This window comes from Hippocampus guttulatus, chromosome 21 (assembly GCF_054856545.1).
Source record: "Hippocampus guttulatus isolate MCC_2025c chromosome 21, RoL_Hgut_1.0, whole genome shotgun sequence".
Taxonomy (NCBI): domain Eukaryota; kingdom Metazoa; phylum Chordata; class Actinopteri; order Syngnathiformes; family Syngnathidae; genus Hippocampus; species Hippocampus guttulatus.
In genome coordinates, this window is record NC_141281.1 from 10,527,917 (window position 1) to 10,641,891 (window position 113,975).

Below are 113,975 nucleotides of genomic sequence, written 5' to 3' on the forward strand. Positions count from 1 at the left end.
CTGCAGGCAAGTCGGGGGTGAAGGGTCATCTTCAAATAGAACAACTATAGAGGCTCAAACAAGTATATGATTGGAGCGGATCCTCCCTCCTTGCCATGTATACGACCCCCTGGGGGGGGGGGTCTCCGCAAAGAAAAGTGCACCCCCCACTACCTCCTCCGCTTTGTGGCGGGATGGAATGAGAGACAATGGAAAGAAAGCAAGAGAGAGAGAGAGAATGACATTCAAACGGAGAGATCATCCACAGTCTAGCCCCGCCCCTACTGGCCCATCATTGGTCCATTGAGACATCAGCGCTTATGTTTATATTAATATTAATAATAGAGGCACTAGAGCAATTCACAGCACACAATGTGTTGTTATTATCGAACTACATATAGTCTCTCTCTCTCAATTTGGTACATGGGGTGCAATCACCGCTAACATATGTGCACATACGCACGCACGCACACATCGAGTGTCTCAGTGGCTGGCAGGTTGCTGAAGACCATATGAAAGGCAGATCAAACACAGTCTGTAACGCCCCTCCATATTGTGTGTGTGCGCTGTGTGTGTGTCTCCTCAAGGTGGGATTTACTCCCAAGAAGAAGAAGGGGGCAGATGGCCCTCACCCTGCTCCACAGGGGTTGCAGTGGAGAACCACTGTGCTCCCGTGGGGTAACATATTCCGGCCCCCTCCAGGCCTCCATTCAACATGATAAGACAAGTGAGCGTACTAAAAAGATGAGGGCAGTAAGGAAGATGCTCCATTCACATGCGGAAGAGATACGATGTGCATGTGAGGCCGACACTCGCCTTTGTCATTCGACTTGTTCCACGTTCTTCCACGCTGGTTTCCTCTCGGCGTGCGCCACACAAAACCCTCTTGTACCGCGACTATAACAGCACGACGTGAGGTAGGCGAGACCAAAATGGCCATTTTTGATAAAAACTTACAGAGAGTTGCTTATTGGATGGTACACATAATTAAGGCGGTTGGTGTACGGTACTGTTCCTAATAGTTTGTCCCTGGTGTCAAATAAGAGGAAGCATAATATATATTTTCGCAGAGGATAAAGAATATTTGCCTGTGAATATTTTTCAAAGATTTATCTACATGCGTTGTTCCACTCTTTCTATTCAAATATTGGTTGCCCAGTTGATCAATCTGTCCGTCCATTATATCGGCCGATATGAGGCCTTTTCAAAATAATAATAATCAGATGGAATTTTACGGATTAAATCATGACATAAATTTAGTTGTTTTTTTTAATGAAAGAGGAATGGGCAACTGGCGGCCCACCCACACTTGGACTGACCCTATATTAATTTCCGAAACATAAAACTATTACTGTTGTCGAGCCAAGGCGGCCCGGTAGTCCAGTGGTTAGCACGTCGACTTCACAGTGCAGTGGTACCGGGTTCAATTCCAGCTCCGGCCTCCCTGTGTGGAGTTTGCATGTTCTCCCCGGGCCTGCGTGGGTTTTCTCCGGGTGCTCCGGTTTCCTCCCACATTCCAAAAACATGCATGGCAGGCTGATTGAACACGCTAAATTGTCCCTAGGCGTGAGTGCGCATGGTTGTTCGTCTCTGTGTGCCCTGCGATTGGCTGGCAACCGGTTCAGGGTGTCCCCCGTCTACTGCCCGAAGACGGCTGGGATAGGCTCCAGCATCCCCCGCGACCCTAGTGAGGATTAAGCGGTTCGGAAAATGAATGAATGAATGAATGTTGTCGAGCCTTTGAAAGATGTAATACCAGTATTAACCACACGAGGGCAGACATCACCTCCAACCGCGAGTCTGGAATTGAGAAGAAGAGCGTGTCAAGCCCGTTGCAACGTCGATCTCAAATAGATAAGTAACTTTTATTTTCCTTCTACGTCGTGGAGAGTTCGTTGAAAGTGCGTGAGGATTTGATACTATCCACCAAAAAGATGGTCAATAAAATCGTGTCCACCAAAAACAGGGACATAGTAAACGCTTCATAGTGTTTGAAACACGTGTGGTGCTTTACTTAATTGGCCAAGCTGCTGTTGTGACGTAGACTCTTTCCAACACCAAATTTATTCACACAGGTGAGTGAGCCAGTCAATTTCATTTGGGTATTTGAATAAAATGAGGGAGAACATATGATATTATAATTTTAAAATCCTTTAAAGTTAATGTTATTTGCTAGTCAGTCAATGACGTTTTCCATTATGTGTTAGCATGAAGCCAACTAGCTATGGTTCATCGACCACAAACGTTATTTAATTAATTTATTTTTTGAAGGCTGAAAAAAGTATTTTCCAAATATTTCTTTCAAAGTGTCCATTTTGATCGAGTGCAGTGGAGGGCCATGTGTTGGTCCCCGAGGGAAGGCTTGGTAGCATATGGACACTCCCGACACCCAGCGCATGCACGACGTGCATGTCTCTGCCTCACTTTGTGCGGCTAATCTCGCCTAAACTAAATCCATTTACACACACTCACGCTCACGGAGGGCACCCCCCCCTCCAAAAAAAAGTGTCCACACCCGCCCTCATCATCTCATCCATTTCGTCCTACTGTCATGCCTTTTATTTTACAAATTGACATAATAAGTAATGGAGGTTTTCACGGTGTTGATTTTACAAGGTAGGAAATACAGCAACAACAAAAAAAAATTGTTGATTTACATTTTTTTTCTGTCGTGGTTTTACAGCTTTTCATTTCATTGGAAATTTGTCGTGTACTTGTTGATTGGAACCGTTTTTATATTTGTTTTGTTTGTTCATTTTTATTGAACATATAAAACACAATACAACAATAAATTGACAAAAGTGAAAGCAAGCAAAAAATTGTAAAAAGGAAAAGAAAAAAAATTGTTTTCAATTCAATTCGAAAAAAAATAGTCTCTGTTTTTGGTTTCCCTGATTTATATTTTTAAATGTGATTACGCATTTAAAAACTCAATAAAATCAAACTACATAATCATATTTTAATGTATTGTTTTTATGAGTTGACTACAAAAATAATCAGCACTTTATACAAGCAAGCTACAGTCTGTATATGCTCTTATAGCTTGAAATGGAATGTTTTTTATATTTTTAATAAATTACATCATGAATTGGTTCTGCACACAGAATCCTTGTAATTCATTGTAATGATATCCATAATTAATTTTTGAAATTGAAAAAGAAAATAATGAGTAATGCACACAGACAAGCTCCAGAATAATTCTGATTCATTGGAAGGATATTAATGATTTTTTGTCCCCAAAGACGTACCCTAAAATAAAATTACAAGTTTGCTCTCTACAAAGACAGAATATTTTTGCATCCATTGTAATTATTTTTTAAAAAACATCCAATGTACATTTAATCACCACATTCCCCTGAGAGGCATTTAATGTCATTTTAGCAGCATCAAACGCAACATTAATTTGAGCGCATTTCACTGTGTATAAATCAGCCCATGATGCCACTGTATCAATGTCAGCCTGCCCCTCTGCCATTATTTAGCACCTTAATCAGTCTGAGGATGTGAAAACATCCACTTGACCCCCGTGTGATAGTCCTCTGTTACCGGGCAGATCATTGACCGTGACCACCCACCCCAAGGGAGAACAGGGGTTAAAGGTGAGAGTATCCTGAAGGGCCCGTGATGTGTTTAAGGTTGCGACCATGCACCCCCCGCCCCCCCCTTCGCTGAAAAATTCATGATGCCTTCAAAGAGCCTCTAATGTACCCTAACGGCTACTTTACAGCCTTGTTGGCATAGCCTAGCGTCACCTCCTGCTTGCTAGCTGACTCGCCGCTCGCTTCTGGGCGTCTAAACTCTTAAAACCAAAAAGAATCCGATTTTGTTTTTTTCTTTCTTCTAGATTGACGTATGATTGTCGGGGCCGTTCCAGTCAGGTGATGCCCGCTCTCGGAGTGTGGTTGGAAACCCGAGCCCCTTGTTGGGGACGCATTGATTTGTTAGGATTGCCAGCCTCCATTAAGGTTTAAGCTTTGACAGCTGATAGCGACATCCTTGTGACCCACTCTTCAAGGTGCGTGCTTCTGTCCCGCTATAGGAAATGCAGATTGAAAGCCTGCACATGACCCTTTCAAATGACACCCCCATTTGTGATGAAAATAAATTTGTGGAATAACCAGCACGATGTTTTTTTCGTAAAATGTGACAAATCTTCTATAGGCTCTTGCTTTGACCCTGAAGCCTTGACAAAGTGGATTCTTACTTCACGCTAACATCGGGTCCTGCAAATATAGGTAAGGCAGATAGAAAGACTGTCCAAAATGCTTTGAAGCGATGCCTCTTTTGTAAGGAACACACATTTGTGGGATGAGCACCGCCATTTTGTTTGTAAAATCGGACAAATCCTCGATGGACTTGTTTTCATCGTGAGCTCCAAACAAAAGTCCCGAGAATATCGAGTACATTTTTACATTTGCCCTTGAGCTGCTCGGCCCACAAATATATATTCCTTCCAAAGTTCATCCATTTTAAAGGGTCATAAAGAAGCTTTCCATCGGCTTAGTGTGTGGCATGCGTGTGCTAATGTGTGCGCCGCGGTGTGTTTGCCCATCCTCCGCGCCCCCCCGCTGCGTTTACCCCACCGATGGTAAAGATGCCATATGTTAAATGAGCTTGCGTTACAGCTCTGGTTGCAAGTTGGCCACACACACTGGCCAGGATTGGGATATGTCAGCAATATGCAAGCCGCGAAAGCTCAATTGATCTGTTTATGCTTTTTTTTTTTTTTCTCCCCCTCACAGTCTGATTCATGCCGAGCCATACAGACAATCTGCATTGATTCATCTGCCGGACATATCACCAATTCATTAGCGCTGTTGTGATATCTCCGACTCCAACCCCCCCCCCCCACCCCCATCCAAAAAGACTCCATCAGCGGTTTTAATTAAAACAAACTAGGAAAAAAAAAGTTAATAGAAAGACTACATTCAAGGACAAGAGCGCTATTGAGCGGCAAGCTAATAGAAGTCACAGATGACGGCTCAGGCTGGAGTGCATACGGTAAAAGCCGCTCTATATTTCTCATAATGTGCATCGCAGCAGAGCGGGGGGGGGGGGGGAGGGAAAAAAAGGAGGGGAAAAAAATGCAGAGGTCGGCAATAATTTTCTGTAATTGAGACAAAGTTTCTCTTGCAGGGATTTAATGTAGCCACTAAGTGGGCAGGCAGGGCTTGGGAAAACGTCGCTCTCAGTTGTCTTTTTAATGGCTTTTATGACATCAATCCTTCACACGTCCGAGCTGAAAGCTTCGTGGAGAAGTTAACTTTCTTTCAGGGGACTTGGGAAAACATGGTGCAACATTATGTCACTCGAGGACAAAATGGACAGTTCGGTGTAATTATTATTTTTTTTACTCTTAATATGTTCGATGTTTGACGTTGCTGGGTCCAAGTTGTAAAATGGGAAGCACATTTATAATAAATTGTCATTGTATATAATTTCAGAAATCAGGAGATATTTGCATGAAATTCTTAATGGTGAATAGAAACAATCTTTTAAACCTTTGAAACCCTCACCCAAATTTTTTTTTAAAAAATCTTTTAAAAAAAAGGAAAACGATTTGATTTTGCATTTTTGTACAATCTTATTTTTCTACCTTAACCTCATGTTTGTAACATTAATTTTTTCGATTTTTTTTTTTTAAAGATAGTATTTTTAGGATTTCAAATTTTTTAAATTTTGTATTTTTATTTTTTCGCATTTCCAGTGAGTCACAAAATAAATACATCAATAAAAGCGGTGATTTCTTGTATCGATGACCTTCGAAAGTCTTCATCATGCTTGTCGTCTTCTCGCAGTCGGTCGGGGTTGGAGGCTCCGCATCGAGAGATCAATGGCTGGGAAACGGAGACCGGTCACATTAATGGCGCGCATCATCTCAAAGGGCTCTTTCCCTCCCAGGAAGCTTCACAACACAAACGGAGGAGAACCAGAGGTCAGTATACTATGCTGTAATCGCTCTTTATATCAGAATTTTAAAAGTTGTGTTGATTTAGCGCAGCAGAAAAGAGTTTTTTTTTTTTTTTTAATAGGTGACGTCCTTAAAAAAAAAAAGAAATGCACATCCTGTATATTTTTAATTCAGCCCCCTAAATCAGCTTCATTTAGCAACATGAAATTAGATTAGATTAGACGTACGTATTTTGAGGAGACCCACCAAAAAAAATTCTCAAGAACCCATCCATGGCAGAAATTCTGCCACTTGGATTTGAAGTAACCATTTTAGGATCATTTCATCCACTGCCAGGTGATCTACAAAGAATTTCACTTTGCAACATGAAAATTGGTAGACCTGTCTTATCCTGAGGAGTGCCACAAAAAAAAAAATCTGAAGAACCCATTCCATAAAACAAGGAACTGCAGGTGAAATGTCCAAGGTAGATGTAATGACACCGCTTCCGACATTTTCTTTTCTTTTGAAATCGCATCAAGTCGTCATCAGTATGGCAACACGCGGAGCGAAAAAGGCTTTTGTGTGTTTCATCAGCCGGGGACGTTACCTTCAGACATGTCAAGGTTTCTCGGCACGCTGAAGCGCCTCCATTGGCGGCAAAATGATCTTCGATGATGAGCTCCGATTCCTGAAAAGACCTGGTGGAGCGGAGAAGCCACCCCGTTGGGAATTCTTTTTTTTTTTTTTTTTTGTGACCTTTCCTCATCTGCCTTGTCTCATGGGTGGTCTTTCGGGTAAAAGGAAACGTGAGGGTGCTCAAGAACCGGCGGGTTTGACTTGTAGCCTTTGAAAGTTTTTTTTTTTTTTTTTTTTTTAAATAATTCCCGTCCCACGGAAGTGCAAAGTTCCGATTTGTTCCATCTTAAAACGTGGTAAATTTGAGGTTTTAGCGTGATCAATTTCACCTTATGTGAGAAATAAAGGCTATCTTAAATGTAGCTTTTTAACAGGTGAGGTTTTATGATGCAAAGTGATGAATTTTGCGTTTTTCCCTGATAAATGTCACGTTAAAACATGACAAAAGTCACACTTTAACGTGATCTTTTCACATTATAAGATGTTCTATGGTCGGATTTATCACAAAACATATTTATCCCGTTAAATCTGATATTGAGCATTTATTTTGGGGGGGGTGAAACAAAATATTTTTTTGGTCTGCTTTGAGTGTTGGTAAAAAATAAAATAAAAAAATCCGTCAACATGACAGCGTCAGATACGATTACAAGCAAAAGTGGAGGAAACAAGGAAGCTTTTAAGCCTCTGCAACTGAGCCTAATCCATCCGAATCAATACACCTGTGCTCCTCTCTCCATATTGGCGACGCGGGCTAATCATGCGTCTCTCCATGATGGCGGCCCTTTGCCCCCCCCCCCCCCCCTCCTCCTCCTTCACCTTCCTTGCATTTCGAGGTCCGGCGCGTTATTGATTGTCGGGAGTGACGAGTAAGTTAATAAGCTTGGGAGTCATCCATCAGCGGGCTAGAGACTGGAACTGCGCGCGACAGCCTTAATCAAGTCATCCTCCGCCGTCGGGCATGACGACGCTAATTAAAAGTTTCCAAATAAATAAATAAAGCGATAGGGCGCAAGGAAAAAGGAAGAAGAGATAGGGAGCGTCCTTTAAAAAAAACAACAACAAAAACACACTTTTTCTCTTGAGTTAATCAGAAATACGATGGAGGGAACTCATGACGGGCCATCCATCCAGGCCGAAAACACAACCAAACCACACACACCTTTACCATCCTGCTTCCCTTAATGGCGCCTATGGGCCAATAAACACCAGGGGGCCATATTTCAAGGGCTGAAGCCAAAAAGGATGAGCTCATTTGGGGTAAAATGAGGGAGGGGACGGAGATGGGGATGTTTTGAGTGATTATGTGACTGCGGATGTTTGCCAACAAGCTTCCGTTGTTAGCAAGGTCTGGTTTACCGTTTGCTTGAAATGAGGGAAAAAAAAGGACTCTATAATGTTCAACTTTATAAAAGCTTACAGTCATAACATCATTAAATACAATTAATCATAATTCAACAGTTTTTGTGTTCAGATAGCTATTGTTAGAAGGGTAACAAGACGGCAACCAAGATGCTAATTGTTAGCTCGTGTGCCGATGGAGTTTCCCATTGTATGCCAGCATTCGGGTAGCAAAGGCTGTAGCTGCTTTAAATACGCAACACGTAATTGTCTTTGACTGATGCTTTGTTTGACAGGAACCTTTTCTGAAGAATATACTGTTTAAGACAAGAAACGTCCCGCAAAAATTTGGTATGGGCTTGCTGATTCCTCCAAATCCGAAAGCTGCATTTGTGAAGACATCATGGGCCAGCCAGGTAGGCTTGTTTTGCACATCTCTTGGGACCTTTGTTCCCAATGAAAATGAATTTCTTTCCATGGTCTCATTCCAAATAAGTACAGAAGGTATGTGTGTCAAAAGAAAATTCTTCATTTTTGGACTTTATGTTTTTGGAATAGAAATGAGCTGAAAAATTAAACATTAGAACGAGGAAAAGTCAATATAAAAAATAATTTGGGCTTTTATTATTTTTTTAAATCAGCATTATTTTGAAATAGGAATGAGTTGAATGGATTAGTATAGTATAAAACTCTCAAAGGTGTGACTTTGGTCATTACCATAACATCTGCGCTAATTTCAGTTAGCATGTCTACGGCGTTTCACATTCTTATATGTTGGCATTAAAATAGCTGATTCTCCGGTTAGATAAAAACTTTTTTGGGGAGGCGGGGAGCAATCCCCATCTTTTTTCTCATTGCAATTACAATGGGCGTCAATTAATAGCGAATAGCGGGGGCTCCACGGGAGTTTCGTTTTTGACAGCTAAATCGATACTTTTGTCTGCCCCCCTCGTTTCTAATCAGGCAGCGCAAAGGGCAGCCCAGACACTGATCCCCCTCTGGGACTCCAACCAAGCACCGCAATCACACGTTTCTCTACAGCTTATAATTAGCGCCACGAGCACAACAAACAATTCAACAAAAAGAGCAACAGGGGCGTGGCTAATGGCGGCTGCTAATCCCGCACGTATTTGTGTTTGCGCGCGCCCGTGTGTGTGTGTGTGAATGCCCAAAGAGCAAGTCAATTACGGCCTCCGCGGATCCGTTAGCCGGTTGTGATCGGCGGATCAGCGGGTCGATGGCGAACAACCACAGAGGGTTTGTTTAAGCCTGGCGATCATTAATGTGTGCCCCGCACTGCAAACTCACCCACAGACGCACACAGACTCAGTTTGTGAGGCTACGTTCCAGAAAATTGGGAAATTTTCTGGAACGTAGGTAAAAAGGTAAAAAGGTACTTTGTAACATTTTTTTCAGGTTTTTTTTTTTTTAGTTTCTCATTTTGTGACTTGCATGCTGCATTCATGACACAAGGGTCATTACATAACGTTTTTCGACAGCACAAAAAACTTTATTTTTCATTATCCGTTTTACTCTCCTTTTTGTAAAACTCATGCTGTTTTCAAATAACCTGGGAAATTACGATTTTGTTACTGTTTTTTGCCATAACAAACTTTTTTTTTTTTTAATTTTCTGCACGGCAAAACTTTTTTTTTAACTGACATGTTTACTGTTAAACTCATCCTGCATTTATTTAACCTGGGGAGATAATTTTCTTATTCATTTTTGCCATCTTCATTTTTACGTGAAATGCTTCTTAAGAACTTTTAAAAACATTTTTAGTTAACAGTTTCAACAGTTTGAAGAGAAGCTGGTTCATTTTTGCGCCTTCAACTTTCCGGCCGACTTGAACGCAACATTGCCCCCAGGCCAGTGTGTGCTTTTTCGCAGCACGTTACGTAACAGATGCCGCATCTGCACTGATGCTCACGTCATGATTGACAAAGAGCCGTCCGAATGGGATTCAATAAAAGCCACTGATCATCTTCGTCTTCAATTAACAGTTGACTAATAAATGACAGGCTTCTTGTTTAGAATGTGGGGCCGGGGGGGGGGGGGGTCACAACAGCTCCTCCCCAACCCCACCCAGAGCGACGAGGCACACTTAATGAAATAGGCGAGACATCCTTCATATCCCAAAATGTAAATGCAACTTCATGATGAGTCAATAATTGTCTACAAAAACTGTGCTGACGCTTTTTGTTCTTCTTTCAAATTGACACGTAAGGTTGCCACCATCTAGTGGGCCATAGTGGATTTACATCCAATAAAATTAAGCGTTCAACAAAAAATATAGGTCTTGACTAGACAAGTAGATGGTTTTATTTTAACTTGGGTGTAATCTAATAAAAATCTGCAAGAAGCCTCATTATGTCCATAGTGGGTTTATTTTACCACCCTCCCCCATCTCCTACAAAAATACAAAACTTTTTTGATAACATTTTTATATTCCTGTTTTAACTATCCTTCTTACACTGTTTGATCAGAAGAAAACGTGCATGACAATATCCTTCTCCGAGGACCCCGAATGGCCTCCCGCTGAGAACTGGAATGCACGTTGAATGTTGTTCCATCTCTCAGCATGGGAGCGCGCTTGCGTGTGCGTGCTATCAGTGTTGAGCATCAGCGCGAAGAGAAAGGACTGCATTATTCTTCATGTCTTCGTCGTTGATTAGGAAGCCACCTTTTGTCATTCAGTGGGTGGCTCGGCTTTAGCATAAGCATGGAATGGGAGTTAGGAGAGCCCAATCTGCTCCAATTGCTCATCATGGTGGGGGTCTTTATTTTTAGCCGGTGGTGGGGGGCATGGCTTCCCCTTGCATTTTTTTTTTTAAACACACAATCACACCAGCACCCTCCGGTTGGGATTCGTATGCATCAGCTGCTCGCTGGGCTAGCGTCGGCTGAAAAGGCTCATTTAGGGAGCAAGCGCGACTGTATGCGGTTCTAAACATACAACACAAAAGACTCATTCTAAGCCAGGCCTTTTTTTTTTTTTTTTTTCTTGGAAGGTGCTCAAAAGAGGAGCTGCAGAAAAACACAAACAGAAAAACGTAAAGTAGTGGCGCAGCCGACTACAAACAATACAAAGTCGAACCATTTAAAGAATAATAATTTGTATTGCAATATAAAGGAATGACTGGCCACCCTGTTGGTTTACTAAAACAAAGTAATGACGACATCCTCTAGGCTTTCTTTAGCAGTCCAAATATTTTGCAACATGAAGCACTCTGCTTCTCAATGCTTCCGGTCACACGAGGCCTCGCCTCATTTTACCGTACATGTCGCAGCAACTAGCCAAGGCTGAATAATGTTTTCGTGTATGTGTCTGTGTGCATGTTGCATTAATGAACACGGGTCAGCGTCAGAGAACCAGACAGACTTTGATTAGCGATTCCTGTCCGTGTCAATGAAGTGGGAACGGTTGACAGGAAGAGTGTGCGCGCCCCCTCCTCCACTGTGGCTTTTACCTCTCCCAAGGCCAGCGGGAACATTTGCGGCTGATGTCGTCATCAGGACGATTTAAGTTTCACTTGAGCATAAAAATGATATGAAATGTTAATAATAGCAACCAAAAACCTCCCAAACTAAACAATCATCTTTATCGTTTACAAAATAATAGGCTACACAGTGGTGCCTCTAGATACAAGTTTTAATTTGTTCTGTAACATTCATATTTTACACACGCAACCAAATGCTCTTAACCCATTAAAATGAATGCAAATGCAATCATTCCACTGCCAACCCGCCCCAAAACACCCACATTTATTTTTTACAGGTTTCTTCATTTTAATAAAATGCCCTCAACACCCAGTGGATTATATAAAAACACAGTACATATAAACTTGACTTGCACCTAATGTTATCTTCTTCGAAACCATTTTGATTTGCATTACTGCCACCAGTTGATATCCCACCCCCTTTCTTGATTGAACAATTAAATTCACAAACAAATGTTGGGAAGAACAAAGTGGACACAGTATTCAAATATAAAACATATACAACCTAATAAATTTAATAGACGCCAGCTCAGTTAAGTCCGTCTACTCGGTCGCCATCTTGCGCCCCCCTCCCCCAGCCAATTGCTATTGTCCTTCCTCTCAATGTGAATTGATTGTGGCTGGATGTTGTGAAGTTCGTTGCCGCCATCTAGCGGTGGGCTTCCGAATCGTATTCACTTGCCCGTGTCTCGCATGCTAAACTTTCCTGTCAGCAGAAGTTTGATTTCATGTAGTATATAATTCCCTCATAGATGTCTCTACGTTTGTTTGATTTTTCTGGATTGATTTAAAACAAAAAAAGCGCTTCAAATTCCTTTTTGTCTCCAGAGTCTGTGATTTCTTTGTAGTGGAAGTATTCTGTACCAAAGCATCTTTTTCCTCTCAAAATAAACAAATACACACAAATATTCTTGCATTTTGCAATTTCGCAAATAGTGTATTGCATCTGCGGATTAATTTTTCCTTTGTCACGGTACTTTAACCGTGTCAAAATTTACTCTTGCAAACAGCTGCAGCTCATTACTCTATGGCGGTCTTACAGCGTTACTGGGCCACCATCTGGTGGTCGATGAGTTGAATACATCTTCTCCTTTCGGCTTGTCCCTTTTCAGATGAGTTGAATACATCTGGTTTTAAAAAAAAATCACTGATGTACTACATACGCAATTCATATGTGTGTGTCATTCTTTTAACAGTAGCATAGTCTTGTTCCAGTAATGGAGTTGCACGTCACTGGAGTCGTTTGTAACAATGTCAGCTGCTGCAGTTTCTCCTCCTTCAGTTCTTTCAGATCACACAAGAATACGAATTTTATGTACAAATCAGAATTACTAGAGTATTTCACATACTCTTTAATAACCTTACTGGGCTTCTTTTGGTCGCAGATAAGAAACCCGAAATATAATATAAAAAAACAACAACACATTTTCAAATGTGAAAATAAACGATGAGTCAATCGTGTGACGTCACACCCTTACCCCCACAGTTATTTTTGTGGGGTGCCAGATTGGTGCTGAAATTTGTGAGGAAAAAGGGGTTGCTGTGCGTTTTACAAGGGATTAAGATTATTAAAACAGGTCATCAGAATATTAAAATTGCAAATAGTGCGATGTGCTGTCTTATTTAATGATGTTGCTATTGAAATCAGTTATATATTACAATATTACATATTTAGTGTGCCGAATGGCGTTTGTGTGTGATATTTAAATCAGTTATACTGTATATTACAATATTACATATCGAGTGTGCTGAATGGCGTTTGTGTGTGACCAGCTGTTGAGATGACGTATGGCGGAGTCCTCTTCAACAGGCCGCCATAGTGGGCCGAAATGCATGCTGGTACAAAAAGTACGGAGGTTTCGAGTCTCGTTTATTCGATGTCACTATGTCAGTGTAATACCGCTACTAAAAACGTAGTAGTGCTAATTTTCCAGTTTGTTTGCGGTAAATGTAACGTGTTTTGTTAATATTAGTTTTTTAACGTTAGCTAGTTATGTCACCAAAAACTGGAAACTACGAGTCCCAAGATGGCTGACGTTGTCAACAATTCACAACTGGTGGCGCGATGCGTTCAAGGTACTTAATTTCTTCAAAAACACATATTTTTCGTCGCCTTGTAAACTATTGTAACTATTTATTTATAGGCTACGAATTAATATTAAAATAACTTTTGAGTTGGAATAGTGTGTGCATATTTCCTTTGGCGTAGCTTTTGGTGGCGAAACTGCAAAAGTTGTCTAATTTAATACGGTCCGTGGAGGCGGCGCCAACAGCACCAGCTCTGCGCATCAAACCGATTTCATTCAGCGAGCGCCCGCTACAAGGACAACAACAGGCTACCTCTTTTGTGCCCTGTGTGAGTACAGCCGCCCTTTAAAGTCATTCTCAGCAACACATTCAAATATATCGCCTCTTCGGGACAAATTCGTACGATAATATCTATGTTGTGGCGTTGTCGCGGCGTGTTTGTCGTCAGAGTGACTGAGTGAGACGTTTAGTGACAGCGTGCTCTTTTGTTCTCCAACTGTGTTTTTGTGAGGTGACAAAGGGAGAGATGCTGCAGTTTTTTTTTTAAATTTCCGTTTTAGTCTTTTGGGACGTTTTGACAACATCGTCACTTGGTCGTACGCTTTGTTTGTGGTGTTTGCGGTCGGCTGTTGGTTTAGAATTCAGTAGTTTCGTGATTAAAAAGTGTGCATCCGAGACCATTTGGTCAACGCAGGCAAACTGCATACGGAAATTATGTCAGGAATTGTGGCAGTAAACAAAATAATCATTTTTAATATCGTATTTTTATTCATACTCTATTTTTTTTTCAAACTCAACATTAATTCAAGTGTACATAGACCAAACAAAATGAAAATATGTAGTGCACAATATCTTTTACAGAGCAACAACAGTATCTTGACTAAATTGATGGTGCAAAATAACATGACGTAAAAAGTACATTCTCCCAAGTGAATTCCAAAATGTAAAATTTCACCAGGGGATAAAACAGGCTACAGAACAAACTTGGCAAGTGGGGAAAAAAATCCAAAACAATTATTTCTTTTGTTTGTATTGTAATTTTCCCATATGCAACTTTTAAAAATCATGATCCTCGATGAGAAGAATACAGTTGTGTGTGTAAAAAGCTTTTCAACCTGAAAGGATTCAGCATCTGAATTGCCTGGCCTCAGGATTTCCTGAGGCGTAAAGTGCACACGTCCTTATTCTGGACACCATCAATACTTGTTGTTTGTTGTGTCTCTAGGCTGCTGCTCTGCTGTGGAACAAAGAAAACGAGCATCTAACAAAGAGCCATAACACGCAGCACCACAATGGGAGTCTAAATCAGACAGAAATCAGATGACCCCCCCCAAGATTCAGAACTCATGGACTGTATTCACAGGTTTTGCTTATTGGCTTGTGAAGATCATTTGATTCTAGGTGCGCCGTCTTACCAACAGTTGGAAAAAAAATGTCCTTTACCAGAGGCATCCAGTCTGGTGTGTTGATGCCGGCAGGGAGGTCGTTAATTTCGTCCTCAACGCCTCCCAACCGAGTCCCTATGTCACACTAGAAGCCTTCTCAGCACAGCCGGGGCCCCCTCTAGAGTTACACCTCCCTTCCTCTGCCTCCTCTTCCTCTTACCTGGCTGCGCCATGACGTCGTCAGACAGTGACGAGGCCGGCAGCGATCACTCCGAATCTCTGGAGATCCTCCAGCTCCAGGACCAGTACCTGGACTCTGAAAGCTGCTTCAAGTCCAAAAGCTTACCCATCCTGAACGCACCGTGCCAGAATCACTGCAAGGAAGCCGCGTTGCTTGACGCCACTGCCGTTCATGTGGAAGAGAAACAAGAGCTCTCGCCGAAAACCCCCGAGTCGCCCTCCTCCAGGACAGACTTCTCCCCCTCTGTGTCCAGCATGGTGGGCCTCAGCAGCTCCCTACCCGTGGACCCCGACAGGCCGGATGGGGGCCAGAAGGTCGGCTTCTCCCTCTCTCGCCTTATCCGCGTCCCAGCCAGGAAGTACGTGCACGTTATCCTCGGAGACTCGCGCTGCTTCCTGTTCTGCATGTGCTACCTAACGTTCATCCAGTCCCTGATGGTTTCGGGCTACCTGAGCAGCGTCATCACCACCATCGAGAAGCGCTACAGCCTGCGCAGCTCCGAGTCGGGCCTGCTGGTCAGCTGCTTCGACATCGGCAGCTTGCTGGTGGTGGTCTTCATCTCGTACTTCGGCGGCCGGGGCCAGAGGCCGCGCTGGCTGGCCGTCGGCGCCGTGGTCATCGCCGCCGGGGCGGCGCTGTTCTCCCTGCCCCACTTCATCTCGCCGCCATACCAGATCCAGGAAATGAACGCGTCGGTGGGCCAAGAGGGTCTCTGCCTCGGCGGGAACGGCAGCGGGCGGGATGCGGCGGACGCGGCGTCGTGCCACCGTGACCACGAAGGCAACGAACACAACCTCTACGTGGCGCTGTTCATCTGCGCCCAGATCCTGGTGGGCATGGGCTCCACGCCCATCTACACCCTCGGGCCCACCTATCTGGATGATAACGTGAAGAAGGAGAATGCGTCTCTCTACCTGGGTAAGGCCACCTGCGCTTCAGAATGCACTTTTTTTTTCTTTTTCTGAAGATGCTTGACAGGGTACGGCAAAATGTGTTGGCTGCAGCAATCGCCTTGGGCTCAGGGACCAAATCCAAATCTTGTGTCAGCACCTCGGTCAAATTCAGTGCTTCTCAAAGGGGGTTCAGGTGGTCCCCGGGGGTCCGCAAAATTATTTCCAGTAACTTATGTTGTATCATTTATAAACCTACATTTATTGGAGGCTCACCGTGAAGTGGTTGCCAGCCAATTGCACGGCACACATAGACGAACAACTATTTACGCTCACAATCACAATTTAGTGTTCCATTAACTGTTTTTGGATTGTGGGAGCAAGCCGGAGTACCCGGAGAAAACCCACACAGGGACGACGAGGGAGAACATGCAAACTCTACACAGGAAGGCCGTAGCCGGAATCGAACCCTGCACCTTTGCACCGTGAGGTGGGCGTGCTAAACTGTCCGATAAATGGCGAACAAAATGTGGTGATCATAAAGTCATTTTTTTTCAACCCCAATTCCACAAGCCAGGCAACTTCCTCAAAAGTAGTACTAGTAGTCGTTAGTTGTATTCGTTTTTATCCATCTAACAGACTCTCTTCACAAAAAATGCAAATATTAAACATTTGGTACAGAGGTATTCGGAGTCACCAATACCGTCCTATCCCACCACTCAAAAGACTTTTTTTTCGGCGTACAATTAAGAAATTCGGGTGCCCAAACTGATCTAAATCTAGAACCCTGAACATGGAGAGTACCTACGGGTATAGAACATAAAAGTGACTTTTTAAAAGGTGCATCTATAAACTATATGTATTTTTAAAAAAAAAGCTATAACTTGCATCCTGTAGTTCCATATGTGTGTAACGCTCGAAAGCAAAGCGCGTAGTCTGTTGGCGAATAGCACGGGTGCAGTAGAGGAATGGGGTGATTGATTGATGATCATTGTCAGCAGCCTCTGAAAAAAAATATCCCAAAAGATCCTCTTTTTTTCCCTTGACAGTTGCGCTATATATATTTTTTTTCTAGTTCCCAAAAAAAAAAATATATATATATATATATATATAATTGGTCCTTTTTTAAAATTTATTTCTTTATTTTAAAAAAAAATTAATTAATTTTTGCCCTGGATTTCCACAATAAATTGCTACCAGCGTGATTGTTTGTCGTTTGAGAAGCCTGTCAGGGTCTAGCCGGTGCGGAACCACAAAGACTGCAAAGTGGACCTGCGGCACGGCGAGAGGGAATGTGGGCTCGTCGGGCAGAACTGGGTTGCGTGTGATTAATGGAGCGGTGCGATGTGTGTGCGCGCGCGCGCGTGTAATCGCGCACACCGTGAAACGGCAAGTTATGCTGGCCGGACGGACAGGAGATGCATTCGGGCGTCTCTGCGAGGGTGTCACGTAAACCGAGCGGGTATCCGGCATCGTCCTTGTGCCTCCCGTCTGTCGGGACGTGCGCTCGTCGTTCTGAAAGTAATCTCCCCATGTGACCGTCTTGGTGGAGCGCCCCTTCAATCTGCTGAAGGCTTTCACGCAGATGCTTGCTGTCCCACTGACCTCTTATTGTGAGAACAGTGTCCCCGCCCCGTCATGTCACGAAACAGGCGAAACAATCCGATGGATTGAGGTGGCGTTTCGCCGCAAGGCCCCTTTCACGCTGACGCCGTTTTCCTAAGGTACCAACCAGGCTTATAATCGTTTGGGATTTTTCATGACAGTCAATTTTAATTTCAGTTTCATGTAGTTTGAATTAGTTTTTAGAAGTTGGTTCGTTTAGATTTTTTTTGGGGGGGGTGTCTTCATTTTAACCGTTGGCATTTTCTTGGCACCGAAATGTGTGTGACCAGTGTTCTAGTTAGTTTTATAAAGGTCAATTGTAGTTTCATTTTTTTTTCCAAAGCACTCCTTTTTATTTCGAAAGTGTGTTTTCAATGCGGCAATCAAACATTTACGATCACAGGTCGCCCCCCATCCCACCCGTTACTTTAGACGCGCGGCCTGACACATGGAAGTCGTCCTCATGTCGCCTCCTCCACTGCCCTCAAGACTTTTGTCTCGTTATCACATCCTTGCATCACAGCAAGCCACTGCGGCGGCACTTATTGAACCGGCAGGGGGGGGGGGGGGACGACAACAACCCTGCAGTGAGTCGTCTTTTAGTATCCGCTTTGACCTTCACTTTGCCTTTGAGTGGGTTTACAGCGCAGGGCACTGCAGACACATTCGGTCATGTCCGCCAGGCAAGAAACGTCCTTGATTTGCATCCTAGATGCTAACCAATTCTCAGCCAAGCATACCTTCAGGTACCCCCCCCCCCCTCCGCAAATAGGTAAGGAGCCAGAGGGGGGAGTTACTTGTGACGAGAGAGAGCTCCTCGTTACATGAGTATCAATCTCTGCGCTTTATTTCCTCTGACCTGTCATGCAGCTTTGGCCCGGCGTTGCTGCGGCAACCCGGTGTCATCACAACCTCTCCAGCTGGACACCCTCTGCTGCCCTTCTGTATTGTCCATTTTAGGATGTCCACTTGTGTTCGGACGATTTGGGGGTTACCCGCTATCCCTTCAACATGGTCGGCCAATGTCCAAGGATTAGCCATTCTCAAACTTGGAAAGGCACGCTTGAGTTGTGCGACAAGAGCGCCTTGTGCACGTTCCCTATAAAGAGTCAATGTCCGCTGCTACTTGGACACCTTGACCTCATATTTGACCTCAAAATGGCAGCCGCCTCCTCAACTTTCACGATGAGCGTCGTGGGTTCTCCCTGCTTGAGATGAGCAGCACACGTGCGACGCCGTTATTTTGACACTCATGAATTGCGAATAAGTAGTAGAGGTCAACGGCCTAAACCGGGTTTGTCGTGTGTGCTTTATGGATTTGCTTTGCTTACTCTGTTTCGTAATAACCAGGCTTGCTGACCTCGATGAGCCTCAGTGGGCTGTTGCTGTCTCGTTCCCGCAAGGGCTGACAGATCATGCTACGCCGTCCGGCCACTCCGGTTTCACCATATTAGCTTGCTCCACCCCGGGGTTCAATACTAACCCCCCCGCCCTCCCCTTCCTCTGTCTTTCCTCGAATTTTTCAAGGGTGAAAGGGTTCTCTGGAACCTCATTTCAAAACCAAGTCGAGATTTATACTGCTTAAGCGGGACGCAAATATAATTAAGTCAAGTGAAATGTAATAGTTTTTTGAATTATTGTTCAAGTGAGTGTTAACAAGGTCACAAAATTATTGCAAAATCTCAACGTTATTTATTACACGACAATTTGACATTTCAGGACAGATTTTAGCACGTTGACGCACATGGTTTGCTTTCGCGGGCCACATAAAATGACTTGGCGGGCCGGATCTGGCCCCCCGTGCCTTGAGTTTGACACCTGTCATCTAAGCGATGATCAATTAATTATCCTGCGGCCTGCAATGTGTTAAGAGTGATTTCTCCCGCCAGGGAAACGTTCGAGCGAATGCTAAAGATGTTCAGCTTTACGATGTGATGTCGAGCCAATCAGGAAGCTCGCTGAAGCTGCTGCTGATAAAAGTGACCGGGCGAATACAAGCTAACAGTTAGCCTAGCATCATCTAGTTCTTCCACCAGCACTCTTTTGTTCGTCTTTGTATTTTCCGGCAGTCCAGCTTCAGTTTTTTTTTTCCTCGTGTGTGTGCGCTTTTTGAACCATCGGTTAAAACCTGCTGTACAGTTCGACCCGCCATACATGGCGTCATGGATGCTTGTCGTTCATGGTTGTCCTTGACGCCATTTTGCGCAGACTCCCCTCGAGGCCATGTGACCTTTCTGTTTCCAAGTCTGCGCCACCGATAGCGCTCAAGGCCTCAGTGTGTTTGTACCGTGTTCTCCCCCCCCCCCCCCCCTCGTCGCAAGTGTGGGAGTCTTGTTTGTTTCCACGGGCGGAGGTCTTACTCACTTTTCACGTCCTAGCGCAGCGTGTGTTTGTGTGTGTGTGTGTGTGTGTGTGTGTAGTCGGCGCTCGGCGTGATTTGCTGGATGCCCACCGGCCATTATCAGCGCACTGGCCGGATTGTTTTGACAGTGTGGGAAGGTTCCTGGGGAAATGCCACAAGCGAGGTTGTGATTGCAGGAACACTGAGAAACCTTTTGTTTTCAGCTATGCTGCCGGAGGGGGAGAAGAAAAAAATTGGACGTATTATTTTCCCCTTTGTTCTTGCTCACTCTTTGGCCCGCATTGTTTCACCTAATCGTCCTTTCACCCCCCCCGGTTGGATGGAAATTTAAAAAATTCCACCAACGAATACTGATTAATTACCCGCAAAAATCGATGGGAGCCTTGGCGATACATCGAATGATATGATCAGTTAATGTTTTTGGTAAATAATACCGAAGTAGCGCAACGCGGCAGAACACATTCCCTCTTTCTTATCGCTAAGCTTCGTTAACTCATTTAGTACCAGCCAATTCTGGACCAAGTCTGAAAAGACGTTTAATAACGTCTTTGGGAGTGAATGAGTTAAAAACATCTTTGGGAGGGAATGGGTTAAAAAAGGTCAACTGAGGTCATGAACAAATCCAAAGAGGAGCACCCAGCTTCCCAGAAGTCCCCACGACTACGAACAAATTCCAGATCGCAGACACGGAGGAATTAGCAATGATGCTAACCTCCCGTTAACCTCCCGCCAAAGATAGTCTGGATGATGCAATCTGTCTGATGTGAAAAAGACGCATCGTACCTTGTCGTCAAAATCATTCAGTACGTGGCTCCTGAACTACAAAGAGTTTGACACCTTTCTGCGTCGAGATGAAAATTCTTTGCCATCTTAGCTGCTTAGCTTAGACGATCCAGCTACAAATTGTGGTTCGTTGCGGTTGCCTGGCTTTCGTTTTCCCGAACGCGCTCAAGTCGTCCATCATTTATTTTCCAACATTGACAATCTGTTTATGTTTCTTGATCGGCTTTGTCCCTTGCTGGCCTTAGGCAGTCGTTCTCATCTTGAAGTCCCCCCGTCTGTTCCAAACGTTCCCAAACTTGAGGGAGACGTACGGCTCGCCTGATCGCACCCGGCCGGACGGCTGTTGCGAGATCAGAAAAGATGCAGCCTGACAGGCGGGAACGTCGCGGCAGATTTCTCGTCCGGATGCTGGGGCCGTTCTCGTGGATTCCACGACGTGACTAAAAATAGCATTGCCTATCAGTCCCAACTTTTGTCCAGTGTGGCGGGACCTCGATGCCCTCAGGTTTGGGAGCATTTCGCAATCGCATTCCAGCGGACGGTGTTTACACATCTGTGATTGTGTGCAAAGACAAACACGTGTGAAAGAAGACGAGTCAATAGCGAACCTCGCCACTGTGCCGTGGGTAGGCGTTTGTCCTTCCTTTTGCTTACCTGCCTCCACAGCTGCGCCGCCTCTAAGGTTATTATTATTATTTTTTTTTTTTGCCCTAGTCACTGCTCCACAGGCAGTGCAGAAGAGCAGCATATACAATTGCCGACGAGCCCAAATAATCCCGATCGATCTCATCAGATACGTCGTTCTGGGACAAAAGAGCGAGATCCCAGGATACAAGCGGCCGAAATGAGTTTTACCCATAGGGTGTCCGGGCTCGCCCTTAGAGATAAGTGAGAAGCTCGGTCATCCGGGAGGGGCTCAGAGTCGAGCCGCTTCTCCTCCATGTCGAGAGGACCCAAGATGAAGTGGCTCGGGCATCTGATTAGGATGCCTCCTGGACGCCTCCCTGGTGAGGTGTTGTGGGCACGTCCCACCGGCAGGAGGCCCCGGGGAAAACCCAGGACACCCTGGAGAGAGTCTCCCAGCAGGCCTGGGAACGCCTCGGGATTCCCAGGAAAAGCTGGAAGAAGTGGCTGGGGAGAGGGAAGTCGTCTGGGCTTCCCAGCTAAAGCTGTTGCCCTGACAGTGGGTAAGCGGTAGAAAATGGATGGATGGATGGACAGATATGTTGTTATGGCTACACGACACTATCTGAGCGCTCGTGGGGTGTACCGTTCTCGAGTACCGCTCTTGAGTACAAAGGGGGTCAAATTATTGCCGTGGTAATGGCTGCCAATGGATGTGCAAGGGTTGGAGGCTGAAAAGGCTGCAGGTGCGAGCTCATTGGCGAGCCGACGTGTTGACGTCTACCTTAAGATGCTTCATTCGCCCACCACCCTCTTCGGGGCAGTCAAGTGGCGATGATGAGCAAGCCACATTGTGGAAGGCCGCACTTGCAAGGGGTTAATATAAAAATCCTGCTGTGTGAATGTCCACCGTATCACATTAAAAAAAAAAAAGGAGTATCCCGCTGCGAGGATCCTGCGAGATCTCCTTTTGGGCGAGGTGGAGAGGGTTGAGTGTCAGTGTGAAAAGGGTTGTAAAAGCAAACAACGGTGATCGTTATTTTGATTATCGGGAGTCAACACCAATGTGGGAAATCAAAGTGTGGAAAGGGGAAGGATTTTGCACATTCCGACTGGGCTGGGGCTCTTTTCTGTGATTTTCCATCATTTGTTGGTCTTGAAAGCGAAACAAGCAGCTCAATGTGGCTTTTGACAGGGAGGTGTCAAAAACTTGCAGTGCCCTTTGCCAGCTTTGCTCTCCAAGGGGGATAAAGTGGGCATGTCGCCTTTTGAATATGTGATGATACAAATTGAGCCAAATTTTGGGCATCACAGCCATCGTGAGTCTTTAGCCACTTTTGGTAGTTCACGTCTGTACGACTGCACAGCGGACGTCATTCCGTTGCTTCTGTCATGATAAATTAAAAAAAAAAAGAAGCTTTTATAAAGTGTGCCGCTCTTATCCGGAATGATGCGATGTGGCACACGGCGTTAAAGAACTTGACATCTCGCCGCCTCTGGCTCTGCTGGAGACGAGGAGCAGACTTTTTATCTCCTTCATTTTCTGATACAGTGAAGGGAACATTTGTCTGACGAGCCGTGCGGATATTCGAGTGCCCCCGCTCCCCTCAACACAGGATTTAGTTTTTTTGGTCTTGCAGAGTGAGTAACTTGGGCACCAGAGATCTTACATATTGTCTGTGTAACCCCAAAAAGTCCAAAACCGAAGAACGAGTGTCTCGGGAGGCCGGTCGAACTAAGAAAGTGGTATTTATTCCGCTCGGTTGGTTTCTGTGCCGCCCTTGTGACCGGTCATGTCTCGACTTAGCGGGAAACATCGTGTGTGGCCGCCTGCGCCGATGTGGGAAGGGCTTGATGGTTTTCATCTCTTTCAAGTCTAAGCTCCCCCTGGTCCGTACCCGTCGGTACCAACGAGCCGCCTGGATCAAACATGTTTACCGGCGGCCTTTCATTCGTGAAAACATTCCGCGCGGCACGCTCACTGCGTCCCGTCGGCCGCTTCCGCGCCAGTTCAAGTTTGCGCTCTGGATTTTTGCTCCCGTAAAACCCAAAAGGGGAACTCCAACCCCAAGATGTCGAAGCTTTACGGTTTCGCGGCGTCCATTTTATTTCGCCGTGAATGCGTTTGTCCGCATCCTGTAAGAAGACACCGCCCATGTGCCGTGTCAGCTAGTTGCCACGGCGATGCCGTTTCATTGTCACTCTTGTCCCGTTGAATCGGGGAATATGTAAGAAGGCTTTTTTCCCCCCTCCATATCGCAGAATAACACCAAGACGAGAAAGCGGCGCGGCGTTTTGTCGATTAAACAAGGTCATCCGTGTTTTCCCAAGGTTCCCGCGTGACATCGTCGCCAGATTGTTTGCATGCCGAGCGGGCCCGACAGTCATTTATCAAAGTTATCCGGCAACGGAACGAAAGAGACGACGAAGCCGGTGGACACTTTTCCAAGAGAACAATCCAATGATTCATGCATTTGGTCACTTGTATCTTGTATAACAAGTAATTAAATCACATCATTAGCCCCCAAGTAATGACTTTGGCCACCGGGGGGCCGCGGAGGGGGCGGGGCTGCTTCGTTAGTCAGTGTGCTTTCTCATCAACTGTTTAGCTGGCGCCCTCGTCAAGAGTATGGGGAGGGGGCAAGGTCAGGGGAGCTCAGGAGGGAGCAACGAGGCAAATTGGAGTGGGCGGGGTTAAGCTCCGCTGACCCCCCGTTTCATTGTGATGCGTCCATTTGCAGTCCAAGCGGTTCCAGACACCGCCGGGCGCCGCACCTCGCAGGATATCGGAGAAAAGACATGTACATTCGCGGCCTCCTTTCGCTTCATGTTCAGGCAAACCCGCTCATCGCCCGCCTTTTCCGATGTTTTTTTTTTTTTGCCGTCTCTTGCCCAAGCGTCTGTTTTCGCGTCGCCTCCGCTTTCTCCCCTCATGGGACGCTTCCTTCCATTTTGCCGCTCTCTTTCTCTCTCTCTGGACTATTCCCGTGCGATTTCGAAGAAGTCGGCCTTGGTCTCGGTACTTGCGGCTACTTGTCACGCGCATCCGAATGCGAAGGGAAAAACTGCCACAGCGGCCACGCAGATGCTGACTTGGTAAAAATAAAAATAAAAAACAAGCGAGGAAAGTCAATAGCACCCAACGGATCAAGTCGCACGACGCCTGGAAGGTTTTGTCCTTCACGTGCCGCCACTGAAGGTCTGTTGTGTAATTGAGTCAAGCAAGCTTGCGATCGGGCGGCGCTTCTTCATTGGCACCCCCCCCCCCCCCCCCCACCACCACCAGTTTGTGTCTCTGTGCGCACGTGATGGAGCCACCCCGGCCGCTGTTGCTGCTGCGCCAGCACAATCTGTCAATCTGAAGGCTCTCGTCCCGGTTGCCCTTCTTGACTGGCTTCCAAGTCCCCACCGAAACTCACTTGGTCCTGGTCCCGAGCGGACGGGCTGAGCCAGGCGTAGGTTTACGACAACAATTTCGTCCGACACTTAGGCGCCAAACCGTGAAGACATAAAATATCAGTGTCCTTGTAAGCCGCCGAAACATCCCTCCGCACATACTTCCGATTCCACATTTGCATACCACTCCCGTGTGCTTCTGCCAACTACGCTGCATTCAATTTTAGATGAGGCAACTTCTCATCTGTAACTTTCTCATCACGCAGCACCCCCCCGACCCAGTCTCGTTTTTATTTCATTCCGGACCGTCCTCGGCCGTTTTATGTCGCCCGCGAGCCATTATTCATCGCTAGGAGGAGATAAAAAGATAAGACCCTTCACCACGCTTGCTAACTCTAATTAAATAGCTTGTCCACCCGCCCCCCCCCCACCCCACCCCCGCTAATATCCTGCCACATTGTGTTAGGCGTCTCCTAACCCCGCCACTTCGGAATACGAGAAGCGGCGCTGTTAAAAGATGATGGATACGTAACATGCGTTATTTTTTTTTTCTGGATTGTGTACACAATGCCAATGATATTGAAAAATGAGACCAAAATAAACCCGAAAAAAAATCTATCTTGTAATCTGTCCAATTCAGTGGACAGATAAATATTTGACAAAAAAAATACCATAGGAAAAAATTTTGGGTGGGGATAAATATTCGATGAAAACGACACAAATATTTGTGAAATATATGAACAAAAATACACAAATATTAGGAAAAGATCATGAAAAGTACACCAATCACATCCAATGAATACAAACAAATAAAAGGAAATATCCTAGCAAAAATACACAAAAAATACTGTCCCGTATTAAATGGAAAAAAAACCCTGAAAAATATTTTTCTTCAAAATATTGACGGAAAAGTACAATGAAAAATATGGCCTCCGACTGTCGTTCTCTGTAAAGGTTGTATATTTTTCTTAAATTATAATTCTTTTATCCTTTGAAAATAGTCAAACGCATGTCAGGCAGGAAACGTGGCGGAACAACTTCCCGCCTGGCCAAAATAAAAAGTTTTACCGACCGTCACATGTCATGTGCTGGCTGGGTGGGAGGAGCTATTCCTTCGACGTCTGGGCCCCAGATTAAGGATCTGATTAGGTTGACTTGTGTTGTGTGTGTGTGTTCTCGTGTGTGTGTGTGTCACACACACACAGCACTCTAAAGTGCTAATCCTAACACTGTGATAGCTTGAAGCAATGTTCCAGGCGTAATTATGGAAAGTCTGACCCACCTCCCACCCCGTTTGTAGCTGCTAAATGGCTTTGACTTTAATGTCTCTGCTGCAGGGGCCTTTTTCCCCCCACCACTGGTCCGGTCTGGGTTGTCTAACTTTAATAACTTTTTTTTTTTTTTTTTGCTTTCCCCGTGGAGGCGTCTGATTGGCTCTTTGGCCCTTCTCTTTAACCCTTTTACGCGCTCCTGTGCGGTTGGAAAGCTGCAGGCCTCGGCTGCTTTCAGGTCCTCTGTTTAGATGTTCCAGAAGATGTGAAAAACGGCCTCGGAATCCACACCGCAGAATCAAAACTGCGCCGTTTGGCCGTTTGTGACATGTCATCATTGTCTCTGTTTTGCTTTCCGTCAGCCGTCATGTACGTGATGGGCGCCTTGGGTCCGGCAGCCGGTTACCTGCTGGGAGGCGTCCTCATCGGCTTCTACGTGGATCCCGAAACCGTGGTCAACATTGAGCAAAGTGACCCTCGCTTTGTGGGCAACTGGTAAACACCACAATGTTGTTTTTTTTGAATTGTTGGGAAAAGCTCATACTGATCAGTTGTTTGTCGCTCAGGTGGAGCGGCTTCTTGCTGTGTGCCGTCGCCATGCTCCTGGTCATCTTTCCCATGTTCGCCTTCCCCAAAAAGCTGCCGCCGCGCCACAAGAAGAGGAAGAAAAAGATGGGCGCCTCGCCCGCCGCCCTCTCCGGCGACGAAGACGACGTGATGAAGGAGAAGTCCGGCGGCAAGGGCCAGAGCATGTCCTCCTCCATCGGCTTCGGGAAGGACATCAGGGGTGAGCAACGACTTGGCTAAAACCTTTTATTAAGACGATAGCCAATGTTTTAGATTATGAACACACCCCAAAAAGAAACAAAAAGTCCCGCTAAAAGAGGCTAACGTAGCATTCTGCAGCATTGACTGACATTCACACGACGCAGTCGCTAGCTGCTTGATATTGCTCCTGTTAGTTCTATTAAGCCCCGCCCCCACCCCCCAAAAAAAGACCAGACAAAGGATGAGGAGTCTCGATGTTATCTCGCTTAGATTAGCCGTGAACTAACGGTGTACAAAGTGCCTGTAATCCAATCAATCAATCAGTGGCCACGATTAGTCGTCTTTTCCGACGGTGTGAAATCCATTCAGATCTCGGGCGAGGATGTTATTGATTTAAGGGGTTGCCTAATCAAGCAGGTAATTCGTTGAAAGCGCTTCAGGGCGTATTTTGCCCATTTCTCCTCAGAGTCAAATGAACCAGGGACACCCCCATCTTCCCTCCATTGCGCTTGTGGGCTTTCCCAGCTTTCCTCGCTCTCTGTCGGCTTATTTTTTTCTAAATGAATTCCCGAAGGAGCACAGTCACGATTCGTCGAAATCGACAAAACCAGCCTGCCGAGCCAAACGGAAGCGCTCTTCACACGGAAAGCATCCATGACAGGAGGATTGTTGTTTTGCTGCCACCTTGCACCCGTGCGTTTGTCCTTCCGCTGAAGCGCTGGATGCCATGCCGCAGTCGAGCGACTTGTCACGTGCTCTGGGTTTTGGCCCAATATGAATGGACTGCCATTTTTGGGAGTGTTCATAATTGCCCCTTCACTGAGTGGGGCTGTTAGGATGCAAATGCGGCGCCACAAAAGAAACAAGTGTGACAAGTGTTACAAGCCTGGTGTGTCTCGCTGGTGTGCAACAGCTGCAGGAGCCATCGACAGCTCGCCATCTGTTCCCCCCACCCCCCCAATAGGAAGGGAAATCATTCAACGTCTCCACAACATTCTCATATTTCATCGGGCGGTGGGATTGAGCGAGCGCCTGCCACCAAATGTCAGCCCAAGATGCCGTCGAGACGCAAAGGAGCTCCCGAAATGATCTTTGGGAGTGTGTGTAATCTGCCCGGCAACAGCAACGTCCATATTTATTTACGCTGACCACATAATTGGCGAGTGACGGAATCAACGCGCGGTCGCCAAATCATCCGGACAGCGGCCTCGGGCACACATAAAGAGCCCGCGTTTGCCCTTGACGGCATGAAACGAGATTAAGCACCGCCTTAGTGGACGCACTGTATCGCATCTCTGGCCATTAAGAAAAAAGAAAAAAAAAACTTTATTGATCCTTATCTGTCCTGTCATGAGACCCAAGCGCTGCGTCTTGCTGTTGTTGTTCCGGCAGACCTCCCCAAGGCGGCGCTGAGGATTCTCGGCAACATGACCTTCCTGTTCGTCAGCCTGTCCTACACGGCCGAGTGCGCCATCGTCACCGCCTTCATCACCTTCATCCCCAAGTTCATTGAGTCCCAGTTTGGCATCCCTGCCTCCAACGCCAGCATTTACACGGGTAAGATGCCGTTCTCGCCTCAGTAGTTTGGGCTAAATCATGTTTTTTCAAATTAACTAATTAATTAATTTGTTAATTAACCAACCAATTAATTAATTAGTTAGTTAGTTACTTGTTTCTCTTGAGGCTCCTTGTTAGGAAAGCAAATCCCGTCAATTCTGCAATTGTGTTTAATTTAGTTTTGGTTGAGTTTAATTTAGGTCGATGGGTCCCATATTTTATTTTATTTTTTAAGATTTGAATGAAACTCAAACAAGAAATCGCACCGCTACAGGTCGTCGTTATGTTTGCGCTTGATACTTCATGTTGGCTCGTGCGACTCATTGCCGTCCTTCTGACTTTTAATTTGGTCATCAAAACTGTCCCTCCAGTGGCACACTTCCTGCGGGCGGACATTTCTTTCTTTCCCTTTCCATTTGTGCGGTCCTAATCTAATCTTTCATTGATGCTGCTGCTGATGATGATGATGCACAGCTCTCGGAATTACCACAGCACCAGCGGGAAGCCTTGTTGTCGTGTCCAAGCGTCTTGCCGGGCCAACATATGCTCCTTTCCTAAACGCATGCACGGACACACACACACACACACACACACACACACACACACACACACACACACACACACACACACACACAACACTATAAACATTATTGAAGAGTCGCAACTGACTGTTGCTAGGATACAAAAGGGTGGTCCTGTTGCCATGGACACCCAAACCATGTCAAGATGGATGCAATGAACAAGAACAACAACAAGCAAGAAGAACATCCGGAATAGAGATGTTTTGTATAAAAGACACCAAATGGGACTTGAACCGATTTTCGCCCCCCCTCCCCCCCATTCGTCTTTTTCTCCTTCCAGGTCTGATCATCGTGCCCAGCGCGGGCGTGGGCATCGTGCTAGGCGGCTACATCATCAAGAAGCTGAAGCTGGGAGCCCGCGAGTCGGCCAAGCTGGCCATGATCTGCAGCGGCGTGTCGCTGCTCTGCTTCTCCACGCTTTTCATCGTGGGCTGCGAGAGCATCAACCTGGGAGGCATCAACATACCCTACACCACCGGGTCAGCACGTAACAGCCACAATTGGGAGTTCCTTGAAAATTCAGCCTTCCCCGAGGCCACTTTCACTCAACAATGTGACATTTGCCAGGCATGTATCGTTTGAGTAGGCAGATGAAAGAGTCTCAAGGACCCATTCTTGAGAAGTCAAAGGAAGTCATTTTGGTTTTGTAGCAACCAGTGGAAAGTCATTTTGACCATTTCCAGAAAAGCCAATTCCTCCATACGAATAAATAAAGATAATTTTAAGTCAATAGTTTGTATGCCCCCCCAAAAAAAAAAACAAAAAAAAAAGGGAAGATTCTGACCCCAAAGCTTCACTGAGCAACAAGGAATTTGGTAAGTTTATCGCCCATGAGGTTACCCACAAAAAATTCTCGGGAACCTTTTTTCAAAAAGACAGGAAGTTGGCCATTTAACAAAAGTATGAAAAAAAGTGTACTTGATTAAAAAAATAACTAAATATGTGTTGTTTTCTTATACCTTGTGCTGGGATTTAAATAAAAAAAATTAAAACAAAAAAAAGCAAAAATATACATATGTATCCAGTTGATATAATAATGATGTAAATGATTGAAGTAAAACATGAAGATTGAAGTAAAACATTTTTTTTGCACTTCAATTTTTTTTTTCGTTTTGAGGATGAAATTGAACGACAAAATCATTGCAATTCCCGCACCTTGGTTTTGCTAATAAATGCGACGTTTCTCAAGCTGGCTTGGGATGGCCGGCGTGGCTGCTGTCGCCTTTGTGAGGAATGTGGAGCCCTTCCTTTTCAAACTTGCGAACCTCGTCATTTGTCTAGACACCAGTGCTGGGAAGAAAACAAAACAAAATGACAAAAAAACCCAAACAATTCCAATCGTGCCAGTAAAGTTGTCAACCTGAAAATAGAGGCCCCAAAGTTAGAATATACGCGTGAATACTCTTTGGAGATGATACACTACGACTGTCATACAGCATCACAGTCAGCACCATTATGATATTTGTGCTAGATTTCTTGTGATTTCAAAACTCAAAACTTGCACTTTTCGACAAGAGCCAAAGTAGTAACACCAAAAAGAAATCTCAAAATCTTACAGAACTGGGGAAAACCGGGAAAAAGGTTTAAAAAAAAATGTGGACAAATAAAGAAAAATATTTGGAGGAAAATAACACAAATGTCAGCCATCACTGAAAGAAACGATTACAACATCACAGCTGCCGACGCGGTGTCGTGACGATTGCGCCGTTGCGTGTGGTTGCAGTCCGACGCTGACGCTGACGCATCGGAATCTGACGGGAAGTTGCAACGTCAACTGCGGCTGCCGCATCCATGAGTACGCGCCCGTGTGCGGCTCGGACGGCATCACCTACTTCAACCCCTGCCTGGCTGGATGCAGCGCCGTCGGCAACGATAGCAGCGGGGTGAGTGCACTGGACGGAACGCAGTTTTTTTGGCAGATACAGGAAGTGTCAAATTGTCCAATAGTAATGTCTAACACAGGAAATGCATTAACAGTCCATAAATGTTTTTAAAAAATGATTAACACCAAGAGTACCAAAGACAGACCCTTGGGGGACTCCGCCGTGGTACATTTTGAGTCTTCTTTGAGATGGATTTGAATGACTTGGGTTGTAAGTATTCTTGCCGTCCCCGCTGTGGTCAGATAAGGAACTACACGGAGTGCGGCTGCGTTCAGAGCCGTCAGGTGATCACGCCGCAGTCGGGCGGCGGCCCCGTCAACCAGCTCCAGCTGGTCATCGTCAAGACGTACCTGAACGAGAACGGCTTTGCCACGTCGGGGAAGTGCGACCGCACGTGCGGCACCCTCATCCCCTTCCTCGTCTTCCTCTTCATCGTCACCCTCATCACCGCCTGTGCGCAGCCCTCCGCCATCATCGTCACGCTCAGGTGGGGCGAAGAGGAAAATTGTACAAGATAAGAATTAGGATGAAAATGACTAAGATAAATCATACTGTAAAAAAAATAAAACATTCCCAAATTTTTGGAGGGAGACCAAAGTCGTAATTGTACAAAATTTTTCTTTTACATTTGAGACATTTTTTTAAACCATAAAAAAAGTTGTAATGCAACTGGAAAATTCCAGTTGGCAAATTTTTTTTTATAAAAACCAAAATAGTCAGATATGAAATATGAAATTGCTTCAGTTATCAAAATTAAGTACTTTTATTACAAGAATTTCCATTGAAACGTTGGAATATTATGGTGATGGAAGGTTAGAGTGAAAAAGTGAACTTTTTTTTGGTGTGGCAGAAAACGGGCTTCCGTAAGTTACAATATTGCAAAAAAAGCATTCCCCCCCCCCCCCCCCCCCCCCGCAGAAAAAAATAAGTCATGCTGATGCGTGTCTTGTGTGTGTTGGTTCAGGTCGGTGGATGAACAAGAGAGGCCTTTTGCTCTCGGCATGCAGTTTGTCCTTCTCAGAACTCTGGGTGAGTTGATTGAAGTTTTTAGATAGATAGAAGATAGCTCCATTTTAAATGGTACAAAGCTGCCACCTAGTGGCAAAAAAGCGGCACATTTTCCACCATTCGACACCATTCCATTTTTTTGTTCCACATTCCAGCATCCAGGCACAAATTTTCCAGAAATGGCATTTTCTCATTTCTAAAATATTTTTCATGCAGTCTTCACCAAGATTCCACCAGCTCTTGTGTTAACTGATGTTTTTTTTTTTTTGTCGCCAGCGTACATCCCGACGCCAATCTACTTTGGCGCGGTGATCGACACCACCTGCATGCTGTGGCAGCAGGACTGCGGCGTCCACGGCTCGTGCTGGGAGTACGACGTCACCGCCTTCCGCTTCGTCTACTTCGGCCTGGCCGCCAGCCTCAAGTTCGTGGGCTTCGTCTTCATCTTCCTCACGTGGTACTCCATCAAGCACAAGGAGGAGCGCGTGGAACGCTGGCGCCCCGGGCCCCACCCGCCTTCGCCGCCGCCGTTGCTCCTGGGCACCGTCAGCGAGCTGGTCGGCCACCCCGGGAGAGCTCGCAAGAGCCACGCGCGCACGCGCTCCTGCCCGGTCTTCATCCCGCCGGCGCGACCCGAGGCCCCCGCCGCCGCCGCCACGCTGCTGCTCTGCCACGGCAGCCTCAAAGCAATAACGCCCAGAGGCTCCGGGCTCGTATGACCCTTCGCGAACAAAAACGCCACTCACCCTCCTCTTCAAGGGCTGATTGACAACTCCGCCTGTCATGGTGCTAACTCATTTCCCACTCAAAAGCACAAACTGTGTTCTATGCAAGATTCCCCGACTCTGTCCTCAGCTCCAACAACTCGACTGTCTGTCCCAAAGATGTGAGCCGGAAATCATTCACGATGCACGTCAGAATTGTGATGGTGATGATTCATGATTGTATTATGTACATAGCGCAGCAGGATGCTCGAAACGGTCCTTGAGCCAAGAACACCTACTGTACACTTACTTCAAGTCACTTGTGATATTTTGGAAATGACATCACAATGCGGCGGTACCTCGAGATACGCTTGACCCAAAAGTTTCCTTCATTTTGCCGAATCGTGAGCGACTGATCAACGACGAGGCTGTTTGATGCCACTCCCACTCGCCGTTTACTGCCAAACTAAAACATAATTACAGCTTGTGTATTTAAAACAATCAGAAATGTTGCCTTACTTGGGTAAATTCACTGAGCTAAATGCTAACGTCAATGCAAAACACCCTAACATTGAACAGCTGGTTCGTTTATGTGCAGGATTGCGGTTGTACGCTGCCCCCCAGTGGTCAAGGTGGGCACACTTGAAGGAGCGCCACAACAAATTGAATTGCTCTATTATATTCTTATCACGTATTTACATAAAGTACACTATTAGAGGGTGATATTTTCCTTTATTAAAAACACCCCCCAAAAATTATTTTGAGTTTTGAACAGAACATTTTGTATTTCAAGGCACCGCTGTACAAACCCCAACCGGATAGACCTTTTGGGTTACTTTGTGATGAGTGCGTCTGGCTCACAGGTTCTGGGGTCAAATCGCTTCTCGGGCAAGCCACTCGCTAGTTAGCCACCTATTGGCTTGCCACCACACGCATTGTCAGTTTATTACTTCGAAAAATTTCTCTGAACAAGAAGCTGAATGGCAAAATTCCCAACCGGTGTTTTGATCCATATCCACCTTTCTGCCCCTCTGTGACTCTTCCAGCTCTTTCCATCTCTATTGCAACCTGCTCATGACGACACTTTGTAACCGATGTAAAATTAATAATCATTTTCATTGGAACTGAGTGAAATTGGATAATTTCCCAGCACATTGGTTGAGAATCACTGCATTAGAAAACAAAAATGGCATGTCTATTACTCTTATCATCCCCTAAAAATGTGAAAAAAAATCGATCACCATAATACGGACATATTGTATATAAGCATAATGTTAAACACACATTTACTAAACATTAAACAAAAAAATGCATTTTATTACAATTAGATGAGCTAAAGTTTACACACACACACACACACGTGTCTATGTGCGTTAATTCCACCCTGGCGTGACTTAAGCTGTACCTCAAACGTGATCATCCTGTAAATATTGACGATTGTAACAATTATTGATAAGTGCAAATAGTGTAGCGTGTAGATGACAAGTACTTATAAACTGTCATTCAAAGACAGGAATACAAACTGGAGTTGTCTTTGGCAGTGCCTGAACCGTGCTGTTGTCAAGTTCAGCAGACAGGGACTACCCACAATGCACTTCTCTCTCCTCTCAGTGATAACCGGCCTTTAAAAAAAAAAAAAAAAGTTTTTGTTACAGTTTTGCAAAAACATGACCAACAGCAGGAGCTTGGACCTCATGATGATTATCACAAGTGTGAATTATTGTAATAATTCCCCGCTGGGAAAAAAAGTACAGTACTGTCCAGTATTCTGAAAAGCTTTTCATTGCGGCGTCAGTGTTCCTCAGGAGCAGAAAAGTGTCATTTTTTTTTCTGTTCGTGGACGTTTGATTTCCAGGTGACTTGAATGCATAATTGTCATTAAAAAGTCGACAATATACCGTCTCCCATGTATATATATATATATAATTATAACGAGCAGAAGACGACGGTGAAATGAGGACAGGCGTGCATGACACGTTAATCAAGCACGGTGCGCAGGTGCGGCAAGGTGGCGACGACGGCCTGTTCTCAAGCTACGTGAGCACAAATGTTTGTCGACGTTTTCACTACAGTACATTTACGTATGGCAAGTGAGACTTGCCCACTCGCGGGACACAACGGCGTTCGAGGTTTGAGTACATCACGTCGCAATTCACCTCCCTGTGCATGATGTGGATTATAGCCAGTAGTGCTCTGTTTCGTTTGCTACGCGTTCAAATGATTTTGGTTTTTCAATTCTGAGTTTACCCAAGAATGAAAGCGTTCTGAAGTTTAGATAGAAATAAATTTAATGTTACTTCTCCATCAATGACTAAATATTTATCGTGCTTTCAACCTCCTGTGTTGTGGCTTTTTGAGCTTCGAATAATATGGCTGTTACAGTGCGTGGTCGCTAGATGGTATCGTGAGAAACAATCATGCAGAAACGGGTATAATCACGGCAATAGTGACATCTATTGGCAAAATAAGAACATAACTACTTTTGTTTTTCCAGACAGATGACTTTTTATTACTTTTTACTATTTATTTTAGCAAAAAGAATGACATGTCCACGCTTGTTTATTTTGAATGTTTTAAGAAGTATAAGAATGACATGATTTTTTTTGGTCAGGGTTCCTTAAAGGGGAAGTGAACCCTGTGTTCTTAACAATATGGTCTCAGCAGCCCAACTCGTCTAAGAAAATGTATTCAAGCACATGATCACACGTATACACAATATATCACAAGTTCAACATTTTTGATCCATACCTGAGCAATAACTGAAAAGGTACAACGACCTATCCTAATGACACTAAAAGACACATAGATAGCAACTGAGATACCCAGACAATGTTGCAGTAATGAAGGCAATTGTAACGTTTGCATCCACAAGTTCCAAGCAGGTCATTTGAATGTTGTTGAATTTTAACAAAACGTGTTGACAAGTGCTTCAATGGCAGCTTATCGTCCTGATGTTGTGTATTGTCATGGTCGAAACACCTTCATATGTACGTGAAGGCTTCGGTGTCTGTGTTGCACTTCTTGAGCAGGCCCAATGCGATGGCCTTAACTGCCCGCATGGTCTCGTTGCACGTGGGGTTGATGAGGGTCTCTGGAAGCAGGAAGCCGAAGTAGCCCGTGTCTCGCAGCTCGAAGGCGAATGCGTATGGGATCCCATTCCTGTAGGCCCAGTCTATGGAACTGCCCGAGCTAACGTCTTTGTGACAGAAAGGAACAGAAAGCAAAATCCTGCACCTTACGTTTCGCATTTTTCATCCCGGTTATTTCTAGCGGCATACAGTGGTGCTGTGAAAAAGCCTTAACTGATTTAGTGCTAACATACAATGGGAAACACCACAGGGCAGCAATTAGCATCATGTGTGGTAACAGCATATACATTCATCGGCATATATTCTTTATCCTCTGCGGAACACGGCGAATACTACTGCTGTACTGAGAAGCCCAGAGAGGAGCTGAAGGTTTTTTTTTTTGGAGCCGCTATCTGTAAATAGTACCTCAAAAGATACAATAATGTGTACTCACAAAGCGTCGTAGAAGCAGGTCCATATCTGTACTTGACTCCATAGGCTGAATACAATGCTTTCACTGCATTGTGAGCTGCTGACTCCTTAAAAAAAAAAAAAAAAAATTCCGGTGATGATAGGTTTTGTCTGAAGTTTATTATTCCTCACTCGGCGGTCTTACCACGCAGTTAAAGTTAGGGATGGCGGCGTACTTGTAGGAATATGGGTAGAGGAGCATCTGGGCGTACGCGTGCACAGAAATGTAGGCCTTGACACGCTTCTTGTGCTTGCGCAGGAACTTGACGACAGCCCTTACTTCTGGCTCCGATTCGGGGTTGGGCCCGCAGTAGGTGTCGTCGCAGGGGTGAGAAGAAGCCCCCTCTTCTGCGAAACGCAGCAAATCCATTTTATTTTTACAGTTGGGGATATTATTTTTTGCAATTAGGGCTCTTAAAATCAACAATCCCACCTTTGTCTGCGCCGAATCATGCTGATTAACCAAATGTTATGATCCCAGTTAGCCAGCTAAGCTAATGCTCGGTACACCGATGTTTGAGTCATGTCAGTTTTGATTGACGTCACAACATCAGAAATTATTGGAAAATGTATTCTTCGTGTATAATGATGTATTGTAGATGATGAGGTCATGTTTTTTCCACACGTGTCATTAAAGTGTAAGCACCTTGATCACAAAGCCCCCAAAGCGACAATTTCTTTACATCGCCCCTTTGTAACCAGAGGGCTTTGACGCGATTAACTCTCCCTTTCCTTCCCAATTGAGATAACCTCTTTTTTTGTTTTTTTTTCCAAAATACTGCATTACTGTACTTTACCCACCCATTTAGTGACCCCAACAAAATTATTCAACAACGATGACTAATTAGCAAATAAAAAGCATGGATAATTTGGAGAGTCGGAGCCCAAGTGCGGGCACCATGGAGTATACAAGCACGCCAATAGCAGACTGTCCAAGGAGGGTGAGTTCCCCTTTTGGCAATGTATTAAACTGTAAAAATGTTGATGTAAGCGTACACAATAATAATCAAGCCTAGTCATAATTTGCATGACAAATTGGGAAAATTGCATTCCTGATGGCACATTATTTCTTGAAGTAAAACCAGAAATAGCGCTCGGAGAATTGTGAAATCCAGTCGTGACAAGTTTATGATTTTCCCAGACCGCAAATTGAACCGATCTTGGGACGAATGGCCGAGAGTGGCCACTTGTTTGGAACCCGATTTGGCCAACCTGGACCTTGTGGTATAAAACCAGCTTTACCTCTAAAAGTAACAGAAAATGGGATGCTCAGAGATCTGGAAATTCAGTTGTAAAGAGGTTCAGTGGGGGCCATATAATTTTTCTGGATTCCCCTAATATGCATGTCAGTAATTCCACCAACGGTTGAGTGTCTGGTCTCCAGCGGCCCAAATGTTTCGACCACGATTTGGCCAACCCGCAGGGCAGGGTTGACAGGTTCAAAACCAGGCATCTGCGCATCGAGTTACTGTGTGCTCAAATATCTTACCTGTTGTTTCAGACGCACCACCAACGGCACCAGGCAATGGTGTCGGAAGGAGGTTACTTCAAACAGAGCGGCCTCAAGCGGGCGCTCTTTTACAGCGAGAACTCAAACCGCGACCTGGTTGCTCAAAACACTGCTCTGAGAGCGCAGATGGAGAGTGAGCGCCAGAGTCACCACAGGGAGCGCCAGAGGCTCCAGCAGGCTCTGGACGAGGCGATGAGTGACCGGAGCGCACCGGCGATTGAGCAGAAGCTTCGGGAAAGGGAACACGAGATGGGCGTCCTTCAAGACATTTTGGCCGCCGCTCAGCGGGAAACGGTGCAGGTGCGGCAGTACTGGATGGAGGAGCATAACCTGCTCAAGAGGGCCCGCGAGGACGACTCGGAGAACATCGTGGCGGCCGTCAACGCCGAGTGGCAGCAGTGGTGGAGCGTCCGCGAGCAGGAGGCGGCGGCCCAGCTGCAAGCTCAGTGGGAGAGCGCCCAGTGGCACGCCGAGGAGATGGCGGCTCAGTTCAACGCCAAACTCCAGAGCGTCCAGAGGCACAACACCGACACCGTCGTTTACTACAAGGCGGAATTGGAGCGCCAGCAGTGGCACATGAGCCGAAGCGTCGTGGAGAAGGACGACGTGATCGCCAAGCTGACCAAAGAAAACCGCCTGCTCGAAGCGGACCAAACCGCCTTGTCCGGACAGATCCTCAAATTGGAAACGGAAGCCTGCGAGCTGCAACAATCCGTTTTCCATCTGAGGGAGGAGCTGAAGGAGGAGCGGGAGGCCAGGACGCTGGTGGACGAGGAACTCCCCGCGGCCGTAGCCGCGCTCACGCGGGAGATTGAACTGGAGCGCCGGCACCACCGGAAGGAAAAGCAGATGCTCCGAGAAGCTCTGGACGAGATTCGGCTGCAGGAGAAACGAGTGGAGGCCAGCGACCTACAGGACGCTCTGGCGGCCTCCCGACAAGAAACGGCCAACGTGCGCAAGTACTGGATGCAAGAATGCGAGGAGCTCAAAAAGAGTGCCGAGGAGAACACCAAGACCACGGTGGAGGCCATCAACAGCGAGTGGCAGCGGTTTAAAGCCGAGTGGGAGCACATGCAGAGGCACGCCAGCCAGGCCCTGCGGGAGAAGGACGATCTGCTCGCTACGTTGTTCGCCGACATCGAGAAGTTGACATCTCAGCTCGTCAAAGTCAAACCGGAGACCCCGGAGCATCTGGATGCCGAGACTGCGCTTGGCAAGCAAGACGACCTGGACGATCTGGCCTCCCCCCGACAACTTTCTAACAAGTCTGGGGTCATTCGTGTGCAGTAGTATTGACGCCGATGCACTTGGGAGAGTTTTTAAGGAGACGGCTGGTCTAGAACAACACTCTGGAGGCTCTTCAGGCAAACGCTGCGGAAATACACGTCAAAAACCTTACCGGTTGGGACCACTTGATCTCATGAGACTTCATTCAGCATCCAGGGTTTCCCCTCAAAACGGTTTTGATGTTTCTCATTTGGTTATTTATTTTTGGGTGTATTTAGTTTCAGTTCTGTAATGCCGCCAACGGAGAGTCCTGTGATCTGACCGTCAAAAGATACAGCGGAGGCAGAGTGACGTTACCAACTGCTCAGGTCCAAAATGGCGGTTGGACTCTTTTTCCACTTCTACCATTAAACAACGCCAAAAAAACAAAACAGGAATGTTGTTTATTTCAAATAATTTTTAAGTACTTTATTTTCTTCCGTATTTATGTTTCGCAAAAAATACATATATCCCTCCTACCACCTTTGAATATTCAAATAAATTTTCTCTTTCAATTTATGGTCAATATTTAACATTAGAATATTGTCAACAAAATGATGTAAACTCATTTAACATTCCATTGATCTGAGCGATTAGTTGATTGCAAATACCGTTAAAAACATACCCACCTGCTTTTTCCTCTTGAGTGTTCTCCAAATATTTCCCTGCGTTTTTTTTTTTTTGTGTGTGTGTTTTATGACTGCACTCACCGCACCATTTGACTTTCCAGTTCCTGTTGGCGTCCACTCCCCGACAGTGGAACTTGCCATTTTTGGATCGCGTCTTCCTCCAGAAGCGATCCTGCACAGTGGGGGAGGAAAAAAAAGATTCTGTATGCAGCTACAGGTACCTGCTGTTTACACCGGCTTGTAAAATGTGTTTATCGCCACGTGTGGGTCGATCCAAGTACCGTAGTCCAGCTGAAGTGGTATCCGTCCACGTTGAAGACGGGCATAATGTAGAAATTGAGCTGGTTGAGCAGTCGTCTCATTGCCGTGTCGTATCGGTACAAATTAAGCGCCTGTAATAGCGTATAGCATCAAATCGTGTCAGGCATGTCCTTTAAAATGCTAATTAAATTAATTGTGGAAAAACTGAAATACTAATAATCGCCACAACTGAGTCCAACATAGTTCTCAGTCTTGACAAGGAGTTTTTGTACATTTTGATGAAATCGCATTCTCGCGTTTATGAAAGAGTAGCATCAAACTTTTTTTTTTTTTTTATCACCAGGGCTGTTCAAACTCGGTCCTCAGGGGCTGCCCCCCCCCCCCTGTTTTAAGGCAGGAAGAGATGGAAAACGGGCAGAACAGCGCCCCTTGAGGACCGGAGCTGGACGTGCCTGGATTAAATCATCAAATTTGATCACGGGTATTTTATTACTGTGCCACAGGGGGAAAAAAAGAATGGATTTGCAACCTGACAAATTTCTGCAGGAAAAACGGCTCATTTTGGAGACAGCCAGCAAGTCTACGTACATGTTAACAGCATACATTTTTTTTCTCTCGTGTAAGATAGCACAAATCAGTTTGCTTTTCAGTAGCACCTTGGCTTTAATACAAACACACAATAAAACAGACAAGCACACCAAATTTCACGTGGCTCGCTAAAAATAGCTTTGGGGTCTGAACTTCCTTGAAAGAACCTCTGAAAGTGGCGAAAATGAGACTAAAATGGCCGCCACAAACCAAAATACAAAACTGTGTGTCTGTTCAGGTAGGGGTTCTTGAGTTTTTGTGGGCCTGCTAATGGCAGACAAACTTACCAAATTTCATGTGACGAGCTAAAAATGGCTTCCAGGGTGAATTAAAAGAATGGCCAAAATGATCCCAAAATGGTCGCTTCAAACAAAATGGCAGACTTCATGTTTCTTTTCAGGCATATATTCTTGAGCGTTTTTGTAGCTTTCCTCATGGTGGGGGAAAAAAAACAGCAAATTTCATGTGGAGAAATTGGCTTTGGGGGCTGCAGTGTGAAAAAAATGATTTTGCTTTTTGGAGAGGGGCCCAAACATTAATAAGCAGAAAAAGCCTTGACTTGCCAAAAGCATTGACTTAGAAACAAACCGTTGTAACTTTTGGCGCGTCCAATAATTAAAAGCATACTTTTTTCCCCACAACCTTCTGAAATCTTAAGCTGTTACTGAAAAACAGGCGTCCTGAAGCAAAGCCATGTGCCTTTCAAACGAAGTCAACCATTAAACAAATTGTAAAAGTGTGGCTCTGGCCCGCCTCTGGCGTGACTTTTAAGAGTTTCAGTTCATGATGAAACTTGTAAACGTCTGCTTCTGGACCATAAACGTGTGTTGCTTAATTATAAGCACAAGCGTGCAAGGTCGAAGCGTATTTTCATGTATAGATTTCGACCAAAAAAAAAAAAAGTAGCGCTACCTCTTTGACGAACCACTGACAGAAGGCCGGTCCTATCCACTCCCTGGCGTGGACCCCGCAATCGATCCAGACGGCTTTTTTCTGCGCCCGACTTCTCTTTCCTAGCTGACGGCAGGTAAGCGTTGTCCGTTTAGGGTTTATTTTGAACCGTCCCCGCGCTTCTTACCTGAAGGACGTAAAGGGGTCGTCCTTCGTATGACTTCCCGATGGAGAACATGTTGAGCAGGTCGGAGTGCGTTGTGTTCATCTCAAACATCCACCTCTGAATCTAAACAAACCATTCCATTTGAAATGCATGGAATAATTTTATAAGTACATTTTACCCAGTATGGGTTTATTATGCATCTCTGAGACGGAACTGGGGTCAAATTTCGCAATACTGAAAATATAAATTGTAGACATGGTTCCAATTTGGTCACAATAGCTGTAGTTCAAAAGGTCAAAACCACCCTAAAATGGCCGCTCCATACAAAATGGCAGACTGTGTCATTTTGGGCATGGTTTTTTGAGACTTTTTTTTATTTATTTTTTTGCGTCGACTTTTGATAGATATGCCGACCAAATTTCATGTTGCTCGATAGAAGCAGCAACAGGGGCTGAATTTTCAAAAAATATCTGAGAAATTTGATGTCAATGCCAATCCAATGAGTGGAAAGCATAGCCCGCCTAACTATAATTTTGTGGATTTGAAAGCAGCACTGCCATGACTCGGCTTTCTTAGAAAAGTAAACAAGGGAACCCAATTTGGTCGCAATCTGAAGACATTTTTTTACGGAAACTGGAAATTGCCCAAATGATCCTAAAATGCCCCTTCAATCCAAAATGGCCGACTTCCTGTTTTTTTTTTCGGGCCTGGGTTCTTCAGCCATTTTTTGTGGGTCTACCAAATTTCATGTTCCTTGGTAAAAGTCTAAAAAAAAAAAGAGTCAGCATTTCAAGTCTCTCAGCCTCAATAACTCAATTTAATTTCTGGGACTAAGAACAGTGTCACGATTTGGATCTCTTCGAAAAGTAAGAGCGCATCCCGTGCCGTGTGAATCAAATTTTCTCATGACACAAAGTTAGTGTAGTTGGTTTTTGCTGGACATGGAAGGACGTTTACCTCCTCCAAGGAGTGGTAGATCTCGTAGTCGTATTGACTCTCTGACCTCCGCTTGCGGGACGAGCGAAGTCTTGTCTGCTTTTCAATTTCCTGCTGCAGATTAGAGATAAAAACGCTGCGGGGGGAGGAGAGTGACGTCACGTTATAAAGAATACTGCAGCGCTCCTATTAAAAATGTTTGCTTTAAGATAGACACGTACTTTTATGGTGCTTTTCGGGTATTTTTTTCTCCTAAATGACCAAATTTAAATTATTCATCTAACGACGTCTTTTGTTTTGTTGTAATTTACTATTTTCAAAACGGTATCGTTTTTTGTTTTTTTTGGACGTCATTGACTTCGCCGTTCATACTTTCAACTTATTTTCTGTAAAATGAAAATATTAATCGACGAAACGTACTATATTGTTCTAATAATATTACTCTTGGAACATCTTACCTGTATTTTATACGCTCCTCCTTTAAGGCGGCGTGGAGTCGTTGCGTGTGTCTGCGTTTCATGTGCACGTCCACCGTCGCATTCCAACCGATCAGAGAAACGCTGTTAGGCTGCCACAAGTCCACCTTAAACGCATCAAACCAAGTCATTGTTATTACATTGCAAACGTTCATAAACATTTAGAATGTACAAGAAGATAATATAATATTACAAGAAGATAGCCTACCTTCATGCTTTCTAGAATGGTTTTTAGTGTGCCAACCTCTTCGTTGTTACTTGGGTTTATTCTGAACACTTGATCGCTGCAAGAATAACAAGTGTTAAGTTACCATCACCTCGAATAAAAAGACACCACGTCCATTTTTTTTCTGTCAAACGCCGCACAGCAGACGTCTGATGGGAAGACGCTGAAGGTGGACGCGACGGCAGCGCCGAGCTTCATTATGGGATCGGGTTTCAACAGGTGGCGCGTAGTGTGGTGGAAGCAGCTGTGCTCCATGTTTATCGAAAGCAGCACATGTTTAGATGACGGCATGTGAGGCAAACGTGTCTTAAAATATGGAGATGCATTAGGTGGAATAAGAATTGTTTTCATGCGTCTCGGGGTGCTGCCATTTTGTTCAACACCGCCCTCTGCTGGCGACCGGAAATTGACATCAAAATGGCATCGGGCTCGCATTACGAACGTGTTTTCTGGGTTTGGGAATTAGACGCCCACAATGCGAGGCCGAGTGCTTTCACGAGTCAATTTCAGTCGACTACAGAGGGCGAGAACGGACAAAATGGCAGCACGCTGAGATTATGGGAAAACACATGGATTCTTCTGCTTAATATTAAGAAGAATACCATACTCCAATAATCTAGTGGGAGCACATTGAACGTTTATTGAAAATCTTTGACTTAAAATCCAAATGTCCATTTGTTTTACATACGTTTCACAGTTTGTAATGTTATTTGGCACTTCCCGGCCGCCGTACCTTCAATAGGTGAACCTACTTTTGTTTCTCCAAACCCAAAATGCTGAGAAATTTTGAAGAAACGAAAAAAAAAAAACAAGCACAATTTGGAAATGCACGTTTTTCCCATTATATTTTAAAAAATAACAAGAAATAGAGGTACCTGCGCTAGGATTAAAAACATGGGTCGTGTGTCGGCACGCATGCGTGTGCGCGCGCGCGTTCGCTCACGAAAGGTTTTTACAATGTCCCACAGGAAGCGGGACACCCTCAATGAAGGCGTCAGTTCGGACGACCAAACACTCACAGGGCACTTTATTATCATTACAAGTTTGAGCGCCATATGTACCGAGGTAACAATGGCGCTCATTATCGTCTATGTGAAGGGTAGAACTCCCCTTCATTCGTCAGCCAGACAGGCTCTTATTTGACATCCATCCAAAATACATCAATGTACAGTACGCTTGCCTATATGGAGGAGGAAATGAGACGAGGTGCCTCCCTCCCTCTTCATCAAAAGCTCCATTGACGAACTCTTTTGCGTATTTTAAGATTCATCCGGGACATGATAGAGAGATCATTTGATCTAAAAATGACTGTATTGACATATTGCTTTTAGTCTTGAAATGACACAAGTGCACGATTTCAATCTTGTCTAGAAAAAAATACCTTTGACTTTCATATAAAATTTAAAATTTTGCAATATTACGACTTTAATCTGAAATATGTCGCACTTTATTCTCGTAATAAAAACGTAAAAATGAATTTTAAAAAACATTCGACGGCCCTTGTAATATCTCGATAATCTAAAAAATATATGACTATCCTTGGAATATTACAATTTAAATTTTCCCATTTTTTTCCCCCCGAATAGATTGCACCTTTTTACACCCCCACCCTCGTGCAGTATCCCCCATACTCATTGGTATTTTCCACTTGTACACAGCTAGGAATTTTCAAACGTTTACTTCAAACACTTTCTGGAAGTGACTTGAGAAGAGATGAAATGCCTTCCTATGAGTTCCTCGAACAAAAAAAAACAAAAACCGTCCAGGTGGAGAAGTTTGAAGTGTAACATTCTTGCATGCGGGGCTTAAATCAACAAAAAGCACATATAGAGCCTTTCTTTGTTCGCTCCAGATGAGAAAATCCACACTGCGACACATCTGATTGCAATTGCGTCTCATCCCTCATGGCCACACATGAATGGAAAAGGAGGTGAGGTGGGGGCTGGGAGTCTTCTTCTTTACTCACCCAGCGTAGCGGTTCTTGTAGAGTGAGTGTGCGCATAGCACAGCGCTGAAGATTATCGCACTTGGCAGCAAAAAAAGACGAAATGGCCACCCGAAGTCCACTGTCATCATGTCATGTGAGGTGGGGGGTCAAAGTTCTATGGATGAAATTACTCCAGTGACTGGAGTCCACTTCCACTCGGTCCACCTCAGACTGGAAGAACGGTTTTTGACACCTGATGCGCAGGAGGTGCCAAATGTGAAGAAGAGGAAGAGGAGGGGGAGGCAGGGGGAGCGTTTACCACCTCGCCTGTTTTTAAACCAGGCTGCTTGGCTGACGACAGTGACGAGGAGGGCTCACGTAGGGCGCAGTGGCGAGCCCCCCACTGCGCATGCGCATTCACAAGTGCGATTCGAGACTCCAAAATAGAAATAAACGGTACGCAAATCTAATCTTGAAATGATATTTGATACATATAGGTATACAATATTTCAAATAGTTTGATTAGTTTATCGCTCATGAAATTTTACGATGCTAATTTGTGAACATTTCTGCTCCGTCTTACATTTTGCATGACGGTCCCCAATTTGACATAATGTTTCTCCGAATACGTTTGTATTTTTCCTCAATATGTCTGTATTTTTTCCTAGTAAGACAAAATCATTTTACAATAAGCACAATTTGGAAATGCACGTTTTTCCCATTATATTTTAAAATTTAACATTTAACATAAAAACATTTTTTATTGAAGTTGATTAAAAAAAATTGTATTTTTAGACCGAAATAATTACTTAGTAATACTTTTCGTATGATGATGATTATTATTCCTAATATTATATGAGAAATGGGCATTGTGTTTGCCTATATCATGAAAATGTTCAGAGCGTTTAATGATGTCGTCAAACTTGCGCGTCTCACTCCACGAAGTTCTCTACTTCTGTTTTACTCCAACGGGCTGATTTAATATCGAAAGTTATCCACCGTCTTGTTTCTTTTGTGATTTTTCCGCAACGGCAGCAGATTTTTCACATGCTTGCCTTCTATGTCAACAAGAGCGCCACCTGTTTTACGCCCAATTGCTGGATAGTATACTGTACTACGTAGCCCCAAAACAACAGTAAACTCCTCCCCGCACTCACTGTGGCAGCAGCACGGGAATGTTTCGTTTCTCCTCACACTTGATGAGCAGGCTTAGTTTTAGTTAGTTCAAGCATTGTTGTATTTTTCACCTAATGGTTTTAGGTGCATATGTGTGTCTGTGTGTGTATTTTTTGTCGAATATTTTTAGTTGTGTGTGAATATTGAGTGCAGTGAGGAAAATTATTTTAGTTAAAACCAATGGCCCCCTCTAGTGGTGGCAAATATACATCACAGCCATGGTGAGGTACTTGCAATAACAAATCTGGCCACTAGAGGGTAATGTTTGGCCAAGTTTAGCTCTGCTATCATGTCAAAAAATGGAATGTACTGTAGAGTAATTATTAACACAGTAGTTGCAGTGATTAAAGTAATGTTGCCTCTTTTGTGTCGTTTGTGAAAAAATTAAATAAATGTGTTTAATTAGTCACGGTTTTGGAAAACGGGAAAACAAGTGATTGAACTAACAAAATACGGGTACGCAACAGGACACTAACAATCACACGGGCAGGATGGAATGCATAAATCTCGACATATTTATTTATATAATATTATTTGATGAATTTAGAGATGACATATTTATTTATATAATATTATTTGATGAATTTCGAGATTACAATGACTCCGTTTTCTTAAAACCGGAAGACGGTATGAGTTTACTTTGAAAACTTTACCAGGAATTAGCTTGTTAATCGACTCTCACTTGACCGCCACTTAGCAAGCAGACTCGTCCCAAAAAGATGTGTGGGAATCACATTGGCTCACTTTAAACCGGCTTGCATCCTTCCTCCACTTTACGCTTTGTGTTCGCCAACTTTTCACCACTCTTTATACTTACCTTTGTCCTGAAGTTGCTGCAAAGTTAGCAACCAACCTCACTCTTATTTTAACTATGCCCGAGTAAGTGTAATTATCCTTTTGTTTGCCTTCGTTATTTTTAATTTTATTTTTGTTGACACCATGACCGAGGAGAGCAGGAGCGAGCACAGAACTGAGAACGCGAAGGATTTGGACAAGCAGCTTCGTTTGCGGGTGTGCGTCCTCAACGAGCTTCTCAAGACAGAACGGGATTATGTCTCCACGCTGGAGTTCCTTTCGGTGAGTTTTTCTTGAAAAATTGAGCGAAAGTGATGACACGCTTGGTGGTCAGATTAGGAGAAGTGCAGAGTTGGCTGCGGTGTACTGAAAATGTCACGGTGTATGTTGCAGGTGCTTCAGTCATAAAGTCAGAGTCAGTGTAGACTGAAATGCAGTGAAATAACAACAAAATAAGAAAGATTTGAAAAAAATACCCGTACAAGTTAATAAAACCACTTGACAAGATACAAGACAGACCTTTGGCATCCCTGAAAGGGGAAAAAAACATTAGGGGGTGTGCATGGTGTAAACAAGTTTGGAAAGCCTCTTTAAGTAGATTTCCTGTCAAAGTAAGTCAGGAAATGCTGTCAAACGAGACATGCATACCTGTATGTGAGAAAAATGGTGGGTGCGCATGTTTTATACAAGTTTGTGGGAGCTGTTCTTCGTGATTTTTCTCACAAAAACAGTAAAATTGCAATAAAACGAGGCATGTGCAGCCCCTTCAGCATCTCCAATTGTGGGGAAAAAAACCCCACTTGGGGGTGTGCGTGGTGTAGACATGTTCGAAAAGAATTTTAGTGCAATTTCTGACCCCCAAAAAGTCAGGAAACTCCATCACTCTCCCCATATGTGGAAAGAAAACAAACCTTGAGGTGCGCATGGCGTAAATTAAGTTTGAAATGGCTGATTTAGTGGATTTCCTGACAAAAAAATCGGGAAACGCAGCACACCCACCATGCACACCCCATTCAGTATCCCCATCTGGAGTGGAAAAAACCCCACAAATCACTTGTGGGTGCGCATGGTGGAAACAAATTTGGAAAGGTTCTTTTAGTGCATTGCCTGATAAAGGATGTCAGGAAATGTGGTAAAACGAGACATGCATACCAATATGAGGGGGGGGGGGGAACACACTTGGGGGTGCGCTTGGTGTAAACAAGTCTGGGAAAAGCTCTTCTAGTACTGATTTTGGGTCATCTTTTTCAAATGATTTGCATGATGTGCACCCCCCTGGGGGTGCGTGTGATTACACACATCATAGCGGTCTCTTTATAATCATTAAATATGCAACACCTCCGTCCCCCTCAATGCTTAGATACAGACTTTCTTTTGCTATTCACAAACATGTGGCATGCACACCCCTGCAGGTGCATGAGATTAACAGTCTCATTGTAGTGCGGAACAATAATTAGATCAACTCACACAGATTGAAAATACTGTATGTGATAATTCTGGCGCACCCCCCGTGGGTGTGCATACTTCAATTTGTTTGGGAAACCCAGGCAGTATCTCGAACATGTTTTAATTTCAAATTCTCCAGCTTCCTCTGGGGTGCGCTGGGCCTAAAAAAGTACCCTAGAAGAGGACCTTGATAAAAATAATCGCAATCGGACCCACATGTTTCTCATGGAGCTTGTATTAGGGACAAGTGGGTATGGGATGGATCACAATTTGGCCTTTCTCAGAAGAGGCATCAGAGAGAGAGTGTGTGTGTGTGTGTGTGTCTCGTCGCTCTTCATCCTCCTCCCGCCTTTTATCTCCACCGGAATTCATTTTGGCGGGGCGGGAATTGGCTTCTCCGTTACAAGGCGAGTCTGTTCTGCCCGGAAACGTCGGTGCCGGATGCATCCGACGAGGGCCATCAGACGAGCTGAGATGAGTCGGTATAAATGATATGTTTCAAGTTTCACAATGTTTCTTTTTAAATTTTTAATCATTATTTTGTTAATTATGTATTTTTTTTTTTCATGGCTGAAATAGATGAAGGCAATTCATGAAATTGATTTGACCAGTTTTTGAATTCAGATTTCGGTTTCAAGCTTTGGTGACTTGGTCGCAAATTCAATTCGCACCACTGTAGCATGTGCAAAATGTATTGTTTTTTTTTCTTCTTCTTCTTCTCTTGGAGTGTGTGTGTGAGTGGGTGGGGGCGGGAGGCGACCCCCTCATTGTTCCACAGCATTTCCGAACCTCGGAGGAATTCCTCCCGCAGGAAGCGTGCTTTACAAAACCGGTTCCACAGAGCCTCCTGGCCAGCGTCCACTCTCTGTGACCCGCCCTGTACTTTTGCCTTTCTGCCTTTCCCCCCCTTGAACAACCCTACACACAAACACACACACACACACACACACACACAAACACGAACACCGGTGTCCAAGCTTGGAACAGAGGCATGAAAAGTCTTGAAGAGTGAGCCCACTCCACGCCAGTCCTTCTTTCGACGCAGTTCCACATCAAGTTCCTTTATTTGTCCAGCGCTCCCTTGATTCATGGGATTAATTCGTTCTGTGACCTCATCGAAATTAATTAACAGGACGTTAATCCGTTCCAGGCACCAAATAAAACACCCCGATTATTTAATTTTTTTTCTTCCTTTGCTTTAAGTTCATGATAAAGACAGAGCATTGTATTGTATAAAATTGGGCCGACCGATTAATTGGATTAATGTTGGCTCAGACGATATGAGCTCTTTAAAAAAAAAAAAAAAAAAACAGGGAAAGAAAAATCTGCAAAATTTTTGCATTTTTATTCACCCCCAGGACACATAAAAAAGCTAATGACATTCAAACTTCACTCCCCTTAAAAATCAGTCATAAATCTGCCATTTTTTTATTTTTATTTTATTTTTTTACATATCAACGCATTAAAACATAGGGCAAAAAAAATGACGTTCGATCATTCATCCACTCAAAAAAAAAAAAAAAAAAAGGGAAATTAAAAAGAAAGAAAACAGCGACCTCAAAGGAATAAGGCTAAAGCTTGCCTTGCGGAACTAAAAATTCCTGGAACTTTAAATTAGGAATGGTTGAGTACTGATACCATTTATCGGTATCGGGCCGATACAGGCCTTATTTTTAGGTATCGGGTACATGTTACGCCTGCCGATAACAGCCTTTTGACTTAAGGCAAAAAAATAGGAGATCTAATACCGTAAGTCCTCCTTGGCGGTGTTTGGTGCTATACTGCAGCGAAAGAAAGTTCTTTGCGCACAACATAACGGTATCGGTGGTCTGTATCGGCGAGTATGAAAGGTGATCTGTTTTTCCAGACTAATCGTGCCACTTCCCATCTGGATGGCGTGTCAATTAGACTTGACCAAGAAACACAACAGTTGGCATTTTTGTGGACAAAAATAGCAAGTGGAAAATCCTGGAGGTCCTGATAAAAGGTTGTCCCAAGTAGGTCTGGATGTTACGTAATTACTTGATTATAACAAGAGTCAGTGGGCGCTGATGTTTATCTTGGGCGGAATGAGCTAGGAAAAAAAAAAGAAGTTAACATTGTGTGTCGCAGCCTTTAGCCATTGTCATGTCTGACAGGAAAATACCAAACAATGCAAAGAGATTTATGTGATGCGTTTAAGTGCTCCCTCAACTGCCGTCTTCCTTGGCCGGATTACAAAGCGCAGTTGGCATATATTTATTTCGACGGCCTCATTTGGATGCTTTTGGCAGTCACAGCCTTGATAAGTAATTAAATAAGAACCCAAAGGCCTCTTGTTGTTTGGGCATTCTGCTGTTGCTAGGCAGATTTCGTTGGGCTCACTTGTCAACCAAAGAGGGGGACGGGGGGGGACCCAACGTCAGTTTCACCGATCAAGATGAAATTGGGTCAGCATGTCTATCACGGCAGGACGCACGAAAAACTCTTTGAAACTCACATTCAAAATTGAACAGGAAGTCAGCCATTTTGATTGGAAGGAGCCATTTTCGGTGAATTCCATGTCCCATACTGGAAAATCCGCCAATGAGCCCCAATCGGAACCGGAGGGTACTAGAAAGGGCACGATACCAAATCAAAAATATTCTCTGATTTCTGTCATCCTGAGTGAACAAAGACCGATTATCTTTGTTACTTTGGGAAAACAGTCATCAACATTTTTGATGATTTTTCTGATATAGACACAGGAACTGAATCGTAATCAATTTGAAATCAAATAATGTTTTTTGTTGAGGGATGGAAAAAATGTTTGATTTGAGTCATAGATTAATCAACGGATTAAATTTAATTTTTTTTTTTTAATTGCAGCCCTAATTTGATTACCATCTTGAATTTTCTCATGTTCTGAAAGGCCATCCAGCGCTTCCCGTCCATTTTTTTTCTCTTTTGTCTCAGAGTGAATCTGTCAAGCAGGATTTCCTTCCTTCCTTCCTTTCTCCGTTCCTTCCTTCCTTCCTTCCTGGCCCTGCCCATCTTTACATTGTGCTGCATGCTCCAGCAGGCACAGAGCCGAAGTCGGAGAACCCAACGTTTACCACGTGACAAGCCCAGAGGAAGTGTATCGGACACACACACCCACACACCCACACACACACACACACACGCATAATAAAAACCACAAATGTCGTCTGTACAAATGACTTAAGTGAGCATCCAATGGTGGTTTGCTGAAACTGGACCTTAATGTTTTCATGAAATTAAAGCCAGACACAATACGGAACTTCCACTCCTTTTTTTTTTTTTTTTGATGGTCGGATTAAGTAAGACTTTACACAGTGTCTGTCTGCAATTTGAGGATCTTGCTCGAGGCAAAGAGGCCAGTCACGCCACTCAATTGCAAACTGTCTCGTTTTAAGTCCATTTATTTGAAACAATGACATATTTTTAACTGAGCAGTCTAAGCTAACAAGGCAACTTATTGTAAATGATTGTGTAGTTTTTTAATGGTAACAGTGTTACAGTTTAATATTTCCCTTGTCTCCGTGTGTTAGCTTAGCTGGCCAACTAACCTGGTCTCTTTTAATGGTAACAGTGTGACAGTTAAATCTTTCCCTTGTCTCCGTGTGTTAGCTTAGCTGGCTAACTAAGCTGGCCTCTTCTAATGGTAACAGTGTCACAGTGTCATCATTCCCTTGTCTCCGTGTGTTAGCTTAGCTGGCTAACTAGCCTGGCCTGTTTTAAGATAAGATATCCTTTAATGGTAACAGTGTCACAGTTAAATCTTTCCCTTGTCTCCGTGTGTTAGCTTAGCTGGCTAACTAACCTGGCCTCGCCTCGTGTGGAATTGAGCATTTTGGTTCGCAAGCTAACAACAGTATTTATTTTTTATTCCTCGTAGTTTAAGACACCACTGTAAATGTCCTCTTGAGTGTTTTGAGTCAAAACAACATTGTGCATTCCGAGCTTGCTGAAGCTCAGTGCCTCTTTGCGCTTCTTAAACATAAAACCAAACCGTTTGGAATACAAAATAACACTATAGTTGCTTCTCTGCGTCCAAGCTAATTTGAACGTTTTAACGGTCAGGTTCAAGATGTGACACGGATGGCCAACGAGGCCCAGAAGAGCGTCACCGATGGATGCTGGTCTACTTGGGATTCAGGCCTGGCCGGCGTCCAGACAGCCTGGATCCGTTGTCAGGGTTCAAAAACGTTCCCTTGCGGACACGAAGGAGCGGCGGATGCAAACAATCGGTGCTTTGCTCCGCTGCTAGTAAATAAAAAGGCATTTGCCTGACCCAGAAAAAGCACAACGCAATTAGGCAAATGAAGTGTATATTTATGGGCCGTCCTGAAAATGGGCCTCCATTCACAGTCGGCTCGGGTCCATAAATCCAATGAGTCAGCTTGCCGTCTTGGACATTTTCCAGGGCTTCACTTTTAACTAAATTACCCAGGAAGCTTTGCTGCTTTTCTTCAGAAGGAGCATGTCTCCTCCCCCCCCCCCCTTCCCTGAAACTTTATTCCAGGAATAACATGCACTCTTCACCAATAACCGGAATGAATAATAATCATAATAATGATTCCGAAGATTTATAAACAGGGATGAAGCAGTAAACTGCAACAATATTTCACATGTTTTCATCTATTTGTATTTTTTTGCCAATATATTTTTGGGGTCAAATTTTGTGTGTTTGTATTTTTTTTCCCCCAATTTTTTTTTTTTGCTTTATATTTCTTTTTTTTATAGTATTTGTGTGAAGCACATTTTCCAAGTTCGCTAATATTTGTGTTTACATTTTTTATATGTATTAGTGTGCCAAATTCTTTTGACTTTAGCCACTATGCCAAATGTGTCTCTTTTGGCGACATGCTAGCAACACCGAATATTTTGATGACTATTAATGTGATTTCTTACTTACACCTTTTGATTTTTTTCTCTCCGTAATGCTACATGGCGTAAGGCGTTAGCAGGAAGCCCACCTTTCGCTTAGGCTCGACACTGAAAAGCCCTGTCGAGGTCCGTTTTTTGTTTTTTTTAAATACATATTAGACTTCTTAATGAATGCTAATGCAGCCGAGTGTCGGAGAGTTGTGAGGTGAGGCTGGCTGCAGAATGCTAATCAGCCCAGTTGCGGTGCAACAAAGAGACTGATTATTGAAGTTGCCTCCTTCCCCCCTCAAATCCAAATTCCAGCACTCACTGTTACAGTTTTCTTCTGAAGTGTTTCTCGGTAATCAACCGACATATTGGCTTGTCCACCCCAAATAAGTGAAATTAACCCTTTCATGCAGCCTGTCACCCAATAACATGATAAGCTGTCCACTGTAGTAACCGCTGTCCCTGAAAGGGTTAAATTCATCCAGCAAATTGTAGGCTTTTAAATTTAGTTCATTTTAATTAGTTTTAAGAGTTTTTTTAAATGTATTTATTTTTAGAAATGCTTCATTTTAGTTGAGCTGTTATTATTTTTAGTATTAGTTTGAGTTTTGTTTAATATATGGGAGTCTGACTGTGGCTGTCCTCTTGCAGGTGTTCCTGCATCGACTGGACCAATATGCTGCCATCAAAGTGGACAAGAACATCACGGAGGAGACGGTCAAGGTGATAAGTCTCTCTCTTTTCTTTTTTCTTTTTCCTTTGAGCCAATATTTAGGACATTTCTAAATACTACTCCCTGAGATAAACGATCACTCAGCAGATATTTACAGCACATCCTTGAGGTTGTCTGACATATCTCGCCATTTTATGGATTGTTTGGGAACAGGCCGTACCTACCGCCCCCGTTTTTAAATTTAATTTAATTTCATTTCATTTGATTGTATTTTATTTTATTGTATTTTATTTATGTATTTATTTTAGGACTCTGGCTGGATGTCATGCTAGCCAAGGTGTGGGCAGACCATATTAAAAATGGGCAAAAGGAGAATCAAGAAAAAGAGAAAAAAAAAAGAAGAAAAACAGCGAAAAATGAATGTTAGGGAGAAAAAAAATTACAATTGCTTTCATATATTTTTTAAAAATGATAATATACTGGTAGATATATTATAGAAAATATTCTACGTAAATGTGAAAGTTTTATTTTGTTTATTTATTTATTTATTAAGAATTTAATTCTAATCGAGTAACACATTTAATAAAATGCATGTTACCCAATTTTAGGGGAAGAACAAAATGAGTGCAACAAATATGACAGGATTCCGGAGATTCCGGAAAGGTGCTCGGCGGCCGTCCTTTGTCCACTCGTGGGCCCAAAAAAAAACAAAAAACATTTGGATTGAATTTCTCCCATCAAGCATTTGCTCTTAATATCGCCACAAGTGTCTCGTGAAAGCCTCCTCTGTTCTCTCTCTGCGTGTTGATGTTTTAAATTACAAGATCAAAGCCGGCATAACAAAGACGCTGCGTGCTTTGAGTTTTGCCCGGACTGAGGCACTTCCCTTCGTGCCGCCATCTTGAATCCAGACACTTTCTTCATTGACTTTCCCAGGTGTTGTTCTCGAACATCGTGGACATCCTGGCGGTGCACAAAGACTTCCTGTCCATGGTGGAGGACCTCCTGCAGCCCGACCCGCACGCCCACCACGAAGTCGGACGCTGCTTCTTGCACTTTGTGAGTGACCGCGTTTGAAATCATCCACTGCCCCCCCCCCCCAAAAAAAAAGTTCGATATACGCACGGGCAGCAATTGTCTTTGCTTTGCAGAGGAGACGTTTCCAGATTTATGATGAATACTGCGGAAATCACGAGAAGGCGCAGCGGCTGCTGCTGGAGCTCAACAAGATCCGCAGCGTCCGCACATGCTTGCTGGTGAGACGGCACCTAAAAAAAAAAAGATTTTTGGTCTTTGTATTATTTTTCATATTTTTATTTTTATTTTTTAAATCATTGAATCATCGTGAGGAAATATTGGCTGAATAATGTTCGATCTATAAAGCCCTCCTCCATGATTTTAATTTGAGATACAAGCGGCCGAAATTAGTTTCCTCCGAAGGGCTCTCCCCTAGACATAAGGTGAGAAGCTCGGTCATCCGGGAGGGGCTCAGAGTCGAGCCGCTTCTCCTCCACGTCGAGAAGAGCCAGATGAGGTGGCTCGGGCATCTGATTAGGATGCCCGAGCCACCTTCCTGGTGAGGTGTTTCGGGCATGTCCCACCGGCAGGAGGCCCCGGGGATGACCCAGGACATGCTGGAGGGACTATGTCTCCCAGCTGGCATGGGAACACCTCAGGATTCCCCGGGAAAAACTGGAAGAAGTGGCTGGGGAGAAGGAAGTCTGAGCTTCCCTGCTGAAGCTGCTGAGGGCATTTTGACATCCGAGTTACAGATCCGTAAAGCCAACGTCACGGTCTTGAATTTGATGCATGACTTGAATGTAGCTTGTTGAAAATCGATTTTTTTGAAGTGATCGGGGAGCTCTTTTAAACAACAACAAAAAAGTTTATTTTTGTTCATTGTGTCATCACGTTTCGGAATTGAATAAATACTCTTGGACTCTCGCTTTAACCCTTTCATGCACCCTGTAACCTGATCACACCATAAGCTGTCCGCTTTAGTAACCCCTGCGCCTGAATGGGTTAAAACATCAACAGGCTGTGTGTGTGTGTGTGTGCGCGCGTCGGGTTTGAGTGAGCGCGGCAGCTGATGCGCGTGGGAGGACTTCCACTTCCTGCTGCGCTTTGAGAGACTTCCACAAGGGGGGCATCAAGGAGCCGCAAGGGAAAAAAAAAAAAGAAAAAGTTGGATTCCCTCTTAGCTTTTTAACTATCTTCCGTAGAACTGCATGTTACTGGGAGGCCGGAAGAACACTGAAGTCCCACTGGAGGGCTACCTGCTGGCTCCCATTCAGAGGATCTGCAAGTACCCTCTGCTGCTCCGAGTGAGTTTGCCAACGACCCCGCTTCTCGAAAACGCGTTTACACCTCAAGTTCCTGAAAGTTGTTCAAATCTAGAAAAGAGAATGTTTCAGACAAATGAAATTTGTTTTGGTGTGTGCAATAACATGTGCCGCAAATATTTTTATTAGTCTTTCACAATGAAAAAAATAATAAAATAAAATAATGGCAGTGGATGGCAACACACGGAAGGGTCCATTGAAGTGGATGATGCGCAACTGTGACATTACGATTAATTCATAGAAGAGAAAACAACATTTGAATAGCTGTCCATATTCTGTATATAAGTCCATAAAAATACGACACGACAACAAAAATACACTTACCGCTACTTCATGAAATCCGCCGAATGAAAAATAAAATTCAAAGCGCCAAATCAAAGTCAACATCAAATTCGACAAAAATAAAATGCAGTTAAATGGAATCGATTACATTCAGGAACAACTAAATACGGCGCACAAAATACAATGATTTCCAGGGAATTGAAATTAATCGAAATGCCATTAATTTAAAAAAAAATCTGAAAAATATGGAGCTATGATATTGTAAAAATGCAGGATTAATAACATAAAAAAATCAAACAGTTAATGCATCATGATTTTATGCTTGCAATTCACTTCAGTGTATGACCGAATCCAATTCCTCAAATCAAGTCTCCACCGCTGGCTGCAAATCCTCCTCGGCCGGTCCAGCTGTAACGTTTCAGTTCGTACCTGTCCACCACTCCCGCTCGTCACTCCTCAAATTTCCGCCAACTCGGGCAGAAGAAAAACCGCGTTCAAAGGCTCGGTTCTCCTTCATCCTGTTTTCATGCGCGAAAAAGCCGTTGGGATATGTGCGCACACGTGTAAGACAAACAAGGTAATTTGACGCCCAGACGTTTGGAAGCGTCACACCTGCCAGGCCTTGTCTTGTGGAAATGATATTTTCACTGTATTGCTGACATACGGAAATGGTACGTGGTGAAATAAATGGGCGAGGAGTGCGTGTTAAAAATTTGTCATTTAACCCTTTCGGGTGAATTGAAAAATTGACCTTTGACGTCGATAGCCGTCAATGCTTAATGAGTTAACTAAAAATAAAGTTCTCTTGAAATATAATACATTTAAGTTACTAAAATTAATAACTAGCAAAAAAAATGCTTGTCATTCATTAAATTCACAAATAAATTCATAGTTCAAGAATAAATAACGCAAAATACACTCTCACCACTGATTTTGTATCCCCCCCCCCTCAGGAGCTGCTAAAGCGGACGCCCAAGAAGCACGAGGACTACGCGCTGGTGCAGGAGTCACTGCAAGTGATGAAGGCCGTGTGCTCCGGCATCAACGAAGCCAAGCGGCAGATGGAGAAGCTGGAGCTCCTGGAAGAGTGGCAGTCGCACATCGAGGGCTGGGAGGTGCGTTTCAAAGACACCCGGGGGGCGGGGGATGGAGAATCCTCAATGCCTGTCAACAAAATGGACAGTTTAAAACGATTGTCAAATGTGCGATTACTTTTTGCGATTAATCGCGAGTTAACGATGAAAAAAATCGTGATTAAATATGATTAAAAAAATGTCATTTACAGACGTCCCTAATATAAACACAAATTAGCTAATACAGAATGCAAGGGGGGAAAAAATGATTTTCTTTATTTTATTTTTTTGTCAGACAAAGAAAATTTGGGTGTAGCCTCTGCAGGAAAATTTCCCCCACAGTACTCTGTATTTATTATAAACCCAAACTCAGTGTGATGGCTGGTCATCCCTCTGCCAGAGTTTTAGTCACGCCGGTCACTACCACTTGTCTTTTTTTGGGCTCTCCAAGTTGAACATTTGATCATATTTAGTGGTAAATGAGGACAAATGAGCTTCTGTCGTTTCCCGATTCATCATCCACTTCTCGGTTTGCTATTTCTGGTGGGTTAAAAGTAGAGGAAATGAGAAACGAGACGAAATGATGCTTTAAAGGTCTGCTTTGCTTTTATGATGGAAGGAATGAAGGTGACATCAAAATAACTAAGCAGCTGCTGGAACGATTGATAGAGCGCTCATTCAACACTTGCTTTTTCATGACAAGAAGAATGACGGTTCTACGTCGCAGGGTGCTTTATTTGAGCACAGTAGTACAGTACACTACAATATTTTTGTTGCATTATGTGTGTGTGTGTGTATATATATATATATATATATATATATATATACACACACACATTTTTTAATTGTATTTTAACATTTTTCGACTTTGGAAAAATAATAATAGTTTTAACAATTAGCCATGAATGCAACACTTTCTTGCATTGTATTTATTTGAAAACAATTAAAAATAATCAACACACCGTGAGACTAACTTTTCATGAAATTCCTAACCGACATATCAGCGTAATATATTTTTCTTAAAATGTATTTTGTTTTTATATTTAAAATTGAATACTTTTTAACATCAGTAATTTATTATTATTAATATTATTATTTTTATACCAATTTTTAGCAAATTTTAAAAACATTTTATTTTCCTGCATTTATATTTTTAACTGATTTTTTTTTCTTCAATCACTGGTAATTATATTTACCATGATATATATGCCTAATACTTTGGTTGTTGAACAAAGAATTTAATGGGAAAAAAAACATTATTTTAAGGTCTCTGAGCAATTTCCACTTGGTTTTAAATGACCAATTATGTTTACATGACGGTAAAACATGGATTATGGCATGCCGATGCTAAATTGAGCGGCTTGTGTGTGTGTGTGTGTGTGTGTGTGTGTGAGAGAGACACAAGTTTAAGGGAGCATCTGGTGAAACAAAACGACTTGAACATCTGTTTGGGCTCCTCAGATGTTTAAAAAGGTCCTGAAAGAGCAAAAGAATGTAAAAAGACTTGGCGGTGGTAAAGTTATTTTTAGCAGCGAGGGGGACCAATCACACATGGCATGCCAAGTCCCCTGAGCGCAGGCAAGGTGAGGGAAAAGACATTTTCCTTTCACCATATGACACACACGCACGCACACACACACACAGGATGTTATTCTATGGACGCCATTAGAAGAGGAAACGGGTTTTGTGTGTGTGTGTGTGTGTGTTTTCGCACCCCGAGAGATTGGACCGGAAAGGCCCGGTCTTTTGTAATCTCCTCTCTTCCCCATGTGTGAATATTCAATATTGTGCTCCATCCAAACGTCTCTTTCATGTGTGTGCGTGTGCGTTATCAGGGTTCCAACATTACCGACACATGCACGGAGATGCTCATGCACGGCGTCCTGCTTAAGATCTCCGCCGGGAACGTACAGGAGAGGATCTTCTTCCTGTTTGACAAGCTCCTGGTCTATTGCAAGAAAAAAAACAGGTGGCTCCCCTCGAGTCGTTTGGGCTTTTTTGTCTTGTTTGGGTTATTTACGCCTTTTTTGACATATTTTTGTGGGCACACTGTTTTCATCGGCTTCAAGTGTTTGTAAAACGCTGCTTTAATAATATCCAGAATTGACTGTTTTTTGTGTTTTTTTTAGGGTGGGGTACACCATCTCTCATAGTTTAAACGGTTCAATGCAGACTGCACTTTGAGTTCCTAAAAGGCTTTATGAAGAAGAAAAGTTTGTGGGCGTCCAAAAATGTGTTCTGTTCAAAAAAGTATACAAAGGACTTTGCATTTGGGGACGAGTGGGTGCGCCAACCCCAAATGGACTTTTTGGGGAGGTTTTCCAAGGCAAGGTGGTGCACCAAGTCATGATAATGAATGGCTGCATAGGTTAAAAAGTTTGACTATGTCCACTCTAAAAGTATCCAGAATTGTTTTTTTTTGGGGGGGGGGGGTGCACCAAGTCTGTCAGGATGTTGACAGGGGTTCGCGGGTCTAAAAGTTAGGAAAAGACCACTGTGAAAGTATTCAAAAGGGCTTTTTTTGTGTGTGTTTGGGGGGGGGCATAAGAGAAGGGGTGCATCGATTAAAATATTTGAGAAAGTACACCTTTAAAAGTATCCCAAAATACTTTTTGGTGGGTTGGGGGCTGAGGGGGGCGTCTGATAGAGGGTGTGCCGAGTATGTTAGAATGTTGGCTTACAAACTTACACTACTTTAAAACTATCCAGAAAGGCTTTTTAGAAGGGATGGTGTGCGTCGCGTCTGTTGGGATGTTGGGGGTGTCAAAAGGTTTTTGTGGCGGTGCACAGGAAGTGGGGGTGAGGGGCTGCCAAGGTCAAAAGTTTAAGGAAAAGTTTGAGGAATAACACTCCAATGACTTTGTTTTTACTTCTTTTTTGTGTGTGTGTGTTCATGGGACGGGGGTGCGCTGTTTCATACACCATCTCGACAAACCTGCCATTTCTTTTATCCTCTTAAGACGTTTGAAAAACAGCAAAGCAACCACAGAGGCTCCTCGCTACCTGTTCAGAGGCAGAATCAACACTGAAGTGATGGAAGTAGAAAATGTGGACGACGGAACGGGTGAGTCAAGCGCATTCTATATGTATTCAATAAAAAGTCGAACAAAGCTTTTTTTTTGATGACTATTGTTTAATATTATTTTTTAAGTAAGTGAATTAAATTTCATTTGAGTCCATTAGTTTGTGGTCTTCAACAAAAAGCAGGGAGTGAAAATACAGACTGCTAACGTTAGCGTCTCGTGTTTAACTGGTTAGCTACTATTGTCACTTGGTTTCAAAAGATAATGTTTCATATGTTATTATGTTATATATATATTTTTACATCACTTTAGTGGGTAAACGGTGCTGATTGTCACATTGGTAGTTGCGTCTTGGTTTGAACTACTGCCCCAGCCGGGAGAATGCTAGGTGCTAAGCTAACTAGCTATACACCAGTAGAGCTGCTGCTGGCTAGCTGGTGCAGCCAAACACATGCCAAGCTGCTCCTCGAAGTCAGTAATCCTCACTTGGAAAGATTCATTTTATTAAATGTTCTTAATTATTATTTTTTTTTGTTGTATTTATTTTTTTTAATATTTATTTTATTGTTACACGTCTTCCACGTGACACATTACTCGGACTTATACAGTACTTGAGTGAGGTTGCCTTCTCCGTATCCTTACGTGTTCCTGCGGCCCGCCTGCTGATCGCTTGTGTCTCTTGGCCCTGCGCATCCTCTGATTATCTCTTATATTTTAGTGGAAGCCCTCCATTTCCTGAACTCGCTCTCTGTTTAATGAATGACGGACGCAGCGTAGTCTCCGTAAACATGGTAGGCAGGTGGCGGCTTGTGGGTATCGTGCCAACACCGCAAGCGGTATATCAACCTCGCATGTCCGACAAGTGAATTATGGCTTGGGTTTCCCGTATAATGAAGCCCCAAATCCATCCAAACACCCTCAACAAAGAGCAACTTTGTGCCTGAGGTTGAGAAAATGCCCTTGAGGTATTTAGACACATGGTGATGATGATTGGCATGGTTTGGTTACATATGCTGGCTGCCTGGATGGACCACACACGTAACAGAAGATTCAAATTAAATCCTGGGTTCCCAAAACGTTGGTTAATAACTGGTCATATGGAAACACAAAATAGCTGTCCGTGGTCCATAAAATGCTGGTTAGTAAAGGGGTCCAGTGGAACAAAAAGAGAGTGCCGGTGTCACTTCCTGTACGATTTTCTCACCATGCCTTTTTTCAAATCTGTCCCCCAGCCGACTACCACAGCTCCGGCAACATTGTCAACAACGGCTGGAAGATCCACAACACGGCCAAAAACAAATGGTTCGTGTGCATGGCCAAGACGGCCGAGGAGAAGCACGAGTGGCTGGAGGCCATCATGAAGGAGCGCGAACGGCGCAAGAGTACGTCTCCATCCCGCTCGAAACCCAAAGAGGGTTAATGTCCAGGTGTCCCGATACTTTTGGTCACATCCTGCGTGCCTGCCTGTGTGTGTTTATCGGTAGGTCTGACACTGGGCATGGAGCAGGACACGTGGCTGATGGTGTCTGAGAAGGGGGAGAAGCTCTACCAGCTCATGAGCAAAGGACACCTCATCAAGGACCGCAAACGCAAGCTCAGCACGTTCCCAAAGTGCTTCCTGGGAAGGTGAGGTTCCACCACTTGTTTGTGTCTTTTGGGAAGGCTGTTGTTCTTATTCAAATCGAAGTCCTTTCCTTTGTCCACAAAACGATGACAGGCCAAAGGAACAAAAACAGGAAGTAGAAACCTACCAAAATAAAAAACAATAGATTGCTTCAGAAGCTAACGTAAGAGCCTACATCTTGACTAATCCACGTGTTAGCATTAACAAGCTACCTTCAGCATGTATCGCGCCGGGTGCACATCAGCTCCCGGTTTTCCTCCGGCATGCATTCCTCCCACGGCGTTGCCGCTGCGGTGTGTCTGCGAGAAGAACGACCGAAGCGGAACGTGGTCACTGGTCGCTGCTCATTCTCAAACCGCCGTGCCGTGTAAACTCAGCCACAGCAATCTCCTTTCCTCCGTCGCACGCTTTTAAAAATAACAGCGGTGTTATTGTAGCGCCGCCGTCATTACTGGTCACAACTGCTGATGTGAATTACATGGACTATGCGAGAACACCAGTTGGAATTTTGTCATATTTTAAATAACCTCAAACCACGAATGTGAAAATATCGCATGTTATTACAAGGCTTCCTTAGTGGTGAAAGGTAGAGATTTTAGTGTGTCTTGTGTTGAACATTTTACATTACATTTATGTTGAAGCACTGTTGCTTTTAGTTTGGTAGGTTTCTTCTTCCCATTTTTTGATGCATTATTCCTTCGGACTTTATACTTTTTGTGGGCAAAAAACACTTTAATATGGATTTTTTTGTGAGTCCAGAGTCAAAATGTTGACTGCCTCTGCCACTACCTGTTAATTGGCTGGCCTCATGTTTGAGCTTTTTATAGTTGTTTGGCTTTTGCTTTTATTTTGGTAGGTTTTTACTTTTTACCTTTTTTGATTCATTATTGACTTGGTGGACAAAAATGTTTTTCATGTGGATGCTCTCTGACTTGTGTTGTGTATTTGATGCCATCTCTTCGGAATGTTTGACAAGAAGAGGTAGACTGTGTTGTTGGCTTCTTTTGGTTGTCCATTTTTTGTTTGATAATGACTACTGAGTGAAGAGGTAGACAGCTATGTTAGCTTAGCCAGTCTGGCTAGCCACACAGCATGCTTGTCATTTGTTATCAAACCTTTACTTTAGTATGTTTGTACTTCCCGTTTTTTTTTTTGATGTGACGTATTATTGACCAAGTACATATTTTGATGCCCTATGAGTGGTGTGGTATTTTTGAGTCCAACCAAGCTAGCAGGAGTTTTCTCCTGTTCATGTGGATTTGTAGACTGCTACATTAGCTTCGCAAGCTAGCCACTAGCCACCCCCCCCCCCCCCGTGCCATTTATGTGCCTGAGGTCATGAGAACCTTTCTGCATTTCTCTTCCTTGATGGTTTACTATTGAACGAGATTGTGAATTCTTTTTTTTTTCTTATTTGTTTGGCTTGTGTGGTCAGACGAGGATGTAATCACAGCAGAATGAAAGCCATCAGATTAGCTGCTGTGTTTGTCACACGTGATATTTTCACAGTGAAGATGCCTTTGTAATTTTCAAGTGACGCCACGATGTATTTATTTGTCTCACTCTCTCTCTCTCTCTCCAGTGAGTTTGTATCCTGGCTGATGGAAATCGGCGAGACGGGGAACCCGGAGGAGGGCGTGCACCTTGGTCAGGCCCTGCTGGAGAATGGTATCATCCACCACGGTTGGTTTCCACTGTTTCGGCCCTTGGCTAGCCTCGTTAGCTTTCCTTCCATCAGAAGTCCTCACTTAGTGCTCCTTGGTGTTAGTATCGTGAACAGATGGACACCAGTCATGTGAAACTCAAAAGGAATTTATTCACAGAAGTTGCTTTCTAACCGACCCCATGGAGCAATACAGAATGTAAAAACTAAAATCAATAAATGGGTGTAGAGCTGCTAAAGAATTAGCAGCGCCGCACGAAGCTAGAGTTATCAGTCTACAGGCTCACTCAGTAGTCGTTCTTCTCAAACGTCTCAAATTGATGAACATCAATCACATCAGAACCAAATACAAGATACTCCAAAAATGGAACATTTACCAAAATAAAACTGGTTACCGAACCAAGCGTTTGGCAAGTAATGAATCACCGGCCATCTTAAAAAATATACATTCTTGCTTTCAGGCAACACAAACAGATTATCACCATTCAGATGAAATCCAAATTAGTAACTCATGGGTCCTAATTTGCACATGCTACTGACACTAACCCCAAACTAGCATGCTACAATTTACTTTTTGCTATACAGGTCAATGACAGCAACGCAGCAATGAACAACGATCCAAACCAAATAAACGGACGTCCTTTTTCCACATACATTTGCTCACCGATCCTATGGAACAAAACCACCAAGTAGAAACTTACTCGAATCAACCCGGTAACTCAAGCATGTGAATGGCAGCTAATGAAATGGTGATCACCACGAGAAAGTAACATTTTATTCAACACCTGTTGCTCCTTTTGATTACTCTCCAAGGTCCAGTTTGGTGTTCCAGCAGCAGCTTTTTGGCTCCATTTAATGAAGCGTTAAATGGAGGGAGGCCATCGCGATCGTTTCTGTCAGGGATTATTATGAGCATTCATCTCCTTTAGCTGCAATGTTTTCGTGGCACACTTCCTGTGTGTTTAGCTCATGAAGCTTAAGATACTTTGCAATGTGTTTCTTCACCGTCCAAAAAAACTCTTAAACACTTTGCGCCCGTTTATTGCTTCCTTGGAGGAAAATAAGATGAAAGTGTGTGTGTGTGGGGAAAAAACAACAGAATATCCTTCTATAAAAGTTTTATTTATTTCCTTTTTTTTTAGTCACTGACAAGCACCAGTTCAAAGCCGAGCCCGTCCTGTACCGCTTCCGCTACGATGATGGCACCTACCACCCGAGGACTGACATGCACGATGTCATCGCCAAGGTAACTTTTGCCAGACCGAAAATAAGAGTTTGACGAGACTGAATCGGTTTAATTATTTTTTTTCTCCTCTTTTTCGCAGGGCGTTCGCCTCTTCTGTCGGCTTCACAGCCTCTTTACTCCCGTCATCAGGTGGGTAGGAATTAAATTCTTGATCTCTTATTGTAATTTGAGTTGCCTTTTTTTTTTGGGCGGGGGGGGGGGGGGGATAACTTTAAAGACTGAGAGCTTATCTTGCTACCTATACTTCAGTAACGATTAACATTAGCAATGTGTTAGCTCTTAATACATAGCATCACTGCAACTATGGAGATTATTAACATCCTTATGTTAGCCTTTAGCATCTAGGACTACCGTACTTATAAATGTTATCAATATGTTGACTGTGATGTCATACCACTACCGAATCAATCAACAGTGTTGGAATGTTGACATTGGACTGTAACACATCAGTCCACATTCACCTCCCAATGTTAGAATATAGCACTCCTGACATCAGATAAGAATTGAAGTCTCCATTTTGAGCTAAAAGCACAGAGCACGTAGCTAAAATCTTAAAAGACGAATTTTCCCATGTTTGTGTGTTGTTGTTGTTTTTTTTTTCTTTTCGTTTTTTTAACTGGTGCCTGTTGTGGACCACACCTCATTTTAACCGTAACAACAACCGAGCTGCATCTTTTGCCAGATCTCAGTAAGAAAATTATCCCTGACCTCTCTCCCACTCCTCCCCAAAACTTGACGGGAATTGGTAACGTTTTTTGTTGTTGTTTTTTTTTTTTTTGTCCGATTCTGCTGGCGAAAGCACAAACAGCCATGATAACCGACTTTCTCTTTGTACAGCGAGTTCCAAACGACCTCCTTTTCCCCTCCGTCGCCAGCCTCGGCCTGCTGTTCCCTTGTGCTGGACATATGGGTGCTCAGCAGACCGCAGTTTGCCCCCCATTTGTCACTGGTGACAGCCTCTCCTATTCAGCGGGGGGAGGGCATGGTGCCTCCTCCCATACGCTTTTGGCTCGCTTGTCCCAGACACATCCAGTTACATAACACAATAAGCAACCAAGTCCTCATGAGTGTTCGCCAGTGTGGTGCAAAGTCACAGCACTTGTGCTGGATTTTCCCCCGGGGCTGTAACATGGCCCTTATGCCCCCCCCACTTTACCCCTATGGCAGGCCTCCACGTTCATGGGAAAATCACAGCTCTGTTTGTGTCTCTGGCAAAGTGAGCGCGCAACACTGAGAACCGTCAACACCACACGGAGATGAGGAGGAGGGGAAAGGGGGGTGTGGTGTGGGGACCCCAGGGACCAAGCACTGCTGGGGCCCTCGCTCGCTCACACTGGAATGTTGTTTTCCTGTGGCCAATTGTCCAGAACGTGGACTCATTTGCCATCAGTGTGAACCCTTCCTTACACTTTTGTCATTTATTTTCATGACTACAGCATTGGTACACGTTAGTGCCGATGTTGGCTAAGGGAGAGTCAAATAATTTCAATACACATTAAGTAGATATAGAATATAATAATGGCTCCTTTATTTAAAAAAATATATATATTCAGTGTGGATCCATTTCAATAGAGTTACAGTATTATGCTCCCTTCATCCATTCCCAGGGACAAGGACTACCATTTGAGGACGTACAAATCGGTGGTGATGGCCAACAAGCTTATTGACTGGCTTATAGCACAGGTACGACTTTTTTTTTTCAACTCATTCAGTACCAGCCAATTCTAGACCAAGTCTGAAAAGATGTTTAAAAACGTCTTTGGGAGTGAATGAGTTTTAAAAGACTCCTATAATAGCCTTATCACCAGTACAGAAAAAAATAATCGGTCACTCTTTTAACAGGCAAAATAACGGATGAAAATGATGAAAATTTTCTTGCAGGGCGACTGCAGAACAAGAGAGGAGGCGCTGATTTGGGGAGTTGAGCTCTGTGACAATGGATTCATGCATCATGGTAAATTAAGCGCTCCTCCGAGTTGGCAGTCCAACCTGTAAGTGGCCTGCGAATGTGCCGTGTGGTTTTTCGACTAGATTCGGTGAATTTCTGTGTGAAAATCCCACACGGTGTCTTGATATTAGCCTTTAGCATGTAGCACTACCATATCTATTACGTTAAGCAATTCGTTTGCCCTTCGGTTTTCGCACTAGTGTACATTTGGACATCATAGCAGGTGTTAGCAGTTAGCATCCCTGTGTTAGCTTTTAATTTATAGTGCTGCCATAGCAATATGATGTCCCTATAGCAAAAATTAGCACTATTCTGACATGATTCGCCTGCTGATGCTACTTAGCTATTAGCTCAACTATCTACAGTAGCATCACAATGATATCCCATAGCTCTACTGTACATATTAATATTTGCAAAATGCCTTTAGCATGTAACATTTTGCTGTCTTCAGTGCTGGAGAAGAGCGAATTCAAGGACGAGCCGTTGCTCTTTCGCTTTTTCGCTGACGAGGAGATGGAGGGTTCCAACACCAAACACAAGCCGGTGAAGCATGACCTGAAAATAGTGGAGAACGTCATATCCAAGTGTCTCCTGGTCAGGGCTTCCTAACCTTCCGCTACATGGCTTCGTTTGCTCTCGGCCTTGCGATGCTCAATGACTGAGCTTTTTGCTCCCTCAGATAAGACCCAGCGATGGAGGCTATGGCTTCACCCTGGAGGAGAGGAACAGGCTACCCATCATCAAATCGGTGGAGAAGGGCTCACCCGCTGAGGTGAGAGCACAAATAATGCCAGTTTGTATTGTTAAAATTCAACACGGTGGCTGTGTGTTTCCAAGATGGCCGGCCTAGAGGTGGGGAAGAAGCTGTTCGCCATCAACGGAGACCTGGTTTTCCTCAGGCCTTTCTCGGAGGTGGAGGTTCTCCTCAGTCAGTGTTTCCACAGCAAAGGGCCTCTTTGGGTCCTGGTCAGCACCAAGCCTAGAGAGTATGTCTTATTTTTGTAGCATACAAACGGAATTACGTTTTGTGTATTGAAAATAACCAAACAACTGCCTTCAAGAAAGACTCTGTTTAGCTTAATGCAAACATAAAATGAAAAAAAAAAAAAACATTCTGTGCTCAGAATTAGCCTCGAAAGTTATGATTTCTTAACCCTTTTAAGCAAGGAAGATTTGAACGCAAACTTGAAGCAACGTATGTAGACAGACAATATGACTCACAGGGATATATTCTTTATCCTCTCCCCAAAAAAGACAAACCATTACAGGTTATTGAGTCGCTGAGAATAGCGAAAATGTGATTAAAGACAAACAAAGAGGCGCCACTCTTCAATTAATTCTTGAAAAATGCACTAAAACCAGTTCTACAATATCAAATATGACTATTACAATTGTTTCTAATTCCAGGACTGTCAAGATTCCTGACTCGGTGGATGGTTTGGGCTTCCAGATCCGTGGTTTCGGCCCCTCCGTGGTTCACGCCGTCGGAAGAGGTAAAAGGACGCATTGTTGTGTTATGGCGGCATCATTGCCACGCAGCGTTTGTGCCTCATGCCCCCCACGTGTCGTGCGACTGCTTGTGTAATCCACACTTTGTGCTCCTCTAACTGAACACAGCATGTTAGAAAGGCTGCCGCTATTCTAACAAGGTTAGTACCTGAGATGGTGTCCGTATTAACATGACAACAAGCCATTATATATTTTTTTGGGGTCCCTTTTTTTTTTTTTACACTACCAGGAATTACTCGACATCTCGCAACCCTGCTCAACATAATACTGCGACGTGATACAACACGACACTGCATATCAGTCAGCCTTCAACTTGCTATGCGTGTGTTGTGAATCACACCCCCCCCCCCCCCCAGATAAACAACTTCCCTCCTCTCCATCCTCTCATTATAATGTTGTATACAGGATGTTGAACAGTTTCCTCTTGCACCTGTTGACCAACCCCCCCCCCCCCCCCCCCCCCCTTGTCTCCCTCCTACACCAGGCACGGTGGCGGCCATGGCCGGGTTGCACCCGGGCCAGTGCATCATCAAGGTGAACGGCATCAACGTGAGCAAGGAGAGCCACGCCAGTGTCATCGCTCACGTCACGGCATGCCGGAAGTACAGGCGACCCTCGCAGGTAACCATGAAAAAGACCGATTGGCTGACGCGACCTTACACTGAAACGACATGACAAAAACATACATACATGACATTACATGATGACACAACATTAAATACATTGTTAAGGGTTGAAATGGATTAAGACAGACATTCATGTTCACCGATAATTTTAGTCTTGCTTGTTCTCGCTGTTTTTTTTTTTGAAGTACTCTCCATATGGCGGATATTAAGTCAAGACATATGGGGACCGCCCTGTTTGAGAGCATCTGGCTTGTAGTCGTGAACCGCGAGACCGCGGAGGAACGGGCACAGAACAAAGCATGTCAAAGTTGGGTCAGAAAGCCACATTGGGGTTTTGGGTGTGGGCAGACGAGACGGACGCGCCACCAGAGTGGCGTGATGAGATTGGTCGCTGCGGTGGAAAACCAAATGCCAAAAGTTTTTGTTTGCACACGTGTGTGACGATGTCTATGTTTTTTCACGCTGGGAAAAAAAAAACGCACATGGAGACACACTCTACAATGTCACCAGAAGTATTGTGACGCCTTGATGGACGGGTGAATAAATAAAACACAGAAACAAATAGGTGGCAAGATACAAATAAATACAGCTCACGAAGACAGAATAAATTAAAATTGGAAACATTTTGTCAAATGACTAATTTATATTTAGAGCCAAATCCAACCCATAATGGAAAATCGTGCATGTTTCAAGGCTTTTGTCCGTATGGAGTGGAGCCACAGAACTGCAATACAACTGAGAGCAAACACACAAGTGGTCTTTAGACGCAAATAAATGTTTCTTTTCTCCGCCAATGCAGCAAGATACAATCAAGTGGGTGTACAACAACAGTGAGAGCGTTCACGAGGACAACCAGAGAAGCAACCACAAGGCCACCCCGGAGGACAACGCTGACGGCTTTGAGTACAAAGTTGAAGGTGATAGCTCACAAATATGTATTTAGACTCCAGAAAAATGCTTTTAAAATAGCAGCATTTTATACCGTTAACAGAACCGTTCCGGTTTCATGCTTTTATTCTGAAAGCATGAAACTGTTACAGAAGTAGCTAACTTTATGAATAAACATCCTGTCACACACCAGCAATGCATTTTGGGGGAAACAAAGTATTATCCAGCCGGCTACCTGTTGAGTAGCCCCGATATTGACTGTCTCGGTCGTGTCTCAGAGGTGATGGACAAGTTTAACACCATCGCCATCATCGACGGCAAGAAGGACCACGTGAGCCTCACGGTGGACAACGTGCACCTGGAGTACGGAGTGGTGTACGACTACGACAGCACGGCCGGCATCAAGTGTCACGTTATGGAGAAGATGCTGGAGCCCAAAGGCTTCTTCAGCCTCACTGCCAAGGTATTCTGTTCGTTTAGCATAGCGCACCCGTCAAAACAATGACAAATAGCAGTCGTTATAAAACCTTTCAAGTCACACACCCCCTTTAAGATCGCATTTGGGTTTGTGCACCACCTCTTTAGTTAAAAAAAAATAGTAAAAAAAGACTTGGTTCCAATTTGTGGAGTCTTTGTAAAAAGAATCTGCCTTTTTGGACACATTCAGAGCAGCCTTTCCGAACGTTTTTAAGCTCCCCACACTCTTCACCATCCACCTGTGTAGATCCTGGAAGCTCTGGCGCACAATGACGACATGTTGGTACAGACGTGCGGTAGGCTGACGGCTGGCTGCGATGTCATCCCTGAAGAGCTGCAGGTGCGCTTCGACGCCGTGTGCGCCGAGAGGGTGGAGCACATCAACCAGCGCATCACCAACTACAGAAAGGTGAGTGCATTTATAGATGTGACTTATCTGAAAGTATTTAGGATTGAACAGTCGAGAAAAGGTCCCTTTCCGGTTCTACGGTTATTGTCACACTTTAATGACTGGTATCTTTCGATTGTGGCTTTACAAAAAAGTCAAATGTACACGTAAAAAGCATTCAATATTTTCATAAATATTCAAATATAAATTGGAAATACAAAAATATCAGCCAATAAATATACACGTTTGAAAAAATGCAAAAATATTACAGAAAAATATATAAAATAATGTAAAAAAATTAGAAAAATATCAGGGTTAAAGTAAAAAAAACATTTCCAAAATATTGATTTTTTTTCTCCATAAGAAAAACTACGTAAAAACACAAATGTTCTCACAAAAATACACATACTTTACCACAATACAGAAATGCAAAATATTAGGACAAAGTGATGATAAGGATGTAAAAAGAAAAAACAGTTAAAATATAAGCTAGAAATATGAAATCATAAATTCGACCAAAGTTTGACAAATATCCAACAAAATAATACAAACATATGAGACCAGAAATACCAAAATGTTGGATGGATTACAGTTATTAGTCAAAACAAAACAAACCAAAAAATGCAAAAATCATTGCACTGTGTCCTAATATTTTTGTACATATAATGAATGTCACTAGGCCTTTGTTTCCGCCTGTATGTCTGGAGACAGAAAAATGACTAATAAAGCATAAAAGCTGATCTTGTATTAATTACAAGTCGTTTTATAAATAGCACATCCACAAACAGGCCTCTTTTATGTAATATGTCACATTCCTTCTCAAGAGGAAAGTAAAGTCGGGGCTGGGGAGGGGGCTTGGGCAGGGGGCAAGGAATGTCATTAGAGGGAGGAGGGAAGGAAATGACACAGGTTGGAAGGACACAAGGGAAGACTTGGAATAGTCCCCTCCACTTGTGGCGCTCTTGTTGTCCATCTGGATCACATCACTGATCCGTATCACTCCACCAACGTCAAACCGAGTCAGAATATTGAGAAAAAAAAATCAACAGTGAATTTGCAAATGACTAGAATGAATTTCTAACATTGCTGTATATTCTTGCTTATTATTTACATTTTATTGATTAGTTGTTTTATGAGAACAATCTGTTGCATATTGAGAGAATACATTTTGAAGAAAAAAAAATGAAAATGAAAATGTGATCATTCCCATAAAAGACAGGTGACTATAATTTGACAGTTTGAGTTTTGGTTCATAATATTGATTATTTTCCTTTTTAAAATTATGAATGTATCTTTCTTTTCCACATCACGTGGCAAGAAAAGTTTAAATCTTACAAGAATAAAATAATAATTAGCTCTCATTTTAATGCTACAAATTTCAAGAAACCATTTTTTCCGTCGTCATGTTCTGCATTTTTTCTCATATAATTCATTTTAAAAATACTTCGGTAGTTTATTCCTAAAGGTAAAAATCTGGCTTTTTTTTTTTTAAATCATATTATGAAAAAAAATTGCCCGCTTCAAAAATATAGACTTATTTTTCCTTTATTAAGAAAAAAACATCCTTTGTACTAAACCATGCATGTGCGCTCACTTTGTGCCCGTGAAGCCACACTTCCATAAACCAAATTAATTCCATCGTTCTCATTCCAATTTCCTTGAATTGACTGAAATACATGGTGGTTGTCTGGATGTCTTTCATCTGTGTGTGAGAACAATTTTCATTTTACTGGCATGTCTGTCATTGATCATGTAACTCACGCAAGAAGAAAGCTAATTTTTTCAATGATGAATGATCACCGATTACTTCCGCCGAGCTGTAATGTGCGTCAAATGCTTCATTTATTTATAGTTTGCACGAGTGCTGAAAAACAGGGCCTGGCCTACCTTTAAGCAGGCCAAGTGCAAGGTGTCCCCCCTGCACAGCAGCGACTTCTGTCCCACCAACTGTCACGTCAACACCATGGAGGTGTCCTACCCCAAGACCACCACCTCCCTAGGCAGCTCTTTCGGGGTGCAGCTGGACAATCGAAAGAAAGCGCCGGAAAAAGGCGGACACTGCGCCGCTGGGCAGGGTGAGAGGCTCGACGGACTCTACCATTTGCATCGTGGGGTGGTCGGGGGTGGGGACAGTTTCATCAAAACTGAAAGGTGAAATGACAAAAGAAAATCAGTTCCACTAACAAATGTCAACTATTTGCAGAACGCTGTGTTTGTGTTCATTTGTCCATTGGTACGTTAGCAAGCTACTTCCTGATGTACAGACGATGAAGTAGGGCGATGGTCGAATACCAATTTTTTTTTTTTTTTTTTTTTTTTTTTTTTTACGGGGAAAGAGGAAATGCTCTTAAATAAAACATGAACGGCTGAAGCAAGGAAGCTACTATTTGCATTTTGGGGTGCTGGCAAATGTTCTTTTTTTTTTTTTACGGCGGTATATAGAATCGCTAGCAATTTCCTGGTTCACTCTGCATGATGTGAAGGAATGGGATTATACCATTTTTGATAAAGGGGCAGGGGAAAAGGTTCCATTGCAACTTAAAATGAGGAAAAAAAGAAAATTAATTCCACGAACAAATAATTGTTTTTTTAAAGATGGTGTGCTAGCTAGCGAGCTAGCTTTTCTGTGTAAACTGAGCGTAACCTGAGGTGCCCTTTTTTTTTAATTTTGGGGAGGGGGCGATGTGGCGTGTGTTCCTCCAGGTAAACTGAGCCCCATGGTCCACATCCAGCACACCATCACCTCCATGGCGGCCCCCTCGGGACACAGCCTGGGCCGCGTGGAGGGCCATGGCCTGCGCTTCCTGCTCCGAGAGGACGACCTGCTCATCCTGGACGCTTACCAGAAGCTTCTTGACAAACTCGACACTGTCGTCAAGGAGATGGAGATGCACGGCGGACATATTTACGAGTAAGTCTACCTTGGCTGTAATGCTTGATGTAAACAACACATATGGAGTCGAGGATAAAAACAGCACGAGAGGCTTCAAAGCACCCGTTTTGTCCAACTGTGGTCACCTTCCACCTCAGTGGTCCTTTTATGTCTTGTTTGGCTGTTAGCCAATCACAGAGCTCGCAGGGCATCTCCATGGTGATGGAATGCCACTCTGCTGTGGAGGACCTTTGTGCGAGTAATGAGGAGCGAGGAAGGGGAAGTGCATTAAATAGAATTTAGGATTATAGTCCCATTTGTATAGATTGATGGTGTAGTATTTTGTTAAATACTGTCGTCAGTCCCCCTATTTTTTGATAAATATTTAAATAACCGTACATAAAATGGCCATAATGACTCTTGCTGCTGTTTAATTCTCCTCCTCCTTTCAGCCTCTTATCGTCCATCACCTATCCGCCGTCATCCGAGGCCAAGAGCCCGGAGAGTTTCGTATCAACCGAGGGCGACGGCGACAAGGGCGAGCGCAACGGGAAGAAAGTGTGTTTCAACGTGGCAGGGGACGAGCAGGAAGACTCGGGCCATGACACCATCAGCAACCGGGACTCGTATAGGTTAGAAAACACTTCAACCACGTCGGTGATTCCTTTATTACGACTAGAGGGAACTCACATAGCACACTTTCACATGAATTGTCTCATATTTGCACGTCATGTTGGATTTGTCTTTTCTCACCCCCCCGCCAATCACAGTGACTGTAACAGTAACAGGAACTCCATCGCCTCCTTCACCAGCATCTGCAGCAGCCATTGCAGCTCCTACGTCCACAGCGATGAGATGGACTCAGGTACGGGCTGCTCAAACCATCATTTCATAAATGAGACGGACGTGAAAATGTAATCCTGATGTCATGACAGGAGACGAGACGGCATCTAGCGTGTGGTTGTCTCCCGAAAAGCAGAAGAAGCTTCACAGCTTCCTGGAGCACCTTTTCAGCCAGGTGAGAAGACGCTAGCAGTAGAGGTTCTCCACCATTGAAAGACCCCGTAAAATGAGCTCAGAGATTTGTTTCGAGTTCACGTTGAATACATGCTCAAAGAGGATTGCTGAAAATGTGCAAAAACTGAGAACTATGGAATACCGAATTGTGTCGATTAAACAGTGAAACTCCTCTACAATGAAACCTACATGGGCGGAAATACGCCCATTTTATGTGAAAAAATCTTCATGCATTAACACCATTCCCACTCTCCTGCCCCCAATACAACAAAAAAAAACTGTTGCGTTATACGAAATATTTTTCTTTGCTCTTGCCTCGCGACGAGATTCACTACAACGAAGTCTAATCCAACAGCGACCTCTACTGCTTTGTTCGGAAACGGTAACAGCAACCACCACACTGGTTTACACATGCGCAGTAGTCCAGGAAGTATTTGTTATTGTTAGTTTCAGACGCAGCAAGAACGTTGCATTGCTAAAATGACTACAAAACCTTTGGATGTCAAGCAGGTAAGACGAGAAGAGCTCTGAAGTGTCAAATAAGTGTATGCTCATACTTATGCACTATTGGAATAAAAATAGAGTACACATACGTTTGTGTGTGTGTGTGTGTGTTTACAGCTGAGATCAAATTTGCTACAGTGAAAAACCCCCTGTTGTGAAAAATTTTCTTGCTGCAAACATGATTTCGTTATCGAGGAGTTTCACTGTAGTACAGAGCGATATATAGTGAACAGGGACTTAGGGCTGGTGTCGCCATTTTAGGGCGGCTGGTTGTCATCCATGCATGCATGTCATGCAAAGAGAGGTGAAGAGGAGGGGGCCATTTTCTTTCATTTAAAAAAAAAAACGTAGACTGCCAGCATGTGGATCCGGGCTTCAGGCCACTTTAGAGTGCCTCGTTGTTGCAGCTTTGAAAACCCGCGTAATGACACAGTGCGATATATTCCAGCCACTAGAAGGTGTAATGTGTCAATGTTTTTATGGTCTCCAATTGTTGGTGTTTTTTTTTGGTTTGTTATCTTTTGTCCTGAACCCTTCTATCTCCACAGGTGGATTCCATCAGCAGCATGCTGCTAGGAGCAGTGGTGGCGCGGGCCTTCGAGCAGACCAAGTGCTTCACGCCGGGACGAGGCTTTCAAGGTGAGGCAAAAACACGGAAATGCTAAGCTAATGAGGCAAGCTACAGCTAGATGAGGTTTTCGTTTTGTGTGTGTTTTCAGAATTTCAGCAAGAGATGGAACCCAAGATGAACTACGCCAAGAGGTTGCGTCTCCACGTCAAACAGGATCCGTGGAACCTCCCCGGCAGCGTTCAGGCACTCGCGCAAACCATCGCAAAATTTGTGGAAGGTACCCTTGCACCCATTTCAACTTCCCCACGGCCCTCTCTTTGAGGAACAACATCGTTTCTCACCTACGTTTAGGCTCATATTTGATTGCAGTTGACGTAACCTCATTTTATTTGTTTGTACTGTAGAGGTGAAGGCGAGGCTGCTATTAGTCCTGCTGCAGTATACAGGTTTGTCTGCTCGACGTCCACGCCAACACACTTTAGCGGCAAAACAGCAAATCAGCAAAGAGAAACGTACTCGTCAGAGACAGAACGTAAAACTTGGCGTCCTGAGGGGACATTCAATTCGACTTAATGGCGCATTAAAAAAAAAAGTCCATGTGAATTAAAAAGTCCTCATAAAGTGACTGGCGGCGTTAAAAACCGCATCAGTCTTTGCACGAACGGCGCTATAAAACGCAGACGCTCCTAACAGGATGTTTATTTACATTTATAACCCCCCACACACACCACAAATCGCTATGCTAGGATGGCTCTGCATAAAAGTGTTTGCAGTTCTTCTTCTGGATGAAACTTCGGGACCCTCTGAGTCTTATTTTCGTTACATTACCTTTGCCCAATTCAAACACGTTGCGGTTTCCCTTCCAGACTCTGAGATCCAGTTACGTCGAGATGTGGTCTTTTGTCAGTCGCTGGTGGCGACCGTGTGTGCCTTTTCAGAGCACCTGCTGGCTGTTCTTAATCAGGTAAGCTGCTCGATCAACAAAGGACACTAAAAAAGGAAAAACTGGCAAAAGAGAAAGAAATGAGAAGAAAAAAATCAAAACAATCAAAAGAGAAGGAGAAACGGGGGCACAAACGAGGCAAAAAGAGAGAGCGAGACAAAGAAAAGGATGTTTTATTGTGAATGAAAAAAAGGAGTAAAGTTAAAAAACAAGGCAGACATATATATATATTAGTGCTGTCAGTTTAACACGTTCTCTGCATTAATTTAAAACAATTTTAACTCGATTAATTTTTTTTATCGCAAGATTAATGCGGCACCACATGACAGCGGATGTTACGTTGCTCTAAAATAATAAAATGTGCTTCAAGTTTGAACAACTGCTCCAAGTGAAAAATGTTCATGTAAAATTGAAAATCTAAATTGTTGTTTCAGTAAATATTTGCATTTTGCACAAAGAAAACTGATCCGCGATTCCGTGTTGATGAGAGCATTAAAATGGAAAAAATAGGAGAAAAAGAAATCAAAGGAAATTTAGAATAGATAAAAATCTGATTAATTACCACTAATTCTGTGTTAACTATAAAATGATACATTTGATCGTGATTAAATATCTTAATCGTTTGACAGCACTAATATATATATATATATATATATATATATATTTTTTTAAATATATGAATAAGAATATTCATTCTATATATCGGTGAGTGTTGCTTGTGTGCAGTTCCACTGTGCGGGTCGCGAGCCGGAGTCGGAGCAGGACCCCCAGGACCAACTAGAGGTTCAGGAGGCCAGCAGACGATGGCTGGAGCAGATTGCGAGCGTGGGGCTGCTCTTCCACTTCCAATCGCTTCTCTCGCCTAACCTGGTGAGAAGCCCGACTAACTGAGGGTCAAAAATTCTGAGTGGGCCTCCTAATTTGCGTGCGGAATTTTGATCGCCGTATTGTATTGCAGACCGATGAGCAGGCCATGCTGGAGGACACTCAGGTGGCGCTGGTGGACCTGGAGAAAGTCACATTCTACTTCCAGCACTTTCAAGGGGAACCCAGAGTGGCCAGTACGTACACAGCCATCTACTTATTTTGATCCTTTTTTCTGAATTACGATGGCCCTGAATTCAATTTCAAAGTGACTCCTCGTGCTGGCTCCCGTGGACAATCCATCGGCATGTCCAATTGTTCTGATTTGTGGTGTGTCTCTTGTCTCCAGACACGTCCGTGTGGTACCACGTGGAGGGCACGAGGCAGCACCTGAAGGTGTTCCTCCATCTGGAGAGTTTTTACTTCTCTCTGCTGCCTGTCCGGCTGAGGAGCGGTGGCGGCATCAAAATCTGCCCTGTGCTTTTCACGCAAGGTATGCTAGGAATTTTGTTTTATTTTTTAAAATATGGCTCCAATTTTTAATACGCTTCCCGTCTTATCCCGGTCTAGCGCTGGAGAGCATGGAGGGCTACTACTACAGAGACAATGTATCCGTGGAGGAGTACCAGGCTCACATCAACACCGCCTCGCTGGACAAAGTCAAGCAGTACTACAAGCGGCTAAGGTACACAATGTGTAATTACGAGTACTGTCTTGACTTTAGAATTGAATTGGTTCCGTGACCATGCTTGTCATTTAAAATGTGGAAATCTTAAGTCTGTCCCCATTGAAATGAATGGAAATGCCATTAATCCATCACCCCCCCCCCCACATTAAAACACAGATTTTAAAAATTGATTTTTAAAAAAAATTTTTTTTTGCTTTGACTGACAGTGAACTCCCTTCATCTCACTTGACAACAATAAATTTGGCAGTTAGTAATGAGCACGCAACAAATTACACTTAATCGTAAGGCGCTACATGAGTCGGTGTTTTGTTTTGGGTTTTTTTTTTCAGATGGTAAAGAATATCATTGATTTTAGTTTCTTTGTGTCTCTCTCACTCAATTTTTCTCTCTGCCTCTCTGTCAATGTCTGACTGCCTCGCGCTCTGTTTTTGTTCTCTCCCTCTTTCTCTCCTGTCAGTCTGTCTCTCTCTCTCTCTCTCTCCCTCCTACTTTCTCTTTCTCTCTCCATCTCTATTTTGTCCGTTTCTCTCTCCCCCTACCTCTCGATTTACCTACTCATCTACATCTCGACAACTATCTTCACCTATCCGACCCCTCTCGGTCTACTTAGCAACCTCTTCTCTCCACCTCCGTCTCGACCTGTCTTTTTCTCTCTCCCTCTCTCACTCTGGCCCTACCAAACGAGTCCCTGCCCGTCTCCCGCTCGCTAAATGGCTTACATTGCATTGGGCTGTCTGACAATCCACGTCAATCTTTATCATATCACAGTGGACCGCAAAGCACATGTGACAGCTCACATACGAGAGCAAAAACAAAGGAGGTTGTCCGTATGTAATGCCTTTAACGTAAGAGTTCTGCTCACTTGTACAATCTGGTGCATGTCAGTGTTTGATATACAGCGTGGCTAATGTAAAGACACACCAAGCGTCACTTATGTTCAAGTTTGAAACGAAAAAGATATGTCAGGTCTCCTACAACAGAAACTATCAGCCAGCTCGGTGAAAGGCGTCTGAAGCGCGCCGTGCGTTTCGCCGACATCTGCGGCTGATTGTGTGATAATTAAGAGCAGAGCTGTAACTTCATCCGTGCAGTCAAGTATCCGCCGGATTTATAGTCGCGGAATCCTCCACGAGACAAAACATGGATTTATTGGGATTGCTTTCCAGACACGGCTTTTAATTTTATGCTAAATGTGGTCCCTGTCATTCGAAATAAAAGCAGGTTAATCTTCCACAAATCACCGCGCTTGTCGAAAACCGATCAAAATCGGGGTTCTGCGGCAATTTTTTTCCTTTATCATGAGTTGAATATAGTTGAAGCAGAAACCAAGACGATACTGGCGCTATTGTATTGGGGCTCATGTCAAAGTTGGCATGCTCAGTATGTTCAGATTCTGAACTATTCCCAACTGGCGGTATGAAGAGTGGTACTGTGATGTCACAGTGACCTCAGGCATGTTGTTATAGTTGGAGTGCCGCCACAAGCTGGATGAGTAGCACGGCCGAAGAGCTCTCGTCACAGTCGACAAAAATCTAGAAGTGAACCAGAACTTAAAATTCGAACGCTACATTCCTTCTGATTCCAATTGTTTTTGTGGAGGTGGCCGACTGGAAATCTTTTAATTAGCCCAGCGGAGTGTCTGCAGACTTGTTGTATCGACAGCAGCTTTCAGCAGGCCAGATTTTCTCCTCGCTTTTGTGTCAGCCACCATCGATCGCGATGAGTGTCAGAGAATCAAGAAGCACACGATATATATTGCACGGGGCGACCGCTCACGTCATGAAAATAATCTCTCTCAAATCCTAATGTCATATTATATTTAGAGGCACAACATGCTAATGATGCTAGTGCTAATATGAGCAAATAAAGTTCGACTACAACTGTTAATATTACTAATTCTGCCTAATTTTTTTTCAACAACTTTTCTTACTGATTTTTCAACAACCACGTCATTTACTTCAAGTACTTTTCCTGCTACCTTTTGCTCGATCACTGCTACTAGTACTGTTACTTTAAAACGACTAAAAATACTTTTACTTCTACGGCTACTGCTATAATTTATACGAAACCTTTTTAGGATTATTATTATTAATTTATACTCCTGCTGCTTCTTGTACTCCTACTACTACTTCTACTCTTACAACTGCTAATTCTACTACTGCTAAAGATTCATGACTCTGATTGACTTAGTAGTTCACCTAAATTTAGTTTGTAATCAACCTCGATGAGCTAGCGTGCATGCTACCTATCCCAGATGAGGTAAGAATGTTAGCGTTACTTCTTCATTTATTGCTACTATATCTACTCTTACAAATACTACTTGTAGTACTATTAAGGATCCACTTCTTTATTTTTCCAGCTTGGAGTTAGTCTTAGTTTAGTTTGCACTTCACTTCGACAAGCTAGCGTGCAAACTACGCATCCCAGATCGGCACAGCACTTAGATTAAGTTGCTAACGTATATTAGCATGACCGTTAACCCTCACGCCGACCGTTCAGCAGTCGCGGCCGTCATCGTGATTTAAGCGTACCGATGGAAGACGTGTCCTCATCATTCTTGGTTTGAGCGGCGAGGCCGGCTTGAAGCAATTACACAGTCCCCTGGCCAGCTTCTCCCAAGGGTCGCTTGGGGAAAGAGATTTATGGGGTGCTAGCCAGCAGCTGCACTCTGGCCTTAAGGTGCTGCCTATTTTTGCAGCTATTGTACATAATATTGCGAATGTTGAAGGAACTTGGGTAAAAAAAACAAGAAGAAAGAAACCCGGGTCACTATCAACTCCCTCGACGCCTGATCCCGTATGCAGTTGAGTACAAAAATGTAAGAGTTCAACATGATCCGCCTTTGCAAAAATCCATTAATTCCCAAATAGATGCTGTAAAACGCCACCTTATCCGACATTTATGGCCAGTTGCCTTGTCTGCCAGAATACATAATCATTTGTTGAAATAAATGACACAAATATATATTCCGTTATAACGTGTGAATAAAAATTTCCTTCAAGAAGCATCTCTGCTCTAATAAACACCGTGCCCTTATTATTAACATCCCGCGGCACTTCAGTGATTATTTACGGTGCATGAAATGAATTAAATAAATGAGTACCACTTATGTGTACAAAGACTGATCTCTAAACAACAAACGCCTCGCCCCGAATAGACGCCTGGTCCTCTGCAGTCCTCTGTTGCTTGTTGTCACATCTCCTTTAAATCTGTGTGAATGCACGCCATACATCATTATTACTGCCTCCCTCTTTAAGTAAAAGCCCACGGGATTGTATTACACCCACTTTAATATCGTGTAGCTATTTTTAGCCCGCTACTGGATTACGGACAATTGATGGAGTCCCACACTGCTGAGTTTGCGTCCCAAAGTTGCTCCTGGCTCACTCCTGCCCCCGGTGGAGGGTTGAGACATGACGCTGAAAATCTATCATAAAAATAATAAGCAGGTGGTCTGCTTTTTTTTCAGAAAGGTGATGACATGCAAGGTTTTCAAAGAACCTATTTTGGTTGATGAGGGTGTTGCTCTGCTTCATTAAGTCCAGTTGCCAATTCCTCCCCCCTGCAGGGCTTTCTACATGGATCAGTCCAACGTGCCGCCCAGTTCTGCACCCAAAGCTGCCCTCATAGATAAGGTAAGATGTTCAAACCTCCGCCAAGCATAAGAGAGTTTTTATGGTTTAATTCAGGAGAGTGCAAAAAAAAAAAAGATGTGGCCCATCCAAACCAGGAAGTAGGTGTAACAGGTATGCGGACAACTAAAATTTAATGTGATCCTTTATTTGTCTTGTTGCAGATCCATGTTTTTTTTTTTTTTAAATGTCGTATAAAAAGAAGAAATTAGCAAAATTCTCGCTGTCCAATGACTTTTAATTTTCTTGGAACAAAAAACAAAAATAGCAAAATACTCTGCCATTAATTCCTACCCCGCGCCCCCCCTAAAAATTTAGATTTTTGAGGAAAATAGCACTCTGTAAGATTCTGAGTTAGAAAAACTGAGGCATTGCGTCATAAAAGTACAGATAGAAATAAACTACTTGTGTATAGTAATTTAATGCTCCAATTCAATTCATGTGCTGCTCCTTCTGCTGTTCCCCGCCTTGGCCACCGAGGGGCAGTATAATGCAGTTATACAGACACATAACGAAGAGTCTTGAGAATTCAGTACACTGCAATGAGTGAATGTTTTTTTTGCACTGTGTTTATAAAATATCTGTTGTTTAATGACTGAGCCCCGCAACTAACAAGGCTATTCGCTAGCCCATCAATGATGTTTTCCAAGATCTGTTAGCATCAAGCTAGTGGGGTCATTGCAATGGAAAGTTCTACGAAATTCTTTGTTTTTTTGTTTGACACTAAACTTCAGATGGAAATAGCTTTAAACAGCTCAAAACCCCCTTTTTTTTTTTTTTTTTTTTTTTTTTAGCTTGAAAGTGCTTTAGTAAATAATAGCTCGGCCAAACTGCCGCTCATATTGGGGCGAGTTAAGTTCACTGCCAGTTCACACAGTTCTTGTTGTTCACAGCTGATGCGTCCCCTGAACGCGGTGGACGAGCTGTACCGGCTGTTGGAGAGCTTCATCCACTGCCGCCGCACGGCCGCCTGCCAGTACACCGCCTGCGCCGCGTCCGGGGTGGGACTGCTGACCGTGGCCTCGGAGCTGTGCTCGCGCCTCGGGGCCGCCCACGTGGTCATGTGCAACAACGGCGTCCACCGGTGAGTGTGCCCGTTGCGCGACTCCCCCGCTCACCTTTTAGCATTTATGCGCCGACTGCTGCCTCGAACTCCCTTGAACTACCTTTTTATCGCCACGTCTACCTCTGAGTTTAATGCCACAGCAGTTCTTTAATTAGCAGCATGGATGGTCCCACATAATTGGCACGCTGGTTCTCACAAGCATGCTTGGCTTCGCTACACAGTCTCCACTTTACTGCAGGAGAGAGTTTTCTTGCTGTCCATTTTAATGAATGGAATGAACAGGTAGACAGGATAAAAAATAAACACACAGTTGCTGTGCTAGGTTACAGTTTACTGCATTAGCTGCTGCCCTCAGTCTCCTCAAGGATAAATAGCTACAATGACAAAAAATATATGCTAGCTACAGTGTTCTTAAATAATAGACGAAAACAATTGCCAAATCAACACACGATACCTGTACTCCTTAGTCTCTGCTTGGCTGCGGCAGTCTGTTTTCTCGCTGCCTTTAGTCTCCTCTTGAATCAGAGAAAAGAGATCAACATCTAGAAATAAACATACTGCACATTAGCTATGCTCTATAGCCCTCAGTCTCTTCAAGGATAAAAAGCTAGAATGACAAAAATCTACTGACAGTATGTTCCCCTTTACTCCATTGTCTCCGCTTTACTGCAGGGTTCTGTTGTCTTCCTGCCCTCACTCTCCTCACGGATATGTGGGGAGAATGCAAAAGAATGAACACATGCTTGCAATAGCCCGTAGTCTCCTCTTTGCCTGTAGTCTGACTAACTGCCCTCAGTCTCCTCAAGGATAAAAGAAATGACAGCAATGAAAACATTCGCTCAGCTCCATAGTCTCTCCGATTTTAATTGTATTTTTACAGATTTTGCAGCAGAAGGTAGAAAGCTTTTCAAACTGCATGCACGGTGATATTGTATGGCGACTATCTTGGAATTCGCGTTTGCGGTGGACAAATCTTCATTTCAAGGGTCCTCTGTGTCATCTGTTGGGTCATGGCGCATTCACACTGCCGGCGCTCGCTCCCAAACAAACCCCGCGTGGGGTTAATAAAGTGGCTGAAAGTTTCCATTAGCGATCAGCTCGGCGTGACTTGATCATCAGTCACATGAAAGCCCTGCGGCGAGCAGACGCGTGCGAGCGGGACAAAAAAGATATGGAAACTGTCACCGGGGTGGTGGCGGGGGAGGAGGAAGATGAAGATGAAAGGCGGGGGGGTGGTGACAAACGATCGAGATATTTCCGTACTCTCGCCCAAATGATGAACTGTGGCTCAGCTCAGGGCAAATTAGCGATGGTCGGAAATAACGGTCGATGAGAAAGGAAGCGATTGACTGGTCTTCCTTTCGAAAAGGGCTCCTTCTACTTGAAAGGGTCAACTCTGCTGCTTTCCTGTATTTACTTCCTGTTTAATCCAAGAGGAGACGTAGGGCAGCAAAGACTCCTGCAGTAAACACGTGAAAGCATCTCTTCAGGTCTTTTGAAATAAATTTATGTATCTGTATGTGCACATTATAGACAGAGAGAGAGAGAGAAACACGAACTGCATGCTGCAACAAAATGGAGACTGTGGAGGATAGATAATGTGTGATTAAATTTGTCATTTCTACCAATGTATTCTCCTAGCGAGAAAAGTAGAGAAAATGTGCTGCTGTCGCAGATTGGATTGCAGCCAATTTTCTGGTTGCCCTCAGTCTCCCCTTGGGTAAAAGTATCATAATCATGTAGAAATTACAACAATAAACGCGTTAACCGTACTCCATCGTCTCCAGTTCCTGCAACAGTATGTTTTCCCTGCTGCCCTTCGTCTTCTTTCAAATAAACGAATAGAAATGGCAAAAATAACCACATGCGAGCTATGCTCCATACTGTCAACTTTGTTGTAAGAGGACATTTTTCACGCTGCATTCTGACTCCTGTTGAATAAACGTGAGTCAACCTCTTGAAATGACTAAACGAATCACACACTCCATAGTCTCCACTTTGCTGCAGCATCCCGTATACGTACTGTAGGATAAAAACAACGAGGATCAAAAAATGACTCAGTCATGTTAGCTATATTCCACAGTCTTTTATTATTATTATTATTATTATTATTATTATTATTTTATCTCACAACCTCCATTAGCATCCTATTGTTGTTTTCAGTCTTTTGTTTCTTGTGCTGGTTAGTTTTCTACTCTGCAGGGGTGTCAAGTGGATTGGAATAGCGTGAAACAGACTGACATAAATCATCTGCTAGCGCCTCCAATGAAGAGAGAGAGTGAGAGAATGTGCTATTCTTTCATCCCGCTGCAGCTCGGGAGATATTTAAGGATCCACGTTTTTTTTTTTTCTTCAAACCACCCTTCGTTATGAATATGTGAAAGCCGGCTAAAATATTTCTGGGTAGCCTGCTGCTTCTAAAATGAGACTTTCTCTCATTTTTCATTCAGTACGCCCCCCCCCCCCCAAAAAAAGAATTTTGAATCCACACATCTCCACACAGAGATCATGGTGCACGAAACTAGCATTCCTTGATATCGCATTTCATAAAAACGTACAGTAATCACAACATTTGATTCATTTTTTTGGAACACTTATTATACATTCAAATGTGGCTTCTCTTCCTGGTGTGCCATCTTTGGCCACCTGGGGGCAGTATAAAATGGTCACTTCATTGAGATATCCCAACTCTCCCTGAGCTCATCAATATGCCACTAATATTAAGTTTCACTTTCAATTTAACTATTTAAAAGTCACAATCGACATTAATTGAATGTGCAGAAGTTAGCAGACAGCTCATTGGCATTTTTAGTCACGAGGCAGGTGACTTAAAACAAAGACAAGACAAATCAACAGACAAGAAAAATCTTTTACTTATTCACATTTTCACATTTAATCCGGGCCTAAAGTGCCAAACTATGAACTTGAAGTTGAAGGCAAATGCTTTCAATCTCTTTAAAGTACCGAATTTTCTAATAATAATTTCTGAATAATTAATTGAAGTCTCCAATTTTGTCAGCCGTTTTTTGCAGAGGATAAAGAATTTATGACTGAGTAGTGGAATATTGTCTCTCTAAACGTTCTACTGTTTGGCTTCAATTAGTTGCTTAAAGAGTTCTAGTCCTTCAGTATAGATGCTAATCAGCGTTAGCATTAAGCTAGCAGACAGAAAGGCTAAGCTGTGTTGCTGTCTTAAACACACAACATTTTAATTACCTGACCTGATGGCCGAACATCAAATCCTGACTAATCGGTTCACGCCCGTAGCTCACGACACCGCTTAATTTTGGAAAATTTGCTCTCCAGTTTCCGCGCAGCCCCTGGAGAGAGCCAGTCAAAGTAAGTGCGACAGGCAGCATGGCAACTATGGACAATTCAATTTGCACCGAAACGACTTGTTAACTTTTCATTCCAAAAGGTCACCCAGTCGCTTGCTCTCTTAGGGTTGCCGTTTCCACGCACTTGTCCTTGATATGTGTTTGTGTTTATCTGCGTCAACACACACAGACACACACACGTGGTCACTAATGACTCTCCTACTGGTGTCAACGACCACTTTCCCCACATCAAACACGCGGGGATGGAAAGCGACCAGGAAAGATGAAAATTCCTCGAATTGTGAGCCTTTCTGGTCATTTGGGGCCACCGTAGTGAGCCAGAATGGTGCACCGTGCCCCATTATGTACATATTTCCATATACGCATCATGAAAAATTCAATAGGCTAAAAGAATGACCCCCCAAATATGTTAAATTATTAAAAGTAAAACTACTTTTACTTTAATATTTCATTAATCATAAGTTGACATTTAAATATCGGTCCCGCCCTCTTTGTGATGCATGAAGACCCCTGACTTTGTGTGCGCGTGCGGTGTGTGTGTTTGTGTGTGCATGCGTGTGTGTGTTTTTCCCACAGCTGCACCCTGAGCGTGACGCTGGAGCAGGCCATCCTCTTAGCCCGCAACCACGGGCTGCCGCCTCGCTGCATCATGCAGGCCACGGATGTCATGAGGAAACAGGTAGCGCCATTACACTATATAAATATTGACACTGCGTTTTGTCGGCAAGCAAAAAAAAAAAAAAAAAAGTGCCAAATATGACAAACGTTTCCGTGCGCTAGCAGACTTTGTCGAAACATAACGAATGCGCTTAGCCGACGTGAGCGTCGAAAATGAAAAGGTCACAGCGGAGCTTAGGGAAGACGGGTCGCGGCGGTGTCACGTTTGAAATGTGGCGCTAAAGGCCTCCGCTCGATGCGCATTGGCGAATGCATTCGGATTTATGTGACGTTTACATTTTTGGTAAATGGGTGAGTAGGTTTGGAGTTAGGAACATGGCTAAGTAGGGATTTTGCTAGGGTGATTGATTACTCAATTAGTCAGAGAGGTAAAAAGGTAAGGTGTGTGGTAGGTCGTAGCTAGTGCCGGTGCCATCGCCGTCAAGAGATCGCCACTGAATCCTCGTCTCATTGACCATCTCAAAAACAGAACAACAACAAACGACATCGAGTAACCTCGCACTGGAGTCCAAAGACATTTTAAAGAGGCGGCTCGCATTTTCTTATCTCCCGCCGTCCTTTTAGGGGCATTAGCGGCCATCTTTGTCCGCCGGCTGTAATGGCAATGGAATAATTGCTGATGCTATCCTGCTATCATTGGAATGTCGCCATGACCGCTCGCGCCGCCTTCTCTCTCACTTGTAATTTCATTGTGTGTGTGTGTGTGTGTGTGTGTGTGTGTGTGTGTGTGTGTGTGTGTGTGTGTGTGTGTGTGTGTGTGTGTGTGTGTGTGTGTGTGTGTGTGTGTGTTTGTCAACGCAGCTTTCAAAATAAAGCTGCACCGTGTGCACACAAGCAGCTGACTACTGGAGCGTTAGCCTCCTGATTATCCGGCCTGGCCTGTAATACTAATAACAACACATAAACACCATTCATCTTTAAAAACTCCTTAGGACTCCTTTTTATGACCTACATGAAAAAAAAAAGACTCGGCGTTTACTCTTTACAAAAAGCTGGTCAAAAAAATGTCAACAGAAAGTAGATTCTAGAAACGTAAAAAAAATCAAATCAACAGCTCCAAACTGCACTGTCAGTCAGAGAAGATCCAAATCAAAGATTGGGTCTTGCAGAGACAAAAGCAAGAGGTAGAAACCTACCAACGTAAAAGTAGCAACGCTTACCCACAACAACTCCACACCACGAATGTCATGTTAAATGTTTGCACACTTAATAAAACGTTTCTACCTTTTGTTGACAGTTCATCAGTATTTGTTGGTGTGCCTCGTCTTCTCTCTTTTCAGGGTGCCAGAGTTCAGAACTCTGCCAAGAATCTCGGGGTGAGGGATCGAACCCCGTCATCTGCGCCGAGGTGAAAACAGGACACCCGACTCTTTGTGAACAATCTATGAAAAAGTCTGATTTGAATAATATCCCCTTTTTTCTTTCCTCAGGTTGTATAAGCTGTGCCAGCCTCCGCCCCCTGATGGCGACCCATAATGCACTGCAAGCAGAAAATAGGAAAAACCCTGTCGGCTTGTTTTTATCCATACGCATATAAATATGTCCAGAGTGTAGTGTAAATGGAATTTTTTTAAAAAAGCATACTGTTATTTTTTTAATGTTTGTAACCTGCGTCTTGAATATGTTCCTCTAGATATGGTGTAAATATGTTTTACATTATTACATTATTTTTTATGATGATTCTTTCCAATAGTGTATCAGTATTAAGGGTTTTTTTTCCTTTTTTTTTATTGCATTACTCAGGTTCCACACATATAGATTGCATATTACCACCAATGGTAGCTCACGACTATGCAAGCTAAAAACAGCGCCAATAAGCTAGTTTTTTTTAAAAAGTCCAATATATTATAAATTCATGTATACTGCATTTATAAAATATATATATATATATATATATATATATATATATATATACACACGTATATATATAATATCAAATTGGAGAATGTAATGTTTTTTTTTTGTTGTTGTTGCATGATAATAAAATGCAAAAGTCAGTTAGGAGTTGAGTTACACTGCCCCCAGGTGGCTAAAGTGCACAGAACCAGAAGGAGCAGCACGGTGTCCAGTGAATTGAAGCAAAATGTTTAAAAAAAATGTTGAATTATTTACAAACCATTTCAATATGTTGTTACTGAATGTTTTTACAAAATACAATATTATAAAATGCTATTTTTCTTTATTTAAAAACAAATGTTTTTTATTTTTTTTTTTGATGAGCAGATTATCTAATTATCTCAAAGCTCCACCGTTTAAGTTTTGATTTTGAGTTATGATATTTTGAATATATGACTCGAGGTAGGTTTTCAGAAAGTAAATATTCCATTCATCCATTTTCTAATCCGCTTTGCCTCACGAGGGTCGCAGGTGTGCTGGAGCCAATTCCAACTGTCTTCGGGCAGTAGGCGGGGTCACCCTGAACCGGTTGCCAACCAATCGCAGGACACACAGAGTCGAACAACGAAGCACATTCACAATCGCGCCTTGAGACAATTTCCATTATCCTGCCATGCATGTATTTGGAATGTGGCAGGAAACCGCACTACCCAGAGAAACCCACGCAGGCACGGGGATCCAGAATTGAACCCTACACCTCTTCATGTCATACATATCTTTATTCTTGCAAGCATTAGGGGTCCAAAAAATTATTTAATTCAATACATACTGTATATATTTTTAATTAATCGGTTGATGTGGTTATGGGAATTTTATTCTGCAAAATACTTGAATCCGCATTGGCCAAAAAAATAAAAATCTGTTGTTGCTTGGGACCAACTGTTTATCTGACCTCAAGTAAAATATGTCTCGATTTTCAGTCAACCGAACTTGATTTTCTCTAATGGATCCCGCAGGTGTATCTAATGACGTGCCCGCTGTCGGCTGGCTCGTGACCAACATGTACTAATTGATGCCGAGTTTGGACGAGTTGCCGACATCCTGTGAGGTGAGTTCAGTTTATGAATATTAATGAGCAAATTAAGCAGGGTGTCTTATTAATGTGTGGCGCTGTGGTGCGCATGCGTTTTGTAGAAAGCGCGTGTGCAAGAGGGAGAGAGAGAGAGAATTGGGTAGGTGGGCATGGGGTCGACGCGGAGAGCGGTCAGTCCATGTGTGCTTGCATCCAGAGTGGGTGGCGTGAAGACTTGGAAACCTCCGCCGCTTGTGGGGATGCTCGCTGCCTCCTAAAGCGAGAGGGAGCGAGCCGGAGATGATCCGGGCTGTGAGGAGCTTGCGGCGGCGGCAGCCAGCGCTCCATCTGGTCTTCCACTCCTGAAGGACGAATGACGGCAGTGGCTCAGCGGAAGAACTCATCCCGCTGAAAGCTCTTCAGAGAGGGACGGGAGATCCCCACCCTCACAACCCCCTCTCCCGGCAGTCTCCCACCCCCTCTGCACTTTCTCCATGGCGTCTCCGCAACAGTCCAGGATTCAGTCCTATCTGGAGAGGAACAAAATCGGACCCTTATTCGAGGTGAGTGCACTTGAACTTCTTTGGGCGTACTTGTGTTCTTCGCATGTATTCGGATATCGTTAAACTGGGGGGGTAAACACACAGATGGTGATGCCTTGCTCATGGGCAGCCGCAGCTGTCAGCAAGCATCTCACTATAAGAACAATCTTTAGTGTTGCACTGCTATTTTTTTGAGCATAGCATATTTAATCCAAGCAAATATTTTCGATTTGGTCAATTTTTGAATGTTTACGATTTTTTTTTAGACCATGATTGCATTTTTATTTTTAATTCCCGTATTTGGTTTTATTTGGCTATTTGTCAGAATGTTTTTTTTTTAATTGCACATTTAGTTGACATTTTTCTTTATTTAAATTCATGGTTCATACAGGACTGAATTTGCAGATTGATGTATTTTTGGATTACTGATTACAATACATATTTTTGTTATTTTACAAGGGCCTGAAATTATTTACATTTTTAGACTTTTTTTGTCTTTCATTCTTTTATACTTGTCTGCCTAATATACTTGTTTTAAAATTATTTTTTGTTTTAATCACAGTACATTTCATAATAACCTAAACATGTTTTTTCTGATTGTGTATATATTTATTAGATTGCTCATTTTAAATAATATTTTGAAATAAATTCATTTAGGAGTTCAGTATTTTTTTTTAATAAGCTGCTAATATAAATAAATTACTGCATTATGTTGTTTGGGTTAGGTGCGTGAACTTTTTTGAATTTATTCATGCATATTCTTAGGTAGCTAATTTTAAAGTATACTACCCATCTTTTCTGCATTATTATTTGTGCGTTGTTGTAGTGCAAGTCAGCTGTGAGTAGGGATCAGGGATAGAGGTATCGAACCCGCAGCTGCTCACAGGCCGAATTTGCAACCGCGCACTTGCGCTGTTTTGTTTAGTTGAACCCGTGTGACCACTGTGGGCTTTTTATTGCTTAAAAGCAAGACAAGACAAATAGCGCCATCACGGTCACACACGCATTTTCTAGCTGTGTGTGTGTGTGTGTGTGTGTGTGTGTGTGTGTGGTGTCGTGCTGCTACCAGCTGAATGCGCCAAAGTGTCATGTCAGCACTTTGTGATTACGTTTGCACACACACACACACACACACACACACAGAGGAAGCGCATGCTAAGCAGATGTGCGAGAGGTGTGTGTTTTATGCAACACACACTCACCCACCCCTGATGTCCATTCAAGACTCATTACACACACAGTCCCAGTGTGTTGATTAAGTTTCAAGGATGGCATGACGTCAGCCATGCTATTTGTAACCTAGTGTTGTGTATTTAGTGGGAATGATCAGTTGTTGTGAAAAAACATTTTTAAAAAAGTTTATTCCGTCATACCACTTAAATTTTAGATTTTTTTTAAAAATGGATTTTCTATTAATTACACTTGTTAGTGTTGGTGAATTATAGTGGGTCTAGTGTTGAACCTCGAGGAACACCTTTTTTTCAGATTTTTCTTTTCATTTTATGAGGAGGTTCTTCAAAATTGACGCATCAACATAGCATCCATCCACATATTCCATTTCCATTGAACTAAGCTTGGGTTGGCTGTCTCCGCAACTATATGCACTTCTACATGAAGTTTGACATCATGTTTCAGTTGAGTTTATTACAAGAAAACAAGCACACGCCACCCACGGGACGACGAGAAACCGCTGAGCAGGCCCATTTACGCATCAAGTCACATCATCAATCACAGCGGAGTGCAGATTTCGCAATTACGATCAAGTCAAACGTATTGCCCGTTTTACTGCTAATCGGCATTATTTTTCTTCCTCTACTTATCTCGGAACCAGACAAATAAGCACTATTAGTTCACTCCACAGCTCAACTTTCCAGTTACCGAATGCGGCATGAGTCGCACATCACCTTATCTTTCATCCTTCTCGACCCTGAAGAGATAAGCTTAGTTTTAAACGGAGAAAGCCCCAGCAGGAAAACCCTGGAGAGTTCCTCCGCCATAAAGCGCAATCGAGCGGAAGATCGTGACTTGATGAGGAGGCTTTTTTGCAAAAGACACAGAAAAGGTTCAACTTGGCGTAAAACGAAGCTGCAAATCTTTCAGGGGCAATGTCATGAAAAAAAAGTGGGGATATGAGCATGTGTTCTGTACGGTGTTGGAGCCGTGTTGAGAAAGAGAATGCTGCAATCTTCAATGAGACATTGCATCTCCTCTCAGATTGTCAGTATGGCATAATAGCCATTCTACGCAGAGGATAAAGAATATGACTTTCCCATTTTATGTTAGCATGTTTTAGTTGAGCTTATTTGTCATTTTCATCATGATTTGAGCCAATATCGTAAGGTGCTTTTGAGACTTTGCTGTTCAAAATGCATATTGGGTCCCAACCTTTTTATTTGTAATAGAAAGTAGAAAGCCTACATGCAAACTGCAACATATTTGAGCTTGCTGGCAGGGGAGAATGACAGAGTGGATATTTTTGTTGTTGTTGCTAATACTAGCATTAAATGAGCACATAGTAACATGATTGAGTCAGCAAGCTGACTGTGCGACTTAACAAACATTTTGAACTTCAGTTGATATTTTGCAATGACAGGGTGGACATTTTTGGCAATTTATGAGCACATGGTGGAACTTCATTTGGCAACACGAGTCGGTTAGCAAACTGACTTTAACCTTGAAGAACCATTTCAAATGATATTTCACGATGACAGGATGGACTTGTTGAACTTGACAACATGACACAAAATATGATGGAAATGATCAAACACAAGGGTAAATATTTCTTCAACGACCATCCACCGGTTTAGCCATCGGTGAAGGAAGACAAAATGATGGCCATAATGTCATTTGAAAATTTTTCTACTTTGCCGCAGGAAAAGTTTTCCATCTTGATTTTGGGGGAGGAGTTTTATCACTTTTTTAAAATAACATTTTATTGGAGGCGTTGCTCTGACAGTAGCTTTAAAGAGTAATTACATGCAGCTCGAGGCCAAGTGCATCATGGGAGAGTTTAGAGGATGTGTCACAGAGAGAAATGGAGCAAGCCCAGTGTGAGGACGGTTTTGGGAGAGGGCGGCGACGATGTGATTTGTGGAAGGACGGCAGCCCGGAAGAGGACGCAGGCTGCATGCTAATGGGTTAGCATACGTGTGCCATCATACACTGACTCATGCGCAAACCTCGACCTACATTCTCTCACTGGATGGGCAATGTCAGCCATAGTACTTGTCGTAATATTAGTAGTAATGTACTGCTTGTGTGTTGATGCACATTATGCAGCAATTCTTCCTAAGGAATTAATGCTAATAGTTCTTCTGGGCAGAGGATAAAGAATATACGCACACAATATATGTATAGATAGCTCGATATATAGATTTCATGCATTGTTTTGATTCAACTAAACGGACTTGACCAATTGTTAATCAATTGCGGGGTGATTGTGAATACGGAATAGAGCCCTCACCAGCTATACAAAAGTCCAATTTGTGAACCACCACATTATCCATGAAGAAGCCAAGACTTCACCTCTCAGACCTTTCCCAACGTCTTGAAACCGACATATGGAGATGCAACTGCATGATGTAAAAGTGTAGTTTTTCATGCACGCATTCATCCGGATGACTCATTGCATCTTTCTTCCCCTGATGACGTATTTTCGTTTTTCCACCTTCCCCAAACGACAAGCATCTATCATCCGCTCGCACGTCACTTCACACCAGCTAACATGAATTATGGCTGCACTGACAAACAAGCAGGTAAATAGTGCCTCTCCCGCTATATCTGACAGTTATCATAGCAGAGAGAGACATTGTTTCACACAAGGACGATCCATGATGAGAGCATGTCTGTGTTTTATTGCGCTAGACTGCGCGGTCGTGAGGAGCATGCCGATGAATTGTATGGTTTGCTCACACAACGGATGGCAGCCATAAATTGATTCATCAATTTTTGATCTTTACAAGTTTCATGTGGAATTAGAATGGTCTTGTGCCCATCCCAACTGCATCAATCAAATATGTGTACCACTATATTACTAGTGGCAAAAGTGCATTCCAGGCTCAGTTCAACATTTGAACCATTGCATTACCCATGGGCAAGGTGGAGTACATGCTGGACTGATTGCCCGTCGATTATCCTGCGATTGTGAATGGGAAAATTGAATGTGCCTCGATTCCAGCTGCATGAAAGTCAGATATGTGAACCATGACATTATCAATGGCAAAACTAGACAACCCCTGACCTCATCGCCACAGCCAGTCTCGGGGTGAATGTGAATGGGGAATTGAAGAGGAATCAAGCTAATATGAGCTGCTCGAAAGTCACCTATGTGAACCATTACAGTGCCAGTGGACTACACTCTGGACTGGTCGCCAGTCAATCTGAGGGTTACGAAAGGGGTGTTGGTTCAGCTATGTTCCCCACGAGGTTCGACTACAACATTTTGACCTTCTATTTTCCCTGCGGGACGCCCATGTAGCAGGTCAGGGCTGTCATTGTGAATCTTTTTACGCCTGCTGGGAGCTTCCAATGACACGGGATCCATCTCTTGGCTGACGGACAGACATTCAATTAGCGTCGCATGGAAACGGACTCGTTCTCGTCGAAGCCCGACGACCGCTCGGGTGCAGAAACGCATCTTGTTTTCCGTTGTGATCCGTTCGTGTTGTCGGCATACAGAGTGGCCATGCTTATTGTCTTCTGCTCTGATGTCATAGTAGCCACTGCATTAGCGCGCATGAGCTCATTCAGAACGCCAGATGGGACGGGCAATCAATATACGCTGGCACGCGACTGGTTGCCTTTTTTTTCCCTTCTTCTTCTTGATACAGTACAGACGTGAGCTGCCTGCAGATATTGAACTCAGTCATTTGGACGGACATTCCTCCCACTGGTGGATTTGGCTTTGCACATGTTGGAACGTTGCAGTACGAAGGGCTTAAGCTGGTCAAACAGAGTTCATTTTCCTGGCTGTGGAGCCGGACACTTGGACGCATCGACAAAGGATTGTCGTTCACCATTTAGCTTGCCAATTAGCATATAAGATTTTGAATGACATGACTACTTGGCATTCATGGGCAACAGTCAATGTCTTGCTTTATGTCACCATGTTAGCATTTTAGTGCCTGAAGTGTCCAACTTGTATTTTTTATGTTATCTTACCAGACTCACATTTTAGAACCTGAATATTTAGCGTGAAGTGTAATCCCAATGGGTTGCTCAAAATTGCCTTTTGTACAATGATTCTTAGCTTTCTACTGTATATGGTACCAAACAAGCTCTTAGCACGTTAGCATTCAGTCTCATTTTAATTAATAACTGCCAACTCGTTGGAATGTAATCCTCGCGGTCTGCCTTTAACCTTTTATTTACTCAAAGTTCGATCTAACTATGATAGCTTACCATTTGTTAGCATGTCAGCTTTCTACTGTATATGTTTGCATCCCAATTGTTAGCATGTTAGCCTTTTTTCTAGTATTATTTGAACTAGTACTTGGTTACTTGGTGGAATATAAACCTAGTATATATCGTGACAGTATCTGTTAGCATACCAATTGTATCTTCGTCACCATAGTCACATTATTGATAAGCTGTTAGCGCTGTTAGCATGCTAGCTGTTTCCATTATTTTTTTGGTCATTCCTGTCCTCTTCTGCACCCATGCAGGAGTTGATGACAAAACTGATAAGTGAGACCCCCGACCGTCCCATTCCTTTCCTCATCGACCACCTTCAGAGCAAACAGGACAGCCCCGGAAAGATGCACCGCGCACTCTCCGGATCGGCAGCGCTGTGGGCCCAAAGTTCCCCGGGTGGGTATACATTTTTTAGTGTTTATTTAGTCCTGTAACAAAGTCTTAATACTTGGTTTCTTTCCGCCATGTTGTTTCTTCAATTGTGTGACAACTTTTTCTTTTTGGTGTGTGTTCAAAAGAAAGCAAAAACACTCGACGGGAGCTGCGCCACAATGACAGACCGTGGCAAATTCACCCCAGGAAACCCAAGAAGTCCAAAAGTGACCTGGCCGTGTCCAGCTTGTCGCCTCCCTCGCCGGAATCCAAGTTGTGTAAGTCGTCAGTTGATGTCGCTGCCATCCATCTGTTGTTAATCTAGCCCAGTCGGAGTAATTGTATGGCTTGTTTCTTTGTCACACTCCCCACCGAGTTGAATCCCTCCTTTTAATTTGATGTGATTATCTTGAATTGAAATTTGTCACAGTGTGTTGCATCGCACGCACGCGCGCCTGCACACGTTCTTTATCACTCATTTAATGTGTTTTACTGCAGCTGCAACATGACTGCAATGACTTTTTTAAAAAATACGCATTAATGCATAAGCTAACGTACCAGTTACCAACAGTTTGTGACAAAAGAAAGAGTAATTGGTGCAGCTTTTTTTGTTGGATCTGATTGGCCCTTGCCGACATACCTAATGTTGGGAATGTGCTGCAGTGCGTCGAAAACACTTGAGACGTCGAGGCTGGATCAAATGTGGAGCATGTTGATCATTTCAATAATTTAACGCGGGCGGCGCCGTGAGTCTATTTCAGGCTGCGGTCAAGCCCGGCAAGGAATGAGGCTCCAAAGTGAGAAGCCGCTGAAAACCAAAATACTGGTCGCTTGACGAGACGTGCACGTTGGTTGGCGGTGATGCGTGCCTGTTCCACCTCCACTTGGAATCCCATGACATTAAAAATACATTTCTTTGGTGTATGGGTGCGCCGAGCTCGTGAAAAATGGAAGGCGGATGCGACATTAGCACACAAGCGAACATGACTGTGAACGTGATTGGCCTCTCCGTGTCACACAAGTGAATTGGAGGTAATAACGCAAGGACTTGTTCAGGACATTTGGTTCCTTTCGGGCCACCGTACTTTGGCAAAACGTTTTCTAGTAGGTGTGTGCGTAAATGGACACACCCTTGAGTTGACATTTTGTGTAACTGTCCATTTTTTTGTGTGTGTATTCCGATCAGTTTGTGGTGTTTTTGTCAGTGCCTCAGTGTCCGTCGTGGGACTGGCGGGACGGCCGCGATTTGGACGAGCTCAACCACATCCTGCTGGAGAGCAAGAAGCTGGGCCGGGCCCTGGAGAGCCTTTCTCGCAGTGAGACCGCTCACTCATTTTCATTCATCTTGACACGTACAAGTCGTAAAAAGCAGCAGGCGACCTTTTTTTTTTTTGCTGTCAGTGTCACCGTCAGATCCCCAGAGGGAAATCCCATCCAGGATCAAACAGACGATCTGATGAGACCACAAGGACTCTTGATGTCTTCTTTCCCTTTAATTCATTTTTTTTCTTTTTCCCAGGTATCACCACATCGGATGACATTGGTCAGGTAACGCTGATTTGTCATTTTGAGACATTATTCAGTTCGTACCTCCTGATTTTATGCTGCAGTCCAATTTACTGTGCTGCTCCATTGGTGTTCCAGCCATGGTCACCAGATTGTTATATTGTCTGTCTACATGTGTTGCTCCATATATCCATCACGTCTAAAATGGCTATCGATGATAACCGTTAGCAAGTCACTGGTGATTTGCGTTGTAGGTTAGGATTAAGGTAACTAAAATTACAATTGCTATTTTTTTCCTCTAAAATTGGTCAAGTAAAACTTCAAATTTTAGGTATTTTCTCAATCATTTTATTGTAACTGGTTCGCTGTAAATGACAAAATCTAATTTTTCGATATATTTTGTAAATAAGCTGATTGCATTCACTCGGGAAAAAAAGTAAAAAAAAGATTGAGAAAATCTGACAAAAAATATGTAGAAAAAGGGAAAAATTTGACAAAAAACACAAAAAAATATATTTTTCGGTCTCCATAAAAATTGGAGAGACAAACCAAAAAAAAAAAGAAGCCAGAAGCACACAATGAGGCATGCAATCATGATACACAAACTGAAATTCTTGAAATTCTCTTTTGTTATTTTCGTGTAGAACTTGGGAGGCTTCAACTCAGTGCTACGTCCTCGCGTGGTGGGCGAGTGGATTGGTCGGGCCGAGGAGGATGCTGACCCGCTGGCCGCCGAGATGCTGCGGCCCCCGGTTCCACGTGTCAAAAACGACGTTTGCTGGAGTAGGGACGGATTCCCCCTTGCCAGGTTGGTCTTCTACGTCCACATACAACTTCAGAAGAAGATACAATGCAACAGCTCCGCCCACAAATTTTTTCTCTCTACAAAATGGATTCCTACAACAATTCCCTCTTATTTTTCGCCTCAAAATAGACAAATGTGAGGACAATATTCATTGTGCGTATGGAAGTAGCTCAAGGTTTTTACTCAAAACTGCTCCTGATTATCATTTTAATATTTTTGTCCAGATAAAAATGTCTGATGTTTCTTTTCCTCTGCTGCATTATTTCTAAAATAATTGATTTAAACATTTTTGACACCATTTTCTCAAAATCACTCCCTAAACATACTTATTTTATTTTATCAAAATAGCTCTATGAAAAATCAGCTTTGATTTTTTTCTCAAAATTACTCAGTAAATAAAATATCACTTTTCTTTCTCAAAAAAAAGCTTCTAAAAAAATATGTTCTCAAAATAGCTCCAACCACAAAAAAATTTAATCCCTCGCACCCACCCACCTACTCTCCAAATGGCTTCCTAAAATCCTTTTATACCGTTTTGACTCTTCTCTAAACTACCATTTTACACACTAACTCATATTCCTTCAAAATGATCTATTTTGGTTTTCCCGAATGAGGTATTGAGTGAGCGTACCATTTGCATGTGCGAAAAACGTCACCTAAAATTCCGACAAATGAATCTTGAAGTCGTTCAGGCGGACTTTTTCGCTCTCCTCTTCCTCCATCTGAACTAACGTAATGTGATCCCATTTCCAAGGCTATCCAGCGCCAAGCTTATTTGGAACGAGAACGAACCGCCTGTTGCTCGAGGCTACCGTACACATGCAGAAGTTGTTATCGAAACGTTTGCCGTGCTAATCCGCGTCATTCCCCGACCCCTCTCAAGGCGGTGTTCCTTAAACCTGCCACATCTTTTGCCATGTCAATGTGCACGTGTGACATCGTTTGGAGTGTGATGTGACTAATTAGAGGACGACGAGGCTAAGAAACCATAAATCATGCGCGGGACATGATTTAGCTAATATCATTCGGCTGCTGGAGGCTGAAGGAGAAATCAGTTAGTTAGCAGCCTGAGTGAAAAATCTATTTTTGTCCCTTCCAAATGACTGCCGAAACATGACATCAAATGCCAATTCCTCTTCCGTGGTCGTCATCACAATCACACTCACAAATGGTTGTCTTCCATCCCTCCGCCCACCCGCTCAGTCTTAAGACGGTGGCCAAAGGCAGCAAAGGACTGATGGAGCAGCAGCAGCATCATAGGAAGTTGCTGGCCGCCATGTTGTCGCAGGAGTCCTTGAACCCGCTCCGCAGTCTCACGCCGTCCATCGGCGACGACGAGGTGGATGTCGACGACGACGATGACGACGCCATGGAACTTTTGGGTAAGTTGCCAGATGTTAGGTTCTTATTACATATATTGACTTTTTAGCCATATTGGACTGAGCAACCACAACAGTTTTTTTTTTTTTTGCCTGAATCATATCTGTTTGATTTTGAATGTCACTTTACGGACCGGAGACCGGGTGGGAGTGGAAGGCCACTCGAGGTTTTGTGGTGCTCATTTAGAAAGACCGAATTTGTGCCACAGATGACTGATGGCCTCTGCACCGCCGGGTCCATAATTATTGATCCGCAAAGGGCTGATTGATCGCCTCTCCTGGGTTCCCGAGTACTGCCTGGTCACACACACACGCATTCTCTCTCTCTCTCTTGTGTTTGTGGATCATCTTTTTTATTGCTGTCCTCTTCCTGATTGTGTCAGGACAAGGGACAGGAGTGAGGAATTGGCTTGAGAAGCATTTGGTTGTCCTCTAGTGGTGGATGTGTGTCATCACAGATTTTTAAAATTTTTTTTTATGTCTGTCTAATGTAATATTTTTTATTTCATCCAATATTGTATGCTTCATCTGACAATTTGCCATTATTTTTCCAGAGTATTTGTACAATTTTCTTTTAGTTTGTTTTGGGATTTTTTTTCTTTTAATATTTTGCATTTTTGTTTCAGTTTAGTATTTTTTCCTCTAATTTATTGGTCGATCAGTATTTTTTTTCACATTACTTTAAAAAGTAGCAAGTTTCAACAGTGACATTTAAATTATTTTCAAATATTTTTTGTTTGGCGTGTGTGTGTGTGTGTGTATGTGTGTGAGTATCTATGTATTTTTTGGGGGAAAGAGAGCATTTTTCTCTCTTGCATTTAGCATTTTTTTCGAATAGCTTTTTTTGTTACAGTATTCTCATTTTACCCAATTAAATGCATTCCTGTTTTGGTCCACTAGGGGGGGCGCTTGTTCGCTGGCACCCCGCTTCCTGCGGTTCGTGCTTCTGGCGACCCTTCAAACATGATGGTGGCTGGTGTCACTTGACCCGGGCATGATGACTAATACGTCGTGATGTCAAATTCTGCTGCGGCACCCTAATCTCTGCTTCTAAAGAAAAAAAAATCAATAATCGAATAAAAAGTGTGGTTAGAAGCAGTTAAAAGGTTTACACCATCTTCTGGAAAACCTTCCTTAATCCACAGAGCTGTGATGTGTGTGCTGTGACATCTGATTCCCATCACAGTGTGTGTGTGTGTGTGTGTGTGCGCGCGTGTGTGTGTGTGCGCGCGCCTGCCTGCGTGCGCGCCTGCCTGCGTGCGTGCGTGCGTGCGTGCGTGCGTGCATGCGGTGGGGGTCCACCATTGGAAAGACATCATTAAGAAACGTAATTGTAAAATAACTGCTTTTTATTACAAAGCCAAACAAATGTGTCTCCGCCACCACTCACATCAAAGTGTGTGTGTGCGTATAAGTGTCGTGGGTGAGGTTGTGTGTTCGTGTAGCGGTTGTGGGATCAGTTCCCACTCCACACCCTGTTTCACAAGCGTCATGGTATTGACTGGTCCAGGGTGTTTTCTACCTTTTCTTTGGCAATCAATCTTCGGGTATAAATTATTTCAGTGATTGGTAGGCTTGTTGTTCACCTTGCTGTAGTGTAGTTGTTCACATAGTGGCTACTTCCATTGCTCCTTTTTTTGTATAATTTCCCACTCAACCCCATTCATAATTCCCCTCTGATTAACCGATTGTCAGTCCAGTGTGTCATCTACTTTTGTCAATGTTAGTCTAGTGGTTCATCTTGTCACGATGTAGTCGTTCACATCGTCGATAATTACAGTTAAAAAAACAAAACAAAAGCATAATGACCCAGCCATACTTGTCCTGAAATTGACTGTGTATCCGGGCCAGGGTGTCATCTGTCTTGGTCCTTATTGTTAGTCTAGTGGTTCACATTGTCTGAATGTATCTTTTCTCCCTTGCAGAGGACCTGGATGATCTGCGAATGGAAGGTGTGAGCGGATTGGCTCCGTCTGGCTATAAATTCAGTCAGGGACGCAGCTCCTACCATCCGGAACCTCAGGCCAAAGTTACGCTCAACATTTGCTCTCGATGTGCCAGGTAAGCCCTTATATTCCTGGAGTCTGCAGTTTAATGGTTCACTGTGGCTGACTTTTTTTTGGGGGGGGGCTGCTAGTGTGGCATCAATTAACGAATGACACAAGATCCAAAATCATCCTTGGATAGATTGGCACTTAGTCCAGTGTGAACACGGTATTTGCCATTGATAGTATAGTGGTTAACATAGCTTGTCCGTTTCGCTACCTACTCTACATTTTCAATCCTTTTGGGTTTGGTTGCTGATCAGTCCATGATTTGAATGACCTTATGTCAGTGGTACTGCATTGGTTCACATTGCTGATATTTTTGCAACCAGTGTGCACATTTACCATTGATAGTGTAGTGCTTCACATTGCTGACTTTTGTATGGCCGGTATCGCATCAATTCACACGAAAAACCAATCACGTTATTTACGTTCAATCCGTTCAGCATGTAGACTACTTGTAGGTAGTTCACACCGTTGACTGTTATATCGCTGGCTTGGGATCTAATCTTATTCAGTAACCCAGCTGCGTTTACTTTGAGAGTGACTCGCGTGAAATCGATGGCGAAGTCTACCTTTGCATTTGGCAGTGTCATAATTCACAAAGATAACTCGTGTAGCTTGAATGATATCAAATTCCCTTTTGACACCATTTTCACAGTCACCCCAGGGTTGACTGGCAATCATAGTCCACACTTGCCGTTAGTATCGCAGTGATTCACACCGCCGTTAAGGCCTTAAAATGGCAAACCAGACAGTTAGATTTTTCAGATTATATGATCTTCGGCAACACGTGCAGTACGTCTGTGGGCACGACGTCTTGACGCCTCGATGCCAGTCCGCGATAACTATTATCTGTCGCTACAATGACGCCACGTCGTCATCTGCCCGCACAGAGTGCATTATTTGGGCTGCGCGCCATGCTTGTTTCTTCTCGGCGTTCTTATCAGTCCGGGGATATTTTCACAAGTCCCGCACCAGGATGAATCTTATCGCGCGATCACGAGCTCATGGATTATGTTATGGTTTTAAGTGCATAGTTTGTACTGATTTTATGTTTGGTTTGACATCTGTGTATTTCTTTTCACGTTTACTGAATATACTGTATAAACAGAATGTGTGTGTGTACGTGTGGTGTTTATACATGCGTGCTAGCTGACATAACTAAAGAATGACTCAGGACAATCGTGTGCTAGCCATAAGTCTTATTTAAAAAACAACAAAAAAATTCATGGTTTCCTCCTTTCTTGTGTTTTCGCTTTATCGGATATTCTGTCCCCCCCAAATTTCTGTCAGAGTGGCCAACCCGCAGATTGTATTGTAATAAATGGTACTCCATCGTAATTTGCAGTGAACGCCAAACAGTGTCATTGGTTTGATTTACAATGTAATTGGATTATATTGGAGAAAATTGTTGCAAATCACATATCACAGCCGGTATGATTCTTAACGAATCGCGTTGGAATTTTTGTAAATTATTGTCAAACACAACTCATCATCGCAGCGAATCACGTCACAATTGTAAATGAGAACCGGTATCCCATTATTTTGCATGTTGCCGAGTTGTATCATGTGTCGACGTATTGCCTGTCTCCTTGCCCAGGTTGCAGGGCGACAGTCTGGCCGCCAGCAGATCGCAGGAAGCTTTGCGCCCTCACGCATCCGAACAAGCCGTGCCTGATATCTCATGTGAGCGCCAAGAAACCTTCCATCTGTCTCCACGTCTGCTTCATCGGGTCTCATCTTTCTCGCAGCCACGTTGCCTGGGGTGGACGCTTTGGCGGCGGCGGCGGGGCGCTTGCAGGAATGCGAGACTCCATCTCGAGTGTCGAGCTCTGTAAGTGTCATGTGACCGCCGCGAGCTCGTGCTAATTGGAGGGCGGCCATCGCGATGAGCGTCGTGTTGGCGTGGCGTCAAGTCACACTCAACACCAGATTCAAAATCATCTTGCGATAGATTTGCAATCATTTCAGGGGGAAGTGCACATTTTCCATTGATAGTGTAGTGCTTCATGTGACCATTTTGTAGCTGGTGTGGGTTGAGTTGCCTCTCATCGCTGCATTCACAATCACCTTGGATTTAATTGGTCATTAGTTCAGAATGTATACTACTTTTTCCATTGGTAGGGTAGTGGTTCACATCACTGACTATAATCTAGCAGGCGTGGTGTACACTAGTCTACCATTGATAGTGTAGTGTTTCACACAGCTGACTTTTTCCAAGTAAGGCGCATTGGATGCAATTCCACTCCACACCACATTCAACGCATGGTTATATAGTAGTCTACCATTGGAAGTGTAGTGGTTCACATAACTGACTTGTGTAGCTGAGGATGAAATTACGCTCACACCCCTTTCAGTCCATGGTGTACAGTAGTCTGCTGTCAGAAGTATTATATGTTTGATAATCTGTGAATGCAAAGTACATTTGCCACTGGTGGTGTAGTGGTTCACAGAGCTGACTTTTGTGTAGTTGTCACGGGATCAGTTCTCAGCCAGCACCCTGTTGACAATCACTCAACTGTTGGTTGCCAGTCAATCCATTTGTTGCATAGTGGTTCCCATAGCCGCATAAAGCGATTCAATCAGAATGACTGCAGTAGGTGACAGGAAAACCTTCGCACTCGGGTTTCACTCATGCTGCACATTAGCGGCTGTCGCGCTAAAGAAGGTGCCAGATAGTGGAGTGGCGCTAGTCTACAGGTCGACATGTACATGTGACGTACTATCAAAAGCTTTTCTTTCATTTGCGGATGCCGCCGCCTCGTTTTGTTGGCCAACTCGTCGCCGCTTTGAATTGGTCTGCTCGCAGTTAGCGCGGAGCCGTTCTGCATCTGCCACGCACACGCAGTCACGTCTCGGCTGGCTACAGGATTTTTAAATCTTTTTTTAGATTTCAAAACGTCGTAAAAACGTCTTCGGGGGGGGGGGCAATTATGAAAACAAAAGAGCGAGAGTGAGAGGAATGCTTTTGGAGAGGGTTAACGATGCAAAAAGGGGCCGACGTCTTGGCGGGTGGGGGGACGTTATTGATGGCATGTGAGCCGGCCCACGGGATCAGCGAAAACACGCGGCATCTCAAACACAGACGCAGGAGTCAGTTATGTGAACCACTATGCTAACTATGCCTACAATTGTGAATACGGAATGGAGTGGGAAGTGATTCCTTATTTTCTTTTAAATTCAATGTATTTTGGTGTATTGACATTTATTTTTTAACCCTTTCGGGGACAGCAGGTACTGCGCTGGACAGCTTATCATTTTATCAGGTTACAGTGTGCTTGAAAGGGTTCATTTAATTTCAATAATTTAATAAAAATATTGTTTTTATTTTATTTTTGGGCAGTTATTTGGGGACTTTTCATAAATGTTATTTTATTTTCAAAATGTTGTTGTTTGATTTGTATTTTGTTTTAATCTTCCTTTCGAGGCATGGGCCACATAAAAAGAAAAAAAATGATTAAATTGTTACTAAATACACATGCATAAAATTATTTATTTATAATTTATAATTACTTTTTTAACTGAGCCCATTAAGTGTTTTAAATCTGTATGGTACTCTTCAATGTATTATTATTGTTATTATTATTATTGATGGATTGATTTTTGCTGGTGCTTCTCATATTTTGTACAATTTTATTCAATTGTATTGATCATCGCATATTGTTCATTTCAAACTATTCTTCAATTAATCTGATGTATTGCCATCTAAAGTACCGTAAAGTGTACTTTTTCTTTTGTTATTGCTGCATTTTAATTCCGTTTATAATTTGGAACTCTTCCTTTTATGCAACTGGGGCCATCATTTGAAAAAGTGCCGTAAAAAATGTGACATTTTTCCAGGTTATTTTTGGACATTTCTTTGACATGATGACATGTTCTCATGCACATGTCCTCAATTAAGGTTGTAAAACCCGTTAATGGTCGTTACTATTAGTCTGGCCAGAGCCCCCCCCCCCCCCCCCTGACTAAAAAGCGATAAATGCCCTGCAAATACAAGAAAACCTACCAAAAGATCCAGTTCCCTCCACTTGGATCAAACTTGTTGCCTGAGTGACGGCGCCATAAACGATGCCTGCCAGGGGGAAACTGCTCATTTGTTCGGCGCGAGGAGGAAAATGAGCGTGATGCGAGGCCTTGTGAGTGAAACAAGGCAGATGCTGTTGTGACGCTTTATGTTCCGTTTCCACGGCGACCTGGCGATACACTTTGTGGGCCCTGAGTTATTATTATTTCTTTATTTTTATTTTTTAATGTCATTTCATTTTAACCCTTTCATGCACCCTGTAACCTGATCAACATGGTAAGCTGTCCACTGTAGTAACCGCTGTCCCCGAAAGGGTTAAAGTTTGACGTTGAAACCCACAAAGCCGCAGCTCATCTGAGGACGACGTCATCCGCTCAAAACGTGTGACTCGCGTGTAAACCGTCGGACTCGTTGGCTGGGATCGAACGCGTCGGAATGGAACCGCTGCTGTTGGCTCGCTTAAGATGACAGCGGCACCGGCCGCCTACGGTGTTGCTGCGCGGGGGTGGAGGGGGGGAATCCCGCAAAACACCACACTGAAAGGAACAAAAATGTGAAAGAGCTGACACGGGAACAGGACGGGATTCGAACCAGTCAAGGATTTTATGTTAAATGCTGCCATTACCATTGGTGGCATGATTGTCGCATCTGACTTTAGTGTAGCTGGTGAGGGATCATTTCCAACACAATGCCCGATTGACAATCATGCTGAGACTGACTGGCAACCGAGACTAGACTGCCTGGGTTAGTTTAGCGGTTCACATAGCTTGCACAGGATTAGTTCCGACCCAGCACCCCATTCTCAATCATCCTGAATTTTAGGTGTAGTTGGTGAGGGATCAGTTCCAACACAATGCCCTATTGACAATCATGCTGTGACTGACTGGCAACCGAGACTAGACTGCCCGTGCTAGTGCAGTGGTTCACACAGCTTGCACAGGATTAGTTCTCACCCAGCACCACATTCCCAATCATCCTGACTTTGGTGTCGCTGGCGAGGGATCAATTCCAACACAAGTACCCTCTCGACAATCACACTGGGATTGACTGGCAACCGAGACTCGACCACCGGTGCCAGTGCTAGTGTAGTGTTTCACATAGCTTGCACAGGATTGGTTCCCACACAGCAGCCCATTCCCAATCATCCTGGTAACCACGAGCAATCACTCCAGGGTATAGTCTAGATTTCGTCCCTCATAGCGTAGTGGTTCCCAAACACATTGTGTAGCACTTTGGAGGTTCTAGTCTACACATGTTTCATATGATTCCCGGTTTAGCCGTGTGATCACTGTTGAGTTTAGACTGTCGACTGAAAGCCAGAGAGAAATGTTGCGCTTCCTTTCAATCTTCCATACGCACTGCACACTTTCATCTCCTGTGGTTTTTATATAGCCCGTAAAATAATACCAGCCTCCCCTTTTTTTCTCACCCTCAGCAGATACGGCTCCATTATTTCCAGTAATGACTGAAAATGATCTGAAAGGAGCTTAATTGAAGGCTTCTTGACTTTTTAAATTGGAAAAAAAAAGTCACTTTCTCTCTTTTCTGGTTCTGCCCCTTCCCGTACCCACTACAGCGTCAGCCTGTCTGGGAGGCTGATCTCAAAGCTGGGAGGAGAGCTGGTCTGGTGCTGGGGGACCCCCTCTTCTCAAAGGAGCTGGAGAACATGGGCAAGCAGCTCGCTGGTACGCAAGCGTGTGTGTGGTTGTGGTGGGGGGTTGGGGGGGGGCGTTAGCATATAGCATAAGCCTTTGTGTTAGTCATCCATGTGTCAGACTAGTCAGGACACATTTGGTTTTGGACAATTTCTATCGATTCTCAAGTGACCGAGGTAGATCTCGATTCATTCATAACAATCGACCCACCTGAGGTGATCAAAATATCGATATTTCACAAAAGTGGCATCAGATGTGACCAAACAATATCTGTATTGAATGAACAACATGGCACCAGAAGTGACTTAGGTTTCTAGGATTACTATTTATTTTTGAAGATGTGTTGTGAGGCGACTCAAATCGATGCCTATTTATTGATAATAATCTGGCACCCGAGGTGATCAAAGTATTTATTTTTTGAACAATGGCACCTGAGGTGACTGAAGTGTATCTGTATTGATTTTGACAGGCATCGCATTTGAGCTGGCGTAGGTCTAACAATTCATTTGTAAAGATATGGCACGTGAGGTGACCGGGTAAAACAATCTGGCACCCGAAATGATCAAAGGATATCTTTTTTTTTTTTTCCTGATACTTTTACGTCTTTGCGTATGTCTACCGACGGCTGTGTAAAAAGGAGACTAAAGAGTCATCGGGGCGCCTATTGATGCTGGGGAATGTTTTTTATCAATACAGAGGGAATGTCGGCATGTGGCTCCCCCCTGCCCCCTCCTGCCCCCCCCCCCCAACACAACCACAGGCCTTGACATTGTTATAAAGAGCTCATTAATTTTCTTCTCACATACCACACTTATTTGAAGCATATTGCTAACACAATAGCCGCACAGTGAGGGCTTCGCACTTGGTCACAAGGCGACGCCGCAAGCGTCGTTTTTCCCATTCGGAGATCTCCTCGCGTGGTTTTCATTTGGGCACGCCTGACGTCGGGCTCCCGTCGGGCGTCTGAACGAGCTAATTGGACGCTTTTAAGTCTTTATTAGCCGCTAACACGTTCCACGTTGGGAGCCGTTTCATCTTCGGATTCGGGGCCGCCGAGGTCGCCGGCGTTTCGATTTGCTGTGACATGTTGCAGTTTGTATGTCTGTACACACACACACACACACACACACACATGGATATATATAAAATATAACTGTATTCTATTCTGCTGAGGTGGGATGTCTTCTCTTGTGTTTTTGTAGAGGTTGAGAAGGATTTGGCCAAGCTGGCAGAAGTGGGCAAGATGACTGTTCGAAGCAATCCCCACGGCAGTCTCGTCCATGGTCCGCTGGGCCACCGGAGCCTCCCTGATACGCTGCCGCTCACCAGCCTTCTCTGCAGGCCCCGCTCGCCCAGCGGCGGCCTCTCGGGCAAGGCGTGCCCCGGGTCATCGTCCCTGCGGCCGGGCGGTCGGGCTTTCAGCAACCCCGGCAGCAGGACCCACACGCCCGGAACGCCCGACAGCCTGCGCTGGGGATTCAACACTCACAAGGAGGTGACGTTCAGGAGGTCCAGGAGTCGCCCGGTCACACCCACCAGGAAACCTGCGCACACCCGACCGTTGCTCACGCCGCCTGGGCTCAGCACCACCGACAGTCTGGGGGCCAGCCTGCGGGCCTATCTGGCTGAGGTAGGACCACTTTGGATCGGGATTCCACAAAGTATTATTTTTTTTAAGCGAAAAAAAAAGTACAGGAAAAAATAGAATATAATATTAAAAAATCATTTCAGTCCAACTTATTCATTTGAATTCTGATAATTGCTTTTTAGAGAGAAAACTTTTTTCAAAAACCGAGGATTAAAAAAAAAAAGTTTGAAAAAAAATCCGTCTCAAACTTTTTTTTTTTGAAAAGCAGCTTTTCATGGGAACAGTTTTATTTTTATTGTTATATGTTACACTGTTTGCCTTTGGCAGGAAAATGCTTGTTTTGAAATATTTTTTTTTAATCTCCCCTCAAATGTATTTGTTTGTTTGTTTGTTTGGATTTTTTTATTTTTTGCTTATTTTTTGGGAGGTAAAAAAGTATCTATTTTGAGGGGGGGAAAAAATCCCCCAAATAATGTTTTTTGGACAATCTTTTTTGGAGATGGTTGGGGGTTGAAAAACGTTTGTCCACTCTCCCGCAACAGCACATAAAAAGTGTTAAGAAAATATTCAATTTGAACGAATAAAGGAGCTTAGCCAAATCAAGTTAGAGGCCGGGGATGGCTGTTTTTTTTTTTTTCCTCCCATAGATCATATATATCATGTGCAACTGTCAAGTCGTCATGACTATTTTAATAAATAATTTCAGGAACAACGGCTACTATAGTGGACAGCTTACCATGTTATCAGGTTACATGGTGCACAAAATTGCAAAAGCCCCCATTAAAATCATTGGTTCAAAAGTTGCCTGTCCATCCAACCCAGGTTTCCTCCGAAATAATCCTCCATATTTACATTCCAGCAGTAAACAATGACAAGCAGGACACCCAGTGTGTTTAAAACGGAGCGTATTCCCAACGTAATGCTTTGGGGAGAGTCAGAGCGTGTGCTCCAACGGGCCCCGCGCTCGGCGGGCACAGTTGGCGGCGGGGACGTTGGCGTCGACTACAGAAGGAAACTCAGCGCGTGCTCTTCGTGTGGGGTTTCCGTGACAGTCACCATCCAGCATAAAAGGACTTTTCCACTCATAATAGTCCTTTCATGTAACTGCCGTGAAATATGGGAGACCGTTTGAAGGCTTTATTAACCCTGTCAAGGACAGCGGTTACTACAGTGGACAACTTATGTCATCGGGTTACAGGGTGCATGACAAGGTTAAGAGCTGTTCTCTTTTTGACGCTAGTGGTTGCGGTGGAGCACCGGTATGTATCCTCCTCAATGCTTTTTGTTTTGTTTGTGCGTCTGATTCAGGATGAGTTTTACCAGCAGTTGCAGGCCATCCGGCAGCCTTGGCACATCCCCAGCGACACGGACAGCGACATCATGGAGCCGCCCGAGCAGGACAAAAGTGAGTGAAATTTCCTTGACGGACTCTCATGGCATCACTGGAGCGCAAAACAAAACAAAAAAATGCATCTGAATTTTTGATTGATGTTACGGAAGAGGAATTCCAGCATGACAAATAAATAAATAACCCGCCCGCCGTTGTCGTGGAAACATAACTCAGGCGGCTGCTTATCTTACATAACGACAACAATGCTGACAATGGCCGCGATGTGCGTCTGTGGAGAGCCACGTTGAATTAATCACAGTGGGAGAATCTGCCGCCCCTCCAAAAGATTTTGAGATCATTTGATTTGTGCATGTGTGAACATGGAAAATGCAGTGTGCGATTTTATTACTGTGAGATTTGATGCCATGAACATGAGATATGCTGACAACGTGAACTGGCCAGTGAATATGAATTACATAATTGCATATACACATGCTGTATATGTATGTGTGTATGTAAGTATATATATATATATACTGTGTATACATGCATGGATACAGTATACCTAAATGTGAGAATTGTACTGCAGTGTCATTGTGGGTTTTCGGTTCATCCATGTGGTCTCCTTTTGTTTTCTCAGGTGCCAGCAAGCGATCCGTCTTTTCAGGTAAGAATCCGTCACGCGCTCCTGAGAAATATTTTCCCGAGTGTCCTCAAGGAGCCTGACTGTCTGCTCATGACCTCACTTCTTGAACGCGTTACCCGAATAAGCGCGCGAAAGCCACCAAACTCATTTCATTCAATTACCCTGGCGAGTTAAACGGAGGCCGTTGCCCAGTTCCATGAAGTCACGCGGGGGTACGGCGTTTACGCGCTCGCAGACAGAGCGCAGTCTCTGATGATTTGGCTGTCTGCTTTGTGGCTGGGGTCTGTGGTTGTTCTCTTGTGGTCGGCGAGGTGCTGCGCGCGGTTTGCAGTGTGCCAGCCTGGAAGGAGATGTGAGAGAAGGTTCCAGCTTGACTATCACCCGAAAGCCTGACCTGCCTCCCTCACGTCCCCCCCCCCGCGTCGCCACAGCAACACTCTCAAAGCGCATGCCTCATTTTCCAGCAAACAGCAGACGATGTTACCTTGACCCTGTTGAAAAACTAAAGCAGTGCTGCAACTGTGTCGATACAAATGACATTTTGATTATCTTATGCGAACTTTTTCGTTCATTTTGAAGACAGTTGACCCCTGATTTTTTTTTTCCAAATTAAAAAAAAAATCTTTATTTGAATTTTTCTTTCAATTCATTTTTTAATAGACGTCATTTATGCACTGATTTTCACGATCATTTTTCACTTTTCTGTCCCATTTTCAGGCCTATGAAGATGACGAAGATCCTGTCCGACAATGATCCAAGCCGCGCCGGACATTTTAAACAAATTCCAGTTATTTTTATAAGTCCTGTGAATGAGATTGTATATCTTTCTTTTCCACCAATATTTCATAGAATGTTACTATATGATATTTTTTAATTTTTGTTTGCTTTTTCGCATGCTCTGGGACTCCCTGCATGGGTGCATTTTGTGATTGGACAACCTCTTTCGAAAGGCAGTGCACAAGGGATACCATTTGTTGCATGCCCAAGCAAGCTAATGCCACTCCACGACAACAGGGGGAGCTCTAACTTTTTTAGAGTGATAGGAACACCAATTTAATATGCTTACATTCCACTTGGGATGTTTGATACCACTTTTTTTTCCCCTCACCTTGTCAAACTGCTACACTGCAGTGCCAACTACTGGTGAGGAGGACTATTTTTGGCTGAGGTATTGGTGGCTGGTATCGGTATCCGTTACCAGGGTAAGGGACTAGTTAGTGCCACGCTCGTCACCATTAATGTTTTCCACAAGCCATTCATTCACTCAAAAGAAATGAAAAGTAAACAACAGCTGTCTGCTTTCAAGAAAAAAAAAAATCAACTAATTAAACTGGAGCGCAAAATCAATCAAGAAATTCTGCTACTTGGCTTAGCATTAGCTTGTTTGCCCGCCTTCAAATGATCCCTTCATGATATGGGCTCTGAAAGAGGTCTTGAGGCGGAAACTAAAGGAATACTGGTATGCTAATAAAATGATTTGGTGCTCATCGCTTTGGTGGAAATTTCTATTTAATATTTTATGATTAGAATGATCATTTGCTGCATCATATGGCAGAAAATGGACAAGGAGAGGCGGCAGCATTTAAGGTTTTATGAGACAAATGTAGTATTCATACAGGTCCGAACCGATTAATCGGCCGGCCGATATTGGCGTTTTAGAAATCTGCATAAATCTGCAGATTTTTGCAGATTTTTTTACGAGCGATAGGCTCCAGCATGCCCGCGACCCTACTGACAGTAAGCAGATCAGCTCATGGATGGATGGATTTATACATTCATTTCGCCAATAAAAAAAGCTTTTTTTCAGTGCAGCACCATCTGCTGGATCTGTTGGGTTTCAATGGAGCCCCAGTGGGGCCTTAATCTCGCCCAAAATGTCTTTTCAACCTTCACATTCCACATTAGCAGCGCACCACTAATCCACGCGTCCACAAATCAACCGTTTATACATGCGCTATTTTCTCTCTCAGTTCATATTTCTTCACCGCCGTGCCATTTGTTATGTCAGCGAAAAGAAATCAAAGCATATGGAAGACCTGGAAGCAGATGAAGAGTTGAGTTCCCGCCGCAGATGTCAGTCAACACGCTCATGCTTTATCTCCATCTGCTCATGTCTGCGTATTTCAAGTCATCAAGCGCCACGACCAATTCCATGTGATTGCTTTCTCTTGACCGCACGTGTGATTTGGAATGACAAATCAAAGGGATGGTGTTTCGGAGTGATCCTTATCCCCCTACCCGCCACCCCTCCAGGACCATCGTGAAGTCTTTATCCAAGCTAATATGAGGGCCACCCATGCAGCATTGAAACAAAAATGGTCAATATCAAGATAATTCATGCAGCATGGCATTAATAAACCTATGAGGAGGCTTTAGTACTTGATTTGGTCCCTTGAGGCTTTGTATTGTAAAATTTCATACGCCGTCCTGGACACTTTATTAGGTACACGTTCAAATGCAATGCAATATAACATTCATCTATCCATCCATCCATTTTCTAATCATCTTAACCTCACAAGGGTAGCGGGGGGCGAGACGGAAAACGGCCCTCGAGGACTGGAGTTTGACACCTATGATTTAGAGTGTTGCAATAACTAACTATTAATTTTTGGAATGTGGGAGGAAACCAGAATACCCGGAGAAAACCCTCGCAGGCACAGGGAGAACATGAAAACTCCACGCAGGAAGGCTGGAGCCGGAATCG

At 43.6% G+C, this 113,975-nt stretch overlaps 5 protein-coding genes across 8 annotated transcripts; 4 read left to right on the forward strand and 1 right to left on the reverse strand.

The window, feature by feature from the left end:
• Positions 1-13,651: 13,651 nt before the first annotated feature.
• On the forward strand, positions 13,652-34,740 carry slco5a1 (solute carrier organic anion transporter family member 5A1). Its single transcript, XM_086102131.1, has 10 exons — positions 13,652-13,702; positions 14,600-15,918; positions 26,294-26,426; positions 26,498-26,718; positions 28,092-28,256; positions 29,118-29,316; positions 30,561-30,720; positions 30,963-31,207; positions 31,685-31,749; positions 32,005-34,740. Exons 2-10 carry the CDS (start codon positions 14,991-14,993, stop codon positions 32,445-32,447), a joined length of 2,559 nt encoding a protein of 852 aa, XP_085958257.1. The 5' UTR covers positions 13,652-13,702; positions 14,600-14,990; the 3' UTR covers positions 32,448-34,740.
• A 217-nt stretch (positions 34,741-34,957) lies between these two features.
• On the reverse strand, positions 34,958-45,187 carry cpa6 (carboxypeptidase A6). Its single transcript, XM_086102132.1, has 11 exons — positions 44,887-45,187; positions 42,903-42,978; positions 42,677-42,801; positions 42,240-42,354; positions 41,304-41,405; positions 41,138-41,242; positions 39,658-39,768; positions 39,458-39,548; positions 36,117-36,319; positions 35,955-36,039; positions 34,958-35,628 (listed from the first exon to the last, which is right to left on the reverse strand). The coding sequence occupies exons 1-11, from the start codon at positions 44,994-44,996 to the stop codon at positions 35,414-35,416; spliced, it is 1,338 nt and encodes a 445-aa protein (XP_085958258.1). The 5' UTR covers positions 44,997-45,187; the 3' UTR covers positions 34,958-35,413.
• Positions 36,871-38,771, forward strand: LOC147187119 (uncharacterized). The gene is made up of 2 exons (XM_086102548.1): positions 36,871-36,912; positions 37,473-38,771. The coding sequence occupies exons 1-2, from the start codon at positions 36,871-36,873 to the stop codon at positions 38,769-38,771; spliced, it is 1,341 nt and encodes a 446-aa protein (XP_085958674.1).
• Positions 45,188-46,728: 1,541 nt separating the features above from the next.
• prex2 (phosphatidylinositol-3,4,5-trisphosphate-dependent Rac exchange factor 2) lies at positions 46,729-89,226 on the forward strand. Its single transcript, XM_086101762.1, has 41 exons — positions 46,729-47,100; positions 53,773-53,844; positions 54,731-54,853; positions 54,946-55,050; positions 56,017-56,118; positions 57,372-57,533; positions 59,327-59,460; positions 60,452-60,555; positions 61,747-61,896; positions 61,999-62,140; positions 63,721-63,821; positions 64,944-65,047; positions 65,127-65,176; positions 66,655-66,730; positions 66,929-67,001; positions 67,447-67,589; positions 67,675-67,767; positions 67,833-67,981; positions 68,403-68,488; positions 68,989-69,125; positions 69,930-70,047; positions 70,297-70,481; positions 70,743-70,904; positions 72,736-72,958; positions 73,587-73,794; positions 74,208-74,387; positions 74,526-74,620; positions 74,691-74,773; positions 75,825-75,915; positions 75,996-76,124; positions 76,252-76,293; positions 76,714-76,811; positions 77,517-77,660; positions 77,749-77,851; positions 78,004-78,147; positions 78,225-78,339; positions 81,911-81,977; positions 82,868-83,058; positions 86,955-87,057; positions 88,337-88,404; positions 88,487-89,226. Exons 1-41 carry the CDS (start codon positions 46,963-46,965, stop codon positions 88,530-88,532), a joined length of 4,839 nt encoding a protein of 1,612 aa, XP_085957888.1. The 5' UTR covers positions 46,729-46,962; the 3' UTR covers positions 88,533-89,226.
• A 101-nt stretch (positions 89,227-89,327) lies between these two features.
• c21h8orf34 (chromosome 21 C8orf34 homolog) lies at positions 89,328-113,082 on the forward strand. 4 transcript variants are annotated; one of them, XM_086101763.1, is made up of 15 exons: positions 89,328-90,527; positions 96,170-96,314; positions 96,437-96,568; positions 97,496-97,606; positions 97,810-97,838; positions 98,441-98,604; positions 99,805-99,983; positions 101,906-102,041; positions 103,629-103,714; positions 103,780-103,862; positions 107,629-107,737; positions 108,910-109,337; positions 110,604-110,700; positions 111,266-111,292; positions 111,989-113,082. In XM_086101763.1, exons 1-15 carry the CDS (start codon positions 90,459-90,461, stop codon positions 111,994-111,996), a joined length of 1,803 nt encoding a protein of 600 aa, XP_085957889.1. In that variant the 5' UTR covers positions 89,328-90,458; the 3' UTR covers positions 111,997-113,082. The 4 variants fall into 4 exon arrangements, with proteins under 4 accessions (XP_085957889.1, XP_085957890.1, XP_085957892.1 ...); XM_086101764.1 differs by lacking the exon at positions 89,328-90,527 and adding an exon at positions 95,105-95,342; XM_086101766.1 differs by lacking the exon at positions 89,328-90,527 and having other exon boundaries at positions 97,477-97,606.
• Positions 113,083-113,975: the final 893 nt, after the last annotated feature.

Bases quoted from the DNA above. Each gene is read 5' to 3' on its own strand.
- c21h8orf34 (XM_086101763.1), top strand. From the start codon at position 90,459: ATGGCGTCTCCGCAACAGTCCAGGATTCAGTCCTATCTGGAGAGGAAC. The intron at 102,042-103,628 runs GTAAGCCCTTAT...CTCCTTGCCCAG, and splicing joins ATTTGCTCTCGATGTGCCAG to GTTGCAGGGCGACAGTCTGG. The intron at 109,338-110,603 runs GTAGGACCACTT...CGTCTGATTCAG, and splicing joins TGCGGGCCTATCTGGCTGAG to GATGAGTTTTACCAGCAGTT.
- slco5a1 (XM_086102131.1), top strand. From the start codon at position 14,991: ATGACGTCGTCAGACAGTGACGAGGCCGGCAGCGATCACTCCGAATCT. The intron at 28,257-29,117 runs GTAAGATGCCGT...TTCTCCTTCCAG, and splicing joins CAACGCCAGCATTTACACGG to GTCTGATCATCGTGCCCAGC. The intron at 29,317-30,560 runs GTCAGCACGTAA...GTGTGGTTGCAG, and splicing joins AACATACCCTACACCACCGG to TCCGACGCTGACGCTGACGC.
- cpa6 (XM_086102132.1), bottom strand. From the start codon at position 44,996: ATGATGACAGTGGACTTCGGGTGGCCATTTCGTCTTTTTTTGCTGCCA. The intron at 39,549-39,657 runs GTACTTGGATCG...CCCACTGTGCAG, and splicing joins ACCACTTCAGCTGGACTACG to GATCGCTTCTGGAGGAAGAC. The intron at 36,320-39,457 runs GTGAGTGCAGTC...TGCGTTTCGCAG, and splicing joins CTGGAAAGTCAAATGGTGCG to AAGAGGGGGCTTCTTCTCAC.
- LOC147187119 (XM_086102548.1), top strand. From the start codon at position 36,871: ATGGAGTATACAAGCACGCCAATAGCAGACTGTCCAAGGAGG. The intron at 36,913-37,472 runs GTGAGTTCCCCT...CTGTTGTTTCAG, and splicing joins TAGCAGACTGTCCAAGGAGG to ACGCACCACCAACGGCACCA.
- prex2 (XM_086101762.1), top strand. From the start codon at position 46,963: ATGACCGAGGAGAGCAGGAGCGAGCACAGAACTGAGAACGCGAAGGAT. The intron at 67,768-67,832 runs GTGAGAGCACAA...TGTGTTTCCAAG, and splicing joins AGAAGGGCTCACCCGCTGAG to ATGGCCGGCCTAGAGGTGGG. The intron at 88,405-88,486 runs GTGAAAACAGGA...TTCTTTCCTCAG, and splicing joins ACCCCGTCATCTGCGCCGAG to GTTGTATAAGCTGTGCCAGC.